Source organism: Pelobates fuscus, chromosome 1 (assembly GCF_036172605.1).
Source record: "Pelobates fuscus isolate aPelFus1 chromosome 1, aPelFus1.pri, whole genome shotgun sequence".
NCBI lineage: Eukaryota > Metazoa > Chordata > Amphibia > Anura > Pelobatidae > Pelobates > Pelobates fuscus.
Genome location: NC_086317.1, coordinates 157,882,606 through 158,016,526, shown reverse-complemented (window position 1 = coordinate 158,016,526; position 133,921 = coordinate 157,882,606). Strand labels below are relative to the sequence as shown.

The following is a 133,921-nucleotide window of genomic DNA, read 5'->3' as shown; positions in this document are numbered from 1 at the left end:
GTAGCGGGTTCTGGTTTCTGCATTCCGCAACCTACTCGGTGGCCGAGGTACTGAACCTTAGCCAATACTGCACTTGACTGGCTTTAAAGTTAACCCTGCCTCCCTAATCCTATCTATAACGGCTCCTATATGGGCCTGGTGCTCCTGCCAGGTATTGTTGAAGATGGCAATATCATCAAGGTAAGCACAGGCATAGTCCTGGAACTCATCTAGGAGTTGGTCCACCATCCGCTGGAATGTGGCCGGGGCGTTCTTCATCCCAAACGGCATCACCTTAATTTGGTACAAGCCGAATGGGGTGACGAACGCCGACTTAGGGATAGCGTCTGGGGCTAAGGGAATCTGCCAATACCCCTTACAGAGATCAATTGTAGTGAGGTATTGGCCCCTGGCCATTCGGTCCAGCAATTCGTCTATCCTGGGCATAGGATATGCGTCGGATACGGTTTTCTCATTTAACCTCCTGTAGTCCACTCAGAAAAGTTTGGTACCATCCCGTTTAGGTACGAGGACTACCGGAGACGCTCAGGGGCTGTCAGAGGGCTCAATCACCCCCAGTTGGAGCATCTCATTGATCTCCTGGTGCATGTGTTCCCACACCGCCTCTGGTATGTGGTATGGGGTTTGGCACATTGGTAACTGACCTGGGGTTTCTACACGGTGAGTTGCCAGGTGCGTGTAGCCTGGTACATTAGAAAAGGATTCTCGTTTTTCTCTCAACAACTCACTACGCTCCTGTGGACTCAGCCGCTCCCCCAGCTTAACCCCGGCTATGTCACTGCCTGATTTTCCGTCTTCTAGCAAGTCCGGAAGGGGAAGGTTGTCAAACTCTTCAGAGGGGGGTGCAGAAATGGCGGTCACCTCGTTGGAGCGCTCCCGGTAGGGTTTTAGCATGTTCACATGAATCATGTGTCGCCCCCCTGAGCCAGCAAAGGGGCCAATTATATAGGTGGTGTTGCAGCGCTGTTCCAGCACCTTATAAGGGCTCTGCCAGGCGGCCTGTAGCTTGTCATGCCGGACAGGTTTTAAAATTAAAACTTTCTGCCCTACCTGAAAGCTACTTTTCCTGGCGTTCCGATCATACCATGTGCACTAATGTGTCTGCGCCGCCTGGAGGTTCTCCCGTACTGCGCGGGTTAGTTCCTCCGGTTGGTTCCGAAACTCCTGTACATAAGGTATGATGGGAGTACCTGTGGAGCTATGTTCTCCCTCCCAGTGCTCCTTAATGAGATCCAGGGGACCTCGTACCCGTCTCCCATCTAATAATTCAAACGGGGAGAACCCCGTGGATTCCTGCGGCACCTCCCGATAAGCAAAGAGGAGGTAGGAATCTTTCCCAGTCCCGATGGGTTTCTGCAAACGTTCAGAGCATCTGTTTCAATGTTCCATTAAACCGTTTGCAGAGCCCATTGGTCTGGGGGTGATATGGGGCACTGATTATTGGCCTCATGTCACAAAATTTCCACAGCTGCTGTGTGACCTCTGCAGTGAACTGAGTGCCCTGATCAGAAAGGATCTCCCGGGGCAATCCTACCCGGGAGAAAATCTTCATGAGGGCCTCAGCCACCGTTTCCGCATGAATATTAGTTAAGGCTACCGCCTTGGGATACCTGGTAGCATAGTCTACCACTGTTAATATATATTTCTTGCCCAAGGGGCTAGCCTTCCTTAAGGGACCTACTATGTCCACCACTATGTGGCTAAACGGCTTCTCCACTATGGGTAGGGGGTGCAACTTGGCTTTCCTGCGGTCTCCCCTTTTCCCTACCCTCTGGCAGGTATCGCAGGTACCGCAATACCTCCGAGCCTCCTGACTTATCCCTGGCCAGAAGAAACTCTGTGTCAATCGATACTGGGTGCGACTAACTCCCAGGTGTCCGGATAACGGTATATCATGCGCTATCCAGAGTAATTCAGATCTGTACCTCTGGGGCACTACTAACTGACGCAAAATGACTGGGTCTGCTCCGTCTACCTTTTTCTTGGTCTCTCTATATAAGAGCTTACCCTCCCATAGGAATTTCTCTCTGTCTGACCCTGCCACCCCTGTGTTTATCTTATCCCTATATACTTGTGGCGAAGGATCTGTGGCTACCTCGGCTTAAATTTACTAGGTGGGGCCCAGGGTATACATTCTACAGATGGGGAAGGATCTCTTACCTGAACCTCTGGGTGTGAGTTGTAGTCCTGGGTGCGGGCCTGTTGGTGTGTGACCACGGGGTGGGCCTCTCCAACCGCTGGAGTCTGAGGTTCATATGCCGATGTAGTTTCCCCAAATCATTCCCCAACAAAACTTCCGCTGGGAGTTGTGGCATTAACCCCACTTCCACATTCCCATGACCCGCCCCCCAATTCAAATGCACTCGGCGGTGGGTAGTCGGTATACTGCTCCCCCGGCTACCCTTATGGCTACAGTCCTGCTGGTTCTTGCTTCAGTGGGAATTAGGTGGCTCTCTACCAAGGTGATAGTGGCTCCAGAATCTCGAAGCCCTTGTATTGCCTTTCCTTCTAGGTAATCGGTCTGCCGATGGTGTTGGCGGTTGTCTGTGTGTGCCTGTAGGGGATCTGCCTCATGGAGCACTTCCCACTGTTCCACTGTGGTTGCGGGTACTCCGGCGTCGTATGGCATTGCAGCCTCTGCCTGGTAACAATGTGCTGCTGCCCTGGGTGGTGGTGGACCGGGACGGATCCATGTAGAGCGACCTCGCAGTTGTGGGCATTCTCTTTTATAGTGTCCCCAGCGGTGGCATTGATGGCACTTGTATTAGAGGCAGACCGGGAGCACCTGATAGTGCTGCCCCAGCACATGTGCCCGCTCTGACAGCATGTCAGAGCGAGCACTTGTGCTCTGTATACTTACCTTCCGCCTCCCTGCACTTCCAGGTTCACTGTGAAAAAAAAATAAATAAAAGTAAAATAAAGTAAAATTAAAATCCCACCCCCCTTTACCCATTTTAATAAAAAATTAACCCCTTCCCTGCCAATTGATCACTGACTACAGTGATCAATTGGCAGGGATTACATTTTAATATGATCTGATTATTTTTTTTTAACCCCTGAGGGTTAATTCTTTTTTTTTTTTAACCCTCAGGAGTTAAATTTATTTTATTAATTAATTTAAATATTTTAAAATTATAAATTTAGCTAGCTGGGGAGGGTGGAAGTTAGTGGGGAATTGGGGGATTTAGTGTTAGGCTAACTAGGGGTTAACGTTAAAAAAAGTTTTAAAATAAGCTTTAAAAAGTTAAAAAATCAAGTTAAAAAAAGTTTTAATAACGTTTAAGTAAAAAATGTAAAAAAATAAACCCTTTACCCAGTCCAAATAAAAATTAACCCCTTCCCTGCCAGCCGATCACTGCGTACAGTGATAAAAATACAGATCACAGTATTATACTGTGATCTAATTTTTTTTAACCCCTGACGATTAACTTTTATTTATTTTTTTAACCCTCAGGGGTTAAATTTATTTAATTAACTAATTTAAATATTGTATAATTAAATATTTTGCTAGCTGGGGTGGGTGGGAATTATGGGAAAATGGGGAATTTACTGTTAGTGCTGCTTACTGCTAGTTAGGGGTTAACGGTAAAAAAAAAAGCTTAGAAAAATGTTAAATCTGTAAAAAAAAAGTTTTACGAAAGTTTAGGAAACTTTAAACAAATTAATAAGCAAAACAAAAGTTTAAAAAATAGTTTTAAAAAGTAAAAAAAGTTTTAAAAAGTTAAAAAATAAATTTAATAACGCTCATTACCACTACACCTGGTACAAGCTAGCGGAAAAATGATCCCACGCTAAGGTTCAAAATATGCCTTTTCAAATACCCTGGGATGTCTTCTTTAAGAAATGGTATGGCTTTATGGGGTATTTGGATTAAATAGCCTGGTAAAATACTCTAAAATGGGACATGGGCACAGCGTAAAAAATTAAAGTTTAAAAAAAAAATGGAATGGCTGTGTCCCAAATGTGCCCCTCCGATGTCCACATATACCTGGCAAAGGTACATACGGGGGTATTTTTGTATTCAGCAGACATAGCTGAGCAACATATAAAGTATTATAGAGTGGTGGTACACATAAGGTTTGCAAAATATACTGTGCAAACTCACTTTGTGTGTCAAAAAGGCAAAAAAAACGCTTATTACCACTACACCTGGTACAAGCTAGCGTAAAAATGATCCCACGCTAAGATTCAAAATATGCCTTTTGAAATACCCTGGGATGTCTTCTTTAAGAAATGGTATGCCTTTGTGGGGTAGTTTGAATTATATAGCCTGGTAAAATACTCTAAAATGGGGCATGGGCACAGCGTAAAAATTTAAAGTTTGAAAAAAACTGGAATGCCTATGTCCCAAATGTGCCCCTCCGATGTCCACATATACCTGGCAAAGGTACATACAGGGGTATTTTTGTACTCAGCTGACATAGCTGAGCAACATATGAAGTATTATACAGTCGTAGCACACATAAGGTTTGCAAAATATACTGTGCAAACTCACTTTGTGTGTCAAAAAGGCAGAAAAAACGCTTATTACCACTACACCTGGTACAAGCTAGCGGAAAAATTATCCCACGCTAAGGTTCAAAATATGCCTTTTGAAGTACCCTGGGGTGTCTACTTTAAGAAATGGTAGGCCTTTGTGGGGTAGTTTGAATTTAAAACCTGCAAAGATGCTTGGAAATTGCACATAGGCCCAGCGTCAAAATTCAAAGTTCAGTAAAAACTGATATGGCTTGGTCTCCAATATGGCACTGTAGCTTCACAAAATAGTGCCAAAGACATTCATTGGGGATGTCTTTTTACTCAGAAGACTTAGCTGAGCATAATTTGGAGGTTTTGAACTTAGTGGCACATATGAAATGCCCAGCAAAAATGCAATCCGTATGTAAAAAAATGCCCCAAATTATTTTTTACCACAAACTTTGGCATATATTGGTGAAAAAACGGGGGCATGCTAAGGCACAATATGCACCTTATGATATACCCTGGAGTGTCTACTTTTACAAATGGTAGGCCTTTGTGGTTTTTTTTTGAACAGTCAAACTGTTATAATACTCCAAATGGAAGCATAGGCTCATTAAATCCGTCTCTCAAAATTCTACTGTGAATACTGAAAAGGACAGGTCTCCTATATGGCACTGTAGATTCACGAAATAGTGCCATAGACATACAATGGGGGTGTCCTTTTACTCAGAAGACTTAGCTGAGCATAATTTGGGGGGTTTGAACTTAGTGGCACATATGAAATATACAAAATGCCCAGCAAAAATGCAATCCGTATGTAAAAAATGCACAAAACGGGGGCATGCTAAGGCACAATATGCACCTTATGATATACCCTGGAGTGTCTACCTTTACAAATGGTAGGCCTTTGTGGGGTTTTTTTGAACAGTCAAACTACTATAATACCCCAAATGGAAGCATAGGCTCATTAAATCCGTCTCTCTAAATTCGACTGTGAATACTGAAAAGGACAGGTCTCCTATATGGCACCGTAGCTTCACAAAATAGTGCCAAAGACATACAATGGGGGTACCGTTGTACTCAGCAGAAGTAACTGAACACATAATAAAACTTTGTACAGGAATAGCACACACCAACTTTACAAAATACACATGAGAAGTTCTTTGTTATAAGTTTGTGTGCGAAAACCCTCAAAAAACACAATTTTACTCCAATATTTAGCAGAGGTTGGCGGTAAAATGGCTACGTAGAAAGTGTCAAAACAACCTTAGGTAAATAGCCTGTGGTGTCTACTTTATATAAATATATACTTTTGTGTGGCAATTTTGTTTTCTTTTATGGCTATTAAGCTTACAAGACAAACATACCAAATTCTAAAATCGCTCCACATTAAAAGTTTATTTTACTCCTTGTGCTTTGTGACCTGTAACTACCAAAACAAACCTTAAAATCCCAGACACATTATATATTCTGTAAATCAGAACAACTAAATGAATTTATTTTTAATTACTTGCCTTAACCTGCACTAATTGTGCACACATTATTATTGCAAAAACTGTAAAAAAAATCAAATGTTTTCCTTTTATTTGCATTTTTCTGTATTTTTTAATAATAAATAAGCATTTATGTAAATATATGTTACATCAAATTAAAGCCCTTTCTGTCCTTTAAAAAACGGTATATAATATGCGTCGGTGCAATAAATGAGTAAAATGCAAATTGCAGTTGAACGCAAACAGCAAAAAATGCCGTTGTCATTAAGTGAAAGACAAGCTTCTGAAGCTCTGTCCTTAAGGGGTTAAATGTGATTATTCCTTTTGTGTTTTTGCGTTTTTTGTTCATGACTTTAGCTTTATACTTTAATTATTCTGACCTTTGTTTCCCAACCCGGCTAATTTAACCACTTAGTTATTAGACATGTGCAATTCCTTTCGGTCCGAATATGAATTCGGAAGAATTTCGGGCAATTCGGACATTCGGGTACTTCCGAATGTCCGAAGTGTTGAAGTTCCGAAGTGCTGAAGTGCTCAAGTGCCGAAGTTCCAAAGTGTCAAAGTTCCGAAGCACAGTATTGCCTAAGTACTAATATACTTACCCAGTGAAAGAAGAATATTACATTGAATACAATTTTAAATAAAAAGTATACAAACATAGCCAGGATTCAGCTGTAAGCATTTGCAACACTTACAACAATCAAGTAACATACATTTAAATGCGAACTTGAAACTGCCTTATGAACAACTGCGATTCCTCAGCGTGACCTTCTTGGACTTGCGAACCTTCACCCTGAACTCCCGAAGTGCAGTCAACTGATCCCCAGGCAATCGACACTCTCCTACCACCGAAACAATTTCCAGCCCAAGCAAAGACATGCGGTAGGATTCCCGCGACCGTAAGGTATGTCCACAATGACCTGGCCCAGCCCAGCCCACACAGCAAGCTAACAGGTCCGCGTCGATGTCCTCATTTACCGATGCCCCTTTCAGGTGCGATAAGTTTTGTATCAGACGGAATTTGCCCGCCCCTTTCTAGGGGACCACCCCCCACGGAGACACCCACAGATCCGCTAATGGCGGTGATGTAACGGACCCGCCATCCCCCCAATTGGGCTTCCTCGCGTGACCACTCGCGAACCAATCCCAGATGTTCCCCCACGGACTTGATATTCGACCACCACTTTTCCTGGTCTCTCGACTTTGAATGGAATAGCGAAAACCCCCTCAACAATCCCAGCCATAAAACTAGCGCCTTCATGGGAGGCTTACTGCTCTAGCCACGGCAGCAACACACTGATCGTCACCGGTGCCGCTGCGAGCCGCAAATGCGGGGCTGAAGCCCCGGCGAGTACCCCTCCTGCCTTAGGTTTTCCTTTCTTGACGCGTCAGTTGACACCGTGACTCCCACCGCCTCCGGAACACCCGTATCCAGGCCTACCCGACGGTCCCCAGTTGCATTGACCTTTCTTCTGTCCGGCCAGCACCGCACCTCCTGGGGGCGCGCCGGCAGCCCCCGGAAAGAGCGCATTTCCTGCACCATCATTAGGAACCAGGCACCTTACCCCGAATATGCCTACTAGGATACAAAAGCCCTAAGCCAATTCCCAAAGTCTTTAGTATCTTGTGATACTTCCGCCTTCCCTTTTACCGAACGCACTTAACGAACTTACGTTCGACTATTTCATCCGTTCGTTCATCCGACCACAGGTACAATTAACTTTAGTTTAAAAATCTGTTTTGTATGCTCCATTTAGCCGAACACAGGAGTTCTTTCTCGTTACAGTTCTCCTGTTCATTCGTTTACCGAACACAAGAGGCTACAGTGTTTAAATTCACTAATCTACTGTAATAGTATAATTATGCTTTCACGTATCTAAGCACTCACATTATTTATCCTATATGTATTTATGTGTTTTTATTATATGGCTCTTAAAGTAACCACTGGTTAAATAATATGTGTTTCTAATTTTCCGATATGGTGACATAATTATGGGACCCCTATCTTTTACAGGGTAAATCTTCTTAAAGGCACAGTTTGTCCACTTTCTCTTATAAGTTAAGTTATAAAGTACACCTCCAGGCATTATCATACCCTGCTTAGTCTATTGTACTTTCCCTTATGTATTAGTCTTATACGCATCTAAGGTCTCCACTAAGGTCTTTTCACCAGGCTCATTACAGACCATAAGCACAATTTTAAAAAACCTCTGTTCCTTAAAATTCCTTATATACTGGTTCCTTACACTTAGTCTGCATATGTTTTTTAGGTTTTTTACTGTATCAGGTAAAAAGGTTTACCAGTTCTCTTTTCCCTTGAGGCCTCATTCAGCCTCCACAGCCTCATTCAGCCTCCCCACCTCCCAAGTGGGTTCTAAACTTCAAACGGGCCAGATCTGTGTTTCCTCACTGTGATTATTTCATCAATCACACAAACCTACACCACCTTGCTTCTACTTATACTTTTCTTCAAGCAAAGCTCCAAGAAGAGTTTCCTAGTATCCCTCATTTCTGTAACAGGTAAGAAGGTTTACCATTTTACGTTTTCCCTTGAGGTCTCATTCAGCCTCCACGGTCTCATACAGCCCCCCACCTCCCAAAGTAGGTTCTAAACTTCAAAACGTACCTGGTCTAAGATTCCTCACAAATGTCAACAACAATCTCATTATCATAATCCACCGTATTACTACCATATTTAACGGTACATGTTTTTGTAATTCAGTTCTACATATAATTACTTAGACCTGCGTCATTATTGCAGCTCGCCAAGTCCTACGCCATCGACAATATACAGGCTACCTGGTTCCCTGCATTACAGTATCAGGTATTGGTAATCTTACTCAGTACGTTTACGTTTCTTCTTAAGGCCTCACTTCGCCTTCGTTTTATTCAAAAATATTCACATTTGTGGGAATCCAACGGCTTGTCTCTAATTTACGGACCTACGTTCAGGTCCCTCAGCTTACCCAAGTTCTTACGTTACAGTATCTCTGATACACACCTACCCATACAACTTTTTTTTTTTCTTTTCTTTTTTTTTTAATTCTTTATTTTTGTAGTGCTTAAGGTTACATACTCGCGTGTATCGCCACGACAGCTGATACAGGCCAGTGGAATAACAAGGAATTAACATTTGCATGGCGGTCATAAACAGCACATTTTTTGTTCTTAAAGAAAAACAGGCTGGTTAAAGATGTCTGTCATATTCAGTTCGATAGAGCTGGTAGCTATAAACAGTAGATTAGACATTTTGAGGATCTGAAAAGCTTACAACGGGTAATATAAGTTGTGCAGGTTGCAAGAGAACACTAAGGATCTAGTGTATCATTTCCAAGTTATTAAACATAAGTGGGCTAGTCTGACCGACTACTAGTGTCTATTATGTGGAGTATCGTTCGAGTGTTGGGGTCGACAGTTGGGTCACCTATCAAGTCGCCTTGGGGTTGCGAGTCTGTCCAGGGTGTAGGTCAACAAGATAAGTGGGCATGGTGTGTCGTTTGTAGGTGGTTACTTTCGAATTTTAATATTAGATTCCCTACTTGTCTAGATATAGTCTCGTGTCATTAACGTGGGTGCAAGTAGGGTTAGAGGTTGCGGTATTTTATGTGCAGGGTATTATATCTTAAGCGGGTAGTGAGACCTATTTTGTGAGAAGCGGTCTCTGATGGTATATTACCCCTAATCAAGGGGGTGGCGGGGGTGGGGGGGGGGTGCGTTAGTGTGTCGGTATGTTTCGTAGGCCTAGAGCCTTGTCTCATCCTGTACCTGTCAGGACTGGAGTTACAGACATAAAATTTAAACCTAAAATTAAAACAAAAAAACAGGAAAGAACACAGAACATTTAGTCCCATAGTCCATAGGCCATATTGCTGGTTAGAGCAGTGTGTGGAAGGGTTGAAAAGTACACTGTTCCCAGCAATGTCGGCCCAGTAGCATAGGCCCTTGTGGTCACTCTGGCTGCTGTTGTCAAGGTTGTGAACTCGGTGGTGTCCTTTCTCGTGGGATGAACGGCATGCTGGTGGCTGGGTCTCCCATCCCATGCTGTGACTCTGGTGTTAAGTTGGCAGGTAGATCTGGTAGGCCAAGTTTCTTCAGGAGAGCTGGTGCCTCTTCGCCCGATGTTACCGTGTGGGTGAGATCGTTGTGGGGGATTAGCAGGGATCTTCGTGGTCCCCATCTGTATGGCACTCCGAGGGTGCGTAGATGGCTTGTGAGGTGTGACAGTGTCCTGCGCCATTGTAACGTGGCCCGGGTAAGATCTTGGTAGAACGACAACTGGGTCGTTTCAAAGGTTAGGGGGGTTTTACCTCTGGTTGCCGCCAGGAGTTGGGTTTTATCGTGGGTGGAGGTGCATCGCAATATTACATCTCTGGTGGGCATGTTTGGTGTCTTGGAGGAAGCCGGGAGCCTGTATACGCCGTCCAGTCCGAATTTTCAATTAACTGCCGGCGGTAAGATGGTGGCTAAGAGTCTGCAGATGTAGTGCGGCAGTTTGACGGCCTGGATCTCTGCAGGTATTCCCCGTATTTTTACGTGATTTCGCCTGGCTCAGTCCTCCAGGGCGGACATTTGCAGCGTTAAGTTGTGCTGTGAGGCTTGCAATTGGTGCACGGCGTCTTGCATGTTCACCATGCCAGCTTGGAGGTGTGTGATGTCTTGTTCAGTGGTTTGGACTCGCACCGTGACATTGTGCATGTCGGTTTTCAGGTGTCCCACATCAACAGCCAACGTTTTTTGTATGTCTTTTACCCAGTTTTGAAAGTCCTGTTTAGTGGCAAAATTAGAGTCTCCCATTGCTGCATTCGTTACCGGCATTGTGAGTGCTGTGTCAGTTTGGGTTGAGGAGTGGGCCGGTGAGTGGGATGGCGTTTGGACCATGGCGGTAGTTTTGGGCAGCGCTTGCCGCTGGAGCAAAGTTCCAATATCCTGTGCTGTAGAGGAGCCCGTGTGAGCTTTCTGTGTGCGTTTCCCCATGGGTTCGGGAGTCTCCGGCCTGTATGGGTCAAAATCGTTTTCCGGATCGGAATCACCCTGTAGGTAGGTGCCGCCGAGTAGCTGCTCGAGGCCGTGTAAGCTTGGTGCGTAGTAGGCCTTAGGCCTGCGTTTTGCACTCCCTGACTTTGGAGTGTACCGGAAAGGCATCTTTTCGAACCACACACCGAACTTGGTGTGTGGACCTGAACACAGTTCTGATGTGCTGTGGTTCGGATGTCGGGTATTTTCCAAGATTTTGGCGGATTTTGATTATCAAGGTGGGAGCCCGCTGTTATGGCGTCCACTCAGCTTCAGGTCCCGGCCCCGCCCCCCCCCCCCCATACAAAATTTTTACACTCATGCCTCATGCCTCATACACGGAGGTTCAGCCCCACGACCAAATCATAGTTAGCTACCTTGCTCGCCCTTCTTTAGGGGTACAGTTAGGGCTTCCCAAGTCACGGCCACACGTTTTGAATCTCTTACGGTCACCGAGAGGCCGTCACCCTGCCACCAAGTTCAAGTGACCACAAAATTCCCTCCACCCAAATCATAGGTAGAGCCTCTCTCCGCCACTTGGCACTAGCAGGGCCTCACCTGTCACTTGGTTCTAGAAAAAAATTTTCGCTTCGGCACTAGCTAGCGGGCCAGTTCTCAGAAGGTCTCATCCACACCTCTAAGACACATTACTTATCCAAATCATTATTTCTTTTTCAGAATGTCACGAGACTCCATCCCAATAATCGGTCTGCTTTTGGACGAAATACCCAGCACGCCAGTCAGGCCTGGGTCTTCAAAGGAATCCCTCACCCCTTCTACCCTCAGTTACCTGGGACACTGGTACATTCCAAAAATGTCAGCAGAGCTCAGTCACAGGGGTATCCCATCTCCAGCCACTACCAGTAAGGCAGGACTACACAGGCTCACAACGGCTCAGGCCAACGTCCCCAGGCCCGGTTCACAAGGGCCATCAGCTTACTCCTCAGATTCCAATCAGGAGACCCCGGTCGCTATCCCGGCCGGCCTCCAAACGATCAACAGGCTGATAAGTGGAATCGGCTATAGCCACACCAGGTGTCTCATTAAGCCCCGCAGGCCCTCACCTGGCGATCTCGGTCATACAGTCTGACTTACCCCTCATTTCCCTCCCCGTCCCCCACCATCCACTACACCATTCACTGGTGTCCACTACACAACTGCTGACACTTTGCACGTTCTCAGTTTAAAGTTTTTTTTCAGGCACCCCATACGATCCACTACAAACCATCCAAGATACCACCATTCCATGAGCTAATCTTGGACTAAGCACACAATTTCACCACGTACAGGTGTGCACGCTTCACGCAGTTTCATGACTACTCTATCACTCACGCCAGGGCCTTGTATATTGTGCATATCACAATTAGAGTTTGCTTGAATCAAAACTTTTGCAGTTACAATATGTTGTTGTTTTTTTTTTTTTGCCTCTTTCTCCAAACCTACAAATCAAGCATCTTACTTAAACCTCCTATGCTGTCACACCGCTTTATGTCTCCAAGGTCAACCACACACTATCAGTCCTAATCCACTACTCCACGTCTAAACCTTCCATTAAGGTGCTTGGGGGCGGGGCCTGTGCTGGGGAAGCTGCTGAAAATACCTAGCACCATTCCAGCTCCTCTGTCCTGCATTCCCTCTGGCTGTAACAGACTTTTACAGTCCGAGGGAATATCATTTAAGCACATGGCCAGCAAGTTGACGGCAATTTGGGGAGCACAGCATGATGTAGAGGGGGCCATGACCACCTCTGCCCCCCCCCCCCCAGCGACGTCACTGGAGAGGTATAAGCTACACCTTGCTGATGAAGCCCAAAGTGCTAGTCTGGGGTTGCTGTATCTCTCATGCAGATGTAATCCGCTGGCATTCCAGATCTGGAGTGCCCTTGGTGGCAAAATCAGTCTGACATGCAAATGGTATAGGTTATCTCTGTAATGGCACAAGTGAGCAGAAACTATTTGAAGCTGAGCAGGGATTTTTCAAAGGACGGGTTATTGATGTTTCTCTGAGCATTTGCCCATGCTCAGAGTTCTCATATTTACTGTCTTTGCTTCAATACATTTTGAGGTAACCTCACCAGAATGTGTTTAACCAAAGGGATGCGAGTACTAAACAGTAAGACTTCTGGAACATGATTTATACACCAACACTGCTTAATTAAGCTGAAGTTGTTTGTGCGTATAGTGTCCCTTTAATCCTTCTTTGGCCTAGAGGGACAGATTCCCACATTAAAATGGAGGCCGTGAAACAGAGCCGTCTTAACGCATGGGCCCACAAGCATAAGGGCCCATTTGTAGGGTTGCCAACTTTTCAATATATTGATCATACTGACCAGTCTACACACAGCTAATACCGTATTCGACCATAGGGAGTGGATAAAGGGGGGCAGCACACACGTTAGGGACCTCCAAGATGCATGCAAATTACTGCCGTTCCCTATACTTCAGGAGAATGAAGTTTTAATTTACCCCCTAGGCTGGTATTCTCGTACCTACAACTCAAACCCATGCTAGCTAACCAAACACCCACCACAGATTGGTTTGAGGTGGCCTGTGTGACTCAAAAGCCAAGGAGGGGAACAATCTCCAAGTGTTATACTCTCCTCAATGTGGGCACCCCGGTAATACTAGACAGATTTAGCGAAGCCTGGCATGCGGACATAGGGAGACAGTTCGATGCAACCCAGTGGTTGAAAGCACTCACAGCACACAAGGGGAAGACAACATGTACAACACACCTAGAGTTATTGCGGAAAATAAATTACAGATGGTATATGGTGCCAGTCAGACTGGCAAAGATTTACCCGGGAACACCATCCCTATGCTGAAGGTGTGGGGAGGCAGAGGGTATGATGTACTACATATGGTGGTCCTGCAGGGTGCTCCAACCGTACTGGGGTATGGTAGAAAACATCATTGCCAGGGTCACGAATACCGAGATCACTCTCACGCCAGAAATGAGTATTTTACTCATAAACTTGGACAGTATACATGGTAGTGAGGCAATGCTGGTTTTCCGCCCGTTGGTAGCAGCGCTGACACTCAAAGCAAGAGGCTGGAAATCGACAATTGCACCATCAAAACAAGTCATAAAGAGACAAATCACCACTAACTTATCATATGGACAGGTAGCCAGGAAAGCTCACACAAACCAACAACGATTTGAGGAGGCAAAAACTAGGTGGGACAGGTTCAACGCTACCCTAAGGGAGATGGACACAGACATGACTACAAGTCCCTGAAACAGTTCCCAGTAAGGAGATAAGGTACCAAAGGCCCCTCAGGACGGTCAGGCGCTCAGTATCTCAAGACACTCAGTAGTTCCAGGGAGTCGGTGGAACCAGACAATGATAAACATTCAGATACACTGTACAGTAAAATACTGGTAGGACGTATGTACATGCCAAACTCGCATCCCCTTACACCCCGCCTCTTCTCCCCACCAGTTGTTTTTCCCCCCTCCCCAGATCCCAGCCCGGGAGGCACTGAGGGCGCTACACACATGACGGACATACAGCAGATTGACCGAAAAGGCGGTAACCAATGAATGGATAGACGCGAACTTAATCGCAAGGTGTGCAAAAGTGTAATGGTTACAAGTATAATAGTTACAACTGTGAACGATCTCAAATATATTAGACAATATGTACAGGAGGACACTTTGTGCAACTGTAATATTGGAAAACGTACTTGATGTTCTTATGTGACTCTCCTCCCTCCCCTCTTCCTTTCTGTACCCCAAGTTTGAACTGGAATTTTTTTTTTGTCAAATTGAAAAAAATATATATGTTATTCCGGAAGATTTATTCAGAACCTTCAAATACTCTTTATTAAGGTGTTTAGGTGGACTATTCACCTCAGTATTGACATCCTGAAGACTTCAAGCTTATTATAAAGAAATTCACTGCAAAAAAATTAGCAAAAGTTTGTGTTGAATACTTGATTATTATTAAATAATTCATAGTAATTTCATACTGGGCCATCTCCGTCTGTACAGTTTACCAACGGAGTACCATTTTTATGTTGGATTTTTTCTTTTCCAACTTCAAGGTTCATGTTATATTGTCCAAATGTTTGTGTGGATAAATCTCTGCTATACAGCATGTTTTTAAGGTTTAATCGCTATTATGTTGGAGGCAGGGCCGGATTAAGAGCCCAGTGGGCCTGGTGCTGACAATTATGATGGGCCTAATTACGGAATCTTATTGACCAAAAACACTAAAACAGTCATACCTCCCAATTCTGCAGGCTGTCCAACTAAGGGCATACTATGCAGGCAGCACCCTGAGCTTGACAAAGATGCGTCAAATGATATTCCTACTCCACACTTTCTAAGGACTGTCCCCTAGCACTCACATGTCCACTTGTCTCCTTACCTTCTTACTAGCAGGCAGAAGTTCCTGGTAAATAGTCTGAGACAGAGAAAAGGTGTATGTAGTGAGTGTAGAAGAAAGGGGACATGCCACAGTGCTAGAGAGACCAGCGTCTGCATTACCTAAACTAATTTTATTTTCAGCCAGTCCACACAAGTTTTGTTCCCATACATCCCTCTTAAGCTTCCAAACTTAAAGGGACACTATAGTCACCATAACAACTACAGCTTATTGTATTTGTTCTTGTAAGTAGAATCATTCCATTCAGGCCTTTGGCAGTAAACACTGTCTTTTCAGAGAAAATAACTCCACTGGCCACTCCTTAGATGGCTTCTAGAGGTGCTTCCTGGGGCAGTACTGCCTAGTGTGCAGCACTGCCATTCAGTGTCTCCACCCTCTGCATGCAGACACTGAACTTTCCTCATACAGATACATTGATTCAATTTATCTTTATGAGGAGATGCTGATTAGCCAGGGCTATGTTGGACTTGTGCTGGCTCTGCCCCTGATCTGCCTAGTTGACAGTCTCAGCCAATCCTATGGGGAAGTATTGTAATTTGCTCAGACCACCACTTCTAATGATGTCAGCAGACAGTCAGTTCAGAGGCAGAGCCAGCAGCTGCAGACTTGAATACAAGTTATATTTTACTATACTTAGGGAGGCAAGAAGGGGCCAGGGTGGGGGTTTTAACATAATAGGGTCAGAAATAGATGATTGTGTTCCTGACCCTATAGTGCTCCTTTAAGCAAGAGTATGTGAAGAGTAGTTAGGGTTGCCACCTTTCTTGGAAAAAAATACCAGCCTTAATCATTTGTATAATCACAAGGAGTGACATCAGAGAAAATTCTGTAAAATCACCAACAAACTACTCACAGTTTGATTCTGCTGTATAGATGGATTGCCTCCAGTGTCTCAGTCTCGCAAGTCACTCAGTCCCCTAGTCTCCCAGTGTCAGTGTCCCCATGTCGCCCAGTCCCCTAGTCTCCCAGTGTCTCAGTGTCCCCATTTCTCCCAGTGTCCCAATGTCTCAGTGTGTCCCCATGTCACTAGGATACTGGGGACACAGAGACCTGGGGACACAGACATTTAGGGAAACTGGGAGAAATGGGGACACGGAGACACTAGGGACACGTGCACTGGGAGACATGGGGACACTGAAACATTTGTGGACACTAAGACACTAGGGACACAGAGACATGGGGACAGTGGGAGACTATGGGACAGTGGGAGACTAGGGGACACTGGCTGGGAGACTGACACTTGGGGACACTGGGAGACATGGGGACAGTTGTGGACATATACATGGGGACATATAGGGACACTAGGCACACTGAGAGACATGGGACACAGACACTGGGAGACTTGGGGACACTGAAACACTAGCGACACTGGGAGAAATGGGGACATAGTGTCTCCGTGTCCCAATGTCTCCCAATGTCCCTATGTCTCACAGCATCCCCATGTGTCTCAGCATCCCCATGTGTCCAAGTGTCCCCTAGTGTCTCAGTGTCCCCATGTTTTCCAGTGTCCCCACGTGTCTCAGTGTTTCCAGGTCTCCCAGTGTCTGTGTCCCCATGTGTCCTAGTGTATCAGTGTCCCCTAGTGTCTGTGTCCCATTTGTCCCCTAGTGTCTGTGTCCCCTAGTGTCTCAGTGTCCCTGCTGCCTTTCACCCCATCCCTCTCTTACCTGAGCTGTAGAGCTGCTGTCTGGACTCTGTGCTGTGTTGCTGCTCCCCCACGGATCAGTAAGTAGTAGAGAGAGGCAGGGATATGCTGTAACTTCCTATCCCTGTCTCTCTCCACACACAGTGACCCCTACTGGCCGGTGCTGGTATTGCAGCGTAATCTCCATTTATTCTGAGAAAAATACCTGGATTTGTATTGCCGGTATTACTGCAATACTGGCACGGCCAGGCAGCCTCAAATACCAGTCATGTGGCAAACCACCAAAATACCAGTCAGGTGGCAAACCTAAGAGTAGTGTGTAAAAAAAAAAAAAAAAAAAAAAAAAAAAAGAGGATTTTTTTTTTTTTAATTATTTTTTTTAAATGGGCCTATTCCATGGGCCTGGGCCTGGAGCTGCAGCTCCATCAGCCCCTATGTTAATCCGGCCCTGGTTGGAGGAACTAATACATATAAACTTGATTTTAACGATAATTTACATTTTTATTCCTGTGAGTGGTTGTGTCCCTACTTTGCCCAGGGGGCCTATAATGCTGTTAATATGGCCTTGCAGTGAAAGTGATGACCTGCTCTAAAGTAGGTGGTGACTGACACCCTCCCCTGGAAGGAAGACCATGCAGACTGCATCTGAAGCTCTCTCTGTATGCTTCTAGGCTCGCCTCTCCTCCTGCATTATGAAATCTGTCAGGCAGATTGACCTGCTAGTCAGATTTCACAATGTAGTACAGGTCTCTGGGACATAGCCACAATACACGTGACAGTCCTGGCAATCGAGATTCCTGACACCTATGTTCCTGTCAGTTGGTGTACACAATTCTGGATAATAGTGCTAAACTTTCAACAATCGCTTTGATAAATGCTCCTGCTGACTGTTTAACAGCTGCTAAGCGCAGTTATTTTATGTGTGTTTACCTCTTTAAATATGATTTGTAATGATATTAGAATGCAGAGGGTTAAAGCACACTAACATTCCTGATGTACCTGTTCATTCTGCAGGATTGAACGTTGCACTGGAAACACCTGATTGGCAGATATAACCTGTAAGCCACGCCCTTCCATGATCAGCTTCAGAGTAAGTTAGGAAGGGAGGAGAAACAGGTGGATTTTTTCCCCTCTAACCTGGGCAGCAGCATTAGGAAGTTCTCAGAGGGCACAGAGGTTACCAGGGGGGTGGGGGGAAAGTAACATTTTGTATCTTTGTATTCCGGTGGGGGAATTTAAAACTCCCTTTAACCTTCGTTTATATTACTTCCTTTGGAATTCTGGATATACAGCTGAGAAGGTGAGTTAATTACCTGTACTGACTTGTGACTGGCTGTAGCCCTTGTACAGTGATCAAGATAGACAATATGGCTAATGGAGAAATGGAGTTTCAGTTATGTTGCTCGTTTGTTGAAATCTCTAAATGTAGAGACCTTCACGCTTTCCTCTTACTGTCTTGTAATATACTGTTCCTACAGTGCAACGTGATATGATCTAATCAGTATTCGCTTAAGAATTGTTAAATAACTGTAGGAAGTTAAGCTGTTTTTATCAGTGACCGTAAAAAGCACAAAAGTAAAAATTAAAAAGTCAGTAAGTCAAGTCAGGATTTCAACAGTGTGTTCGAAGTGCTCCAGTAACAAAGGTAAGAATCATTACAGAAGTTAAAATACTTTCGTGGCCCACCTACTAGTACTACCATATCATATGGTAATAATTCGATTTAACCAGTGAATTGTCACAGGCTGTTAAACTCGCCGCAAACCAAATACTTAATGGGTTATTGCCATTGATCATTTTACCTTTACACGTTAAAGCTCATTCTAAGGCAATACGTTAGTTAGTTCCCCTAAATCTTCTCTTTTGCATAAGAAAATATATATATTTTTTATTTTTTCCCTAGCCATATGTGGAAATGCAAGTCTAATGCTAAAACATGTTATGTTAAATTATGCTTGGTTTCTAAATATATATATATATATATATATATATATATATATATATATATATTTTTTTTTTATTTTTTTTTTAATCCTAATACTCTTTGCACTTCAAAGTTAAATGTAACATTTTCTCTTTTTGTTAATATATTATAATCATTAGTTACTGTAGTGTACCAGTGCTGTATTATCTTTAACCCTGCTAATAAAGTGAAAGATATGTGATATTCATCCATTTTATAGTAGTTGAAGCTGACAGTCTATGTCAGGGGTTCTCAACCCAGTCCTCAGGACCCCCTACCAGTCCAGGATTTAGGGATTACCTGGGTGTGTCTAAGGTGTTTAGGAAAAAAAACACCTTAGACTCTCTCTTAGACACACTCAGTTAATCCCTAAGTCCTGGACTGGTAGGGGGTCCTTGAGGACTAGGTTGAGAACCCCTGGTCTATGTAAGGAATCGGTGGAATCCTAAACCCTATAATTTTCCTTAAACTGCATAACAACCATCTGTCTGAAAGCCAATGTACTAGGTGACTTTAGTCAGTAGATTTTGTTACTGTGTTGGTTTTGAGCACTTGAATACTACAGAGGAACAAGCTAGGCTAGACAATAACCGTGTGTCTCTTTTATTCACTATACATTGAATTATATGGACTAAAACCAAACTGCAAAATTTAAGCAACGATAACTAAATTTGAAGGGGGGAAATCTCTAACTCTGTGTACTTTAGCTTTTTGTATTTTAACTTTTTGAGTTTTATTCACTACAGTTTTGTTCAGTAAATGAAACCCTGTGTGTAGATTAACCATATGCGTACCAGAGGGCTAGAAATGTCTTTGGAGTTTATATTCTAAACCGTGAATTGAATGTAGAATTGTAAGATCACCAAACTGTGTCTGTTGCATTATAGTTTGAGATGTTGAGCCTACATTTTGATTTTCAGTTTTCAATACCAATCACCTGTATTGTGAGTCAATCAATGTTATTCATTAAAGGGAGAATTGACATAAATTCAACGTAAATTTCCAAATTTAGGCCAAAATACCAAACTTAAAAAAAAAAAAAAAAAAAAAAAATCTCCAAGTCAATTCTGTTCTCTTTTTTTTGTCTATAATGGCCTTAAATTTAAATTCCTGGCAATTCTCATTTTAGTGAATAACCCTGAATGAATTATTACCACATTGTGCTCTTGCAGTGTCATAATGTAAGAATCCATAGTGTTTATTGTGACGTTGAAAGGGAAACTCCAATTGATGTCACTTTATATTACTATGTGGTTGGTTTGCATTAAAAATAAAAAATAAATAAATGCAAAGGCTTGTGTTGGTTAATGCTCCCCATTCTGTATTCCTTAATTGAATTTTACCTTTGATTTACAGAGACCATGCTGTTATCAATTTTAAAGTTTATTAATATATACTCTTATATATTTTATAGATGACGGTGTGATTTTCTTGTAATTTTGTTAAAGCCTAATATGGTTATGTAACATGAGCAGTATGCATTTAGTTTTTTTTCCTTTTTAAAATGTCCGTTGCTCCTTTTTGTAAGTAGCCTTAGTATAATTTCACAAGCTGCATTTTATTTAAACCCCAAGACCAACAGCTTTACACAAGTCACTAAATACATAGGACTAGACCTGAGACATTTTCAAAATAGCCATCTGCCTAAACTATATAAAAGGGTGTACATTGTACAGCGCTGCTGAATTTGTTGGTGTTATATAAATAATAACATGAAGAATTTCACTCCCACAATTTTCTGATATGTGTAAAGGTGAGTCTGGAGCATAGACCTTTGTTGATTAATAAGAGAGCAATACATGAGTTAGATTTATTTATGGCACAGATACACAGATCTGAATTGCTCTTTCTCATGCACTTCTCTTTATTGTCTGCAGAAGGCAGTGGACTGGCCCCTTCTGTCTCTTTATAGAAGTTGATGACGAACTCACAAAGGCCTTTGATATCTATCTAACCTTATGAGAATATGCCAAACTATAAATGGAGTAGCCAACTCTGGCAACAAGATACCAGTTACTTTAGCTAAAATCTAAAACCGTTGCAGCATTTTTATTACTTCGATTTTGTTTTTCCCCTTTCTTTAAATGTACCAGATTTCTTTTAATATTCCCTTTTAATTGGGGTATTGCTTTAACATGGCATGTATGGTATGTGTGTTCGTGCCTAAAAGTAAACTCTTGAGATAATAATCTTGCAGAGATGTTGGTAAAAGTCAACTGGCATTTTCCAGTTTTAGTGAAGATCTGAAGATCGGAATTTGAATTATTCACTTGGTGATTTTCTGAACTTCTTTCATTTTTTTTTTTTTTTTTTTTTAATGTAACTAAGCACCACAAATTTTAAGGAGAAAGTAGCATACTTTGGAAGGGATCTATGTAGAGTACTTGTCATTATAGCCAAGGCCTCGATTTAATATTTATGTCTCTAATTTCACTGCTTACTAAATATTCTGTATGAGTTGGCACACAGTGGCAAATCCATACGCTCTAAAATAGGGTGTCATGCTCATCAGCTATGGAGAGCTTTATAAACGTGAATTAAAACTTAAAAAATGATGTATTGACATCTTAAGGTATTGATTTTGGCCAGTTGAAATATGTTTTCATTGGTTTGTAATAGAAAACTGTCAGACACAAAATGGGCAAATTATGCATGCACTCTTTGCTCAAAAACAACCACAATGGTTATGGTGCACAGAGGTGAAGCGAGGTCATTTAGGTGCCTGGGGGCAAATCTTTTATTTGCAACCCCACAACTATTTTACGCCCCAGACAAATTGCAGGTCCCTGGCATAGGATATTTTATTATATTTAAAGCAATAATAAATGTCTAGAGCTCTATTCATGTTCATATCAACATTTATTTTATTTTTTCCTAGATTTTGCAAATTCACCTTTTACGGGATTACCTAAATTTAAGGCTAAAATAGCCAAATTGCAAATATTCTCCGGTCATCTGCAGGCTGTAGTAGTTTTGGTGCTTGCAGATTTTCTTGAAGATGTTTTTTTTTTTTTTTTTATTTTTTTTTTTAAACATATTAGAAATTACAATGCAGTTTCTTTTTCACAACTTCCTAGGGCCACAGGGGTAGTCACTGCAGTGAGAATTGTCTGGAATTCAAGATTATTCTAGCTTCAGTGACCGAATAATCTAAATTTTATTAAAGACAGGAGACTAATATCTGCTTTAACCTTCTTTACTGAACCTCCCTGCAGCAAAGAAACCATTTAACATCTAGTGAAAAAAATCAACCAATCAGAACCATCTTAGAATATATTAGTCTGTGAAGCTCCTCCCAACTCCTCTTTCTTGATGCAGCCAATCAAAGCGTAGTAAACCATTGGAATAGTAGTCTGTAAAATCAAGAACTGGCCCATGTAAACTAATCTTCACACTAAAAAAAAGGATATCGTGAAAGTATAGTCACTTGGATGTGTGTATGTGTGTATGTGTGTATGTGTGTATGTGTGTATGTGTGTATGTGTGTATGTGTGTATGTGTGTATGTGTGTATGTATTCATTCCTAACTAGATAAATTAAGTCACATAGTTGGATCAAGCAGACCTTGGAATCCCAACATAAACATTCCTACAAGAAGACCTATCAAAAATCTCAGATGGAAGTATTTGGGATGGGAAAATATTCACCTCCTGTCATTTTATGGCAAGACAGAAGGCATCATGTTTGCTGTTTAAAGGGACACTATAGTCACCTGAACAACTTTAGCTTAATGAAGCAGTTTTGGTGTATAGAACATGCCCCTGCAGCCTCACTGCTCAATCCTCTGCCATTTAGGAGTTAAATCCCTTTGTTTATGAACCCTAGTCACACCTCCCTGCATGTGACTTGCACAGCCTTCCATAAACACTTCCTGTAAAGAGAGCCCTATTTAGGCTCTCTTTATTGCAAGTTCTGTTTAATTAAAATTTTCTTATCCCCTGCTATGTTAATAGCTTGCTAGACCCTGCAAGAGCCTCCTGTATGTGATTAAAGTTCAATTTAGAGATTGAGATACAATTATTTAAGGTAAATTACATCTGTTTGAAAGTGAAACCAGTTTTTTTTTTTCATGCAGGCTGTGTCAATCATAGCCAGGGGAGGTGTGGCTAGGGCTGCATAAACAGAAACAAAGTGATTTAACTCCTAAATGACAGTAAATTGAGCAGTGAAATTACAGGGGAATGATCTATATACTAAAACTGCTTTATTTAGGTGACTATAGTGTTCCTTTAACGCGTGGAAACCGTGGGAAAAAACATGGGACGACTGTCAAAAATAAAAGGTGCGGAAGATGGAATGTCCGCAAGGGATCCCCCGGCCATAAAGGCAGACGAGGCGGCAGCGCCTCTGACTGAGTGCGCTCCAAAAGACGAATCTGTGTCAGCCAAAGTAAGAAGCCACTTAATCCAGCTGGCAATCATGGGACAAGACACTGATTTGTGTGGTCATACATAGGAGACAAACAGGGGGGGCCCGTAGGAGTACGAAAAGGGGTCATAGAAGAAATGTATTGGTAAACACAACGAGCAACAAGAGCGAAGGTCTGTCTGGAAAGTAAGGGTAACTAATCATAGTGGGATTAGTTTTAGTGCGAGAAATGTTGAAATGTGTAACTTGAGTGAAAATAATAGCATGGAAGTCAAAAACTTGAATATCAGATACTTCTGAATGAGACTAGGCAGAGAAGAACAGTTAACTTGGCTGACAGTTGTCAAAGAGAAAGTGTTTCGTTAGGAGGCCACGCTTCCAAGAATGAATAAACATGAGCAACATCCAAAAATTTAGTGTATCTAGGTGCCGGAGGCAGAGCTAGACGAATGCCTCACAATAGTCTACAGATGGATGGATGTTTGCCCACTGCAGTATTATCAATACAGATCGCAAGAGGCTGGTAGCAATATTGGGTAATCCACTGACATCGCCAAGAGATTGGGGAACCATGGTTGGGCCCGCCATAATCGGGTTACTAACATTATCTTTTTTTTTTTTTTTTTTTTGTCAATCTTTCTTTTATTTAAGGCATATATGATGGGGTACAAAAGAAAAAATATGGGAAACGTACCAGAGAGTTACATCAAAGGGTAGTTACATCGGTATTGGCAAAACAGTACAGTTTCAGAATATTGATGCCTCATTTTTTAAATTTTTACGTTAAACATAAGCTAAACCATTGCTTATAAGTATCTTGTATGCTATATTATGCTTTTCTGGGCTTTAATCGTGTTCGTCAGGGATGGCTACAAGTGTAGATGTTAGTGATTTACAGGAAACAAGCTTGGCCTAGTTATGGGGTACATACATCAGAAGTACAGTGTAGTACATGCTTAAATTGTTAACATCTTAGGTGATTGAAGGGTAGTAGACCATAGGTAGTGTGTAGAAACAAGAAAAAAATATAACATGGTGTGCATCATTATTTATCGACATATGTAGCTTAATTTGTGGTGTCTAGAGTAAGACAGTCCTCTCGGCCTGTCAGGCCACTGTGGAAAGTCCAGGGTTAACCAATGCCCTGGGCTGGTGGAGCGTAGAAGTTGGCATGAAGTGCAGCTAGTCGGTGGCAGGGCAATATAGCTCTGTGAACGGATTCCGCATCTCTGCAGGGCAGTGAGCTTCCCCAGCCCCAGGTTTGTGCATCTCAGTTCCTTGTAGAGCCCTGTCTGTTCCCCGTCCAGGATAAACCGAGGGTCTGGGTGGTGCACGCCATTTCCTGAGGGTGATCCTCCGCTCTCGTGAGCTATTCTTAGAGGCACAGTGTTGAATGCCTGTTCCAGCGGTCTCCCGACAGTGTGGTTTCGGAGCTCGGGGACCATTTCGTCGTGCTGGTTGGGTGGCGAGCTCCCGTGGGGGAGAGACGCCCGAGGGTGTTGGTCCCGAGATGGGCTGCTGCTTGGGGAGAGGTCGGCTCTTTGCTCTTCCGGAATCGTGGTACTGTGGCTTTCGTCGGGCCGACCATCTCCTCTTTCCCGCCCTTCGTGCTGCAATAGGGCCTCGTTTGGGAGCTGCGGGTGGCTGCTCGGTATCTCGTGTGGCTGTTGCCGGAGGAGCCCCCTCACAGGAGTCCCCGTGGTGGGCGAGCTTTTCCCAGAAGGCCGCAAACAAGCGATCCAGTCGCTCAGTCAGCGAGGGCCGTGAAGAGCCGAGTGTGGAGTAACGCGTGGCATCCGCCATATTGCGTATTCTGGTCCTATGGTGCGGTGAGTCAGTACCTGTGTTCTGGTTTGCCCCGCAGTCTGTGGTTGCCGGGATGTCCCTCACCGGCAGGGGGGGGGGGAAGGGAATATGCCTTGTAGGCTACCGGGTGTGCACGCTGCAGTCAGCAAAGGGATCGGCCGCCTCCCCTGCGCCGTCTGTGCACTCCTCCTGTAGGCCTTGGGTCTTTCTCTCGTTTAAGCCGCCGGTTGCCGTCTTATATTCTGCAGCTGGGTGATGCCGTGCCAGTCTCCCGTCTTTGGGGCTTGTGGGTAGTCGATTTTGGGGGACTATTTCCCTCGATTAGTACTTTAACAGAGGTTTTGGCACGGAGCACACTTGATGTGCGACCGGTCGGCTTGGCTGCTAGGCTCCGCCCCCCCTAACATTATCTTAACACCCACAGTCTTGAGATGATTATGTGTGCATGGAATCATGGAGAACGGACAGAAGGCATAAACTCCGATCATTGGCCATGATTGAAGGAAGGCATTGACTGCCAGAGAGGTCAGATCTGGTAACCAGCTGTAGAAAGTGTCTGTTTGGCGATTCAGACAAGTAGCGAACAGGTCTACGATGAATGGACCCTGAAGTAGATGGAGACAATAAAAAAACAAACACATGGGTCTAGTTGCCAGTCGCTGGAGTCTCTCTCCAGTACCAAGAGAACAATCTTCCATAAAGTTTTTGAAACCGGCCAGATATTCCGCACTGTCTAGACAAAACTGGTATTGTTCTTTTGTGAGGTCCGAGAGCAACTTGGAACGGGATCCTCGTAGGCGATTCACGTACTGAACAGTTGAAATATTGTACATTTGGAGCACTAGGGAACAGTTGTAAGCGTCCTTTGCAAAACTGCGAATCGCAAAAAAAAAGTACCCGCACAATATTAGTCTACTACTTGTAGGTGATAGCGTGACATTGAACCCTAGTTTAAAGGGTCGAACTCACATATAGTGGACTTGGCATGCAATAATTTAGGCATTTTTGCCTGGGCTTTGCCTTTACCGGCAGAAGCACTGTCACCCTTCTGGTGCTTACGTTGGCTCTCCTCGTGATCCGTCTGGAGTCATCAGAATATAATAGAGTCATGGTTGCCGTAGGGGCTGACAAAGTTTGCTCACGAAACGCTGCTAAGGCCTTGAGGATAGAATCTGCAATTGCAGCTGGAAGCCATGCTTTACATTCTGCTGACACTGCGGTGTCTGGCTGTTCAGACATGCTGAAAAGATATAGGTATAAATATAAAAAAATGTATAACTTGCTATTTTATTAAGTGTGGTGACCTACCACACTTATTAGAATAGCACGTTATAAATGGGGAGGGGGGGGGGGGGGAATTGTTACGTACTACTAAAAACACAGAGGCTGTGGACTTATGTTGGGGTTCACCCAGAGAAAATATATATATTGGTACCTAAAGGCAGGTTTGAATTAATAAACCACAGTATAATGGCAGGTAGACTGCCAGTGAATCAATGACAGGTGTAAACCTGTATTCTCAGTATAAACCAGGGGTCACCCAGGAAAAAAAATAATAATAATAAGGCACGAGGGGGTCACCCTCAAATATGAGGCACCCTCAGAGAGAGAGCTGTAAAACTGGGGAAGCCTGCAAGAAAAAACAAATTGGGCTAAAGTTAAGCAACTATTTAGTAAAATAACAAGTTGGAAATATGTACTCCTCAAACATAGAGCAGTAGACCAATTGCAGTAAAAAAATACTTGCGTTTAGTGGAGAAATCAGAGTTAAACGAAAGCTGAAATTACCGACCAGAAAAACTATCAACAGTTCAAAAAGCGTGCAAAACGATCAAACCGCCAAACAAAATGGCCACCGGCATGAAGGAGGGAGGTGGGGTTGCGCGCCTATGTTATGCCGTCAAAAGTGCGGTAAGGATATCAGAGCTCAAGTGTATCAGATACACTCGAGCCGCAGCCATAAATAAAAGACGCAGCCAAGAATAAAAACTTTACACCTCAAATTAGGTTAAATAGAAACGAAAAAAAAAAAAACACTTGGGGGACATTGTGAGGATTGAGCACCGACCAGAGAAGGGCTGGTCCTAAAAGGGGTAAAATCCAAAGGATAAACCTACAAATTACTTCAGATAAACCGTGTGGGGAAAAAACTATGTTTATAGAAAATTTTAAAAAAGGAAAAACATTTGTATATTATATAACCAAATGATGTTGCATACAATAAATATAGGACTATAATTGGGATTGACTCACCTGGGAGGCAAGCGGCAAAGAAAGAGGAGCTTCAGACATATTCTAAGATGTGTTCTGATTGGTTGTTTTTTTTCTTTACTATGTTTAACTGTTTCTTTGCTGCTGGTAGATTTAAGTAAAGGAGGTTAATAAAGCAAATCTGAAGCCTCCTGTCTTGCCATTAAATTCAAAGTGAACTTTAAATTGAAGGTCAAAGTAGCTGAACTGGAAGCATATCTTATTTGGAGAATTATTCCAGGTTGGCTTATTTTGGCCTTAGATTTGAAATTCACTTTAATTTCGCACTACAGCAAATAACCCTGCTGGTGTTTGTTTTTGACATTTCAAATATGGTGCACAAGGAGATCACATGTGATTTTTGAGAACTACTACAGTATATCAATTCAACATGTGTTTTGTACCCAAATAGCTTTGAAGGTGTGATTCTTTCTGAAATTTAAATATTAAACAACAACTGTCATCTCCCATTGGAGTGGTCTGGGTGCCAACTCCCACTACTCATAATCCTAGAGGGCACTTCCTGGATTATAGCACAAAAATCCTGTGCTAGAGCGTCGCTGGACGTCCTCACGCTGTGTGGGATCAGTCCCGCCCACCGGCCGACGCAATCACAGGGAGGAGCAGTGCGGAGGAAGAAGCAGCGACGTGGGACATCGTCGCTGCCTCTGGTAAGTTACTGAAGGGGCTTTCACCCCTTCAGCAACTGGGGATTGAGGGGTGGGAGGGAAAGGGGACCTGCAGTGCCATGAAAACTGATTGTTTTCCTGGCACTGGAGTTTCCCTTTAAAAAGTGTATGCAAAAAAGCAAAAGCCCTCATTCATACCATTGAAGTATGACAGGACCCTTCAGCCATACTCATGCAATTTGGGTAGACTGTATTTTAAAACGGAAAATAATCTCTCTAGACTTCCCTGCCTTTGTGCAGGGAGTGAAGCAGTGAAGACCAATTTTTTTTTTTTTTTTTTTTTATGAAGTATATGGGGGGGGGGGGGGGGGGAATAGTTACTTTCAAAACTTGATAAAAGGATTATATTAAAAATAGTTTTTAGTTGACAGCTGTCCTTTAAGTAAATATTTGCCTCATACAAAACTCCAAAGAGCGTATAAGGTGGTATTTTTATTTTCTTTCAGACAAGTTTACAGTGACTTCAGTAGACTGAAAGCCTCTCCCAAGCTGCACACGTAATGTTTACTAACTAAATGTGAAACAGACTTTTTAATCCGTTTAAATGTCAGACGTGCGTCAAATGCATGCATCTCTAACTTTGTAATCATCTGCCCGTATTGTGGCTGCTGACACCTCATAATCAGAATAATGATAGTGTTATGATGATGCTGACAGAAACCAGTCTGCATCATGGCCAATAAATTGCCTTGTATCCAATAGTATCCAGAATAACAGCCGCAAATATGTCATTTTTGATGCTCCATATATTTAGTTTCCTTCAAACTGCCTCAAGTCATGGAGTCTGATAACCTTCTTTATCTCCTTCAATTTTAAAGTCATAGCAAATACAACACAAACGTGGAGTTCATTATTGAATTTTTATTTTTTCTGTACTCTATGGAGTTTATTCAGTCCCCACTATATTTAATAGTTAACTGAAAAAACTATTTGAAAATATGATTTATAGTCAGAACTGTTTTTAGGTAAAATTTAGCATTTCAGATTTCAGCCCAAAGTTTACTAAATAAACTCTGGTTTGGTATAGATTACAGACCAATTTTAATGGAAAATTTCAGCAGTAATCTAAAAAGTGGAATACGGTACGTGTGTTTAAAAAACAAACAAAAAAAAAAAACCCTGCATAACTTGCTCAGTCTGTGTCAAATTGCCATTGAAAAAAAGTTTAGAATTTTGTGAGCTTTCAAAACAATGACTACAGTTATCTGATTGATGTTGGAAGACAGTATGTGATTATTTTCAATGGGCGGTTGATTTTAAAGGAACACGCCTCCGTTCCTGCTCTCCTACGGCAGATGGGAATAGGTGCTCGAGCGCCTATTTAGGTGTTAAAAGGATCAAGTGAAAAAGTGCTGTAAGAAGGCTAAGCCCCTAAACAATTTCATGTCAACAAAGTTGTTTTGATGGGTGTAGTGCCACTTTCAAAATAGTCTATAAATATTTGTATGAAACTAAACTCATGGTATTTAAGCAGTATGAGTAGTTTGTTAGCTGCTATCTATATTTGAAAGTTTGTCTTTTAAATATTATGCCACTGTGTATATAAAAAAAAAACTATTAGGCAATTTGTGTTATGATGCTTAGAGAGTAGCCTGCACCCATTCTCATAACAAATTTGCAATATCATACTCCAAACATTGACATCCTATGAAATGGGATGCCCGTTGGGTTAGAAAGGGCCAGTGACATGAAAGGCTCCTGTGTGTGCCAAAACATTGTATGGATTTCCAATAAAATCTGCCTACACGTGCTCTGTCTGACTGTTATTACTGATTTGCTGGGAATGGTTAATCCTGGTCTGGGTGAACTATGGAGGAAAAAATATTGTTTTTACATTTTTCATATGAATCACATCACTGACACCACCCAGAGGGAGTGGGTCCACCCAAAAAGTGGGACACTAGGGAACAAGTCGGAACTGCAAGGTAGGACCCTAAAATCTGGACTGTTCCACCAGGGGCGTACCTAGAGCATTTGGCACCCAGTGCGGATCCTAAATTTGGCACCCCCCCCCCCTCCAACGCAAACAGTTTTTTATGTATTTAGCACAGCTGGTCATAATGCACCCATGTCCTATTTGGGACATTTTTTAAGCCGGCCAATGTAAAATACCCCTTATCAAACCATATATTTTTGAAAAGTAGACGCCCTCGGGTATTTCAAATGGTAATATTTTAACTTTCCATGCACTAATTCTACCATTCTACAATTCTTTGTTAAACTTTTGGGTAATCATTGTTCGGTTTAATTTTCTCTCACATTGTACTTTAGGCATGGATTCTCTATTCCTCTTATGTGTCACTGACAAAACACCCCAATATGTGTTCAGCAACATCTCCCGAGTAAAACACTGCCCCCAATGTATAGGTTTTATGGGTTTTTGTAAACTTACAAGGGTCAAATGTAGGGCTTTCCCCTTTTCCATGTTTGCACATTGAAATTTGCCAGATTGGTTTGCTGGGCCCATGTTGAAAATTAACCCCATCATGGCATACCATTTGTAAAAGTACAACCCACGGTATTCAAAATGGGGTATGTTCAGTCTTTTGTAGTAGCCACTTAGTAACAAATGCTGGCCAAAGTTAGCGTTTTGTTTTTTGTTTTATAAAATTTTATTTTTTCAATTTATATTATATATACCGTATTTATCGGCGTATAACACGCACTTTTTTCCCCTGAAAATAGGGGGAAAATCGTGGGTGCGTGTTATACGCCGATATCCCATAATTACTTACCTGTCCTGAAGCGTGGGCCGGCTTCACAGCTTGCACCGCGGTACAGGAACTTTAATTTCATGTTCCGGTTTCCGGCGGGACTGAAAGGAAGTGTGCACACTTCCTTTCAGTCCCGCCGGAAACCGGAACATGAAATTAAAGTTCCTGTACCGCGGTGCAAGCTGTGAAGCCGGCCCACGCTTCAGGACAGGTAAGTAATTATGGGAGGGGAAGTACACTATGGGAGGGGGGAGGGGAAGTACACTATGGGAGGGGAGGGAGGGGAGGGGGAAGTACACTATGGGAGGGGAGGGGGGGGGGGGAAGTACACTATGGGAGGGGAGGGGGGGGGGGGAAGTACACTATGGGAGGGGAGGGGGGGGGGGGAAGTACACTATGGGAGGGGAGGGGGGGGGGGGGGAAGTACACTATGGGAGGGGAGGGGGGGGGGGGGGAAGTACACTATGGGAGGGGAGGGGGGGGGGGGGGAAGTACACTATGGGAGGGGAGGGGGGGGGGGAAGTACACTATGGGAGGGGAGGGGGGGGGGGGAAGTACACTATGGGAGGGGAGGGGGGGGGAAGTACACTATGGGAGGGGAGGGGGGGGGGAAGTACACTATGGGAGGGGAGGGGGGGGGGAAGTACACTATGGGAGGGGAGGGGGGGGGGGGAAGTACACTATGGGAGGGGAGGGGGGGGGGGAAGTACACTATGGGAGGGGAGGGGGGGGGGAAGTACACTATGGGAGGGGAGGGGGGGGGGGAAGTACACTATGGGAGGGGAGGGGGGGGGGAAGTACACTATGGGAGGGGAGGGGGGGGGGGAAGTACACTATGGGAGGGGAGGGGGGGGGAAGTACACTATGGGAGGGGGGGGGGAAGTACACTATGGGAGGGGGGGGGGAAGTACACTATGGGAGGGGGGGGGGGAAGTACACTATGGGAGGGGAGGGGGGGGGGAAGTACACTATGGGAGGGGAGGGGGGGGGAAGTACACTATGGGAGGGGAGGGGGGGGGGGGAAGTACACTATGGGAGGGGAGGGGGGGGGGGGAAGTACACTATGGGAGGGGAGGGGGGGGGAAGTACACTATGGGAGGGGAGGGGGGGGGAAGTACACTATGGGAGGGGAGGGGGGGGGGAAGTACACTATGGGAGGGGAGGGGGGGGGGAAGTACACTATGGGAGGGGAGGGGGGGGGGAAGTACACTATGGGAGGGGAGGGGGGGGGGGAAGTACACTATGGGGGGGGAGGGGGGGGGGAAGTACACTATGGGGGGGGAGGGGGGGGGGAAGTACACTATGGGGGGGAAGTACACTATGGGAGGGGAGGGGGGGGAAGTACACTATGGGAGGGGAGGGGGGGAGAATGGGAGGGGAGGGGGAGAATACTATGGGAGGGGAGGGGGGAGAATACTATGGGAGGGGAGGGGAGGGGAGAATACTATGGGAGGGGAGGGGGGAGAATACTATGGGAGGGGGGGAACACTATGGGATGAGGGGGGAATACTATGGGATGAGGGGGGGGAATACTATGGGAGGGGGGAAATTTTCTGGAATTTCTTTCTAAAAATGAGGTGCGTGTTATACGCCGGTGCGTGTTATACGCCGATAAATACGGTAATAATAGTGTGTGTGTGTGTATATATAGTTACATAGCTGAAAAGAGACTTGCGTCCACCAAGTTCAGCCTTCCTCACATATGTTGTTGCTGTTGATCCAAAAGAAGGCAAAAAACCTAGTCTGAAGCGCTTCCAATTTTGCCACAAACTAGGAAAAAATTCCTTCTTGACCCCAAAATAGCAGTCAGATGTCTCCTTGGATCAAGCAGCTATTACCCCTCTGATTAGAAATTATATCCCTGTATGTTATGTTTTTGTAAGTATTTATCCAATTGCAGTTTAAACATCTGTAGTGACTCTAACAAAACCACCTCTTCAGGTTTGTACTGGCCCCGAATAAAGGTGCCGTTTTTCCAAACCAAAAAGGAATGGGGCATTTTAGTTATGAAGAAAGGTTAAACAAATTAAATCTGTTATCAATTTTGTAGCTCGTCTCTGGACTTTTTCTAGTGCCTTGATATCTTTCTTTAGAACAGGTGCCAAAAATTGCACAGTATATTCAAGGTGTGGTATTACCAGCGATTTATAAAGAGGCAAAATTATATTTTCATGCCCCTATTTATACATGACGAAACCTTACTGGCCTCAGCATTGTGTATGTGTATGTGTGTGTGTGTGTGTGTGTGTGTGTGTGTGTGTATATGTATATCATTTTATTTTCATTAGAAGTGTATATTCATTATTTTATAATATATTATACAAATATAATACAGACATTCCTCACTTACAGACCGGGTTCCGTTCCTTCGACCCGGTCGTAGAACAAATTGGTCGGTTAGTGCAGAGTTAATGGCTTCCCTGCTCTGGTGTGTTAGTCTATGTTCGGGGAAGTTTCCCCGAACATTGACATGTGCACCAGAGCAGGGAATCCCCACGACTGCCATCGTAAAACAGGTAGGTCCCTAAATGAGGACCACCTGTGTATGTATAATATATTTAATTTTTTTACTTTTTAGTAGTCTGGGGATCGCCGGTTCAGGTAAGTACAGGGCTCCTATTTGCCGCTAGGTACAACCGCAGTCCTTAACCGTTTTTTGTTGGATGTACCTAGTACCAGGAGTCAACATGTTGCCCCGGGCACCCCTCTAATTGGTGGCACCTGGGGCCAACCCACCCAATAAGACACTGACACTCAGGGTTATGGGTCAAATTGTCAAAAGCTTTAATGATAATAAAGATAACAAAAAAAATAATATATATATCATTATCTGCCACCCCCTCAATCTTGGATCATCTTTCCCATATTTACATCAAGGTAATGACCCACCAAATAATACATTTCAATATATAACAATCATATAATAGAACATGTAACTTGCCAACATTAATCAATTTCACCTGGTAGGGGTATACCCAGATACCCCTACATCACCGAGGTTCTGAGCCACCAACGGACTCGAAACCTACCAAAACATGTACAAACAGTGTACCCCTTCTAACCAATCAACTAACTCCCCGTTGGGATGTTAAAATATCACCTGTAGAAATTATGCCTAAAGATAGGTTGGGCTTCCCAGGTCAACTTTAGTCTGTTCATGGAAGATTTAGTAAAGATGAGGTTTAATGTAGAAATCTACATGCCTGTCTTGCAACTTGATGTAACTTTCAGTCTTTGTTATAAGCATGAAGAGAAGAAATTAAACAATGTTTTTGTTTCTCCTCTTAATTTGGAATGTTTGTCCTCACTTTGCCTTGTCCGGATGCGGTTATGATGTAATTTGCTAGCGAAACACTATAGTGTTAGGAATACAAACACCAGTGTCACTCTGCAACCATTTCCTCACTCTGCCATGAAAGGGTTCCATCAGTCTTCTCCACAGTCAGTATGATCAGGGAACCCAATAGGCATGCACTGCGAGCAACATGCACGCATTAGGCCTTTTCCATTGGAAAGCATTGAGTCATTGCTTTCCTAGGGTTTTTGCAAGAAGCTGGATGTTCTGCACAGCGTGAGAACATCTTGTGTCATTTCAGTGTTAAACTGTGAAACTGCAAAAGGGTGTATGTTACTACATTAATGAACTAGAATCATAGGCGTGCGCAGCCTATTGCATAAGGGTGTGCACCCTAAAGCACAAGCACACACGTGTGTGTGTGTGTGTGTGAGATATATATATATATATATATATATATATATATATACACACACACACACACACCCTGGTGGGCGCTGTGTGTGTGTATTGTGTGGGGGGACTGTTTAGTTAATATCCCCCCTCCCGTCTTACTTTTTGTAAGGAGGGTGAACCGTGTTGCTGCCATCCCTGGTGGTCCTGTGGTGAGTGAACTCTAGTCCCGCACGGTTTCACTCTCGCGAGATTGGAGAGGTGCCGCGGCAACGCTCCGACCTTGCAAGAGGAACCCGGCGGAGCTGCTGGCTAGAGCTCCCCGGGTCCTCTCCCCAGGTCCACCCAGTGCGCATGCCTATGACTAGAATACAAAAAAAAGTACGGGATCACTGAAGGCACCCAGACTACTTCCTCTTAATGATGTGTTCTTGGTGCAGTGGCCCTTTAGTTTTAATCCTGCCATGTAAAACATTGTAATTTAGTAGATTCTTCCTGACAGTCGCTAGAGGGTACTTATGCAAACTAGCCTCTCAATGCTTCCCTTTAAGGAAGCATTGGATTGTTTAGATCATCCGTATGGACACCCTTAGACTGGACACTAATCTCAGACCATGACCCAGCAAAAAAAAATACAGAATATGCACAGCCGGTATTTTTGTAACGCTGGTTCTAACCAGGAATCAGCAGAAACCGGCTGTGCTGGTAAAATACCATCATTGCAATCAAATGCACCCAATGTGCAACTGAAGCAAACGTCAGTTTGCCTATCCTGTACTATGAATATAATGAACTGAATCTGTAACACTTGAGATAAAAAGCCAGATATTGTTCTGCTCGTTTCCTAAGATTTGCATAATTGTTGATCACCACAACTCACTGAATAGTGCATAAATACTTCAACCCAGCTACCAGCTTATAAGGAATTTACTCAGGGCCTTCTTTCCCCATGGGCACGCTGGCCAGTCGCCATTGGGCACCACAGCGCTGCCCAGCTTGCCCAGGCCAGAAACATGGCCCTGTTTTATGGCCGTGGGCCATCTCGGACCGGTGAGGAGATCCGAGATCTCCCTCACCAGCCCAAGGGCCCGGGGAACGGAGAGAGGGGGGCTGGAGGCAGGAGGAGGGACCAGTGTAGCAGATCGCTCCTCCTGTGAGCAGGCTGTGCGGAGTGTTGCCGCGTGTTACCATTGCAACACTCCACACAGCATTCTGCATGCAGGAGGACAGGAGGGCCTGCAGCTAGACAAGCTGCAGGCTACATAGAACTTGCCACTGGACCACCAGGGCTGGCAGTGTCCCCCCCATCTCACCAAAGGTGGGGGGGGGGGGTGGATGAAGACTTTATTATTGTATAATTAAAAACAATACAAACACATTTTGCTACCTGCACCCCTCAAACTCTGCAATACACACTCACACACAGCACCCCCCACACACACACTGCACCTGTATACTCACACACTCCACACCTCAATCCAGTATGTGTGTGTATTCAGCGGACTGTGTATGTATTCAGCAGTGTGTGTTTGTGTTGTATGAGTGTATTGAATTTGTTGGAGGCACTAATAAATACAAGCTTAATTTTATCTATAAACTTACATTTTTATTCCTGTGATTTGTATGTAGGCAGGGCACCAGTGCGCTGCTTTGCCCGGGGGCCCATAATGTTGTTAAGATGGCACTGAATTTACTGAAAAGTAAATGATGACCAAGTTGGATGTTGGTGTCTACACCAGTCAGGTCATGGGACTCTAGTAAAACACTGCTGGGTAATAATTTGTTCACTGCTTCACATTTTGAAAGATTCTTACTTTTACATGCCTGCATCCGGAAAGGTCAGAAACCAGAAATTCAACTACATGACTGAGAAAAAACACAAACCCAGTTCTTGGTGTGTCAAAGGCTACTTGTGTTCATGTGAATTGGTACATTCCAGAATTCAACCTAAACATTCGTACCCTTTTATATGCCGATTTTTTTAAATTTATTTTTTATGAATAAAGAGTATTTGTCCAAAACGCAAGGCATAGCACATTGGATGTGCATATAAAGGTTTGTTTACTCTTGACAAGGCTGTACAATTTATAGATGGCAAACCATATTTTCACTTGGAATTTCATCCTTGCTTCTGTTCGTCTTGCGATACCAAACGGTGACATCTTTTAAATGGGTTAGAATTTCCATAAATTCCAACACTGTTAATCTGAGTATTTCATGAAGATTTTAACTTTATGAAATTCTCATTTTTGATATGGGGAAGAGAGAGCAGCTTTGAGTTTCGAGCAGCTTTCCCGTTTTCTGTGTTTCCCTCTAGAAAAAAAATATCAGGTGCTTCCTGCACTGTGCCTCAAGAGAATATTTCAATAACTTCCTATACATACACATTTTTAGTCTACGGATCACCTAAATCATGTTTTACAAATGACCAACAGTTACCCCTTGCAGTTGGACGTGAAGAAGGAATCCGATATTATGCAAGACCTCTATACCATGCATTCAGCAATCTAGTTCCCAAGTTAGACACACAGAAAATATTTTTTCTTTTTTTTCGTTTCTTAAAGGAAAACTATAGTGCCAGAAAAAACAAACTCGTTTTCCTGGCACTATAGCTTCCCCTTATGTCAAGGCCCACCACCGTGGTGCAGAAGCGGTTAATAACCTCTTCTGTCACTTACCTGGATCCAGTGCCGATGTCCCTTGGCGCTGGCTCAGCTCTGCCCACGCTCCTCGCCGGCTGCATGGCAGTGGGCGTGCTCGCATTAGGACCTCCCCATAAGAAGGCATTATTCAGTGCTTTCCTTTGGGGATTCCGACAACGCTGGAAGTCCTCATGCATAGCGTGCAGACGTCCAGCGTTGTTTAGACAGCCACTAGAGGAGGACTTAACCCTGCAAGGTAATTATTGCAGTTTATAAAAACTACAATTATTGCATGCTCAGAGTTAAGGGTGATGGTAGCTGGCTGAAGTGGTCTGGGTGCCTACAATGTCCCTTTAATGTCTGTGTTTTAGTAGTAAGGAATGAATGGCAAATAAAAGCTAGGTAGCCAATACTCCAACCACCATGACCACTTAAGTGACATACATACACTATAAATGTGGTGTGTTTTTTTTTTTTTTTTATGTGTTTCTGTTTCTAATAAATCCTGTTTAAAGTCCCCATCCTGTGAATGTTTTTTTTTTACTTTTGATTATTTATCTGAAGGCTGTGGTCCTTCATACCATAGTATACCAGGCCATACTTTGGTTTGATTTTTCTTACCCCTAGAGTGCAACACTTTATTGAACACTTCTGTGATTTGAAGTGTACATGGTGCTAGAAACCTGAATGTGCAGTGATTGGGGTAAGCGTCATCTGAAACTCCATAGGAAAGCATTGTATAATGCTTTTCTATAGGGTAAATACAAATACTAGGGGGGGTCTGCCTTGACGTTGGCAGGTGGGCTCATCCTCTAATGGCCGTTGGAGGTCACCAAAAAAAACTCCATTTGTTTAACCCCTTAAGGACACATGACGTGTGTGACATGTCATGATTCCCTTTTATTCCAGACGTTCGGTCCTTAAGGGGTTAAAAATACATAGGGATTAAGGAGAGAGCGCAGGTAACATGTTTTTCTTTGGTTTTTACTATAAATTGGGGCTGATGTGTACTGTAGTCAGGGCCGCCATCAGGGGGTGACAACCATGACGGTTGTCACGGGCCCGGAGGCCCTGGGGGGCCCGGACTGCTCTGGCAGTCCTGGGCCCCACTTTCCCTCCCTGCACACATAGATAGCGAATATCGCTATCTATGTGTGCAGCCGCGGGCCCCCCAGCTCCCTGTTACCGCAGAGGGGGCCCAGGCAGCACACAGCTTCTTCTCTCTTGTAATAACTCTCGCGAGACCCGGTTGCCATGGCAACGCTCCGCGGGTCTCGCGAGAGTTATTGGAACAGAGGAGAGAAGAGAAGCTGTGTGCTGCCTGGGCCCCCTCTGCAGTAAAGGGGAGCCGGGGCCCCCCCCACCGGACCACCAGGGATCATGGATCTCCCCCCTCCCTGGACAATTTTTTCCCCCGTCCTCTGAGTCCCACCGGGTGGCCCATGCACTTAGGGCCACCCGGAGGGCTTGTATCAGCAGGGGCCCGGTCGGGCGCTCTTTCCCCCCATGACCGGGCCCCTTGCTTTCCGGCAGCCGGCTGGGAGGGAGTGAGGATGGGGGATCCTCACTCCCATCATCCTCAGGCACCACACTGGACCCCAGGGAATCCACCCTCCAGCAAAAGGTAGGAAACTGGAGGGTGGGTTTAAAAAGTACATTTTACATGTGTGTCAGTATGTCTGTGTGTCAGTATGTCTGTGTGTCAGTATGTCTTTTTGTCTGTGTGTCAATATATCTGTGTGTGTCTGTATATGTCTGTTTGTCTGTGTGTCAGTATGTCTGTTTGTGTGTCAGTATGTCTGTCTGTCTGTGTGTCAAAATATTTGTGTGTGTGTCAGTATGTCTGTGTGTGTGTCAGTATGTCTGTCAGTGCATGTGCATGCATGTGTCAGTCTCTGTATGTGTCTGTGTGTGTCAGTATATGTGCCTGGATGTGTGTCAGTATTTCTCAGTGTATATGGGTGTCAGTGTGTCTGTCAGTGTGTGTGTGTGTCTGTGTGTGTCAGTATCTCGGTCAGTGTATGTGCCTGTGTGTGGGTGTCAGTATTTCTGTCAGTGTATGTGTGTCAGTATGTTGATCAGTGTGTGTGTCAGTATGTCTGTATATAAGCCTGTGTGTGTCTGTCAGTACGTCTACCAGTGTGTGTGTCAATCTATGTACCTGTGTGTCAGTATGTCTGTCAGTGTATGTGCCTGCTTATCTGTATGTAGTCAGTGTATGTATCTGTGTATCTGCTTGTGTGTCAGAGTATGTACCTGTGCATCTGAGCCGCAGCTTTATATACAAATACACCCCTCCATTCAAACTTCAACACTACATACAAGCACACTCCTACATTCAAAATCAAACACTACACATAAATGCACACTTGCATTCAAACTCCAGTACCACATACAAACACATTAACACAAACATACTTCATACAAACACATGCTTACATTCAAACACACAAAACAGTGCTAAATACAACCCTGCAAGCATGGGAAATTGGTAGAGCCCCACCTGTCAAAGCATTGTTAGAGTTGCACGACAGATGGGGTTCTACCTTTAGTCCAATCTTGCAATTGGGTGTCCCAAAAAAATTCATTCTATTTAATGCCGCCACTGCATTGGGATGGATGCCGTGATTGCATACCAGGGAGTGAGGGGCGACGGCGGCAGGGCCCAGGGGGCCCAAGCAAGCGATTGCCCAGGGTCCAGTCGTTATTAAAGACGGCCCTGCACACACACACTGCATACACTGACACAACACACACTCTGCATACACTGACACAACACACACTGCATACACTGACACAACACACTCTGCATACACTGACACAACACACTCTGCATACACTGACACGACACACTCTGCATACACTGACACGACACACTCTGCATACACTGACACGACACACTCTGCATACACTGACACGACACACTCTGCATACACTGACACGACACACTCTGCATACACTGACACGACACACTCTGCATACACTGACACGACACACTCTGCATACACTGACACGACACACTCTGCATACACTGACACAAGACACACTCTGCATACACTGACACAAGACACACTCTGCAAACACTGACACAAGACACACTCTGCAAACACTGACACAAGACACACTCTGCAAACACTGACACAAGACACACTCTGCAAACACTGACACAAGACACACTCTGCAAACACTGACACAAGACACACTCTGCAAACACTGACACAAGACACACTCTGCAAACACTGACACAAGACACACTCTGCAAACACTGACACAAGACACACTCTGCAAACACTGACACAAGACACACTCTGCAAACACTGACACAAGACACACTCTGCAAACACTGACACAAGACACACTCTGCAAACACTGACACAAGACACACTCTGCAAACACTGACACAAGACACACTCTGCAAACACTGACACAAGACACACTCTGCAAACACTGACACAAGACACACTCTGCAAACACTGACACAAGACACACTCTGCAAACACTGACACAAGACACACTCTGCAAACACTGACACAAGACACACTCTGCAAACACTGACACAAGACACACTCTGCAAACACTGACACAAGACACACTCTGCAAACACTGACACAAGACACACTCTGCAAACACTGACACAAGACACACTCTGCAAACACTGACACAAGACACACTCTGCAAACACTGACACAAGACACACTCTGCAAACACTGACACAAGACACACTCTGCAAACACTGACACAAGACACACTCTGCAAACACTGACACAAGACACACTCTGCAAACACTGACACAAGACACACTCTGCAAACACTGACACAAGACACACTCTGCAAACACTGACACAAGACACACTCTGCAAACACTGACACAAGACACACTCTGCAAACACTGACACAAGACACACTCTGCAAACACTGACACAAGACACACTCTGCAAACACTGACACAAGACACACTCTGCAAACACTGACACAAGACACACTCTGCAAACACTGACACAAGACACACTCTGCAAACACTGACACAAGACACACTCTGCAAACACTGACACAAGACACACTCTGCAAACACTGACACAAGACACACTCTGCAAACACTGACACAAGACACACTCTGCAAACACTGACACAAGACACACTCTGCAAACACTGACACAAGACACACTCTGCAAACACTGACACAAGACACACTCTGCAAACACTGACACAAGACACACTCTGCAAACACTGACACAAGACACACTCTGCAAACACTGACACAAGACACACTCTGCAAACACTGACACAAGACACACTCTGCAAACACTGACACAAGACACACTCTGCAAACACTGACACAAGACACACTCTGCAAACACTGACACAAGACACACTCTGCAAACACTGACACAAGACACACTCTGCAAACACTGACACAAGACACACTCTGCAAACACTGACACAAGACACACTCTGCAAACACTGACACAAGACACACTCTGCAAACACTGACACAAGACACACTCTGCAAACACTGACACAAGACACACTCTGCAAACACTGACACAAGACACACTCTGCAAACACTGACACAAGACACACTCTGCAAACACTGACACAAGACACACTCTGCAAACACTGACACAAGACACACTCTGCAAACACTGACACAAGACACACTCTGCAAACACTGACACAAGACACACTCTGCAAACACTGACACAAGACACACTCTGCAAACACTGACACAAGACACACTCTGCAAACACTGACACAAGACACACTCTGCAAACACTGACACAAGACACACTCTGCAAACACTGACACAAGACACACTCTGCAAACACTGACACAAGACACACTCTGCAAACACTGACACAAGACACACTCTGCAAACACTGACACAAGACACACTCTGCAAACACTGACACAAGACACACTCTGCAAACACTGACACAAGACACACTCTGCAAACACTGACACAAGACACACTCTGCAAACACTGACACAAGACACACTCTGCAAACACTGACACAAGACACACTCTGCAAACACTGACACAAGACACACTCTGCAAACACTGACACAAGACACACTCTGCAAACACTGACACAAGACACACTCTGCAAACACTGACACAAGACACACTCTGCAAACACTGACACAAGACACACTCTGCAAACACTGACACAAGACACACTCTGCAAACACTGACACAAGACACACTCTGCAAACACTGACACAAGACACACTCTGCAAACACTGACACAAGACACACTCTGCAAACACTGACACAAGACACACTCTGCAAACACTGACACAAGACACACTCTGCAAACACTGACACAAGACACACTCTGCAAACACTGACACAAGACACACTCTGCAAACACTGACACAAGACACACTCTGCAAACACTGACACAAGACACACTCTGCAAACACTGACACAAGACACACTCTGCAAACACTGACACAAGACACACTCTGCAAACACTGACACAAGACACACTCTGCAAACACTGACACAAGACACACTCTGCAAACACTGACACAAGACACACTCTGCAAACACTGACACAAGACACACTCTGCAAACACTGACACAAGACACACTCTGCAAACACTGACACAAGACACACTCTGCAAACACTGACACAAGACACACTCTGCAAACACTGACACAAGACACACTCTGCAAACACTGACACAAGACACACTCTGCAAACACTGACACAAGACACACTCTGCAAACACTGACACAAGACACACTCTGCAAACACTGACACAAGACACACTCTGCAAACACTGACACAAGACACACTCTGCAAACACTGACACAAGACACACTCTGCAAACACTGACACAAGACACACTCTGCAAACACTGACACAAGACACACTCTGCAAACACTGACACAAGACACACTCTGCAAACACTGACACAAGACACACTCTGCATACACTGACACAAGACACACTCTGCATACACTGACACAAGACACACTCTGCATTCACTGACACAAGACACACTCTGCATTCACTGACACAAGACACACTCTGCATTCACTGACACAAGACACACTCTGCATTCACTGACACAAGACACACTCTGCATTCACTGACACAAGACACACTCTGCATTCACTGACACAAGACACACTCTGCATTCACTGACACAAGACACACTCTGCATTCACTGACACAAGACACACTCTGCATTCACTGACACAAGACACACTCTGCATTCACTGACACAAGACACACTCTGCATTCACTGACACAAGACACACTCTGCAAACACTGACACAAGACACACTCTGCAAACACTGACACAAGACACACTCTGCAAACACTGACACAAGACACACTCTGCAAACACTGACACAAGACACACTCTGCAAACACTGACACAAGACACACTCTGCAAACACTGACACAAGACACACTCTGCAAACACTGACACAAGACACACTCTGCAAACACTGACACAAGACACACTCTGCAAACACTGACACACTCTGCAAACACTGACACAAGACACACTCTGCAAACACTGACACAAGACACACTCTGCAAACACTGACACAAGACACACTCTGCAAACACTGACACAAGACACACTCTGCAAACACTGACACAAGACACACTCTGCAAACACTGACACAAGACACACTCTGCAAACACTGACACAAGACACACTCTGCAAACACTGACACAAGACACACTCTGCAAACACTGACACAAGACACACTCTGCAAACACTGACACAAGACACACTCTGCATACACTGACACAAGACACACTCTGCATACACTGACACAAGACACACTCTGCATTCACTGACACAAGACACACTCTGCATACACTGACACAAGACACACTCTGCATTCACTGACACAAGACACACTCTGCATTCACTGACACAAGACACACTCTGCATTCACTGACACAAGACACACTCTGCATTCACTGACACAAGACACACTCTGCATTCACTGACACAAGACACACTCTGCATTCACTGACACAAGACACACTCTGCATTCACTGACACAAGACACACTCTGCATTCACTGACACAAGACACACTCTGCATTCACTGACACAAGACACACTCTGCATTCACTGACACAAGACACACTCTGCATTCACTGACACAAGACACACTCTGCATTCACTGACACAAGACACACTCTGCATTCACTGACACAAGACACACTCTGCATTCACTGACACAAGACACACTCTGCATTCACTGACACAAGACACACTCTGCATTCACTGACACAAGACACACTCTGCATTCACTGACACAAGACACACTCTGCATTCACTGACACAAGACACACTCTGCATTCACTGACACAAGACACACTCTGCATTCACTGACACAAGACACACTCTGCATTCACTATAGACACTGCATCCGCTACACAAACACTACATTCAGTCCTGCATCATTGTCAGCGGACTAGGTAGGGCGTGGGCGGGCCCGGGAGGGGGGGGGGGGCAGACCTTGTGCTTTGTCAGGGGCCCCAAAATTTCTGATGGCAGCCCTGACTGTAGTCATTGCAGCCACCCAGTGATGTGAGTGAGCACAGGACTTATTTTTCTGCATTTAAATACTAATGCGTTTGCCATTGCTGCACATGCGCATTTGTTCTCCCCAGGCACTGGACTTTGGTCACAGAAGGTGTCTTTAACCCCTTCTGCACCATGGGTGGGCCTTGACATAAGGAGGCGCTGTAGTGACAGGAAAACTTTGTGTTCCTTTAATATTTTTGGATAAACTTTTTTTTAGAAAATTTCAAAATATTAAAAACTCAAAACATTAACTTTTCTACATCTTAAACTATTTTAATAATGGCATTTATCCCTGACAAAGGTTCTATGCAGCACAGAAACATACATTAGGCTTTTATTTTACTTCACATCTGCACTTTAGTTTCATACGGTGATTTAGCCTTATTTAGTGTGAATTTAGTGGTTGTGGATATTTACATAGGGATAGCCTCTGGTCTGGTAGGGTGCCTCAAAAACAATGAGTCATCAGAGGTATTTAGGTTGGGAAAGCTCGATGACTTAAAGAATACCAAGAAGCTGTTAACGATACTCCTGGAAAGATACGAAGATATTCCCTTAATTGGTGATCGCTGTAGTACAGTGTTGGTATCCTGGCTTTTCCCTTTGAACCTTACTCTGGAGTCCTTTCTAACCAATGGTCCCGAATGGGACTGACTCACACTGGTAGGCTTAAAAGTCATCCTGCTCCTCCTAGACTATATATAGCATTTTATACCTTTTTATCTAACAATTTGACTTGCTAAATTAATATAGACTGATTGCTCCTGTTATCAACTACTGTTTTTTTCATGGTAGTTCTCAATAATTTTGAGACACATGACTGGCTGGTAGTGACAGGCAATATATCACCCAACCCCCAGGAGCATAATATATTCAGTTTGCTTCATATCCCTTGTTTTATAGCGGCAACATTAATACCATTTTTTTACAGCGTTCTGGTTGGCATGTGATCTAAAGTTTGTCTTAGCATGTTGCCTGTTACTTGGTATCCATAACGTATAGTGCTCAGTGTGTATTTTTTTTTTTATTTTTTGTGTTTTTAAATCTACTAGTCTGTAGTCCTATCCATTACCAGATCAAGGATCCCCAATTTAATGTAAAAATATTAAATACAGGCCTTATTTGGCTTTGATTTAACAGTTAAACAGTTTATTTTGAATGTGCTGATGGTAGCTTTCTTCCAAGAGCACTTGTCATTTCTCTGTCTGGATCTATTCCAACAGGAACCCTGCCAAAATAGCTTTCATTATGTATATAAATTGCAGCTGATGCTATATATTAACATGTCATAGGTATGTGGCATTCACAGTGTATTTAACTGTTCTTTTTCAGTACAATTTCATAATCTTGATTCAGTAGTTCTAAATCCTTTTGTGCAGCCCTGAATGGGAATGGTCTATTTGTGCATAAATGTGTTTCAGCTCTGTTCCGAACAAATCAAATTCCGTTTTATCTATGCTATAAGAATTGATCTGTCCGGGATCTACCTGTTAAGTTTTATTCATTGAATAAGGCTGCACAAGTAAATACTGGAAACTATTACATGTTGCCATAATAATGAATAAGACTCCATGGTTAAATCCTGGACTGATTGATTCATTCAGGCGTAGATTAAAAGGAAATGGATTTGTTTCGAATGAGCTGAAAGGCATTTCTGTGTTGGAGAAATTGGCAAAACAGATCGAATCCACAATTGTGGTTAGTGTGGTGTTTTGTTTGTATTTATTTATTTTTATAGTAGGCCTTTTTATGTAAACTTTTCCCTAATGTTTTAGATGGACCTAAATAGATGTATTTGTTTACATGTTTGTTTTATGGTAGATGCATGTCACGATAGAGTTTGTACTACTAGCTTTGTTTGTTTTTCGATATTTTATTACAAGGTTGCAATGAACAAAATGGCTCTTTATTGTGGGAAAACAAAATAATGAAAATAAAATTTCTACCACTAGTCTCCCTTCCGTCATAAATCTGTTGTCTGACCCTTCCCCCATGGTGTTGTAAGGGGTTAAAAACCTTTTAACTTACCAGGTCCCTGTGTGCTATGCCAGTCGCAATCTCTTCAGACATTGGCAATGGAGGGGGAGGGGGGTATGGAGACCTAATGTGCATGTGTGACAAGCGCACATAGGAAAACATTGAATCGATGCCTTCCTATGGGGGATTTGAAGACTATGATTGTCCTCATGGAAACTGTAAGGACATCCAGTGTTGTGGTGTTTCATGGAGTTAAACCTCTATAATACCTCTAACTGCTGTCTCAGAGACAGTGCTTTACATTACAGTGCTAAGGGGACAGGAGCACTTCACCCAGACCCCTGCAATGAGACGAAGTGTTCTTTGTACCAATAACGTCTCTTAAATTCTGTCATTACTTCAAGAGTTACTCCAAGCATCATAACCATTACAGCCAACTGTATGATGTCAGGAATACCCTGGCACCATTCCACGTAATTGGACATACTGGTTTGCAGTGTTTTGTCCCCTACCTGGGTATTGCCAGGCACAGCTGCATCGGGTGACACCTGAGTGACATCCTACTTTTGCAGAGCTTTAGAATCCAGATGCCGATACTGCTGTTTATTCTTTGGCACTCTCAGCCTGCTAGTGAGCGCCTGTTTATTGAATGTGCACAGAATGAACATTGGCACACCTGGAATTTTTGGTTCAGGACTGTTTCATAAAAACTGCTTTTTGAGGTGTATCTCTGGCAGCAACATGTTAAATATCTGTGCACTGAAATGCTTCTCAGTTGTAATTGTGCTTGGAGCAAACCTTTAACCTTTGGATTTCAGGAAATTAAGTGATTGACAGCAAGATAGCAGAGCAACAAACTGTTGCCATAACCGTGAAAGTGAACTTTACTTCACAGAATTGTCTTGGTGCCTTCTCCCAAGTACAGTTGAGTGTTTGGCTGTGGGATGTTTTGTCATATACACAGCATTGATTCAACTGAATCAAAAAAATTCAGATTGTAGAGATCTGAAACATAAATTGCAAAAATAGACAATTGGTAAAAACATTTCAAACTTGGTTGTTTTTGCCAAAAGGCTACCTTCGGAATGGTTTCCACCATGAAGGAGAAGCACGCAACTGCCCCGAGGATCTGTGCTCAATGAGATAGGTGAGCTATGTGCGAGGTATGCACTAACCTGACGTCTACATTTCCATGTGCCACAAGCTGGCTGTCTTGTTATATCCTTATTCTGGCAATTGCCAAATAACCTTTCACAGTTACTCCTAAAATGCCATAATAATAAAGGACTGGATAACGCTCTGTGGCATAAACCAGTTGTGCTCATTTAATGATTTCTTTTATCCCCAGTTTGCAGTATTCTATTAGTGTTTATTTTCCTTGTTGTGGATACACTGGAAGTAATGCCAGTGTGTGTGTGTGATTTTCTTGCAGTGCTGGTGTGAACGTATCAGGTACTGGGAAGACCTCCTATTCTCTGTATCATCAGGTGATGAAATAGAGCACAACATTGTCTTTAAGCTAGTTCTTTTGTACTCCCTAGTTGTGTGATTTAACTTGGCATGTTGTGGGTATATGAGTACTGTGTTTACTTAAAAAAAAAAAAAAAAAAAAAAAAATTATTTATATATATATATATATATATATATATATATATATAAATAATTTTTTTTTTTTTTTTTTTAACCACTTGCTTGCTGCATCTTCAGAATAACAATGTGTGTGGCAAAAAGATGGTCAAATGGTTACAGTGAGTTGGGGTCCTAATCCCACCCTTAAACGCTTTATATTTTTTGTGCCTATTGACCCACATTATTTCTTTTGTATCTCTTAATCCCCTTTTCCCCTTGCCTGTTTTTGTCTCCCTCATGCATTCCTAAATATGCAATCATACATGCGCACACACACAGTCAGGGCCGCATTAGGCCTTTAGGCGCCCTGTGCAAAACATCTTGGCAGCGCCCCCCTCTCCCCTCTCGTGTGTATGTGTATAGAAGTGTAGGGATTGTATAGGGCATTTATTGAATTAATAGTTTTAAATAAATATTCATTACACACACACACACTTACAGGCAGATAATTACAAACACACAGGTACAGATGGACAGTCACGTATATACAGTGTCACATAGGGAGGCAGACAGGCGCACACACACACAGTTACCTCTATTCATTATGGAGAAGTGCAGCTCCTGGAGACTGGCTGTTGGGGGAAACAGGGACTCCTTCCCATGCAGCAATTACCTGGCACATCTAGCCAGCCCCCGCCGCAATTTTTTTATTTTTTTTATCCCAGGTGGCGAATAATGCTCCATGGTGCCCTGTGCGGCCGTACAGCTCGCACACCCCTAAGGCCAGCTCTGCATATAGTCACATACACACAATCGCAACATAAATAATTACATGAATATACACCGTCACTATACATTCTTGTCCAAGGCACTGATCTTGGACGAGAATGCTTTGCTCGCAATCTCCTTTTGTGGGCTAAGAGCAGTGACCGCAACCTGCCTTCCCCTGAAAGAGCCCGAGAGGTGGGGCGGTGGCCGCTCCTCAAGGGTTCAATGCTTGCACAGTCAGAGCACCGCTCCTAGTTTAATTATTTTTTTTTTTATTTACTATTCTTTTTTTTTTTTTTTTTTCTAAACTTCATTTATATCAATAATTCAGTGAGTAACATGCCAAGAACGTCAGGACCTCTTGAACCTCACATTACTTTGAAAATAATGATTACAGTAGCAGCAGGATATAGATCTATATCTCTCTCCGTACAATATCCATTGTAATTGACAATTCAATATAGACAAACTGCAATATGGAATCTCCCATCCTGTAAGGTACCAAAGCATGACAGAATTTTATCCACATAGAAACATCTACAGGCAGGGTTAGGGTGAAGGGTTGTCAAGAGGGGGCATAGGTTGGGCTTGGGCTTAGTGAGCCACATGTAAGCTGTGATTCTAATTCCACCCAACGTCCTTCCCCCTGGAGCGGCATGCCACATCACCATTTGTGCTAGCTGGGCTGCATAGTTATACATTAAGAGGTTTGGCATAGTAGTTGGTAGTTGGCTCTGTATATGACCTGCTTTCCTTTAGTGACCTGGATTCCAAGATAACTGAGGGAGTCTGTGAGGCGTAGCTGCATAGTGGAGCATACTGCACTTGTCTAAGTTGACCTTATAGCCAGACACTTTGCCATATTCCCTAATCAAAGGCAAAGATGCTAGTGGGCCTGAGATTGTGAGTATTACATCATCAGCATATGCCACTACCTTGAATTCTTACGCTCCGGCCCTTACCCCCGACCCTTACCCCCGCTTCTTATCCGCTGTAAAAATGGTTCCAGTGCTATTGCGCACAGCAGGGGTGATGAGGGGGAAGCACCACCCTTGCCCGGAGATCTCTTTAGACTTTTCAGGGACATTTCTTAGTATGGTGTTGGCTTAAATGATGAGGGAAGACATGCCCTTACACTATTGGACAATACCACCCATACTTTATTACTTTTATTCCTCTTTTTATTTTATCATTTTTTTGTTTTTCTGTATTTAACCTACTTTAATTTTGATTGCTAACTGCATTTATAACCACTTACTTTACTATGTTAACTAACGCCAGTGCTGGAGTGCCGCCGTGTTTACATTAAAAGGCCTGCAGGGACAGGCTATAGACACCAGAACCACTACATTAAGCTGCAGTGCTTCTGGGGACTATAGTGTTTCTTTAATGTGAGGTAAATTAGAGATTAGTGCCACGAATAATATGCTAGATTGCCTACTTACAACCAGATGAGGATGATGATGGGCTCTAGCTGCAGTCTGGCTCCACTGGTCTGGTGTAGAACAGGCTCTCTGGAGGCTGTTTGTAACTGGTCCCAAAAATCAATGTTCTGTGAGAACGGGAAGCAGCTCCATTTTTTTGTGGGCCCTTTACACAGCTCAAGGTCTGGGTCCGAGGGTCCACCTTCACGTTCCACCAATGAGTTTGTTCACAGGGGGTGGAGTGTGTAGGGGATGTCCTGATATGTGTGTAAGGAATGCATTGTGGGAATCTGTGTTTGTATGTGTAAGGGCTGCAAGGTGGGATTCTGTGTATGTACGGGATGCAGTGTGTGCGTCTGTAAGGGGTGCATTGAGTGTGTGTAAGGAATGCATTGTGTTTCTGTGTGTGTAGTGATTGTGTGTGTGTGCACGGGGTGCATTGTGTGTTCTGTGTGTGTAAGGGTGGCATGATTGTGTGAGTATGTGATGGATGTCAATCTCTCTCCCTCGTCACTCTTTCTCCCCCTCCCTCCCTCGTCACTCTTTCTCCCCCTCCCTCCCTCGTCACTCTTTCTCCCCCTCCCTCCCTCGTCACTCTTTCTCCCCCTCCCTCCCTCGTCACTCTTTCTCCCCCTCCCTCCCTCGTCACTCTTTCTCCCCCTCCCTCCCTCGTCACTCTTTCTCCCCCTCCCTCCCTCGTCACTCTTTCTCCCCCTCCCTCCCTCGTCACTCTCTTTCTCCCCCCCCTCGTCACTCTGTCTCCCCCTCCCTTGTCACTCTTTCTCCCCCTCTCTCCCCCCTCCCCGTTTCTTACTCCCCCCCTCCCTCCCCGTTTCTTACTCCCCCCCTCCCTCCCTGTTTCTTACTCCCCCCCTCCCTGTTTCTTACTCCCCCCCCCTCCCCCCCTCCCTGTTTCTTACTCCCCCCCCCCTCCCCCCCTCCCTGTTTCTTACTCCCCCCTCCCTCCCTGTTTCTTACTCCTCCCTCCCCTGTTTCTTACTCCTCCCTCCCTCCCTGTTTCTTACTCCCCCCTCCCTCCCTGTTTCTTACTCCCCCCCTCCCTCCCTGTTTCTTACTCCCCCCTCCCTCCCTGTTTCTTACTCCCCCCCTCCCTCCCTGTTTCTTACTCCCCCCCTCCCTCCCTGTTTCTTACTCCCCCCCTCCCTCCCTGTTTCTTACTCCCCCCCTCCCTCCCTGTTTCTTACTCCCCCCCTCCCTCCCTGTTTCTTACTCCCCCCCTCCCTCCCTGTTTCTTACTCCCCCCCTCCCTCCCTGTTTCTTACCTCCTCCCTGTTTCTTACTCCCCCCCTCCCTCCCTGTTTCTTACTCCCCCCCTCCCTCCCTGTTTCTTACTCCCCCCCTCCCTCCCTGTTTCTTACTCCCCCCTCCCTCCCTGTTTCTTACTCCCCCCTCCCTCCCTGTTTCTTACAACCCCCTCCCTCCCTGTTCCTTACTCCCCCCTCCCTCCCTGTTTCTTACTCCCCCCTCCCTCCCTGTTTCTTACTCCCCCCTCCCTCCCTGTTTCTTACTCCCCCCCTCCCTGTTTCTTACTCCCCCCCTCCCTGTTTCTTACTCCCCCCTCCCTCCCTGTTTCTTACTCCCCCTCCCTCCCTGTTTCTTTCTCCCCCCTCCCTCCCTGTTTCTTTCTCCCCCCTCCCTGCGTTTCTTTCTCCCCCCTCCCTGCGTTTCTTTCTCCCCCCTCCCTGCGTTTCTTTCTCCCCCCTCCCTGCGTTTCTTTCTCCCCCCTCCCTGCGTTTCTTTCTCCCCCCTCCCTCCGTTTCTTTCTCCCCCCTCCCTCCGTTTCTTTCTCCCCCCTCCCTCCGTTTCTTTCTCCCCCCTCCCTCCGTTTCTTTCTCCCCCCTCCCTCCGTTTCTTTCTCCCCCCTCCCTCCGTTTCTTTATCCCCCCTCCCTCCGTTTCTTTATCCCCCCCTCCCTCCGTTTCTTTATCCCCCCTCCCTCCGTTTCTTTATCCCCCCCTCCCTCCGTTTCTTTATCCCCCCCCTCCCTCCGTTTCTTTATCCCCCCCCTCCCTCCGTTTCTTTATCCCCCCCCTCCCTCCGTTTCTTTATCCCCCCCCTCCCTCCGTTTCTTTATCCCCCCCCTCCCTCCGTTTCTTTATCCCCCCCTCCCTCCGTTTCTTTATCCCCCCCTCCCTCCGTTTCTTTATCCCCCCCTCCCTCCGTTTCTTTATCCCCCCCTCCCTCCGTTTCTTTATCCCCCCTCCCTCCGTTTCTTTATCCCCCCCTCCCTCCGTTTCTTTATCCCCCCCTCCCTCCGTTTCTTTATCCCCCCTCCCTCCGTTTCTTTATCCCCCCCTCCCTCCGTTTCTTTATCCCCCCTCCCTCCGTTTCTTTATCCCCCCTCCCTCCGTTTCTTTATCCCCCCCTCCCTCCGTTTCTTTATCCCCCCCTCCCTCCGTTTCTTTATCCCCCCCTCCCTCCGTTTCTTTATCCCCCCCCCTCCCTCCGTTTCTTTATCCCCCCCTCCCTCCGTTTCTTTATCCCCCCCTCCCTCCGTTTCTTTATCCCCCCCTCCCTCCGTTTCTTTATCCCCCCCTCCCTCCGTTTCTTTATCCCCCCCTCCCTCCGTTTCTTTATCCCCCCTCCCTCCGTTTCTTTATTCCCCCCTCCCTCCGTTTCTTTATTCCCCCCCTCCGTTTCTTTATTCCCCCCCTCCGTTTCTTTATTCCCCCCCTCCGTTTCTTTATTCCCCCCCTCCCTCTCTGTTTCTTTATTCCCCCCCTCCTCCCTGTTTCTTTATTCCCCCCCTCCCTCCCTGTTTCTTTATTCCCCCCCCTCCCTCCCTGTTTCTTTATTCCCCCCCTCCCTCCCTGTTTCTTTATTCCCCCCCCTCCCTCCCTCCCTGTTTCTTTATTCCCCCCCTCCCTCCCTCCCTGTTTCTTTATTCCCCCCCTCCCTCCCTCCCTGTTTCTTTATTCCCCCCCTCCCTCCCTCCCTGTTTCTTTATTCCCCCCCCTCCCTCCCTGTTTCTTTATTCCCCCCCTCCCTCCCTCCCTGTTTCTTTATTCCCCCCCTCCCTCCCTCCCTGTTTCTTTATTCCCCCCCCTCCCTCCCTGTTTCTTTATTCCCCCCCCCTCCCTCCCTGTTTCTTTATTCCCCCCCCCTCCCTCCCTGTTTCTTTATTCCGCGAGCTCTGTACTGTCCGCGGGTACAGGGAGCTTTTGTTTCCTGTACCCGGCGGACTAACAGTGCACACTCAGTGTTCACTTCCTTTTAGTCCGGCTGGGGACAGGAGACAGATGCTCCCTGTACCCGGCGGACAAGGCTTGGCCACGCTACATTGAGGGAGTGACAGGAGGGAGCGCTGAGCGCTTCCCTCCTGTCAGCCCCTCTCCTCTGGCTGCGCCCTCATGGACGCACCAGCCCGGGCAAAGCTGCAGCCGCCTGAGGCTCTCTGAAGAGCGCTCGGGCGGCTGCAGCAAAAGGGGGGGCCGGCGGAGCTGGGGGGGATTTCCCCATTACCTGTCCTCCCCGCATGATTTGCTGGGGGGGATGCGTCCCCCCCATCCCCCCCGGTTCCTAACCCATGCTTTAGAGGACCTCCACTGCGCTCACAAAAGCAGTCGGCAAGCCCCAGTGCTCCAGGAACATAAACAAATATTGCCACTCGACCCTGTGGAACACCTTCTCTACATCCAGAGAAAGGAGTAGAGAAGGCGTCCAAGAGCTGTCCATGTGCCACACGAGGTCCACCACCCTTCATGTATTTTTATACAGTTCCGGTATGAAGCCGACCTGATCTGGGTGGATCAGCGTGTGCAATAGTGATCAGTACCTTAGCCAAGCTCTTAGTGTCTCTAATGATCAGAGAAATCGGCCTGTAACTTCCCACCTCCAACGGGTCCTTCCACTCCTTCAGCAGGAGCACAATGTTAGCCAGCGTTGTCTTCCGGGGGCAAGGCTGCTATTGCATCCAATATCTCCTCTAGGGTAAATTCCCGTCAGTGTCAGTCTCTCATGTTCCGATAGAGCTGGCAGCTTCACTGACGGTAGGAATTGCTGTAGGGGCTGTAGTGGGTGCAGGGGACATGGGGTGGCAGGGGGATAAAGGCTAAAGTGGGTACTGGGGGCATAGGAACATAGGTTATTGGGGCAGAGGCTGTGTTTGGCTATAGTGCGGACAGGTGGTAATAGGGGTTTATAGTGGGGGCAAGGGGAAATAGGGGTTATAATGGGGATAGGGGGCAGGGCTGTTAGTTGCAGAGGAGGGATAGGGACTGTGGCTGTTGCTGGGGGGTAGGGGCTGTAGTGGGTGCAGACAGCAATAGAGGCAGTAGTTGGTGGAAGGGAAAAGGGCAGTAACTGGTATGGGGTTGTAGTGGGTGCAGGGGGTATAGGGGCTGTAGGGGATATAAGGGGTTGTGGTGGGTGCAGCGAGTATAGGGGTTCTAGTGGTTTTATGGGGTACATGGTGTATGGAGGCTGTAGTGGGTATAGGAGGTGATGGGTGTATAAGGACTATGGGCTGTAGTTGGTGCATGGGGTATAGGGCCTGAAGTGGGTGAAGGGGGTATCGGGACTAATGTGGGTTACAGGGGCTGCATTGGGTTACAGGGGCTGCATTGGGTTACAGGGGCTGTACTGTGTGCAGAGGGTATAAGAGCTGTAGTGGGTGTAGGGAGTATAGGGACTGTAGTGGGTATATCGGCTGCAGGGGTTGTAGTGGGACTACAGGAGGTATTGGTGATGTGGTGGGTGCAGGGGGTATAGGGACTGGTGGGTATAGAGGGTATATGGGTTGTAGTAGGAGCTAAAGAGGTTAAAGGGGCTGAGGGGGATAATAGGGGCTGTAGTGGGTAGTGGGTAAAGGGTTGTAGTGGGATCTAGGGGCTGCTGAGGGTAGAGGGTCTGTAGTGTGTGTGTGTGTGTAGGGGGATATAGGGGCTGCTGGGGTAGAGGGGCTGTAGTGGTTAGGGGGAAGTAGGTGCTGCTGGGGGTAGAGGAATATAGGGGCTGTAGTGGGTATAAGGTAGAGGGGCTGTAGTCGATGGGGCTATATAGGTGCTTCTGGGGGTAAAGGGATATGGGGTTGTAGTGGGTAGGGGGATACAGGGTCTGCTGGTGGTAGAGGGGCTGTAATGGGTAGGGGGATATATGTGCTGCTGGGGGTAGAGGGATAGAGGGACTGTAGTGGGTAGGGGGATATAGGGGCTGTACTTGGTGGAAGGTATAGGGGCTGCTGGGGGTAGAGTGGCTGTAGTGGGTAGGGGGATATAGGGGCTACTGGGGTATAGAAATATAGGGGCTGTAGTCGGTAGAGGGGCTGCTGTGGCTAGGGGTATATAGGGACTACTGGGGTATAGGAATAGAGGGGCTGTAGTGGGTAGGGAATATAGGGACTGCTGCGGGTAAAGGAATATAGGGGCTGTAGTGGGAAGTGGGTAGGGGGATATAGGGGCTGCTGTGGGTAGAAGGTATAGGGGCTTGCTGTTGGTAGAGGGGCTGTAGTGGGTAGGGGGATCGAGGGGCTGCTGGGGGTAGAGAGGCTGTAGGCGGATCGAGGGGCTGCTGGGGGTAGAGAGGCTGTAGGGCAGTGATGGCGAACCTATGGCACGCGTGCCACAGGTGGCACGCCGGGCCCTTTCTGTGGGCACGCGGCCACAGGTCCGCCATCACTGCAGAGTAGGCACCTGCCTGCCCGAAACGGCAGGCGCCTACTCTGCTTCCGGTTCAGGAGGCAGGGGAGGGATCTGTGATGCTGATCCCTGTCCTCCCGCGCGATGCTGTGTGGAGCGTTGCCGAGCGTTACCATGGCAACGCTCCACACAGCATCGCGCGGGAAGACAGGGATCAGCATCACAGATCCCTCCCCTGCCTCCCGAACCGGAAGCACTGCCTACCACCACCGGACCACCAGGGATGGCTGTGTGTCCCCCCCCCCACTTCATTAAAGGTAAGAAGGAGGGAGGGGGAGGGGGGGAGATACTGACACACAGCACCACCCCTATCTCCCCAGCACCACCCCTAGCCCCCACAGCACCACCCCAGAAGTACCCTTACCCCCCACAGCACCCCCCCACCCCCCAGAAGTACCCTTACCCCCCACAGCACCCCCCCAGAAGTACCCTTACCCCCCCCCAGCACCACCCCTATCTCCCCAGCACCACCCCAGAAGTACCCTTACCCCCCACAGCACCCCCCACCCCCCAGAAGTACCCTTACCCCCCAGCACCACCCCTCCAGAAGTACCCTTACCCCCCACAGCACCACCCCTATCTCCCCAGCACCACCCCAGAAGTACCCTTACCCCCCACAGCACCCCCCCACCCCCCAGAAGTACCCTTACCCCCCACAGCACCCCCCCACCCCTCCAGAAGTACCCTTACCCCCCCCAGCACCACCCCTATCTCCCCAGCACCACCCCAGAAGTACCCTTACCCCCCACAGCACCCCCCACAAGTACCCTTACCCCCCAGCACCACCCCTCCAGAAGTACCCTTACCCCCCACAGCACCACCCCTATCTCCCCAGCACCACCCCAGAAGTACCCTTACCCCCCACAGCACCACCCCTCCAGAAGTACCCTTACCCCCCACAGCACCACCCCTATCTCCCCCGCACCACCCCTACCCCCCACAGCACCCCCCCAGCAGCACCCTACCCCCCCAGAAGTACCCTTACCCCCCACAGCACCACCCCTATCTCCCCAGACCACCCCTATCTCCCCAGACCACCCCTACCCCCCACAGCACCACCCTACCCCCCCAGAAGTACCCCTACCACCCCAGCAGTACCCCTCCTCCCCACAACAGTACCCCTACCCCCCCAGCACCCCTACCCCCCCCAGCAGTACCCCTACCACCATCAGCAGTACCCCTACCACCCCCAGCAGCACCCTACCCCCCCAGAAGTACCCTTACCCCCCACACCACCACCCCTATCTTCCCAGCACCACCCCTACCCCCCACAGCACCACCCTACCCCCCCAGCACCACCCTACCCCCCCAGCACCACCCTACCATCCCAGCAGTACCCCTACCATCCCAGCAGTACCTCTCCTCCCCCACAACAGTACCCCTACCCCCCCAGCAGTACCCCTACCCCCCCAGCAGTACCCCTACCCCCCCAGCAGTACCCCTACCCCCCCAGCAGTACCCCTACCCCCCCAGCAGTACCCCTACCACCCCCAGCAGTACCCCTACCACCCCAGCAGTACTCGTACCCCTACCCACACACAGCACCCCTACCCACACACAGCACCCCTACCCACACACAGCACCCCTACCCACACACAGCACCCCTACCCACACACAGCACCCCTACCCACACACAGCACCCCTACCCACACACAGCACCCCTACCCACACACAGCACCCCTATACCCCCCAGCAGTACCCCTACCCCCCACGCAGTACCCCTACCCCCCACGCAGTACCCCTACCCCCCACGCAGTACCCCTACCCCCTCCACACAGTACCCCTACCCCTCCACACAGTACCCCTACCACCCCACACAGTACCCCTACCCCCCCACACAGTACCCCTACCCCCCCACACAGTACCCCTACCCCCCCACACAGTACCCCTACCCCCCCACACAGTACCCCTACCCCCCCACACAGTACCCCTACCCCCCCACACAGTACCCCTACTTCCCAGCAGTACCCCTACCCCCCACACACAGCACCCCTACCCCCTACAGCACCCCTACCCCCACACACAGTATCCCTACCCCCCACAGCAGTACCCATACCCCGCCAGCAGTATCCCTACCCCCCAGCAGTACCCCTACCTCCCACACAGCACAGCACCCGTCTCACACACACATACAGCACCCCTACCCCACGCACAGCACCCGTCTCACACCCACACAGCACAGCACCCGTCTCACACACACATACAGCACCCCTACCCCACGCACAGCACCCCCTCTCACACACACACACAGCACCCCTACCCCACGCACAGCACCCCCTCTCACACACACACAGCACCCCCTCACACACACACACACACACAGCACCCCCTCACACACACACACACACACACACCACCCCCCCCAAACACACACACACAGCACCCCCCCCAAACACACACACAGCACCCCCCCCAAACACACACACACAGCACCCCCCCCAAACACACACACACAGCACCCCCCCCAAACACACACACAGCACCCCCCCCAAACACACACACACAGCACCCCCCCCAAACACACACACAGCACCCCCCCCAAACACACACACAGCACCCCCCCAAACACACACACAGCACCCCCCCCAAACACACACACAGCACCGCCCCCAAACACACACACACACAGCACCGCCCCCAAACACACACACACACAGCACCGCCCCCAAACACACACACACACAGCACCCCCCCCAAACACACACACACACAGCACCCCCCCAAACACACACACAGCACCCCCCCACACTTACACAGCACTTACACACCACACAGCACCCCCCCAAACACACAGCACGCACAGCACCCGTCTCACACACACACACAGCACCCCCTCACACACACAACACCCCTCACACACACACACACAACACCCCTCACACACACACACACAACACCCCTCACACACTTACACAACACCCCTCACACACTTACACAACACCCCTCACACACTTACACAACACCCCTCACACACACACACAACACCCCTCACACACACACACAACACCCCTCACACACACACAGCACCCCTCATACACACACACACAGCACCCCTCATACACACACACAGCACCCCTCACACACACACACACACACAGCACCCCTCACATACACACACACAGCACCCCTCACATACACAGCACCCCTCACATACACACACACAGCACCCCTCACATACAACACCCACCCCCCCCCCACACACGCACCCCCCCACACACACACACGCACCCCCCCACACGCAATTGCCGTGTTGGCACTTTAAGGAAACAAAAGTTGGCATGTATTGCGGTTTGGGCACTCGGGCTCAAAAAGGTTCGCCATCACTGCTGTAGGGGGATCGAGGGGCTGCTGAAAAAGAAAAAATACCCCTCTCTCATTAGATATTCAACATTAAGCAGCAAGGTGGTTTGTTACTGTAGGACCAGCCTAATAAGTTTTGCCTTGATGTGACAGGTGAGATGACCTTTTAATGGCCATTGGAGTGTTACTAAATAAAACTACAAAAAAAATGTGTATAGGGATTTGTAATAAAGCGCAAGTAACTTTAAAAAAAATGTTTTAAACATATATTTTTTTCCTTTAATTCTTATTGTAAATAATTTAGTCTATCAATTTAGCTGATAATACCCTGACTCCCTAACCCGTGTTGCTTTGTTTTATATATGTATTCTCATGAGTTTATCTGTAGACACTCCTGCAGTATCAGCCATTGTAAATCTGTTCAGGCACCATAAAGTTTCTGATTCAACAGTCTTTATGTGTATATGGTGATTGCTGATGACATTATATACATGCAAGGTTTCTTAACCAATTACCTTCTTTATTAAAAGATCACATAACAATAAATTGCTACTTGCTAATAATGTGCATATGAACAAACCTTTAACTCCTTCATGGTGCTATGATACATCATTGTATTTTCCCAACGCCTCTTCCTGAAGACATTAAGGTGTGTCTGTTACCTTTACACATCTTTATTTAACCATTTTCATTCATTTAGGCGTGTTTCAGATAACCACTGTTGATATGCTAGAACAGTGATGGCGAACCTTTTTGAGCCCGAGTGCCCAAACCGCAATACATGCCAACTTTTGTTTCCTTAAAGTGCCAACACGGCAATTGCGTGTGGGTGTGTGTGTGTGTGTGTGTGTGTGGGGGGGTGGGTGTTGTATGTGAGGGGTGCTGTGTGTGTGTATGTGAGGGGTGCTGTGTGTGTGTATGTGAGGGGTGCTGTGTGTGTGTGTATGTGAGGGGTGCTGTGTGTGTGTATGTGAGGGGTGCTGTGTGTGTGTGTATGTGAGGGGTGCTGTGTGTGTGTGTATGTGAGGGGTGCTGTGTGTGTGTGTATGTGAGGGGTGCTGTGTGTGTGTATGTGAGGGGTGCTGTGTGTGTGTGTGTGTGTGAGGGGTGCTGTGTGTGTGTGTGTGTGTGAGGGGTGCTGTGTGTGTGTGTGAGGGGTGCTGTGTGTGTGTGTGAGGGGTGCTGTGTGTGTGTGTGTGAGGGGTGCTGTGTGTGTGTGTGTGAGGGGTGCTGTGTGTGTGTGAGGGGTGCTGTGTGTGTGTGTGTGAGGGGTGCTGTGTGTGTGTGTGTGAGGGGTGCTGTGTGTGTGTGTGTGAGGGGTGCTGTGTGTGTGTGAGGGGTGCTGTGTGTGTGTGTGAGGGGTGCTGTGTGTGTGTGTGAGGGGTGCTGTGTGTGTGTGAGGGGTGCTGTGTGTGTGTGAGGGGTGCTGTGTGTGTGTGAGGGGTGCTGTGTGTGTGTATGAGGGGTGCTGTGTGTGTGTATGAGGGGTGCTGTGTAAGTGTGTGAGGGGTGTTGTGTGTGTGTGTGTGTGAGGGGTGTTGTGTGTGTGTGTGTGAGGGGTGTTGTGTGTGTGAGGGGGGTGCTGTGTGTGTGTGTGAGACGGGTGCTGTGCGTGCTGTGTGTTTGGGGGGGTGCTGTGTGGTGTGTAAGTGCTGTGTAAGTGTGGGGGGGGTGCTGTGTGTTTGGGGGGGTGCTGTGTGTGTGTGTTTGGGGGGGGTGCTGTGTGTGAGGGGGTGCTGTGTGTGTGTGTGTGTGTGTGAGGGGGTGCTGTGTGTGTGTGTGTGAGGGGGTGCTGTGTGTGTGTGAGGGGGTGCTGTGTGTGTGTGAGGGGGTGCTGTGTGTGTGAGGGGGTGCTGTGTGTGTGAGGGGGTGCTGTGTGTGTGTGTGTGTGAGGGGGTGCTGTGTGTGTGTGTGTGTGTGTGTGAGGGGGTGCTGTGTGTGTGTGAGGGGGTGCTGTGTGTGTGTGTGTGTGAGGGGGTGCTGTGTGTGTGTGTGTGTGAGGGGGTGCTGTGTGTGTGTGTGTGTGAGGGGGTGCTGTGTGTGTGTGTGTGTGAGGGGGTGCTGTGTGTGTGTGTGAGGGGGTGCTGTGTGTGTGTGTGTGTGTGTGAGGGGGTGCTGTGTGTGTGTGTGTGTGTGTGTGAGGGGGTGCTGTGTGTGTGTGTGTGTGTGTGAGGGGGTGCTGTGTGTGTGTGTGTGTGTGTGTGTGTGTGTGTGGGGGTGCTGTGTGTGTGTGTGTGTGTGTGTGTGGGGGTGCTGTGTGTGTGTGTGTGTGTGTGGGGGTGCTGTGTGTGTGTGTGTGTGTGGGGGTGCTGTGTGTGTGTGTGTGTGTGTGTGAGGGGGTGCTGTGTGTGTGTGTGTGTGTGTGAGGGGGTGCTGTGTGTGTGTGTGTGTGTGAGGGGGTGCTGTGTGTGTGTGTGAGAGGGGGTGCTGTGCGTGGGGTAGGGGTGCTGTATGTGTGTGTGAGACGGGTGCTGTGCTGTGTGGGTGTGAGACGGGTGCTGTGCGTGGGGTAGGGGTGCTGTATGTGTGTGTGAGACGGGTGCTGTGCTGTGTGGGAGGTAGGGGTACTGCTGGGGGGTAGGGATACTGCTGGCGTGGTATGGGTACTGCTGGCGGGGTATGGGTACTGCTGGCGGGGTATGGGTACTGCTGTGGGGGGTAGGGATACTGTGTGTGGGGGGTAGGGGTGCTGTAGGGGGTAGGGGTGCTGTGTGTGGGGGGTAGGGGTACTGCTGGGAAGTAGGGGTACTGTGTGGGGGGGTAGGGGTACTGTGTGGGGTGGTAGGGGTACTGTGTGGGGTGGTAGGGGTACTGTGTGGGGTGGTAGGGGTACTGTGTGGGGTGGTAGGGGTACTGTGTGGGGTGGTAGGGGTACTGTGTGGGGTGGTAGGGGTACTGTGTGGGGTGGTAGGGGTACTGTGTGGGGTGGTAGGGGTACTGTGTGGGGTGGTAGGGGTACTGTGTGGGGTGGTAGGGGTACTGTGTGGAGGGGTAGGGGGTACTGTGTGGGGGGTAGGGGTACTGTGTGGGGGGTAGGGGTACTGCGTGGGGGTAGGGGTACTGCTGGGGGGTATAGGGGTGCTGTGTGTGGGTAGGGGTGCTGTGTGTGGGTAGGGGTGCTGTGTGTGGGTAGGGGTGCTGTGTGTGGGGGGTAGGGGTACTGCTGGGGGTGGTAGGGGTACTGCTGGGGGTGGTAGGGGTACTGCTGGGGGTGGTAGGGGTACTGTTGTGGGGGAGGAGAGGTACTGCTGGGATGGTAGAGGTACTGCTGGGATGGTAGGGGTACTGCTGGGATGGTAGGGGTACTGCTGGGGTGGTAGGGGTGGTGCTGGGGGGGTAGGGGGGTGGTAGGGGTACTGCTGATGGTGGTAGGGGTACTGCTGGGGGGGTAGGGGTACTGTTGTGGGGAGGAGGGGTACTGCTGGGGTGGTAGGGGTACTTCTGGGGGGGTAGGGTGGTGCTGTGGGGGGTAGGGGTGGTGCTGGGGAGATAGTGGTGGTGCTGTGGGGGTAAGGGTACTGCTGGGGGGGTGGGGTGGTGCCGTGGGGGGTAGGGGTGGTCTGGGGAGATAGGGGTGGTGCTGTGGGGGGTAGGGTGCTGCTAGGGGTGGTGCTGTGGGGGGTAGGGTGCTGCTAGGGGTGGTGCTGTGGGGGGTAGGGTGCTGCTGGGGGGGTGCTGTGGGGGGTAGGGGTGGGGTGGGGGGTAAGGGTACTTCTGGAGGGGTGGTGCTGGGGGGTAAGGGTACTTCTGGGGGGTGGGGGGTGCTGTGGGGGGTAAGGGTACTTCTGGGGTGGTGCTGGGGAGATAGGGGTGGTGCTGTGGGGGGTAAGGGTACTTCTGGAGGGGTGGTGCTGGGGGGTAAGGGTACTTCTGGGGGGTGGGGGGTGCTGTGGGGGGTAAGGGTACTTCTGGGGTGGTGCTGGGGAGATAGGGGTGGTGCTGTGGGGGGTAAGGGTACTTCTGGAGGGGTGGTGCTGGGGGGTAAGGGTACTTCTGGGGGGTGGGGGGTGCTGTGGGGGGTAAGGGTACTTCTGGAGGGGTGCTGTGGGGGGTAAGGGTACTTCTGGGGGGTGGGGGGGGTGCTGTGGGGGGTAAGGGTACTTCTGGGGTGGTGCTGGGGAGATAGGGGTGGTGCTGTGGGGGGTAAGGGTACTTCTGGAGGGGTGGTGCTGGGGGGTAAGGGTACTTCTGGGGGGTGGGGGGTGCTGTGGGGGGTAAGGGTACTTCTGGGGTGGTGCTGGGGAGATAGGGGTGGTGCTGGGGGGGGGGTAAGGGTACTTCTGGAGGGGTGGGGGGGGTGCTGTGGGGGGGGTGCTGTGGGGGGTAAGGGTACTTCTGGGGGGTGGGGGGGTGCTGTGGGGGGTAAGGGTACTTCTGGGGTGGTGCTGTGGGGGCTAGGGGTGGTGCTGGGGAGATAGGGGTGGTGCTGGGGGGGGTAAGGGTACTTCTGGGGGGGTAGGGGTGCTGTGTGTCAGTATCTCCCCCCCCCCCCCCTCCCCCTCCCTCCTTCTTACCTTTAATGAAGTGGGGGGGGGGACACACAGCCATCCCTGGTGGTCCGGTGGTGGTAGGCAGTGCTTCCGGTTCGGGAGGCAGGGGAGGGATCTGTGATGCTAATCCCTGTCTTCCCGCGCGATGCTGTGTGGAGCGTTGCCATGGTAACGCTCGGCAACGCTCCACACAGCATCGCGCGGGAGGACAGGGATCAGCATCACAGATCCCTCCCCTGCCTCCTGAACCGGAAGCAGAGTAGGCGCCTGCCGTTTCGGGCAGGCAGGTGCCTACTCTGCAGTGATGGCGGACCTGTGGCCGCGTGCCCACAGAAAGGGCCCGGCGTGCCACCTGTGGCACGCGTGCCATAGGTTCGCCATCACTGTGCTAGAACATACATTTTTATATCTTCAAAATACACTTGGATAAGGTGTCACTAGGTTTCCTCCGCAAGCATGCGAAACTGATGAATTTGAGACAAAGCAAGATGGATTATGTTGGCCTCTTGGCTGTGAGTGTCAGTTGACCACTTTCAGCCTGTCACAGCTACCTGTTGCTGGAATGAATTGGTATTGCTATGCAAGAGTGTAATCCCTGCTTTAGCCATACCTCCAGTGGTGGCTGGGCTGTGGGATGTTAGGGACCATCATTCAGTGTTGAACTGCTTGAAAATTATTTATTTCTGAAGGGAGTGACTGTGCTAGAGAACTCCCGGGCACTATAACCAGTCATTGAGGTGAAATGGTTATAGTTCCTACATTGTCACTTTTTTTTTTTTTTAAAGAAAAATTGTTGCAAAATACAAAAAAATGAATATGGAAAAACTAAGCTTAATGCAGAAAGAGCCGTCCCGTGGCAAGTCCTTTATATCTTTTTAATTGTTTTATATTGCAAATACATGAAGCTTAAGGATGCACATATAATATAGTGCATGATGCATAACTTCTTAGAACTGAGTTTTTGCCTCCTGGGCTAATTGTATTGGATAAGAAGTTAGGATTCATTACCTTTTTACAAACCTAATAAATCATAATAAGATTATAATTAATCTTTTTACTATTTTTACATCTTGAGTTGTTTTTATTTATTTAAAACAAATTTGATTTTATCGTGCTGCCTGGGTCCAATGTACCCATCTGGACCTATTTTCGTTCTGGCTAGAGGAATTTTTATAACCAGACTGCCATAGTCTAGTGAGGGACGCTGGAAATTGTAGGAGGACCCTGTTCCAGTATGGCTTTTTTTGTTTGTTTTTCTTTATAGCTCTGCTGATAGGATCTCAGCCTATACTAATGTACTCTGGCGAACAAGCAAGAAATCACTTTGCCAGAGACCTATTTATCCTGTAATACCAGCTGACAGAGTATGCTTAAGTGAATCTGTGCTACAGTGTGGTTGAAATCACAGCTGCAATATTCACACCGGTTATCAGATGGAAAACGAGAAGTGTAGTTTGCTTGTTGTGTCTAGTGTGTGGTTTCCCCACACCCCCTCATATTGTCTCTATGGGAAAGCATCTAGTTTGTGTAACGTCTGTATGCAAATTTACATGCTATACGGGAACCGCTGTGGTCACTTGACATTGTTAAGCAGACAAATTTCTGCTTTTGACAATTGTTTATTTTTTTGTGTGCTTAGAACATCTTTATTGAAAGATTTTGCTTGGTTTTTTTTTTTTTTTCATGCTTCTATTTTGTATATACATTGGAATAATAAATATTTCAGATACATCATTCTTTGTATCATTTAGTAATGTACAATCTGTCAGTTTTATCACATATAGGAAAAGAGGAAAAAACAGTTGCCAACATTTGAAAGAAATTTCCAGGGACACTTTGCAGCACAGCTATCAAATACTACCTTGACAATTTACCACACCCACTGCGGCAAAGCTCTGCCAACCCATATGTCCAACCCATATTATTAATCTCCGCCTACTTATAGTGCAGATTACAGGGTCCACTCAATGAAGAGAATTAAAGGGAATTGAGATGGTAATCGTAAACTTAAGGCCAAAGTAGCTGGCTTGGAAATATTCTCCCATTCAGCTGCACTATTTCGACCTAAAGTTTGAAATTCCCATCACAATTCCTTGCAATTCTCTTTTTATTGAGTAGACCTTCATAACCCCAACTTCCCACCAACTTCCCACCAACAGTACTGATACCGGAGAAACTGACGGAAGCCAAGCACAGAGAGATGGACACAGGTTTCTTCAGGAAGGAAGAGATTCTTTATTGGATCACCGATCGGGACTCAGAGGGACTAGCGTCACCAAAATACAGCAAATTCTGAGCCCCGGACAATAGTGCAGGCTCCTTATATAGGCATATAACTCCTCCCATATTAAGCTCCACCCGCACATTCTCTTAACCAATCAATACAAATAAGAATTAACTTCCTGTTTGACCGCATGGCTTGTCCAGCACAATGGAGGAGGGGGAATACTATATCCTGTATTCTTGCACATGCTCCGTACACTACTGATCGTATCTTGCCTCGTGCAACCAACTGATCGATACGTCAGCATATGCACGTACACATGCCACGTGGTAATCTCGGCCTACTAAATTTATTTTTACCGAGATTCCACCACAGTACCATTCATCCCTTGTGCAGACGTGCTTCAGTCAGAGAGTTGTCTACACCATAGAACAGGGATAGGCAACCTTCGGCACTCCAGATGTTGGGGACTACATCTCCCATAATGCTCTTACATTCATAATGCTGTGAAAGGATCATGGGATGTGTCAAAAACATCTGGAGTGCCGAAGGTTGCCTTTGCCTGCATATACATTAGTTCACAAACATAATTATATTGGGGCGTCAATATAGTTAAAAAAAAATAAATAAAAATAAATAAATAAAAGCTGAAAAATAGGAAATTAAAGAAGAATGTACAGAATGGAATTAAAGTGAGAAATGGGAGCAAAAGGAAAACCTTTGTACATATACCATTAGCTCACCAATTCAACATGTTGAATGTCTCAGATTGAGGCTTCTGTCGCCACTCCTTGCTTCCGATTCTTCTAGTTCCTGGAGTCTGCGGGTATTATACAGAGAGCACACTATACAGGGAGCACTGACTGTATAATACAGGTCCATGTATGTATAATATCCTGGGACAGTTGGTGCTTCCTGTATAGTGCTGCTCTCTGTATAATACAGGTCTATGAGTGTATAATATCCTGGGACAGAGAGCAGCACTATACTTGGAGCACTGACTTGCCCCGGATATTATACACACAATGACCAGTATTATACAGGGAGCACTGACTGTATAATACAGGTCCATGTGTGTATAATATCCCGGGACAGTCAGTGCTTCCTCCAACAAATGCAATACATTCAGGCACAGACTGCTGAACACATTCACACACACAGTGCATGCACGCGCACATTACTAAATACACACAGGTGTGTGTGTGTGTGTGTGTGTATGTATATATGTGTGTGTGTGTGTGTATGTATATATATATATATATATATATATATATATATATATATATATATATATATATATATATATATATATAATATTCGCACATGCGCAAAGCACCAAACTCTGTTCTTCCAATGGAATCGAAGTAGATCTTGAAGTTTCCGCTACTGGCGCAGTCAGGTACACATGACAGGGTGCATTTGCCCGCCTTTCTTTTTCCACTAGGAATATATTGCTTGAGACCCTTTTGGGGTTCAGAGGGGCCAGCTCGATTGCCTCATTGTCGCGGAGGGCAGGCAATTCCTCGTCGATCAACCTGCAGTCTCTGAGTGAGAAACAGATAGGCCGAGGAGTTGGAATATCGCAAAGAGTGCTCACGAGTTCAATATGAAAACCTTGAACCTTGTCAAATACCCATGTTTCTGAAGTAATTTTCGACCAAACAGGGAAAAAATGAGTCTGTCCCCTGCACAAACATGCAAAAAACTTGAGGTGTATGCAAACTCACTGTATGGGCATCTTGAGCTGGCTTGTCCATGGAAACCTCTCGATCGCCGTGGTCGACCATGAGATGGGTAGAAGTCTCCTGGAAATTGGAGCAGTGTTGGAAAGAGCCTCGTCCAGAGACGCGGGATTGGAAATGGTTGCGGCCAGCCAGATGGCCCCTGCATCTGTCGGCCCTGGTAGAGACCCGTCCCTGGAATATCCTTCTCATGGAGGAGTGGGCATTATCAATGGCAGTAAATGCCCCTATGAAGCATCCCAGATCTTTAATAAGGGAGGCCAATATGGCGGCCATGGGGTCCATGTCATCAGCCCTGTCTCAAACCATCTCCTAGGCCCTGCCTGCACTGCAGTGGACGCTCCATTTACTGGCTCCACGGCACGCCAAATAATCAGCACTGGGCTTCTTAACCAGCTTCGCTCTTTTTTTTTTTTTTTTTTTTTTTTTTTTGTTCTCGCATATTTTCGTCGCTGCACCCGTTCTGCCTGGCACGGAAAGGCTCTCTTTCGTAGATGGGACACACTTTCTGGGGTGACCAAAAATACGCCAGTCATAGGGGTTCTTGTGTAGAGCCTGCCTGGCTGACACACCTGAAGCATCCACTGCCAGATGCGCATGGCGCGCCGTGGACCCAGTAAATGGAGCATCTGCTGGACGTGCGAGCAGGTCCCGGGAGATGGTTTGAGACAGGGCTGATGACTTAGATCCCATGGGTACCATAATGGCCTCCATAACTGAGCGCTGTAACGCTGAGGCCTGCGCACCCTCATCGTGGCCAGACAGGTTCTCCAACATGGGCGGGGAGCCTGAGGTAGCTGGGTTCTCCCCCAGAGCTGATGGGGTATCAATCTCCCCAGTGGTAGGTGAACAGGTAGGCATCCTAGGTTTAGGCATGATCCAATGACCCCCACTTAAGTTAGAAATCTATATTAACTGACACTCCAAAAGCTGTAAATAATCCACACAGTAAGGGTTAATCATCCAAACTAAACAAAACCAGGAAAAAAAGTAAATAGAGTTCTCACCAGGGCCCAGACCAGCAGTAACTACACGAGGCAGGAAAGGTAAAATGAAGGAGGGGGAGGAGAGACGAACCGGAAGGAAAGCATAGTCCCCAAAGCTCGCGGAAGGCGAAAACACCGCAAACGCGGCCAAAAACGATTACTGAATGCGTCCAGCCAGTAAAGCAAAACCCGCAAACGGGTAAAATCAGCCAAACGTTCGGTCATAAGTCCGCTAACGCGAAATAGCGTTCGCAAACAAACGCAGCCACGAAATAAGCATGTCAGGCGTTCGGACAAGCAAACTGCCGAACGCCAGCCCCACACTGGTCGAACAGAGCCAAAAAGGGCGCCAAATGGCGCCAAAATTGTCCGGTAGCCCCAGAAACAGAGGGAAAACAGAGCAGAACCATATAAAGGCAGAACCAGACCGCAGGAACCAAAACAGAAACCTCAAGTAGAGATGAAAAATATAGAGGAAAGTGAGAAAGCACAGGGGTACAACAAAAGACCCCCAAACAGGTCAAAATAGCCTACAGCTGGTCTGGGACCCAGAGTCTACCATAAACATAGTAAATACAGACTGAAAATACATGTAATATAACCGCAAATAATAACAAATCACCAAATTAAAAAAACAGAACATAGGAAATTGGACACTTATCTGACTGTGGAGCAGCAAAGAAAGATGGAGATCTTAGGGTGGTGCCTGCTGTTATACTGGGAGTGGCCTATGTTCTATGTATGCATTATTTTCTTAATTCGGTTTTGTATTCTTTGCTGCTCTTCGTGGACCGTAAATAAAGGGATATGCAATATGAGCCTCTGTGTCTTGTAATACAATTTAGGTTCCAATTTACATAGTGGGGAGGGTTTTCTTATTTATGAGTGCATCAATCTATATATTTTATTTATCCATATGCTATCACTTTAAAATATATATATATATATATATATATATATATATATATATATATATATATATATATATATATATATATATTTTAATTTTTTTTGCAGTGTTTGACCATAACATTGTAATTGTCATAATGCATATTTACTTATCAGGTTGGTTTTCCAATAATGAGTTTCTGAAAAATAGGTTTATAGATTTTCACTTATTAACCCCTTAAGGACACATGACGTGCCTGACACGTCATGATTCCCTTTTATTCCAGAAGTTTGGTCCTTAAGGGGTTAAAGGAACACTATAGTCACCTAAATTACTTTAGCTAAATAAAGCAGTTTTAGTGTATAGATCATTCCCCTGCAATTTCACTGCTCAATTCGCTGTCATTTAGTAGTTAAATCACTTTGTTTCTGTTTATGCAGCCCTAGCCACACCTCCCCTGGCTATGATTGACAGAGCCTGCATGAAAAAAAAACTGGTTTCACTTTCAAACAGATGTAATTTACCTTAAATAATTGTATCTCAATCTCTAAATTGAACTTTAATCACATACAGGAGGCTCTTGCAGGGTCTAGCAAGCGATTAACATAGCAGGGGATAAGAAAATCTTAATTAAACAGAACTTGCAATAAAGAAAGCCTAAATAGGGCTCTCTTTACAGGAAGTGTTTATGGAAGGCTGTGCAAGTCACATGCAGGGAGGTGTGACTAGGGTTCATAAACAAAGGGATTTAACTCCTAAATGGCAGAGGATTGAGCAGTGAAGCTGCAGGGGCATGTTCTATACACCAAAACTGCTTCATTAAGCTAAAGTGTCCCTTTAATATGCTGATGTGATGTAATTCTACATACACCATTTGTAATTATTCATTGTTACTAAAATGTGTTCCCATTGAGCTTTTGCTAATAGCATGTTTTCTCCCTACAGCATCTGAAATTTGATCTAGAACCCTGTTAAAACAAACTGAACATTGTGACCTGCTTTGGGTGATGCCAGAAAAAGATCTTTCGACAAAGCATGTAGGGATGGAAACTTTGGGTAGCACTGGCAGTTGTGACAGTATGGAGAGTATCTCTTCCAACCACTCTGCTTTGGTAAGTTTGTTTTATTATGTGCCAATGGAACCAAAGAGAACTCACAATCTTAGCATCCTGTTTTTATTTTAGAAAAATTAAAAATTATGTAATTTCATTCAAGCTATTAAGGGAAAATGGTACACGTGAGGAATTATTTTTCCAACCTCTTGCCTTTGGACCCATTGTATTACATTCTTTTTGAATGGACCACACTTGGCAAATAATGCTGATTTTTTTTTATAGCTATGATCTAGCAACCTACAGCATTCCTGATGATGTGGACTAAATCTCCCACAAAAAAAATGCTCCTACGGCCATAATGCTGGCATAGCATCATGGAAGGTGTAGTCCATAACATCTGGAGTGCCGAAGGTTGCTTATCCCTGGTCTAGCACATTAGAAATCGTAATCCCTAATCTAGCTACCTCAAGGCTGTATCTTGATGTATACAGACTTTAGGCATCCATCTGTGTCAGGTGCTGCTTCTTTGCCTTAAGGTGATGGGACAAATCTTTCTTATACTGCTGTTTAATGGAGTCAAGTGGAAATCATAGAATCAGAAAAGTTTTTGTCTTTTCTGTTTTCAATTCTCTTTGTGTGTAAGATATATAGGTATCTTACACACAAAAAGAGATATAGAGATATAGATATATATATATTTTTTTTAATATTACATGCAACTAAATCAGGTGTGGTTTATATATTTGCTAAATAATCTCGTTATGATGCTGTTCTCGCCCCACTCCTCTGCTATTGATTTGTTTAATTCACAAGGAGTTTGTGGTGTCACACATCATCATAGAGAGTTTACTTTTGTTTCAGCAGGAGGTATTGTGAAATCCTACTGGTCCCATCACAGTAGCAATGCTTCCTGCGTTTGTAGCCTGTGGTAAACATTTAAGTTAGTCCTGAAAGTAGGGGAATATATTAAGTGGGTGGAAAAATACGATTTGATTTTATTATTAATTATATAGCTATATTTAGAGCAGAGTAAAAACAGCAGTACTTGCGTTACTTGCTTGCTTTTTCAATTCAAACGGTTACCCCCAGGGAATAAAACCTCAATCATTCTTAATGTTCAACATAATTTAATGAACATTTAAAAAAACAAAACAAAAAACAAAAGTGATTATATCATGGCATACCAAATTATGTTATCATTTTATAGCTTAGACCAGTTTATTCATTTTAATGGCCTAATCCCGAACAAATGTGTAGATGAGGTTTACTACTTTTTGACAAGGGTATATTCTGCTAGATATATCAAAAAATAAGAAATATACCAGTGTAGTAGTCAATGCCTAACATGATATCCCAGAATTCCAGTGTAGGAGCAAACCTGTAGCCGAAGCAGTTCTGAGAGGGTCTGCCTCCTTTGGGTAGAGCTACTGATGCAATCTCATCACTGGCCTGCCCCATTACGCCCCTCCCACCATCATCCACCTTTTTGGGACGCCAATATTGAGCGTATGCTACTCTGGAGGGGCATTCACTCCCCAAAAGCTACATCAAGGGTTGAGGACCTATTCTGGGCACCCCTGGTATATCTAGAGTTTATATCTTATCTCATGGTTCTTCCTCACATTTTGAATACAGATTTCCTTCTATTACTAACGGCAACACTTTAAGTGTTGCAGTAGCACAGTAAATGCAACGATTTCCTGCTCTTAAGCAGCCAGTTCTGTAAGTCCAATGTAATAGTTTAAAGTCGTGAAAACACAAAAGGGTAACCATTGCTTCCCTGAAGTTTATGGACTTATCCTCTATTTTTTTTAACAAATATGAAAAAATAAATGTAGAAACCCATACCTCCATATTTACCTACCTCTCCTGGAACGGAATTCCTCCATCTTGGCTCCCTGTCAATAGTTATAGTAATACATGACCTTTACTGTCATTGAACATAATATGTGGAAAAAGGGAAACTATGTTTATTTCCTTCCTCCAATGGACTGAATTGGATTGTGATAGAATCTGTTAATATACATTAAGGGGAAAAAAAGAAAACCTTGAACATTACATGAACAAAAGATGACATACATTATAGGTGATTTATACTACACTCAGATATTTTACACCTCAATATTGTGTCCTAGTTGAGTACCGTATTACGTGCTGGCTGATACATTTGCAAGTACAGTGTTGTTCAATAGACTTTTCCACAAATCTGGCTTAAAGGAACACTATGGACACTATAAAAACTTAATCTCCATAAAGTTGTTATGGTGCCTGAACATTCTGGGCACTACCTTACCTTAAGGGATGTAACGGTTTACGAACAGTTCTGGTCCAGATGGAGCCTCTCTTCCAGCTCCATGTATGTCCTTCTCAGTGATGGGCTAAGAGCTTACTGGAGAAGTTTTAGTTCTACTTGTTATTGTATGCTGTGGTTTCTTTCAGAGTGGGGATAGCTATGATTACTTGTCTGCAGAAGAGCGAGAATGTTTGATGTTTTTGGAAGAAACAATAGATTCTTTGGATAATGATGTAGACAGCGGACTGTCAAACGATGAATTGGAGTCTGCTCAGACAATTCCCAGTCCGCCTCCTGTGGAACCTGTAAAAATTTCCCCTCCTCATGGTAAGTGTAAATATCTTTTTGTGATGTAGCTGCAACTAGCAAAGGATCAGACAATAGTGGTTTTTTGTTGTGTTTTTTTTTTGTATTTTACTTTCGTGAGAAGTTTTTGGGAACCGCTTTAATGCAGTTGGTACAAAAACACCCTCAGAACTTAAAGAGACCCTATAGTCACCAGAGCAAATGTAGTTGTTCTGGTGAGTAGAATAGCTCCCTTCAGGCCTGGTGCAGTGGTTTTGTAGGAAAGGGGCAAAACAGGGGTTTTGTAGAAGGGGGCTAAGAGGGTTTTTACAAAGTTTACAAATTTGTGCAATATATTTAAAAAATAATAAATTCATAAAAAAAAAGAGAGAGAAAACATTTAAATTTTGCAGGTGCGTGTTTTTTTTTTTTTTTTTTTTTGAGGGGTTGGGGTTAGCCAAATACAGGATCCGCCCCAGGTGCCAAATGCTCTAGGTACACCCCTGTGTAAACTTGACCTCCTGGACATGCTCCTAAAGGGTTCAAGAAGTCCATTACAATACACATGGTATGTTCAAAACTACTAGTGAATCCTTGCATAGGAAAACTGTGACTGTATCATCAGTCTTTCATAATACACTGTGTATTTAACCCTTGGACTAATTGCCACATGCACAACCATGCTCCTAAATATAGCTACTGTGGAGTGAGTAAACATCCTACAATGTGACTTTTGAGACTAAGCATGATCTAAAGAGCCTCCCTATCTCATACTGTGTTCTTAGCTGCTCTGAACATGTTCCCATTAGCAAGACTGGGGGCAGACTTGATACCTGCCCAATGTAATAGGCAATTCTGTGTCACTTTCTGGAGTGGAATGAATTTCAAACCTGATATTAAGTTTATTTGTGTATTGGGTTTGCTTTTTTGTTTGTAGGCTTTTTTTTTCCTTCTCTGTTTAATACATTTTCAAAATTTAAAAAGTCACATTTTGTGATGCCTTAAAGGACCACTAAAGTGCCAGGAAAACAAACCAGTTTTCCTGGCACTTATAGGGTCTTTAGGTCCCGTTCCCTCCCCCTCCTCCTCAGGGTCCCACTCTCGCCGGGCTGAAGGGGTTAAACTCTTACCTTTCTCCAGCGCCAGGCTCCCTCTGGGCTGGGGAACTCTCCTCACTCTTCCGACGTTAGCGCTGAATGTGCATGCGCAGCAAGAGCCGCACGCGCATTCAGACATTCCATAGGAAAGCATTTCTCAATGCTTTCCTATGGACATTCGTATCTTCTCACTGTGATTTTCAGTGTGAAGCGCCTCTAGCGGCTGTCAATGAGACAGCCACTAGAGGCTGTATTAACCCTAGCAGTCTCTCTGAAACTATGTTTACAGCTGCAGGGTTCACCCTAGATGGATCTGGCACCTAGAACACTTCATTGAGCTGAAGTGGTTTGGGTGCCTATAGTGGTCCTTTAAGACATTTTCTGCCTCCTCCCTCAACACGAGTGCACTATCCCACTCACAGGAACACTGAAACACACACACACAGAGGCATACAATTAGAAATGTGCATATATGGACACAAACACATTCCCATACACGCGCACACAGATGCATAATTACACATTCTTTTTGCCTAATTTGGGTGCAGGAGGGTGGCTTCTCTGGGTTCTGGAGGGATCAGGCTGGATCAATCTGCCAGCTCTACTTGAACATCTACATGGCATCCTGATCATCTGGTGGAAGTGATGACCTCTCATCCTCCCACGTTGGCAGAGGTTATGTATAAGGGAGCTGTCAATTTGGTCTGGTAAGAGCCCACTTTGTGTCTGATTTTCAGTGTATTTCTGTTGGAGACTAGTGAGCATAGACACAGCATTGCTTACCCCTTTTATGGCAGCCCACTTTGTATTAGATTCATTAAGTCTGTTGCCAAAAGCTATGAGGTGCTGTACATTTTCCTAATGATGAAATGCATCTGATGTGTATATTTGGTCCTTTCCATGTAGTCCAGGTAAACTTTTTTTTTTTTTTATTAAAAAACAAAAAAAAAACTAAAAACTTAAAGGTACACTATAGTCTATAGTCTTCAGAACAACTATAGCTTAATATAGTTGTTCTGGTGAGTATAATCATTCTCTTCAGTCATTTAGATTGCCACCTAGGGACACCTCCAGTTGCCACTCCTCAGATGGCCACTGGAGGTGCTTTATGGGGCAGTGCTGCAGCATCTCCTGAACATTCCTCTTAGAAATGCAAGAAAATGCTGACTGGCCACCGTTGTTCTCCTCTCCCATCTCGCCTCCTTGCCGAAATTATACATTTTGATGTCAGCGAGGAGGCAGATCGGGGCTAAGGGGGAGCAAGACACCTAAATGGTGGTTTTCTCATTTTCTGCCCCTTACATATGTATCCAGGTACATCCGGAATCGTTATATTAATGTTATATCATGTGAAAATCCAAAATGCATTGCCCATGGAATAAAAAAAGAAAACTCAACACTGCTTTTGTATACTGTAGACGGTAAACATTGGCATATCTGCATTGACTTACTGCTCCTGCATACACAATCTATTTATCCATATTTATTAACAAAATTAATCAAAATCTTGGTTATTTTTTATTTATTTATTTTTACAAGAACTACATATATTTAAATCCAATCCCGTATCTTAAGTAACATTTGTTCTTTTTCTTTGATTACAGGTGATAAGGAAACCTTACCAAAAAGCACAAAAATAGAGGAGAAAAAAGGTGATCGTGTGTCTGTAGATTTAAATAAAATCATCCCACCTAGGCAAGGATACCACAGCTTCCCAAGAATCATTCAGCCACTGAAGGAGGATGTTTCAAAGTATTCAGCTGAATCTGTGCTGACAGGACCCAATCTAGATCAGGAGAAATCTCTTTATGGTAAACCAAGAAGTTTGACTTCTGTTAGTCAACGAGATAAAGAAGATTCCATTTCAGATCTCCTCTTATTGCCACCACCTGAGCCATTCAGAGATCCTCAGTTTGTTGATAAGAGGCGTTCTGTTACTGATCCAACAGATGCTCGTGAAGCACGGTATGAAAGATTTTTTCCAAAATTGTCAGTAACTTCTGGACATAAAGAGGCCCCACCTGCTGTTGGGTATTCTAATACCAAAGTAACACCACCAGTATTTCCAAAACCTTTGTCTTCAAATCCATTGATTGCTCACTCACAGGAAGCACTCAATGCTTCTTTAGAAAAAAATGGTGATGGACAATTCAAGCAGGGCCCGCCCACAGCACCCAAGCCTCGCAAACTGCCACCACATATAGTTATAAAACCTAGTACTGGAGGTGGGGTGGCACAAAATCTTGAGCCGCAACAGAGGCCAAGAACCTTTTCAGCACATGAAAGGAATATGGACAAAAGTGGGGAGTCCATCCATACAAAGATTCCACATTCTAAGGAGCAAGAAGGGGCACGACGGGAAGCTTTAAAGAAGCTGGGTTTGTTGCAAGAAAAGGAAAGTACTAATGATAATGCCGCTAGTAAATTACATGTGCCAACCAAAACCAAAGAGATTTCAGTTTCTCAGGGACTGATGTCGCATGGTCACAAAGATACATATGGAAAGAGTGTAAACCTCAATCAACAAGAAAAACCTAATATACTCGGAACAAGCCCTGTGCAATCATCAGCTCTTTCTGCTCAGATTGGACATGACAATGTTGCTGTGAAGGAAGATTTGGGTAAAAGAAGATTAAGTGGAAAATCTAACTCCTTGGAGAAGGCAGATGAGCTTGGGGTTAGTGCTTCCATAAATGAAGGCTCTCCCAGTAGTGTAAGAAATAATGAAATAAGTAGAAACAAATTTAGTGTGAAAATGGTTCCCCAGGTAAAGGTAGATGATAATGTGGATGGACCTGCCCATCTTCCTAAAGAAGTTCTTAGAAAAAATGATGGGTCTTTCAAGAATGGAAAAGTGAACATAAATATAAGCTCATCTACTCTGAAATCAAATATCCAAGAGAAAGCAAATGAAGGGCAGCAAGTGCCCCATATTTCTGCAACTACACCTGAGCTTCAAGCCAAACCTGACAAACTTTCAGATAAGAAAATCAAAGAGGGTTCTTTGGAAAATGTACACTTAATGAGTACCAGTCCTGGCAAAACATTTAGTTTTCCAAGGCCGAAAGAAATATCAATTTCCTCCACCAGTCCTAAAGTTGTATTAAGAGAAGGAAAAAGTAAAACACCTGATAAAAACAGACACAGCACTCATTTTGAGCCTTCTGGTGAACAAGTCCTAAGGTTTCCTCAAAGCTCAGTGCCTGGCCTAAGGCAAATTAATATTAAATCAAATACATTGGAGCGTTCAGGTATTGGTCTCAGCAGCTCCATTCCAAATACTGATGGCCAGGTTCAAAAAGGAGGCAACTCTTTCTTCAAAAAACCACTTTTCTCTGGCAACTTCTTGCGGAATTCCAGGCCTCGTCCTGCTTCCTTAGGCACTGGGAAAGACTTTATTGGAATGGAACCCCCTCCAACAGAGGCAGAAGTTACAGAGGGCCGTCGTCACTTATTTTCCAGGCGCTCTAACCCTGCTGCTCCTGTCACCACTGTCAAGATTACTCCTAAGGGATCTGCTGATGAACACCATAAGGAAGCTTTAAAAAAACTTGGTATTCTTAAGGAATAGGATCTGTGGTCATGTAAAAACCTCCTGTTGCATTGGAATGTTTGCCGGAAAGGCTACATTGACAGTGTTTTTCTTTTTTTTAATTTAAATAGCACTTTTGTTCTGAATGTGAATAGTGGGTGATTGCACTGACAGAATCACTGGACTCATTTTGACTCTGTGCAGCACAGGTTTAATTCAGGCGTTATTGCCTTACCTTTTATGATGTAGTGTAAGCCAATTGCTAAAGAAAATTAGCAATTTCACAAGCTCGTTTTTGTCATTCTGAAACTGTATGCTGCCCCTTTTTATATATTAAAGCTGCAAAATATCTTATGTGTATATATCTTTAAGTGTTTAAAATGGGTTTCAATTGAAATAGTTTAGATATTACAATACTTTGAATATATTATTAATTATAATTTTTAACCTTTATGCTTTCTTGGAAGGTCTTTTGTTTTTGACTCTCTTTCCCGCAAATACTCTATAGCCATACCAAGTGCAGTACTGTACCACCAGTCATAAGTCAACTTTTACTATGCCACACCTGGGAACAAATCTTGGCAAAACAAGTTTCCCTAAAAACAATGCATTGTAAAAGTCATTAAAAAAATATATATCAATTTATATGCTCCAACTCTTCTTAATAATCTTACATGAACTTTACTACTTTGTATTTCCATATGTGCTATGCACTGTGAATTTTAACACTGCTCTATTATACAATTTGCCATTTACTACGTTTATTTATAAATCTCTTTTACAGTTGGAATCTTCTGCTGTAGACTATCATAATCTCTATCTGGAGGAATAGTTTGGGTTGTTGTGCTTAGATGTACTTCTTCTGTATGTAAATGAATGTATAAAGGCTGTTTAACCTATTTGCTGCTGCCAAAATGATTTTGAGAGAGATTGTATGTGAACAAGGCAAATATCACCCCCATCACAAACAAATTTAACATACAAACCACTAGCACTATCCTATTCTGGAGGTTTCTGTTTTGAGACTTTATGGACTTTTAGCTCTTGAAAATCCTCTCTAAATGTATATTTTTAATTGATTTTACCAGGTTTCAGGAGCAAACTTATCTTTTATGGTGTATGTAATCCATTTAGTGTAACTTTGTAGACTTGTTTTGTCATTTATTTGTTTTCTGATCCCCTGAATCTAAATGTAAATTACTCATGCCAATAAAACCTTTTAATTAACATATATTGAGCCTGACTGATTTTTATTAATTCCACAATTTAATGAAGGCCTTAGATGGGAACTGATGGCGGCAGCAGTACAGTGTGCCTCCGGGGCATAGAGAAGCGGTCATGCACATAGATCCCTATCCATGGACTACAATGGTACCTAAAGTAGAAGGGGTAAAAAAAGACAGGCGCTTTTTTGTTGTGGTTTTTTTTTTTTTTTTTTTTGGTTCAGATATTGCTATGTTTGTTTAGTACTCAAAGTATGGAAAAATGTTAAACCTGGGGGAAACTATTTTTACGCAGCAAGTGCAACTAAATAGACACAAGGGGGTGGGGCCTGATCGCTATCCAAGATGGCTGCAAATTGCTGGAGCTCCTGAGGGAAATCCTCATACTAAGCCTAAAATCTGAACTGTATTATTAGACCGTTGGCACAAACCTGCTTACCCATACCACGAGGAACCTTGGCAAAAGCTGTGCTTGATTCTGACGTGCATAAGCCATGTAAGGCTCCCTTTGCGGCCTTCAGGAGCACTTGAGGTGGAGGAGGTGGCCGATCCTCTGCCCGGGTCTGACAAGTATCGGGGGCCACATGACCGGTGGGGGCTATCCCAGCCCCCATTGGTACCCTCTCGTAGCATATTACTGCAAACAACATAATACAATATCGTAGGAAACTGAGACCTACGGATTTAAGATGTCCTCCACGAATTGATCTTGGTCTCTAACCGGAGCTGTTCATCCATGTTGACCCGCTACTCTAGGACTTTAACAGATTTTTTTTGTGCCCAATTCTGGGCAAAGGTTAGGGCTCAGATACCCACCTCTACTTCAATCAGCCACAGCAGTGCATCCAGGAGCCAGCCAGCAGCTTGACGCCATGTGGCCAGCCATCGCTCATGCGGCCAATGCTGGATGACTCAGAGAAAGAGGCGCAAGAAACCATTACAAATGCTGAGTGGAGGTGAGAAGAGCTCGGGGGGCCGCAACTTGCACACCTACCGTGGCGCCCCATGGACAGGTCCCCACCCGGATCTCAAGAGGATGCCCAATAATCCTGCGTTGTCAGTGGATTCCAGCTTGGCAAGGTCTGCATCGTGGTGATCTGAATGGTGGGTTTGCCATCAATGCCTGAAGCTGCAATTCCCAATGTCCATAGCCTCCCATCTGCGTGCATCGGTTGAGCGGCCAGACATTCTGCATAAACCTGGCACTGTGCTTCTTATCTCATGATATTTTATTTTCCTCATTACTTGATTCCCAACCCAATGGTAATAATAGCTCATTCTCATGTCAGTATATGCACCCTGAAGTTTTCTCCTACAATTTTCTGCCGACATGCATTTCCTAAACCTGGCTCTCATATATTATAAAATAGGTTGTATGCTGACCTTTCCGAACAACTTTCTGCCTATGCAATGTTTATACTTATACTCTTGTGGAATGTCATTATCTAACTGTTATGCTAAGCACTATCAAAAATAAAGAATATAAAAAGACACAATGGATTAATGGTACCAGTCCTGATTGTTAAAGGACTTGTATGGCTAGAATCCAAATAATTTTTTGGTAGATGTTAACTCTATACCTTTCCCCAATTCTATACAATCTAGTCATATGTAATGAACCATATGCTTACATAACACTAACGCTAAACTTACATACACAATCCCTAACCCCAAAGGATACTCATGGAAACGGATATGGCCTTTATGGGAGCAATTCTCAAGAAACTTTCTAAACTAGTGCAGTCAGCATGGAATACAACTGAATGGGCTAACAGACTGCACTATTTTAGTACTTTCCTAGAATTCTTCTTTAACCCCTTAAGGACACATGACATGTGTGACATGTCATAATTCCCTTTTATTCCAGAAGTCTGGTCCTTAAGGGGTTAAACACAACCTAAACCTCCTAAATTTGGGAGCTCTGAAGTCCGGGCAGGGGTGGCCTGGCCTATGATGGTGTGCTCGTGATTTTCAAAATGGGTGGCCCGTCTGGATGGGTCAGGGTTGGCCAAAGCAGTATGTCATCCTGGTATACATGCACCAAACAAATATACGTACCTGATGTGGTTGTCCTGATGAAAGTTCCTGAATGGAACTGAAACGTTGACTGTTTTTAGTATAAGAAGTTCCTAAGAAAGCTACCTGGGAGTACTGATTTAAAAAAAAAAATGTAATTTCACACATTTAGTGCAATTAATCATCAGGTCCAATAACTGTAAGCTGGAGTGCGAGGCTTTTTTCATTTTTTTATTTTTTTTACTTTCATTTTTTAGATATGGAGGAGTGTGTGTGTGTGTGTGTGTATATATATATATATATATATATATATATATTTATATTTTTTGTAAAGGATTCAATTCAGTTCATCTTCTGTTCTGAATATTTATGCATTGTGATTAGTATTCATCAGAAAGTGTACATTTTAGAGTGCATCTACCAATTGACATGGTTTTTGTGGTTGCACGTCTCAAAGGAGTTAAATTTTAATCCAGCACCATTCCTTTCGTACATTGAGTACATGTGTGTTTTGAGAGCAAGAAACGCCTTCATTAAATATTCACTGGGACTTGGAATTTTACTGACATGCCTCTAGGGCTTGGAACACTTGCTCAACAGCCCTGGCAAGTCTTGAGGTGGGTGTGTTAATTGTGACTTTGAACTGGGACAGTAAGGTATACTCAACTTTGTCCCTAAGAACCTGCTACCACGTTTGCCATGCAGCATTTTTACTCATTACAGATATATTTGTATCTGGTTCTTGGTTATTGTTCACAAATGGGATGCAATAATGCATACTAATGGTTATGATGGTATGAACCTCTTGCAGCCATCCAGTTTTCTGTCAAATGATTAACCTGCCCCATTGGATACTCAGCCTACTATTTCCTTACGAGGGTCAGTGGAGTTTTTGCATCATCAGTCCAGCTGCTAGGGAGACAATCTATAGGTGCAAAGGTGCACTCTAGTCAGCTTGATAGAAATTCTATAAGACTGATCTCACAATAAAAACTACAATGAACAATTAAAGAAGCACTCTAAACCAAATGGCTATTAATTGATCCTAAAAATAGCATTCTATACATTGGGGAACTTTAATGAAACCTAGGCCACACCAAACAATATTTACTTGTACGCAATGTTAAGGTCTTCTCAATTTTATGTAAAACATTAAATGTGTTTATGACAGAGCTTCCATACTCCAAATAAGTACCTCCACCATGTTTGCTCACTATCTGCTATCAGGGACCTTGAATCTCTTCACACACAGTTGCCGAAGCTTGACTGGGGTGGTTGAGGACGTCTTTCACTTGACCAGGCTGCAATTATCTTCAGCCAGGCATGTATCAACACCACTGCCTATGGTGTCTCCAGCTAGAGCCTTTATAAAAGCACTTGTGGATCTCAAGCCAAGTTTTTTGTTTTTTATTTATTATAAACACTTGTCCAGGGAACTCAGCACAAAAGAGCCAGCCAAGGGGGGGCGGGGCGCACCGCCGAGCTGGACGGTCGCATTCACGTCCAGCTCCTGCTGAGCACACCTAATAAACACCAAAAACATAGTAAACGACCCAAGAACAAACCGAAAGCATGGGTGTTTGGTGACACGGAGACACCGGATCCAGGGAGAGGCTGGCCCACGGAGCTGCAGTCCCCTGGAGGCGCAGCCCTCGACGACAGAGTGGGGGTCTAAGCCGGCGGTGAGAGGGGTGGACGGCCGCTGCCCCTCTATCCTGCCTAAAGGTGCCGACTTGGAAGCTGAGACCCGGGTGGACCTGGCCCCGTTCCCCCCCCCCTATGGACCGGCGGGGGTTATCCCGGTCCCCCACCTGTGCATTCAAGGCCCGACAACAAGGCCACCCTGCTCGAGCGCCAGAACACACCACCCAAAATGGCGGATGCCATGTGTGCCGAGATCGGCGGAGGTGACTGCTCCATTAAGGTGAACGGAGCGACTAATAAAGCCTCCAAGAAAGAGCCCAGGAGGCAGAAAGAGTCCAGGCCCACCATACCAAGCACCGCAGCCCTGCGCATGACTACTCACCCGCCAACACCTCGGGCCAGACCACAGGCACATAACGAAGGAGGCCTAGCCAGACCCATAATGGCGGCCGCACGGGTTCCCGACGCACACCACTTATCTATACCAGCGACTGCCATCCACACGTTACCAAACGTCCTCCAAGCACACTCCCTAAGAGACACTCACCTCAGAGAAAGCACTCCTGGCTACTTGGGGAGAAAGCCCCTGGGACACTCACAAGGCACACAGTAACACCCCTGGAGCAGCACCGCCAGAACAGCGACGGACACCCGCACCCGGTCGTACCGACATGGTGGATTGGGCATCGGCTGTGCATAGGCCCGCGACTACTAACAAGGCCTCGGACCTACCAAGTCACAGACCCCTGGAGCATACATCGACTTAAGAACTCTAGACCAACCAGGGTGACAAGCGACTACTATAATACTTGTAGAATATAATTACTTGAATGTGTCTATGCCTTGATCTTTTAAGCATAATATAGTGTTTAACGTGAATATAAGCATGCCTTCACTCACTTCTCTTACTCGTGTACCCATGCTCAGATAGACGTGTAATCTTGTATAGGATAATAGTCAATCCCTTGCTTTAAAACCCCTCATGTGATAATATTACTACTATACCTACAGAATTGCATGTTATGTTCTCTGTTAACTTCTGCGACCTGTAACTAGATGTATATGTTTAGCTCGTTGATATCTACACTTCAAAAAAATGTGCCACTACCTTAATACCATATATGTATACTGCTAGGATATTATTGCTTGCTTATGCTGATATGGTACTGCAAGCTCTTTTGTTATCTTGTGCACAACAAAAATAAAGAATTATAAAAAAAAAAAAAAAAAAAAAAAAAGAGCCAGCCAACAGGTCCAAAGACGGTTACTGGGAGCCTTGAACAAACCACACAGGATGTACAGTTCCCAATGGAACTAACACTCAATACCTTTTCAGCCCCCTATCACATCACATCACATCTGACACACTCAATCTAATTTATATGATCAAATCATATGGGGAAGCATACAGGAACTCCTAACACAATGACTTTAACAAAGGGATGGGGAAGACCATAACAAATATCTCTGCAGTGGTTTGTGACTAGAGAGAATTCATGGCTTGCCTTTTCCTGATTTTTTTAATTTGTAAAGCATACATGTCTGAATTATATTATCTGTGTCACAGGATTCAGTGGCTTTCGAAGCAAATAGGAATATTATGGGTAAATGTGTCTGGAGCAATGGTTGTAATGATATGACCTGTGCAGGGAGAACCTGTGGAACAGCACCCCCTCCGTCTAACAAAAGTCTTGCAAGTTGCAGTGTCTTTACCAAAGGTCTAATCTGTTCGTTGTAGCGGAGTGCAATATTAGAATCCACGATCTCCGCTGGTATAACAGGTAAATCCACAGTCAGCGCTGAAAAGTAAGGCAATATTCCCAATCCTCCCAATAACCGGACGAAACACAGTCTGGGAGTCAACTAACAGCTTTATTCAGAACTTCCAGTATTTATGCAAGTCCCCATGCAAGCAGGGGTGATACAGTAAGGGACTACATGGGGGACTTAACATTTGGTACATTTCTCCCATCAGGCACCGCTGCACGAGAGGGATACTCCCACTGAAATATACTGTTAAGTGGATTATCCCCTCATGCAGCCGAACCGGCATTTTACATTAAACCTGTAACTTGAACAATATTCGTCTATTTGGCACGAACAGCCGTTCGGTAGATAGCTGGGGTCTGCGGGTACGTTTCGTGGGAATACCGCTCAGATCCCAGCTAAACCAACCGAACGCCATACGAGCTCCCGAACCGCCTGGAAGTACAGCGGTGTTCGTGCCGTCGAGTAGCCGTTTTTGGTTCCATGCACTCGACGACCAAACACCGCTGGGGGAGACAAAGGATTCAAGATGGCCGACCGCCGCGTGGTCGGTAGCCGAACGACGGCCACCTAAGAATCCACTTAATTACCGATTGCAACAATGTTGCAATCGGGTAATGGGTGCCACACGCCTCTAAGTGTGTGGGCTTGTGGCCGGTAAAGTTGCTGTTCGTGAAACGACCATGTAAATGCTTGCGGCTTTCGGCTGCTAGCATATGAATACCATAGACATACATGCAACCAGCCATTTACAGGCAGAATACAAAGTACATGCAATTACAATATATTAGCAGTTTGTAGGACAACCTTTAGGGAACTATTTCCATAGTCTGAAGTGGCTAGGTTTGCCACATTCGTAATGAAGCTTGGTCCTTTAAAAGTAACATTTTGAACAAAATTAGCAATAAACATTCTTTTTGTGCTTCCACTTTTATTCAGTTTTCTTTGACTTTTTAAGTTTTCTGTTTGGTGTTTGTTCTCTGCCCCTACTAGGAGGTCTTAGACTTGATTTGGCGGAATCAATTCCGTGAAAAGAAAAATGTTAGTTTCAGGAGTCATCATATGTCGTTTCAGTACAGATGACTTGTCTATGCAAGTGTTTAGGGAAAAACTGTACAAAATGGTGTGAAGATTGGTCAATTAGTGTATGTCAATATATATGTGTGATATACGTGTTCTGTATTACAGTATAAAATATATAATTATAAAAAATAAAAAAATTTTGTCCTACCTTCTTTTAGTAACTTCTCACTTGAAAATCAGCATTTAGTAGGTGTCCCTTAACTATCAATATTTTCACATATAAAACCCTGAATCACTAAACATAACATTTTGTCCATTGTCTTTTTATATATATATATATATATATAAAGATCAAAGGTAGGAAAAGCACTCCAAGGACTTCTTTCAATGTAGAAAATAAGTAAATTTTATTCGGCAACTGCCATAAAAACTTCAACGTTTCAGTCCTGTGTCAGGACTTTCGTCAGGATATCCTGACGAAAGTCCTGACACAGGACTGAAACGTTGAAGTTTTTATGGCAGTTGCCGAATAAAATTTACTTATTTTCTACATTGAAAGAAGTCCTTGGAGTGCTTTTCCTACCTTTGATCTTTATAAAATTTGCTGACAAGCACCGGGCTATACCTACATCTTTACAGGAGTGCAAGCATTGGACAATATTATATATATATATATATATATATACTGTATATACTCGAGTATAAGCCGACCCGAATATAAGCCGAGGCCCCTAATTTTACCCAAAAAAACTGGGAAAACTTATTGACTCGAGTATAAGACTAGGGTGAGAAATGCAGCAGCTACTGGTAAATTTCTAAATAAAATTAGATCCTAAAAAAATATATATTAATTGAATATTTATTTACAGTGTGTGTATGAATGCAGTTTGAGTGTATGAATGCAGTGTGAGTATGAGTGCTGTGTGTGTGTGTGTGTGTGTATATGAGTGCAGTGTGTGTGTGTGTGTGTGTGTTGCAGAGCCTTGGTGGGGGGTGGGCAATTTTTTATTTTTATTTTTTTATTATTTAATTTTTTTATTATTATTATTTATTATTTTTATTTAATGTAATTATTATTATTGTATTATTTAATTATTATAATTTTTTATTATCACTAATTATTTTTTTTCGTCCCCCCTCCCTGCTTGATATATGGCAGGGAGGGGGGCTCTCCTTCCCTGGTGGTCCAGTGTCATTGGCAGTTCAGTGGGGGGGAGAGGGGGGCTGGCAGAGCTGTAACTTACCTGTCCTGCAGCTCCTGTCAGCTCTCTCCTCCTCCGCGCCGTCCGTGCAGCTCCCTCTGTCAGCTCCCAGTGTAAGTCTCGCGAGAGCCGCGGCTCTCGCGAGATTTACACTGGGAGCTGACCGAGGTGCTGAACTGACGGCGCGGAGGAGGAGAGAGCTGACAGGAGCTGCAGGACAGGTAAGTAACGCTCTCTGCAGCCCCCACAGCCCCAGTCTGTATTATGGCAATGCAAATTGCCATAATACAGACTATTGACTCGAGTATAAGCCGAGTTGGGGTTTTTTAGCACAAAAAATGTGCTAAAAAACTCGGCTTATACTCGAGTATATACAGTATTTTTTTTTTTTTGTAAAACATTCATTTACAGTTTCAGAATTATGGAGTTTTGGAAAATTGATCTGCAGCTATCAAGCAAAGTTTTCATCATCCCCTTAAAATAAATAAAACAGTCTTATGTTTTAAAGAGAATGAGACATAGCTAAAAAAAAATAAAAAAAAAGAACAGATCCTGGAAGAGGATGAGAAAAGGAAACAATGGGAGAAAGGTACGTTTGAGATGACCGTGCCACTTTAAAATGTCAGCTTCTAAGCTCTCCCACCAACTTTCTTTCAAGGCACAGTTCAGTGAGCCTCCTCACTACTCTCTATATATAAGCATGACTATAATCAGATGGTACCGGGAACCCTTGCTGGTTGTTTTAAAGCATAGGTTGGCTCAAGGGGGCAAGCCTCAAGCATGTTCCTACTCAAAAACATTCCAACCCATTAAACTTAAACATATTGCCAAACTAATTAAACTCACGGGAATTCACCCAGTAACAATGAGTGAAATGTAAAGTGTCCAAAACAGATCCACTGCTACCCTGTGGTTGGGTGGAAATGTGGCATGAGAGCCTTTACAGGCCCAGGTCCCTGTGATCAAAGGCAAGCCCATATTTGGTGCATTAGGCCCCAGTCATAAAGCATGAATTGTTTGGAAAAGCAGCCCACGGTACATTATAAGCTCTAAGACTAAATACAAGAGCAGACTCCATTACAACAGTCCGTGAAAGTTCAAAAGAACATTGAAGATGGTTCAAAAAGCATGACACTGTTCAGTAGTAAAGTGTGATTTTGGTGCCATTGTCATTTTCTTCTCTAGGTTGGGTAGCAGGCCAGATGATGCTGTCCCCCACAAAGCAGGTATAGCCTTGTGGAAACTCCCCCCTTCTATTTTACTTGTCAGCATTAAAAAAATACTGCAAAAAGAAAATTACGTTGACTTTCTGGTAATGTATATCGGCAGCCATTTAGAAGCTCTGTTTTTATTTGCAGACCCTGGTGATAATAAAAGGTGGAATAAAAATTGAGATATTTTTTAAATTAAAATATTAAGCAACCATTGCTCTAGAATTTCTCCAAATGTTGGATCCCATGTGATCAGTTACTTTTGGTAGATATTGACTGTAGGACACAATCGCAATCTAACAAGCATCATTTGATATAAAACTTCCTATTGAATAACTCCATAGGTTCTAAGCTAGGGGTGTGCAAACTGTAGATCCCCAGATGCAGAACTGCAACCGCCAAGATGCTTTGAATTTCTAAAGGCTGGAAAAAGCATAATGATACCGGTAGTTGTAGTTCTACAACACCTGTGGATCTTTGTTTGTGGATCTGGCAAATAGGGTGAAAATGTCATCTTTATGAAATTGTAGATTGTTTTTGTCTCTTTGTAATTTCCCTAACAAAAGGTTCTAAGGAGCATTGCAAGCACACACACACTAACACGCTCACTTTTATACACGCATTCATACACACACACACTCTCTCTCTCGCGCATTAATACACACATATGCTCACATTCCCATACATGTATTTTTTTTTTTCATAGATCTTCATTCCAGGTGTCTAGTGGTTTGCTGCTGGGATCAGTCTGTGAACTTGTTGCAGCTCTTTAGTGACACCAGGGCGGAGGTGATGTTACATCCTGGCTCTCTGCATTAGTACAGGGCGGTGAAGGAACTGTGCAGTCAGCGGACAGTTTGAAACCAGCAATTTTCCCACTGATTGCAACATTGGCTAAATAGAATCTTGTGTGTAACAACCGCTGCTGGTAGGGAGGTGCCTCCTTTGATGACGGAGGGTGCTCTGTCCATCCCTCCTCAGCCCCCTCCGATTATCCCAACTCTGCATGTAAGCAATAAATTCTACACCTGCTCTGATGCATCAATAAAGTCTTGTGTTAGCAGCTATGATAACAATGAATGTTTTCACAATTAAACCTCAGTTTGACACAGCTGAGTCAGCCAGGGCTGCAAGGTAAGGTGGATAATGATAACACCTGGATGTCCGCGTGTTGCCACCTCACCTGGACCTGGAGTTTTTGACTTGTCTCCACACCTCCTCATGCCTTTCAGAACCATATACACCTTCACATTCCAGACCAGCCCATTGAGTACATTTAGAAATCTCTAACTATTACACAACTTCTGCAAAAGTGATATTGAATGCAAGGCTGGGTGTGTTATGACATGTCATGTCTGTACTTCAAAGCTGTCTAAGAAAAATAGCTTTGTGGTAGAGGCACTTGCCAAGTCTCTTAGGTCAATTTATCTTCAATAAAAACCTACTTCAAATATATTCTATTATGCAAGTGAATAAAAAGAAATGCAAACAGCAATGTTGATATTGTTCTTGGATAAAATTGCTTTAGCATTTAATAGTATGATAAGTGGATAAAGAAAAAAACAAACAAAAAAATATAGCTGTGAAACCAGAAGTAAAATGCTATAGAATCTTCATGGAGTTATCAAGTGTAGTTAGAAGACAATGGTAAATTATCCTCCAAAATTAGAAAATTGAAAAACATGTAAAATGATTTTGTGGCAAACCTAGCCACTTCTGAACTATATGTAACAAAGGTTGTCCGTAGGCTGAATGTGTTACTGTGTACCTTGTTTGTGTCTGTACTATATTATGACCGTTCGCATGCTGGCAACCGTACACTACCAGCATGCAAACCTTTCGTTTGACGAAACACGGCTATCCGGGCCGTTCGCCAAACGAATGCGGGCTCCCCAGGTAGACCACACACTCACAGTCGTGTGGCACTAATCAACCGATTGCAACAATGTTGCAATCGGTAATTGAAGGCTCTCCTAGGTGGCCGTCGTTCGGCTACCGACCATGCGGCGGTCGGCCATCTTGGATCCTTTGTCTCTGCAGCGGTGTTCGGTCGTCGAGAGCCTGGAACTGAAAACGGCTACTCAATGATCCGAACACCGCTGGACTTCCAGAGCGTTCGGGAGTTCCGCGTTCGCCACATTCTGTTCCCCATCGATGTTCGGTAGTTTTAAACCGAACTCGATGGTTAAGTGTATTTTGTGCGGCATTCGGTTAGTTTAGCTGGGATCTGAGCGGTATTCTCACTAAATGTGCCCGCAGACCCCAGCTACCTACCGAATGGTCATTCGTATGAAAGCGAGTAATATTGTGTGAAATATGGATTTCTATGTGAATTGCCAGTTTTGCTGCACGAGGGGATAATCCACTTAATCGTCCATTTTAGTGGGAGGATCCCTCTCGTGCAGCAATGCCTGTTGGGATAATCATGCTGCCTGATGGGAGAAATCCCCTGTAACATCTGTAAGGAAACCCCTTGCAAGGGGAACTGCATAAATATGGAAGTCTGTGAATAAAGCAAGTTAGTTGACTCCCAAACTGTGTTTCGTCCGGTTATTGGGAGGGTTGGGGATATTGACATGCTTTCTAACTCTGACTGTGGATTACCTAAGATACCAACGGAGATCGTGGACTATCATACTGCGTTCCGTTACAGATTTTAAAACACATATAGACATCAGTGATGTTTTAAAATAACTGTATCCGTGACCAACTCCCCCCACTCCTTTTTTTTTGGGGGGGGGGGGGAGGGGGAAGGGGGTACGGGGATATAAACAATGCAGACAGTAATACATATGTAAAAACTTAACAGAATTTACAACTTAACTGATGTTTTAGAGAGAGAGTACGTGTCAGGGGAACAACCGAATAGTAGTAGTAGTAGTACAATGTGGTCCTTTGTCTACTGTTATGTTCTAGACATGACTATAGTGACGTCCGAACATAATCCTTAAAGGATAGACAACAACATTTTCGTTTCCCAGTGAAGTTTTTGATTCCAAAGAGTAATATTATCGGTACAATACTCTTGTTGTGTACTACAATGTGCACATTGTTCTGGTAAAATTCTATGCAAATATCTCAATTAAGAGTGATCATTTTATTTATACACAATCCTGGGTAAATACATCATGCTATTTGCATAGATACAGCATTTATAATAAAATGACAATAGAAAGGCCAATGCACATGATGCAAAAAATATATTGATTGAAGATTTTATGTTAATTTGACTGAGGAAGAAACTTCAGTGATTATGAAAAATTGACCTTCGATAATCTTGCGAGAATTGTAGGACTTGTCGCTGCCACTTAGTGTAAAAGTGTAGGCAGAGTAATAATGGAGGGCTGAACACATTTACCAGTAAAATAATTCAATACAATTTACAGTGACAATCGATGGGGGATGTGTGCTAAAACGGGGTCTCTGACATCAGTCCATACATCATGAACTTGAGAAACAGAAATATAAATAAGTATAAAAAAGCTATACATAATATTAGTGGAAACAAAAAGGAAAAACTAGCTGATGTATAGTCATGCAGTGAGATCATGTCACAGACGAGACCGTTTAGTCTCTGCAATGTGAGGCAGGTACAAATGGTTTACTTTGGCTGGATCACAGGTAGTTGGCCATAAAAACACTGTTTTTGCTTACCACTGCCAGATGTAAGGCCCAATTTGATTAGGGTAAAGGCTATTTTGATCGGATCCCATACTTTAATAGTCTCAGAGTTCTAAGTGATCACTAGACATCTTGGGTAACCCCAGTGATATGGAATAGCGGTCACAGGGATTTGCACCATTTCAGAGTTGTACATGACAGGTCATTAAGGAGCGACAGAGATCTGTTTTCAGAACTGTATGGTGTGTTTTATTTCGAACAGCAGTCAACAATGTCAGTTTGTCTTCACTATTTTGAAATCTGACAATATCATCAGACACCCCTCAGACTGACGTTTTTCCAGCATCACTTGTCCTCCATGGCGGCCAGGCGGCTAAGAGATTGCTTCTGCGCCCGCTACATATCTTGCATTGAGTGCTCCAACTCCTATCATTGGTAAACGATTGTAGTCACCTATGTACTGTGGAGGCGATTGGATATTAACACCACAGCCCATAGTGACTTTCAAAGATATATAGTATTGGCAGGAGCAACATAATTTTCTTTTCTCCCTCAGATGTGACTGACAAAAAAATGCAAAATATATTCAGCAGAGTGCAGGAAGTTTATAGCTCACTTTTAGTTGAATAATTTCTGCACTTTTTTGGGATAAGCATAGCATTGTTCCTGTTCCTGTTCCTGTGAAAGTGCATACACATTCATTCAAAATGTTAACTTAGCCTGCTTAACCCCTTAAGGACCAAACTTCTGGAATAAAAGGGAATCATGACATGTCACACACACACACACACACTCAGATACTCACAGACAGACAGACAAATACAGACACACACTGACAGACACACACATACAGACATACTGACACACACATACTCACTGACAGACAGACACAGACATATAGACACACTGACACACACACATACTCACTGACAGACACACACACACATACTCACTGACAGACACACACACACATAATCACTGACAGACACACACACACATACTCGCTGACCGACACACACTTGCTGACAGACACACATACTCACTGACCGACACACACTTGCTGACAGACACACACACATACTCATTGACAGACACACTGTAATGAGTCTTACCTGATAGGGAGTCCAGCTCGCAGAGTTATACGCTCACCCTTGCAAAGTAGACACAGACCAGGGTGACCAGGTAAGACGCCACCTGGCCTGTGAGTCTGTGCACGGGGGCTTTCCAGGAAAAGTGCTCCAAGTCTCAGTACAGCAGGGATTAGCAGAAGCGTAGTCAAGGAAAGCCAAAATCAGGGAAGACAGAGATCAGAGTAGTCCAGGAGGAAAGCCAAGGTCAGAAGCCAGAATCAGACAGGAAAACTGGAACGCAGATACGGAGAGACAGGAACCAAACAAGGGAACCAGAGTCAATGAACTGACACCCCTCCTAGGGTGAGGCAGGCTTTTATATCCAGCCAATTAATATGGGATACAGGTGTGCAGAGCAGCCACGGGTAAGTTCAGCTCCCAGTGCTTGAAACAAGGTGAGGACACCTATTAAAGCAATACATGAATGGCTGGATAGCACAGTGGCAAAAGAGCAGGATTCACAAAGCCAAAGTCCACGGTTCAAATCCCCTGCTGGGCACTCCTGGGGATCTGGCAGACTGGATGTTGCGGCGAGAACCGTGACACAGACAGACACGTACACTGACAGACACACACACACTTGCTGACAGACACACACACATACGTTTCCTTATTGCTCCTTTTTATAATTCTTTATTTTTGTGGTGCATGTTTGGACATTCAGATGAGCAAAAACATTTCACAAGATGAATTATGACATGGATGCGACAACATTATGAAATATCAAGAGAGGACTGCACTTTTTTTTTTTTTTTTTTGATAATGAATAAATGGTAAATTACAGGCTTAACATACATGTCTGGGTCATTACAAGCTTTTAAAATAACAGGAATATGCAGACATGAGAGTAAGAGTACAATCATGAGGAATCCAGACTAGAACTACAACAGGAGTTATCCACTGGTGTCTCGAGTATCAACAAGGCCCTGCACTATCTGAGAGCAGTAGTGCTATAACTGAGTAGATGTTAGGAAGTATGGTGCTTATGGCTTCCGCCAGCTGCTTACATGCCCCTTGGTAGCAATCTCAGTGTCTGAGTTAACCGATCCCCACAGGTGGTAGAAAGGAGGTACAGGTCGGGTTTTTCAGAGGAGAGAGTGCAGGGTTGCGCCGGAGCGGGGTTCCCCTCCAGCCCTGAGCTTCCATGATGGTCAAGTCCCGTCTCCCTCTGGGGTGTACTGGGGGCCTGGTGGTGTGGATCCTCAGCCGCTGTGAGTAATGCTTTGAGGCTCTCATCTCAGGCTGGCAGTCGGTAGATTGAGGGTGTGTAGCTAACGCAGGATTGCTCTGGGGAGGTCTCCTGTTTCCTGTCTGCTTGTAGCTGCTCCGGTCCTCCTGCTGCGATGTCAGCCCAGTCAGGGTGAGTTTTTGGATTCTCGCCCAGAATCTCCGGAAGATGTCCTCCAGGCAGCATAAATAGGATTGTGTGGAGCCACTGTGAGGCTGTAAAGTAGGGCGCATGATTTGCTCGTTCGGCGGGGGTTTAGCCGCCATTTTAGGATTTTCGCGCTCCGAGGTTAGGGTGTTCCTGGGAGCCTGCTAAGGGCTAGTGCAGGGTAAGTGTGGCACAGGGAGCCCAGTGGGGACCGGGATATCCCCCCCGGTCCAAAGGGGGGGGGGAGGTTGGGGGAACCGCCGATCCAGACCAAGGGAGCAATCTCGAGGAGAGCGGCCGTCTCTCCCCAGCGCTGTCCCCAGCAGGCCTCAGTCCCAAACTTGGCTCCTCGGCGGGCGTCAGGCAGCCGAAGCTGTAGCTTGTTTTGTCGGGGGACCCCAGAGCCCCTCAGTGGGGAAATATCTTTGGTGTGTGCGGGATTAACCCCAAAATTCAGCTCAAGATGCGGGAGCTCAAGCGCCATGCGACTTCTCTGCTCCAGAGCCAAGCCCCGCCCCTCCTTATTGCTCCTTACCTTATGGAGCCAATGTGGGGCATCTCACTGGGGTCCTTCCTGCTCCTCACTGATCCCGCGCGCAGTTTAGTGATGCCGGGTGCCGGAATATGACATCATATTCCGGCGCCCGGCTTCACTTCAGTCAGCGTGTGCAAGGGAGCAGTGAGGAGCAGGAACACTGAGCTCCCTCGCTGGCCCTCCTCCCCGGCCGGGCAAGTGTTAGCAGAGTAGGCACCTGCAATGCAGTGAAAGCAGGTGCCTACTGATGCACTCGCGGCTTGCCGGGTCACAAAGATGGTCCTTGTGGGCCGCGAGTTTGACATGCTTGACTTACAGAGATACTATGGTCACCAATACAGCTTTATAAAGTTTACTGCAATTTATAATTCAACTAAATAAGATGTACAGTTGACTTAAAGTAAGAAAATTTGCGTACATTAATCGTTTAGTATGAAATGACAACATGGCATTGCATTGACAATAGACTACAACAGATTTAACCCCTTAAGGACCAAACTTCTGGAATAAAAGGGAATCATGACATGTCACACATGTCATGTGTCCTTAAGGGGTTAAAGGTGACTGCTGAAAAAGGGGAAAAAATATAGTAGATTGTAACTAGAAAATAAATTGTGTGTCTTTAGCAACAGGCCTTGATGGGACCTTTGGCTTCTAGTTAGACAGTAGTACTAATCGATAAAGGTAGTGAAACAAAGGACTAGTCTTGTTTTCTGACGTGCAATTAATTTCGGTCCAAATGTGAATTCGGACAAATTTCGAGCAATTCGGACTTTCGGGTACTTCCGAATGTCCGAATAGATTAATTGCCGAATAGCCAAATAGCCAAATTGTCGAAGTCCCGAAGTTCTGAAATTACAGAATTTCCGAAGTGTTCAAGTGCTGAAGTGCCGAAATTCTGAAGTTGCCGAAGTTCCGAAGTGTCGAAGTGCCGAAGTTCAGGAATGAATAAGTAGATAACTCCCTAATTCCCCTGTTATTAGGGAGCTATCAACTAAAAGGCTGAAAGACCTAAATTGGTCTTTCAGCCAAATTTACTAATACTAAGTAAAGATTCCTTTGTATTAGTACATTATGCCCCTACTCGCCATATCTGTGGCTGCTCACTGTTAAAAAAAAAAAAAAAAAGGTACCCCCCCTGAGCCCGCACCCACGACTCGCGAGTGGGGGCTTTTAAACTAAAGGGGGGACCTATTCCCCCCCCCTCCCCCGGCTTGCCGCCCCCCTCAGTAAACATTCCGAAGTTTTTCATTCATCTGAAACTTGTTGTCAGTGTGATTTACTTCAGCGTGCATGCACCTTATTACAAACAATCTGGGGCAGATACTCAAGCAAACACTTGCTTTGATCTAAAACAGTTCTTCATCCGACTTCAAGTCCTGTCATCTCCGCAGAACATCATACTAGCCTTGTTATATATAATAATATTCGGTATCGGCAGACCTTCCCTATTAGGTTTCTTCATTAAATGAGAAGCTGCAATTCTGGGTCTCTTGTGCCCCCATATGTAACTCATAAAGAGCTTATGCACCTGTGTGAGTTTAACTAAAGGTATGTGTAGGGGAGTAGTGAAGCAGTTTTTGAGTATAGTTCATGCCTCTGAAGTCTCACTGCTAACATTTAGGAGCAATGCCACTTTCTTTTTGTTTATGCAGCCCTAGTCACACCTTCCCTGCCTGTGACTGACACAGCCTTCATTAAAACAAAATGGTTACATTTCAAACCAATGTGAAAGTTTTGATCTCCTGCTCTGTAAATTGAACTATACTTAAAAACAGGAGGCCCCTGTAGGGCCTATCTAGCTATTAAGAAAGCAGGAGATAAGAAATTCGAAATTCAGCAGAATTTGCAATCAAGGAAGTGTAAACATTAGATGACTCTTTACAGGAAGTGTTTAGGAAGGCTGTGCATGTTGCATGGCTAGAGCTGCATCAACTCTAAATGACAGAGAATTGAGCAGTGATACTATAGGGGCATGATCTATACACCAAAACTATACAAACAATATACAAACCCTTTAATGTTCTATTTTTGGTATTCCAGATAATTTTTTGCAAGAATGCTCAATTATGACTTGTTGATTTAACAAACACACAAGATGAAGCCCTGCGCTTAAATTCCCACTACTCCTAGGCAGCAGCAATGGCCACTATATTCTTCATTCCAAATAGACTAATGTATCAATGTGAAAAGGGAGAAAAGACTGTCCTTCTGATATACCTAATATAAGGATGTAAGTTACAGACAAGATCTTCCTAGATTGTTAGGAACCACAAAGTACTTGGGGTTATTTTCCAAAAAGACTTAGGTGTATTAAAGCAAAAGAAGCGTTAAAACAATACTTTAATAGGGAAATAAACGATCCTAACTGAAACAGTCACCAATTAAGATTGCAGTAGTGTGATGGCTAGCTCTCAGCTAGCATCCAGACTTCCTAGCATAGAAAAAATCGGGATGTTTAGGTAGGGGGGTAGACATAAAGGGGAAGACACAACTTAAAATGTGGACACAGGTTGTGTGATAATCCAACCCTGTGTGCACGGATATATTTATTCGTCTAGTTAAGGTCAACAAGTAGAATATCTGGCTACACTTTAAATGGAGACAAGTGTCAAAAAAGTGTAGCGTACTGTACTTGTAACTAGATAAATACTCCAATGAGTGTTTCGAATAAGGTAATGTATCAAAAAACCTTTAACGAGAACAAAAATGCTGCTACTTTCTAATACTTCCGATGGGAAGGATACAAGTGTGCACCCTGTATAACGTGATAAGTATAAGGTACAGTTACTCTATCCCCAGGTGTTCCAAGTACGTGAAATTCTGATGTCAGATCACCTTGTATAGCGCAATATATTTATGATGATAACCACATTTATTAGTCAATAGGTGTACCGGGTAAGACTGTGTTTCTCCCAGAGTACATGTAAATGGTTATTCTGTTTTCACTGTTTCCTCTAAGGAATTAGTTCATTGTTTTAAGCCGTAAGAGGCTGTTAGAAATGAATAATTGGTACGAAATCTCCCTAGAGATGCGATCGTTTCACCTCGAGAGTAGAGAGGAGAATTGGCTGCTGCTGTACTCCGTAAGGTAAGAAACAGATTACTGACAAGATTAGACTGACATGTTTGGAGTAGTGTATCAGTTTCCCATGATTAGGCACTGGGTGAAAGATTGAGTGACACTAATGGGGGCAGCATGAGAGATACTGGTTGTCTCCCGATTCGGAGAGACCTCGAGGCTAGGTGTCCGCTTCAGTGCTAATGGGTATTACTCCCGTGATGGGCCAATAGCGGAGAGTCGGCACTAAAGGGTGACCAGATGTAAAATCTGGTTTGTGTTCTGTAACGCCAGCTCAATTGCCTCTTAAGTTAGTGCCTGCCGATAGTGTGTCAATTTCCCATAACTAAGCACTGTTGGGGAATGTGACACTCGATTGGGCAGCACGAGAGGTATGCAGGTCTCCCGGGTCGGAGAGACCTAAACGCTCCGTGGCCGCTTTGGTGCTGAACGGGTGCCGCTATCCGTCATATATCGTCATATGATGTTAGCGGCTAGGAAGGGCGGCCCAACTACTATGGTCAGATAGTTTTATTAGAGGTTAGAGGCAAGAGAAAGCCAGGAAGATGCCTTCGAGGGCATCGGTTATAGTAAAGCAGAGGTGAAAATGATTTGCTAACGAGGGAAGTTAAGTCTTAGTAAAAGTAGCAGAGTAGTAGGATAATACGGTAGTGTGTAGAGAACATCGGTCGGTCAATCAATTATTATACACTATGTTGTCGCTGACCAAAAAGCCCTGATGCCTTGGTCGGTATCTCGAACAATAAAAGAATTTGTTACGAGTTGTGACAGGACCAGTAAGGTATACAGCGTGTCTATTTCAGTTTAGAATAGTGTCGGAAGGACCCGACGCGCGTTTCGCCCTGTTTAGGGGCTCGTCAGGGCGAAACGCGCGTCGGGTCCTTCCGACACTATTCTAAACTGAAATAGACACGCTGTATACCTTACTGGTCCTGTCACAACTCGTAACAAATTCTTTTATTGTTCGAGATACCGACCAAGGCATCAGGGCTTTTTGGTCAGCGACAACATAGTGTATAATAATTGATTGACCGACCGATGTTCTCTACACACTACCGTATTATCCTACTACTCTGCTACTTTTACTAAGACTTAACTTCCCTCGTTAGCAAATCATTTTCACCTCTGCTTTACTATAACCGATGCCCTCGAAGGCATCTTCCTGGCTTTCTCTTGCCTCTAACCTCTAATAAAACTATCTGACCATAGTAGTTGGGCCGCCCTTCCTAGCCGCTAACATCATATGACGATATATGATGGATAGCGGCACCCGTTCAGCACCAAAGCGGCCACGGAGCGTTTAGGTCTCTCCGACCCGGGAGACCTGCATACCTCTCGTGCTGCCCAATCGAGTGTCACATTCCCCAACAGTGCTTAGTTATGGGAAATTGACACACTATCGGCAGGCACTAACTTAAGAGGCAATTGAGCTGGCGTTACAGAACACAAACCAGATTTTACATCTGGTCACCCTTTAGTGCCGACTCTCCGCTATTGGCCCATCACGGGAGTAATACCCATTAGCACTGAAGCGGACACCTAGCCTCGAGGTCTCTCCGAATCGGGAGACAACCAGTATCTCTCATGCTGCCCCCATTAGTGTCACTCAATCTTTCACCCAGTGCCTAATCATGGGAAACTGATACACTACTCCAAACATGTCAGTCTAATCTTGTCAGTAATCTGTTTCTTACCTTACGGAGTACAGCAGCAGCCAATTCTCCTCTCTACTCTCGAGGTGAAACGATCGCATCTCTAGGGAGATTTCGTACCAATTATTCATTTCTAACAGCCTCTTACGGCTTAAAACAATGAACTAATTCCTTAGAGGAAACAGTGAAAACAGAATAACCACTTACATGTACTCTGGGAGAAACACAGTCTTACCCGGTACACCTATTGACTAATAAATGTGGTTATCATCATAAATATATTGCGCTATACAAGGTGATCTGACATCAGTATTTCACGTACTTGGAACACCTGGGGATAGAGTAACTGTACCTTATACTTATCACGTTATACAGGGTGCACACTTGTATCCTTCCCATCGGAAGTATTAGAAAGTAGCAGCATTTTTGTTCTCGTTAAAGGTTTTTTGATACATTACCTTATTCGAAACACTCATTGGAGTATTTATCTAGTTACAAGTACAGTACGCTACACTTTTTTGACACTTGTCTCCATTTAAAGTGTAGCCAGATATTCTACTTGTTGACCTTAACTAGACGAATAAATATATCCGTGCACACAGGTTTGGATCATCACACAACCTGTGTCCACATTTTAAGTTGTGTCTTCCCCTTTATGTCTACCCCCCTACCTAAACATCCCGATTTTTTCTATGCTAGGAAGTCTGGATGCTAGCTGAGAGCTAGCCATCACACTACTGCAATCTTAATTGGTGACTGTTTCAGTTAGGATCGTTTATTTCCCTATTAAAGTATTGTTTTAACGCTTCTTTTGCTTTAATACACCTAAGTCTTTTTGGAAAATAACCCCAAGTACTTTGTGGTTCCTAACAATCTAGGAAGATCTTGTCTGTAACTTACATCCTTATATTAGGTATATCAGAAGGACAGTCTTTTCTCCCTTTTCACTTTATACCTTGAGGGTTACCCCCTCCCTGTCCGGCCACATTTGATAATCTCATGGGCCAACCAAAATTTTTTTTTATAATGTATCAATGTTTTCTAGACCCAGGACATATTTGAAAACGAGAGAAATCTCAATGTATCTTTCCTGGTAAAATATTTTATAAATAAAATAAATAAATATAGAACAGAAACCAAAAAGAGTTACATGAGCTCTATCCCAAATTTCTACGCACATTTCAATAGCTGGAGGGTTTCGTTTAGTATTGCTCCAATGGCCATTTGAGTGTAAGCTCACCTGTCACGCCAAGGCAAACCTCTTTAAATGTTTAAATGGACATAAGGATTTGGGTTAGAGTGCAGGTAACTCATTTTAGTTTCTGATTTATCACCTAGTTGACGGACAATTTCCGTCAATATGGTTTTCTATTTGCAAAATAAAAATATGTTTATTTGGACCTGCATCCTCACAAATAGAGTTTCTGTCTGGTTGTGTTTGTAAAACTGCTTATTTAAATTTTTAGTTCCTAGAGAGAGAACTTCTATACTCTTTTAATTTTTGATATTACATTCATAAAAGGCTCTGCAAAAAGGCTCTGATGCCTTTTTGAAGTATTATTATGTTTTCATCAAATTGCAGTCTCTTTTTACATGTAAGGTATTCTTAGAGGCATTTTTATGAGTTTGTGTCTGTTAGTTTAGAAATTTGATTTGTGTACAGTTATATTCATGACAGGTGCAGTGTCGCCATATAAGGAGGGAATCTGTACCTAGCGAAACTATCACCCAACCCCTTGAATAAGACACAACACTACTTTGTATGGGAAAAACTTGTCCACAGCTTTTAATGAACATAATATATAATTACAATACATAACAACAAAACTCATTGCCCCCCACCTATAGCCGTCTTATATTTTTAGCAAACCCAATAACAAATAGGGCAATGGCTACCACCATAAATAACATATAATATGTCGATGTAGAAGTAAAAAACAGATAACATTTGTATCTTGTAATACCTTTTTTATTGGACTAACAGAATTTTTTAATGACAAGCTTTCGGGAGAACCTCCTTTTCTCAAGTCTGAAGCATTTCTGTGCAAGACGACACATAGAATTCAAAGTTGAGTTGTGATACAGGGGTTAAAGCGACATGAGTGTAAGTAAGACACAGGTTTGTTAGAAAATAGATACCATTTTTGCAGAGGGTCATAAATATCTTTCTGAAGAGCAGAGTGAGGGGGAAGAGAGGGAGAAGAAAAACAAACAAGCAGACAGTGAAGAGGATGGTACACTTTATACATGCACACACACATAAATATGTATGTGTGAACGCCTAAACACATGTACATATACATACATGTACATGAACTAATATACACAAATATAAATGCACAGTCATATATATAAGCATACATGCATAATATGGGAAAGCATAGGTCTATACATAGTACTTTGTATATTGATAGAATAAACATATTGGAATGTGTTTTAAAGTGTTGATACATATGACAGAACAGTAAGATAATGCTGGGAGAGTGTTCTTGTAAAGTGTTGGTAGTGGGACAGGAAACCCAAATCAATATTTAGTCCTCTATTCTTGCTGTTAAACCATTTAATCATTCTGGCTTCAAAAGTTTTTCTTTCTTGGGTATTTTTAAAACCCCCTTTCAGTACTTTGATTTTTAGGTCCTTCAGTGAGTGGCCAGGCTGGGTAAAGTGGTGTCCCACAGGAGTGCAGTAGGATTCTTCTTTGTGGTGTTTAATAGAGTGTCTGTGCATATTCATTCTACCATTTAATTGCTGGATGGTTTCCCCAATGTAGAATCCTAGGTGTTATTTGGTGCATTGAATCATGTATATCACATTGCTGGATGTGCAGAAGTATGAACCTTTAATGCTGTAGGTTTTATTGTTGCGTGTAGCTGTGTTGTCTGTGCATATGTGCTGACACAGTTCGCAGTGAGGTTTTTTTGCATTGACTGGTCCCATTTTCTTCATTCTTGCCATCAGTGAGCTTCCTGTTGATTAATTTTTGTTGGAGGTTTGGTGGTTGTCTGAAGGCCAAAATGGGTGTTTCAGGGAAAATGTTTTTCAGAGTCTCATCTTCTGTTAATATTGGTTGTAGGTCTTTGATGATTGTCTGTATTTCCTCAAGAGCTGGGTTATAGGTGACCACAAGTGGCACTTGTGTAGATATGTTTTTCTCTCTGTACTGTAGCAGGCGCGTGCGTGGAGTTTTACAGCCGAGTTGATTTGTTTGGTAATAGTCTTTAGTTCGTAGCCTTTCTGTCTCATAGATTGGGAGAGTACATTTAGATGGGAATTACGGTCATTAGGATCAGAGCATATGCGATGGTACCTAGTGGCTTGGCTGCAGATGATGCCCTGTTTAGTATGGGAGGGGTGGAAGCTGGAGCTGTGTAGGTAACTGCACCTGTCTGTGGGTTTTCTGTAAACTGAGATGTGGATTGTGCCATTGTTACATGTCACAGTGGTGTCCAGAAAATTCACAGATCTTGTGGAATATTCAATTTTTAGTTTGATTGATGGATGGAATGTGTTGAAAGAGTCATGAAACTGTATCAGTTTTTCTTCGCTATCAGTCCAAATTATGAAGATATCGATATAGCGATAATATTTGTATGGTTTGGTGTGTTGTATTTCTAGGAATCTCTGTTCAAGATCTGCCATAAACAGATTAGCATATTGAGGTGCCATCTTAGTGCCCATAGCAGTGCCCATGGTTTGTAGGTAAACCTCATTGTTAAAACTGAAGTAGTTATGTGGAGGATAAATAGTGCCAGTTCTGAGATAATTCAGGGGTTGTAGTTTTGGTTGTTGACTAGTGATGTACCGAAATGTTAGCCGGCGAATAGTTCCTGGCGAACATAGCGTGTTCGCGTTCGCCGCGACGGGCGAACACATGCGCAGTTCGATCCGCCCCCTATTCGTCATCATTGAGTAAACTTTGACCCTGTGCCTCACGGTCAGCAGACACATTCCAGCAAATTAGCAGCAGACCCTCCCTTCCAGACCCTCCCACCTCCTGTACAGCATCCATTTTAGATTCATTCTGAAGCTGCATTCTTAAATAGAGGAGGGAAAGTGTAGCTGCTGCTCATTTGATAGGGAAATTGATAGCTAGGCTAAGGTATTCAGTGTCCACTACAGTCCTGAAGGACTCATCTGATCTCTGCTGTAAGGACAGCACCCCAAAAAGCTCTTTTTAGGGCTAGAACATCAGTCTGCTTTTTTTTTCTGTATAATGTAATTGCAGTTGCCTGCCTGCCAGCTTCTGTGTCAGGCTCACAGTGGATACTGTGCCCACTTGCCCAGTGCCACCACTCATATCTGGTGTCACAATAGCTTAAGCTTGCATTTAAAAACAAAATTTTTTTTTCACTGTAATAGATTGAATAGCAGTTAGTTGTCTGAAAGCGTCTGGGTGTCAGGCCTTCAGTGTGTACTCTGCCAACCTCTGCCAGTGTACTTTGCCACTCATATCTGGTGTCTCTATAGCGTGCCTTTAAAAAGAAAAAAACGTTTTTCACTGTAAGCTAATAGCAGTTAGTTGTCTGCAAGCGTCTGGGTGTCAGGCCTTCAGCGTGTACTCTGCCAACCTCTGCAAGTGTACTTTGCCACCCATATTTGGTGTCTTGGTGTCACAATAGCGTGCCTTTAAAAAGAAAAAAAGTTTTTCACTGTAAGCTAATAGCAGTTAGTTGTCTGCAAGCGTCTGGGTGTCAGGCCTTCAGCGTGTACTCTACCAACCTCTGCCAGTGTACTTTGCCACTCATATCTGGTGTCTCTATAGCGTGCCTTTAAAAAGAAAAAAAGTTTTTCACTGTAAGCCCATAGCAGTCAGTGTCCTTAAAGCGGGTGTCAGGCCTTCAGCGTGTGCTCTGCCAACCTCTGCCAGTGCACTTTACCACTCATATCTGGTGTCACTATAGCGTGCCTTTAAAAAGAAAAAAAGTTTTTCACTGTAAGCTAATAGCAGTTAGTTGTCTGCAAGCGTCTGGGTGTCAGGCCTTCAGTGTGTACTCTGCCAACCTCTGCCAGTGTACTTTGCCACTCATATCTGGTGTCTCTATAGCGTGCCTTTAAAAAGAAAAAAACGTTTTTCACTGTAAGCTAATAGCAGTTAGTTGTCTGCAAGCGTCTGGGTGTCAGGCCTTCAGCGTGTACTCTGCCAACCTCTGCAAGTGTACTTTGCCACTCATATTTGGTGTCTTGGTGTCACAATAGCGTGCCTTTAAAAAGAAAAAAAGTTTTTCACTGTAAGCTAATAGCAGTTAGTTGTCTGCAAGCGTCTGGGTGTCAGGCCTTCAGCGTGTACTCTACCAACCTCTGCCAGTGTACTTTGCCACTCATATCTGGTGTCTCTATAGCGTGCCTTTAAAAAGAAAAAAAGTTTTTCACTGTAAGCCCATAGCAGTCAGTGTCCTTAAAGCGGGTGTCAGGCCTTCAGCGTGTGCTCTGCCAACCTCTGCCAGTGCACTTTACCACTCATATCTGGTGTCACTATAGCATGCCTTTAAAAAGAAAAAAAGTTTTTCACTGTAAGCTAATAGCAGTCAGTGTCCTTAAAGCGGGTGTCAGGCCTTCAGCGTGTACTCTGCCAACCTCTGCAAGTGCACATTGCCACTCATATCTGGTGTCACAAAAGCGTTGATTTAAAAACAAACATTTTTTTTCACTGTTATAGATTGAATCGCAGTTAGTTGTCTTCAAGCGGGTGTGTCAGGCCTACAGCATGTACTCTGCCAACCTCTGCCACTGCACAGTGCCACTCATATCTGGTCGCACAGTAGCTTGCAGGCATAGTACCACTAATCCCCCCAAAAATGACAGGCAGAGGCAGGCCACCCCGCAGGGGCCATCGTGGTCGTGATGCTGTGATTCCCTTTTGCCCTAGAATAATGCCCAGTTTTCAGAGGCCACGTACCCTGAACTTGAAAAGTTCTGAGGACATAGTTGACTGGCTAACACAGGACACCCAATCTTCTACAGCTTCCGCTCGGAACCTTGACGCACCATCCTCCTCCAGCTTAGCTTCGGGCACCTCTTAAGATACCACTCACCCGCCTGCCGCCACCACCAACACTAGCATGTCAGAGGAGTTATTTACACATCCGTTTGAAGAAATGAGTGATGCGCAACCATTATTGCCAGAGGATGTAGATAACAGGGATATATCTCAGGCAGGCAGCATTACACACATGGACGTACGATGTGATGATGAGGATGTTGTACCCGCTGCTGCTTCCTTTGCTGAGTTGTCAGATACAAGTGAAGCGGTTGATGATGACGATGCGTCCATGGATGTCACTCACATGGGTGCCCGCTCGGCAAAAAGAAGAACACTTCGCATTGGGTAAACCTGCTGACGACTGCCAAGCATGGAATGCGTGGCTCTGCAGAGGAGTTGGTGACACCGCCACCGCCTGCTGCCAACTCCTCTACTCGTCCTACTCCATCCTCTTCCATAACCTCCTCGGCTGAGTCCTCTTCTACTGCTGCGTCTTGCTCCACATCAACGGCACACCCCCAGCTCCCCATGTACTTTTCCACATCCCAGATACGGCAGTGTCACGCTGTCTTGGGTTTGACTTGCTTGAAAGCAGAGAGTCACACCAGACAAGCACTCCTGTCCGCCCTGAACGCACAGGTGGAAAAGTGGCTGACTCCGCAGCAACTGGATATCGGCAAAGTGGTTTGTGACAACGGAACAAATTTGTTGGCGGCATTGAAGTTGGGCAAGTTGACACATGTGCTGTGCATGGCACATGTGTGTAATCTGATCGTACAACGCTTTGTGCATAAGTACACAGGCTTACAGGACGTCCTGAAGCAGGCCAGGAAGGTGTGTGGCCATTTTAGGCGTTCCTACACGGCCATGGCGCACTTTGCAGATATTCAGCGGCGAAACAACATGCCAGTGAGGCGCTTGATTTGCGAAAGCCCGACACGTTGGAATGCAACACTCCTATTGTTCGACCGCCTGCTCCAACAAGAAAAAGCCGTTAATGAATATTTGTATGACCGGGGTGCTAGGACAGCCTATGGGGAGCTGGGAATTTTTTTGCCACGTTACTGGACGCTAATGCGCAATGCCTGTAGGCTCATGCGTCCTTTTGAGGAGGTGACAAACCTAGTCAGTCGAACCGAAGGCACCATCAGCGACATCATACCATTTGTTTTCTTCCTGGAGCGTGCCCTGCGAAGAGTGCTGGATCAGGCCGTAGATCAGTGCGAAGAGGAAGAGGAAGAGTTGTGGTCACCATCACCACTAGAAACAGCCTTATCAGCATTGCTTGCTGGACCTGCGGCAACACCGGAAGAGGATTGTGAGGAAGAAGAGTCAGAGGAGGAATGTGGCTTTGAGGAGGAGGAGGAAGACCAACCACAACAGGCATCCCAGGGTGCTCGTTGTCACCTATCTGGTACCCGTGGTGTTGTACATGGCTGGGGGGAAGAACATACCTTCATTGAGATCACTGAGGAGGAGGAAAGGGAAATGAGTAGCTCGGCATCCAACCTTGTGCAAATGGGGTCTTTCATGCTGTCGTGCCTGTTGAGGGACCCTTGTATAAAAAGGCTGAAGGAGAACGAACTGTACTGGGTGTCCACGCTACTAGACCCCCGGCATAAGCAGAAAGTAGCGGAAATGTTACCAAATTACAACAAGTCGGAAAGGATGCAGCATTTGCAAAATAAATTAAAAAGTATGCTTTACACAGCGTATAAGCATGATGTCACAGCACAACGGGAATCTAACAGGGGAAGAGGTGAAAGTCATCCTCCTCCTCCCACGACCACGCCGGCAAGGACAGGACGCTTTAAAGACGTGTTGTTGATGGAGGACATGCGGAGCTTTTTAAGTCCTACGCATCGCCACAGCCCTTCGGGATCCACCCTCAGAGAACGACTCGACTGACAGATAGCAGACTACCTCGCCTTAACTGCAGATATCGACACTCTGAGGAGCGATGAACCCCTTGACTATTGGGTGTGCAGGCTTGACCTGTGGCCTGAGCTATCCCAATTTGCGATAGAACTTCTGGTCTGCCCCGCTTCAAGTGTCCTGTCAGAAAGGACCTTCAGTGCAGCAGGAGGTATTGTCACCGAGAAGAGAAGTCGCCTAGGTCAAAAAGGTCTAGATTACCTCACCTTTATTAAGATGAATGAGGGGTGGATCCCGAAGGGACTGACAGTGGGCGATACATTCGACTAAAAAAGCCCTGATGAGATGAGCTGCCTTGGGCTAAAAATGGTCCACACGCTGCTGTATTTTAGCTCTGAATGCCGGTTGACTTGCGTGACTTATCCGCCACCAACTAGGGTTCAAGCCGCAATGTTTTAGGGCACTTTCTGTCTGGGAAACAAACATCAATTTTTATGGCCGCTGCTGCAGCAGCGGCTGCAACAATACCTAATTTTCAGGCATGTGTACATGCCTAATTTTTCGGCCCTCTGGTGCTGCACTGTGGCTTCAAAAACCAAACCAAAAAAAAGGCACATAACAGGGAATAAACTGATAGGAATAGTACTACTTAACACCACCACCATCTGGTGTCACATTAGATTGCACGCGCAGTGCCCCAAATTTGAAGTAGGAGGACCGACCAAGCATCTTTTTCCATCTCCCGGTTCCTAAAATCGATGCCATATACACGTCCCCTGATAGGGCGCCAGCTCGTTATTCTCTTGGGCGCCAGCTCGTTATTCACTTTTTTACTTCACCAGGGACACTTTACTCCACTATGGGCACTTAGACCAACTCTTTGTCTTGCACACAGTTATTCCTAGCCAGCATCTGTGATGGGAAATCAGGCAGTCATCTAAACGTTTAGATTGAGCTTTAGCTTAGAACACCCTTGAAGGTGTTTAAGGAGATTAGGGCTAGTTTAGAGGATTCTTCTTAGACCTATCTGAGTCTTTATAGCCCTTCTACCTATCCAGCATTTCTGGAAACTAGCTAAGAGAAAGGGTGGCTGTGTGTCTGTGATACATTTAACTTTATATCACCTTATTGACACTTTATCACTCCGGTCTCCATACTCTCTGCCTATACCCATCTATTTAGAGGGAATTTCCTTGCCCCTGCCAATATTATATAATAGGTAATAGTATTACCATTATTACACAATTAGGTCTCTGAGGACAGGTGTCAATCCATATCTGCCAAGTGACCCTATGTAGGGGGAACAGTCCCTATTCTGCTCTGTGTCAGTGTGTATCAGAGATCCTTAGGATAGGTGTCAATCCATACCTGCCAAGTGACCCTATGTAGGGGGAACAGTCCCTATTCTGCTCTGTGTCAGTGTGTATCATGGTCTCTGAGGACAGGTGTCAATCCATATCTGCCAAGTGACCCTATGTAGGGGGAACAGTCTCTATTCTGCTCTGTGTCAGTGTGTATCATGGTCTCTAAGGACAGGTGTCAATCCATATCTACCAAGTGACCCTATGTAGGGGAAACAGTCTCTATTCTGCTCTGTGTCAGATTGTATCATGGTCTCTGAGGACAGGTGTCAATCCATATCTGCCAAGTGACCCTATGTAGGGGGAACAGTCCCTATTCTGCTCTGTGTCAGTGTGTATCAGGGATCCTTAGGATAGGTGTCAATCCATACCTGCCAAGTGACCCTATGTAAGGTGAACAGTCCCGATTCTGCTCTGTGTCAGTGTGTATCAGGGGCTCTGAGGACAGGTGTCAATCCATATCTGCCAAGTGACCCTATGTAGGGGGAACAGTCTCTATTCTGCTCTGTGTCAGTGTGTATCATGATCTCTGATGACGGGTGTCAATCCATATCTGCCAAGTGACCCTATGTAGGGGGAACAGTCCCTATTATGCTCTGTGTCAGTGTGTATCAGGGGCTCTGAGGACAGGTGTCAATCCATATCTGCCAAGTGACCCTATGTAGGGGGAACAGTCTCTATTCTGCTCTGTGTCAGTGTGTATCATGATCTCTGAGGACAGGTGTCAATCCATATCTGCCAAGTGACCCTATGAAGGGGGAACAGTCCTTATTCTGCTCTGTGTCAGTGTGTATCAGGGGCTCTGAGGACAGGTGTTGATCCATATCTGCCAAGTGACCCTATGTAGGGGGAACAGTGTATATTCTGCTCTGTGACAGTGTGTATCATGGTCTCTGAGGACAGGTGTCAATCCATATCTGCCAAGTGACCCTATGTAGGGGGAACAGTCTCTATTCTGCTCTGTGTCAGTGTGTATCATGGTCTCTGAGGACAGGTGTCAATCCATATCTGCCAAGTGACCCTATGTAGGGGGAACAGTCCCTATTCTGCTCTTTGTCAGTGTGTATCAGGGATCCTTAGGATAGGTGTCAATCCATACCTGCCAAGTTACCCTATGTAGGGTGAACAGTCCCAATTCTGCTCTGTGTCAGTGTGTATCAGGGTCTCTGAGGACAGGTGTCAATCCATATCTGCCAAGTGACCCTATGTAGGGGGAACAGTCTCTATTCTGCTCTGTGTCAGTGTGTATCATGATCTCTGATGACAGGTGTCAATCCATATCTGCCAAGTGACCCTATGTAGGGGGAACAGTCCCTATTCTGCTCTGTGTCAGTGTGTATCAGGGGCTCTGAGGACAGGTGTCAATCCATATCTGCCAAGTGACCCTATGTAGGGGGAACAGTCTCTATTCTGCTCTGTGCCAGTGTGTATCATGATCTCTGAGGACAGGTGTCAATCCATATCTGCCAAGTAACCCTATGTAGGGGGAACAGTCCCTATTCTGCTCTGTGTCAGTGTGTATCAGGGGCTCTGATGACAGGTCTCAATCCATATCTGCCAAGTGACCATATGTAGGGGGAACAGTCTATATTCTGCTCTGTGCCAGTGTGTATCATGGTCTCTGAGGACAGGTGTCAATCCATATCTGCCAAGTGACCCTATGTAGGGGGAACAGTCTCTATTCTGCTCTGTGTCAGTGTGTATCATGGTCTCTGAGGACAGGTGTCAATCCATATCTGCCAAGTGACCCTATGTAGGGGGAACAGTCTCTATTCTGCTCTGTGTCAGTGTGTATCATGATCTCTGAGGACAGGTGTCAATCCATATCTGCCAAGTGACCCTATGTAGGAGGAACAGTCTCTATTCTGCTCTGATTCAGTGTGTATCAGGGTCTCTGAGGACAGGTGTCAATCCATATGTCAAGGTGTCAATATGTCAAATGTCAGGTGTCAATCCATATCCATTGTGATTTAGGAATGTTAGGTGATTTATGCCCTTTATGGATTAAAACCAGACTCTGCATCAACTGTGTAATTTTTCCATTGGAGTTTTGCCATGGATCCCCCTCCGGCATGCCACAGTCCAGGTGTTAGTCCCCTTGAAACAACTTTTCCATCACTTTTGTGGCCAGAAAGAGTCCCTGCGGGTTTTAAAATTCGCCCGGCCCATTGAAGTCAATGGCGGTTTGCCCGGTTCGCGAACGTTTGCGGAAGTTCGCGTCCGCCGTTCGCGAACCGAACATTTTGTGTTCGCGACATCACTATTGTTGACATGAGAGAGAAAATGGAAGCAAGCATTTATGCCATCTGTATGTAGTTCATGTACATGTATGTATATGTATATGTACATGTGTTTATGTGTTCACATATACATATTTATGCGTGTGTCCATGTATAAAGTGTACCATCCTCTGCACTGTCTGCTTGTTTGTTTTTCTTCTCCCGCTCTCCCCCTCACTCTGCTCTTCAGAAAGATATTTATGAGCCTTTGCAAAAATGGTGTCTATTTTCTAACAAACCTGTGTCTTATCTACACTCATGTCGCTTTAACCCCTGTATCACAACTCAACTTTGAATTCTATGTGTCGTCTTGCTCAGAAATGCTTCAGACTTGAGAAAAGGATGTTCTCCCGAAAGCTTGTCATTAAAAAATTCTGTTAGTCCAATAAAAAAGGTATTACAAGATACAAAGTTTATCTCTTTTTTACATCTATATATATATATAACACATAACCAATAAAGTGCAAACATTTTTAGTTAACAGACCAGTGGTGAGGGTATACCCAGATACCTCCAAACCCCAACTACCCGTTAGAGAGGGATTACTCATTTTTTCACATAGACATAAAATGTATAGTAGATTGGATTATATCTTTGTACATGGGCATGGTATTTCAAAGATCAAATATTCAGAAATAGGAGTGATCACTTGGTCTGATCATGGTATGGTTTGGATATCGACCCTCCTGAAATATTTAAAAACCTAAAAAATTAAACGGCTGCATTCTTTTTAAGAAATGATGGAACGGTAAATTCTAAAGCAATAGTATGACTTTCCTATAAAGCATACATAAGAGGGATAATGATAAAATGGCAGTCAGTTTTAAAGAAGCAGAGAGGTAAATCATTAAGAGACCTACATATAGAACTGGTGATATTGGACAGAGAAAATAAAAAATCTCCATCTGACTTAAAGATAAATAAAATACGAGAACTACAATTACAAATAAAGGGAATTCAGCAATTATTGGTGGATAAATCTTTATGGTCTGCCCAACAAAGATCATATCACGGCCAAAATAGAGCAGGGAAATTGATGGCTAGTAAGTTGAAACAAAAACTAAATAATAATAGAATAGACAAGTTGTTATGTAATAAAAAAAATGGTTGTTAAACCTGATGAAATTGCCACATGTTTTGAGAAATATTATTGTGATCTTTATAATTTGAATTCCTCTAATATAGCTGATAGCGGGAAAAAAAAGGAGAATTATGGAATTTTTAGATAAGATCTATCTCTGGGGTTTCTTAAACAGAGTTGATAAAGTTAAATGATGATATGACGGAACAGGAAGTTAAATGGGCAATCTCTAAATTGAGATTTGGCTCAGCTCCTGGACCTGATGGCCTAGTTAATCAATTTTATTCGCTCTGTCAAGAGGAGATATCCAGCTATTTGTGTCAAACTTTAAACGAAATTAAGAACGCTGGCCGAGCACACCCAGAAATGCTAGAAGCTCAAATAATAACAATCCACCAAACAAACAACTTAACCCCTGAATGTAGGGACTTTAGACCTATTTCTCTATTAAACGTGGATATTAAGATTTATGCTAAAATTTTAGCGGAAAGTCTGAATAAACATATCCACAATTTGATAAATTCCGACCAAACAGGTTTTATTCAGGGGAGACAGGGCTCAGATAACATTATGGAACTTTCAAACTTAATTTCACTGGTTAAAAACAAAAAAAACAACTGCCGTTTTTGTGGGACTGGATGCTGAGAAAGCATTTGACAGGGTAGATTGGGACTTTATGTTCCACACCCTGTCAAAATATGGCTTAGGTGATTTTGCCTCTAAGGTGATAGCTGCCTTATATACATCTCCTTCTGCATGTGTTACGGGTAAACATTTTCGGTCTGAAAGTTTTGTCATCTCAAATGGCACTAGGCAAGGTTGCCCATTGTCTCCTTTAATTTTTGCTCTGATTATTGAACCATTGGCGTGTGCGATAAGGGAATCTATTGATATAACAGGAATTGTTGTGAATCGAAAATCTCATGTAATCTCTCTTTACGCTGATGATGTAATAATAACAGTAGAAAATCCGGAAAAATCTCTATCAGCGCTTGAAGAGGTCATATTTGAATATAGTGAAATTTCTAATGATAAATTAAATGTAAGAGAATCGGAAGCGATGTGAACAACATGAGGCGGTCTGAGAAAAAAATTCTCAGCCAATTATATCAGTTTAACTGGCAACATTCAAAAAACTCACTTAGGAATTAAATTACTTGCTGAAATGAAAAAAATCATAACAGTTAACTTTCAATTAGTTTATTCTAATATAATGCAAGTACTATCTACATGGAAAAATCTCAAGATCTCCTGGTCAGGTAGAATAGCAGCGACTAAAATGACCTTATTACCTAAGATCACCTATTTCATGCGATGCATACCCTGGCACTGTCCCGTTTATTTGTTGAATAATTTACAAAGGACAATAGATGCATTTATTCACCAGAACAAAAGAATGCAAATTAAGATACCAATATTGGTTAAAAGGTTTTCTGGTGGTGGGATCGCATACCCAGATATTAAGAAATATCAGAAAGCATCCCTTCTGGCACATGCATTGAGATGGGAGCAAGAGGTAAAAAATAATAATTGGGTATTGACAGAAGCTTATTTTTTTAAAGAAATATATCTGAACTCAATTCTTTATCGTGATGATTTAACTAGTGGTTTAGTATATAGTAAAAAATCACCATTATGGTATATTCTCAAAGGCTGGCGGAATTTGAATCATAAATATTCCTTGATCCCATTTCCAAGCCCGATCACGCCTATCTTATGGATTCAGGAGAAGATTCAATCTCCTTTGCTAGAGATACTACTAAAGGCGGGATGTAGATACTTAAGAGATTTGTATGTTGATAATAAATTCCTCCAATTTGATTATATTCAGTCTAATTTTAATATTCCAGCTAATATGTGGTTAGAATATAACAGGTTGAAACTGAGCATTTGTTCATCGATTTATTCCCTAAAACAGTTTAGACAGTGAAAAAATAATATGTTCAACAAATAGGAAGCATATGCTATCAAAATGCTTCAGCTTTTTGAGAGATGGGGATTTAAACATTAAACCTCTGAATGTAATTTGGGAAGAAAGAATTAAATCAATCTTGGCCCATGGAGATATGGTTGGCTGCTTTTGTCTCAACAGATAAATTAATTAAACACGTCTTATATAGGGAGTTATATTTTAAAATTGTGAATAGATGGTATATAACGCCGCTTAAACTATGGCAAATGAAGAAAGACGACATCTCTAAACTCTGTTGGAGAGGTTGTAACCAAGTAGGTTCAGCGTTACATATGTGGTGGCTTTGCCCTGATATACAAAAATATTGGAAGGAGGTACAATATGGGATGGGGTGTCTTGTATCTCTGGTGAAAAGATTGTTTTAACCCCAGAATTGGCTCTGTTTCATTTCATACCCAGTTACTGCACAAAAGAGCTAAAATCCCTCCTGCTTGGTACTCTTTCAATAGCGAAATGGTTGATTGCTGTAAATTGGAAAGCAGGGAGGTTGCCAAAATGGTTAGATGTGGAACGGATGATGCAGAGATGCAGAGAAATAGAGCATTAGAAAGAGAGGATGGGCAATTAGGGGTTTATATAGCCCCGAATTATAGGTGGGCCATCTGGGATGACTATTGTTTAACCCATGGACAAAATTCTTTATAATCTACGCTACTCATCAGCCCACCTCCCCAGGGAATTTTGGAACTATGTATGTGAGATGTGTGTGCTTGTGGTTCATGGGTATTGAGGGTTTGTGACCCGGATATACCCCATCTTCCCGGGTTTTCCATTTTTACAGCCTTTAGAATATTTCTTCACTCTTATTTATATAGAATGTTTTTTTTATGTTCTTGGGCTTTTCCTCTAAGATGTGGTTCGGGATGATGTTTAATATGTGGATTTGGAGTATCCTCTTAATTTAGGATTACCAGGGGTTTGGTGAGGAAGCTGGGAAGATGGGGGAAGGGTACAGGTTATTATTTGTAATTTGGGTTTATTATTATAATAAGATAATATGTATGGACAGTTTGATTGCTGTATATGCTTTTTTTAAATCTTTTTTTTGTGTAACCTGCTTCAAACCAATACATATGATGAGTGTAATGTATGCTTATGATTTTTTTATTTACTTTGTGATAATATTAATACAAAATATATATAAAAAAAAAAAAAAAGGAAACCCAAATCAATATTTAGTCCTCTATTCTTGCTGTTAAACCATTTAATCATTCTGGCTTCAAAAGTTTTTACGGACTCGAACCTCCCAGCACCATAATCAACTGTGTAACCCCAATTCTATTTCACCACTCCTTTTTTCCAACCCCTTCCTCCTTTTCTAACTCCAAACTCCCTATCCCCCCATTTCCTTCATCTTACCAGCTCGGCCATAAGCTCAGACCTTGACCCTTTAAGCCGTCTGAGCACAGGACCCACTACCATTTCTTCTCCTGGGCCTGCCCGCACCCCCTAGGGGACTCCCATGGCACTCACCATGATGCCACCCTGCAGTAGATTTGGGGAGGTACCTAGTCACCCAGGCACCACTGAAACCGGACTCCCTGCAGGTAAGGGGCCTGCTGCCAACCCAGCTGCATTTGCCCGTTTGCTAGTCAGCCGTCCTGCACCCTGGCTCCGTCGACCACCAGGAGTCAAAGCCTTCGACTTCCGCCATTGACCGCCAGTGCACCTCCAGATTGCAGCACCACCCGTCCTGCAGCTCCAAGGCCCACTCCGCCGCCTGCGGGGGCCTGCACTTCAGGCGCAGCTCCTTTGGAGAAAGAAGCTGCGCCATCACCACCATCCTGGGGTGGAGGAATAGATCCTCATCCTGAGCGCTGGCCTCCTGACATGTGGCTGGGTGCAGCGCCCACTCTGCCGTCTGCTCCAGCAACTGATGAGGCCCTGCTAGGGCCTCCTGGCATGTGTACGCCGGTCCCCCAGCTGACCCTCCGGTTCCGACGACGACGCCAGCATTGCTCCCAGCCTCTCCCGGATCCAAACTTCACCATGGTTCCGTGCAGCATCTCTAACTCCCTGGATCATCTCCTTCAGAGACTCCATCCTGCAAAGACACAAAAAGAAAACCCATCAAGCAGAGTCTGCACACACCAGAGTTTCCACAAACCCACGTTGGTGAGTACATTAAATTGCCTAATTCTAAGATGGATGCCCCTATATATATGCACCCACCTGTTAGCCCCAATCTACCAATCCTGGTACTGCTCCCCTTATGCCCGCTTCCTAGCCCTGTCAGGGGCCCTTTCTACTAAACTGCACTCATTCCCAAGGGCTACATTTTACAAAGTAGCTATCGAACAGTCACACTGAGCCTTCTATTCTGTGAAAAAGTTGATTGAGTTAAGGTGTCAGAATAAAAAGGAGGTTCCTTCAAAAAGAGGAGATTAGGACATTGAATTTCTTAATGGTTCTTCCCCCATATGACCAAAGGTGGACAAAGAGATAAACAAAAAACATGTATCCAGTTGACAAGGTTACTCTCCTTTTCCATTCAAACTTGTTAATATCACATAAATATAGTAATCCAAAAAGGAGGAAAAGTGAAATAACTACTGCCATGTGGTGAAAGTTGCTAAGAATTTGACCAGATCATGTCACCATCTCATGGTGACAATATGATACATAATAGAAAATAAACACTGTCCACGTTTCAATGTTGTGACATGTTTTTTTATGATGTCCCACCGGACTCCCCTTACTAAAACAGAAAATGTAGGTTTTAATTTGTTGAGTTTTTAGAGCTAGTTTTGTTCATCGCTATTCCTTTAGATGTGCCAAATCTGCTAGATTACAGAGTATTAATGACATGCTCACTATAGACTTTTTGGCAAGTGACAATGAATGTTTTGCTTTTAAAATCTGCCATCTACAACTGCAGTTTATACAATTCACACCAGGAAATAAATTTAAATATTTGTAAGTTGTCTGATTCCAATTAACCTACTCAAAACTCTCAGACCATGTTGCTTATTTGATATCTATTTAGGATTCCACATAAAGAAAATGTTGTACAATTCTCTGTTTAATTACAGTAATTTACATTCAAAGTCTATTCTTTGTCTATCAGATTTCACAGTTTGGTTTACAGTTCTGTGGTTTGAGTTGCCTGCAGTGATCTACTGAACTGCCAGTACCCACAGTCCATGGGCTCCTTAAAAGAACTACATTCAGGAGGGAAGCAATGTTGGCCCAAGATGTGTATGGGGCATCCAGAGACAGGGTTATAGCTGTAAAGATTGCAGGGAGGCAAGGACCAGACTGCTATAGTCACCATAACTGGTACAATGATGCAAAGTTTCCATGATAATCAGAAAGACAAGGGTTGAATAGCCTACTTATGCAAAGTACCAAATCAGAGCAATCTTTAATAACTATAAATGTTTAGTGCTAATAATCCCAATGTTTTGCATACAACTGTGTAAATATATGATGTGTGATAGTTTTATTATTTCCTTTATACATTTGTTGCTTTGCATTTTTGAAGACAAAATATTTCTATGTTTCCTGGTAAAGCAGAAAAGGAAAATAAAAATGCTCCCAAAACAAATTCCCCTATACATACATTTCCTGGAGCATTATAATGAATAACCTTAAAGTGGATGTTTCTTGGGTTATGATGTTTAATACATATAAAATCACACATACACAGAACACATAATGCTCTGTCTATTTTTACAATCACCCATCAGTATCTAGACCACTTGTTACCTATGTTGTCTGCGTCATATGCAGTCATGGGTTTAATGACAGCATAACATTCTCAAGCAATTAGTTTTTTTTCTCATAAAACTGAATGGTCATATTATAAACTAGATCATCTATCACATAACACAAGCGTCTTTTATTTTATCGGCCTACGAAACAACATGGTTATATGAACAGCATATGTTTTGGATTTGTTTTATGGAGTATTACACAATGCAAGGAGAAAAAAAAATGATATAAAAATGATGTCATGGTTGTGTGTACTAAGAATCATACAATTTCAGATGCTATATAACCGTTTTATTGCCAATCACTGTCAAAGTTTGGAGTAACATTTTGTTTTTGTGTATTTTTAGATAAACTCTCACTACATTATATTGTTGCTGTAAATGTATTAACTGTTTCCAGTATTCAACTACATTTATACATTTATAGGTATAGTAGGTTTTTCGTTCAGCAAAGAAATCAAATAATTTTTTCTCTTTTTGCATGTCTTACACCCCCCTTTGTGTGTCTCTTACTCCCCTCAGCCCCTTTGTGTGTCTCTTTTTACCATAGCTTCTTTGTGGGTCTCTTACTCCCCTCAGCTCCTTTGTGTGTCTCTTCTACCCCAGCTCCTTTGTGTATCGTTCTTCCCTTTCTCACCTCTTCTAGGTCTCTTTCTGCCCCCAGCCCCTCTGTATATATCTCCCTCCTAGCCCCTCAGTATAGCTCTTTCTACCCCTGGTCCTTTGTCATTGTCTCTTTCTCCCCTTCCCACCCCCTCTTTCTCCCCCCAGACACTCTTTGTCTCCCCCTAGCCCCTCTGGGTGTCTCCCTTTAGCCCTTCTCTGTCAATTTTGCCTCTTCCATAGCCCCTGTCTGTCTCTTTTGACTCTTCCCCAACCCATGTATGTTATGTTGTGTCTACCCCAGGTGTTTCCCTCCAGCCCATGTCTGTCTCATTTTCCCTGTCTGTCTCTTTTGCCCCTTACCTAGCCTCTCTGTGTCCTTTTCTCCCCTTCCCATCCTCGCTGTTTGTCTCCCCCCTCTCTGCGCCTTGTTTCTTTCTCCCCCCCAGATACTCTGTGTCTCTTGGTCTCCACCCAGCCACTCTGGGTGTCTCCTCATGTCTCTATTTGCCACTTCCCCAGCCCATGTGTGTCTATTTGTGTCTACCCCAGGCCCATGGTTGTTTCCCCCCAACCTATGTCTGTTCCATTTTCCCCTGTCTGTCTCTTTTTCCCTATCCCTAGCCCCTTTGTGTCTCTTTGACCCCCAGCCTCTCTGTATGTCCCTTTGTTCCCTGAACCCCATGTGTCTCTTTCTCCCTTCCAAGCCCCTCTGTGCGCCTCTTCCCCCAGCACCTTGTCCCTTTTTCCAATCAGCCCCTCGGTGTCTCTCCCACCCCTCTCTGTCTTTTTTCCCTCCCTGTCCTTCTGTGCCTCTTCCCCCTTCCAGCCCATCTGTATTGCTTTGTATCCCCCCAGCCCCTGTCTCTTTTGCCCCCTCTCAACCCCCTGTTTCTCTTTTTTTCCCACTCAGCCACTGTCGCTTTTGCCCCACAGCCCCTCTGTGTATTTTTCCTCCTCCCAGTCCCTCTGTGTCTTCTCCCTCCCAGCCCCTTTGTGTGTCCCCAGCTCCTGTCTGTCCCTTTACCCCCCCCCCTTTATCCACTGTCTATTTTGCTCCCCAGCCCCTCTGTGTCTCTTCCCTCCTCCCAGCCCCTCGGTTTCTCTTTGTCTCCCCCCAGCCCCTGACTGTTTCTTTTTGCTTCCCCCAGTTCCCCTATATTCCCCACCCCCTTAGGCCTTCTGTGTCTCTTTGTGCCCCCACCAACCACCCCACTGTGCACAGGGCCGGCGCGTCCATAAGGCGGCACAGGCGGCCGCCTTAGGGCGCACGGGCTCTGGGGGCGCAAAATTTCAGTGACCGGCAGGAGGGAAGCTCTCCCTCCTGCCAGCCACCATCTTGGCCCCCGGCGCGGCTGTGCTGTGCGGAGATCAGACGCGGCGAGGGAGCTCTAATCTCACCGCTCTGCTCCCTCGCGCGCTGTCTGCTGATACCGCGGGAGCCGAAATATGACGTCATATTCCGGCTCCCGCGGTATCAGCAGACAGCGTGCAAGGGAGCAGAGTGGTGAGATTAGAGCTCCCTCGCCGTGTCTGATCTCCGCACAGCACAGCCGCACGCCGCTCAGCAGGACCCCAGGGAAGGAGGCATCATCCACACCAGCTCTCCAGGTAAGGAGGCTGGGTGGGAAATGTATATTTATTAAAATAATTAGTGAATGTATGTGATGTGTGTCTGTGTGTGTGTCTGTGAGTGACAGTGTGTGTGTCTGTGAGTGACAGTGTGTGTGTCTGTGAGTGTCTGTGTGTGTGTCTGTGAGTGACAGTGTGTGTGTCTGTGAGTGTCTGTGTGTGTGTCTGTGAGTGACAGTGTGTGTGTCTGTGAGTGTCTGTGTGTGTGTCTGTGAGTGACAGTGTGTGTGTCTGTGAGTGACAGTGTGTGTGTCTGTGAGTGACAGTGTGTGTGTCTGTGAGTGACAGTGTGTGTGTCTGTGAGTGTCTGTGTCTGTGAGTGACAGTGTGTGTGTCTGTGAGTGTCTGTGTGTGTGTATGTGAGTGACCGTGTGTGTGTATGTGAGTGACCGTGTGTGTGTCTGTGAGTGACCGTGTGTGTGTCTGTGAGTGTCTGTGTGTGTGTGTGTCTGTGAGTGACAGTGTGTGTCTGTGAGTGACAGTGTGTGTGTCTGTGAGTGTCTGTGTGTGTGTCTGTGAGTGTCTGTGTGTGTGTCTGTGAGTGACAGCGTGTGCGTCTGTGAGTGACAGCGTGTGCGTCTGTGAGTGACAGCGTGTGCGTCTGTGAGTGACAGCGTGTGCGTCTGTGAGTGACAGCGTGTGCGTCTGTGAGTGACAGCGTGTGCGTCTGTGAGTGACAGCGTGTGCGTCTGTGAGTGACAGCGTGTGCGTCTGTGAGTGACAGCGTGTGCGTCTGTGAGTGACAGCGTGTGCGTCTGTGAGTGACAGAGTGTGCGTCTGTGAGTGACAGAGTGTGCGTCTGTGAGTGACAGCGTGCGTCTATGAGTGACAGGGTGTGTGAGTGAGTGCGTCTGTGTGTGCATGTGAGTTTAGGAGTGTGTCTGTCAGTGTATGATGAGTGTGTTTGTCAGTGTATGAGTGTGTGTCTGTCAAGTCAGTGAGAGTATGTTTGTCATTGAGTATGTGTGTGACTATCCGTGTGTCTGTCAATGAGTGTCAATGAGTCTGTGTCTGTCAGTGACGTCTGTGTGTTTGTCATTGAGCGTGTGACTGTCAGTGTGTACAGAGTGTAGCGGAGCAGAGCGCAGTACAGGAGCTTCTGTTTCCTGTACCTGGCCAGACTGACAGGAGGTGCTCACAGAGAGAGCACTCCCTGTCAGTTCGGCCGGGTACAGAAAACTGAAGCTCCTTTAGGGGATCTGCTCCGCTAGGCAATGCAACAATAGAGGTAGAAGGCACACCAGGAAGGGGAGTGTAACCACTAATGGGGTGTGGGGTGCACCAAGGGACAGGGAGGGAATGGGAGAGAAACACCAAGAGACAGGGAAAAGAGGGGGGAGGGGAGAAGAACACTAAGGGGCAGGAAGGGACCACTATAGGTCGGGGAGGGGAGCGGGGCTGGTTAAGAGGCACATAGGTGAAGATGTTTTTTTTGGGGGGGCGGAAAAATGCATCTTCGCCTATGTACCTAAAAATCCAAGCACCGGCCCTGACTGTGCAAGTTCACCTCCATCATGAAAAGTCCAGAAGTATAAGAACAGTCCAAAAATGTATTTTATCTGTACGCTCTTTAGACTTTACTTTAGACCGATATCCCTCCTGTTGATGCATTAGGGAAACTAGCCAATAAGTGCCCATTATGTTCTAGTAACACACTAATTTTAGACTCCGGAGAAAGGTTCCCTTACTTTTGTGCCATTTGTGAATGAATTTTATCGATATTTTTATGCATATTTTTAATTGAATAAAATCTCTTTTTTTAATGAAGAACAGTATGCTTCTGCACTTTGTATCATAGGAATCAATGGCTGATGTTGGAATGAAAGATGTTTTTATTACCTTTTGGATTTTCATGTAGAAGAATTAATTACACTTCTACATTATTAGTATCACTATTATTGTCATTTTTTGCATTGGATCATAATATTAACGTACCACACTACTATTGTATAAAATTAGTGTGTTACTAGAACATAATGGGCTCCTATTGGCTAGTTTCTCTACTGCATCAATAGGTGGGATATCGGTCTAAAGTATATAAGAGCGTACAGATAAAATACATTTTTGGACTGTTCTTATACTTCTGGACTTTTCATTTTTAGGACTTTTTATTATAAAATTGCTACTACCAATGTTTTTGGCACTTTATTGAAAAAGTACACACAATATATATATATATATATATTTTGAAATACTGCTTTAAATAATTTTTTTTAACTATTGTAGACTTTATCAGATCGTATTGAATATTTACTACAGCATTTTCTAATATCCAACTCACTGTTTAGCAGCTTTACCACTACTGCTATCACTCAACTTATTAAGGTGTTTATAAGTGTATATATTTATTCTGGTGTTGGTAACTATCTCCTGGTCGCAGCAACTTGATTTTTTCTTTTTGCTACCTTTTCCTTCTGTTTGATTTATTCAACCCAGGGTGTGGGTTGTTTTACCAGTGTATGAGTAGTTGTGATGTGGAATTATTAAAAATTACTATTGTACTTGTATTGAATTATTGTACTAACTCCATTTTAACTTTATACTGTGACTTCCTCCTCCATTTTGTCCCCCTAACCTGACTCTTGCAATCCTCCATTTTGTCCTCATGACTTAACTTGTTCATTTTAAAACTACATTACGTGACTGAACTTCCCAACCCAATTAGTACAGTAGACAAAGACTGTGTTTTCCTACAAGGACAAATACCAGGAGGTGCTGGTTACTCCTTAAGACTTGCTGGCTACTCCTTAGAATTTGTAAGATAGTATAGTTTGAAGGCCACAGAACACAGTAGTAATGAAATGTTCTATTCATAAGAGACCTTGCACCTGGACATAAAGCCTGATATCAGTGACCGTGTAAAATGACGCTTAGGACCCCCTTATCCCCACCCGTGTCCAGAATAATCCCACCTCTGATGGGTGGGCACGGGACTAACCTTTTTTATTTTTGAACCAATAGGTAAGACACTAACACCGACACTTAACAATTAATCCAATTGATGGTGTTTATTTGCTGATATTCTAATAATCAATGATGACGCAAAATGCCTCTTAAAAGGGCCTGCGCGCCCGCTTTTTCTTCACTTGCCAATAAACTTTCTCGAAGTTATTTTAACCTGAACCTTGTGTGTCAGACTTAATTACTTCAGCGTATATACGCAATTTAATTTTACTGATTTGGACAGGAACAGATAGACATTTGAACATTTTGGTTTACTTTCAAAAAGTACCATAACAACTTGGCGCCCAACGTGGGGCATCTGGCTATGTCCGGCCGGTGAGCCGTCCTAAGGAAGACAAGGGTGGACGGAGGAATCCGGGGGGAAGGAAAGGAGATTGATCACCTCCAGGTACACGGTAGAGACTTCTGCAGAGCCACCGGTATGTTCCGGCCCCTTTGATTGACCCGTCCACGTGTCTGTGACTGCTTCCCGGGAGGACATCAAAGACAGGTAATATCTTGCCCGGTGCCTCGTTACCCACTCGTTTACCTGCATTTTAGTCTATCTGTTGCCTGGGTGTGTTTGAATTGTTTGCCTGTTTCCCCATTTTGAGATAAAGGGGGGGTGGACCTGCAGGGGATTTGCCTGGGGTTCTGTCTTGCTTGTTTTCCCCTTTTTGGGATAAAGGGGGGTGGACCTGAGGGGACTTGCCTGGGTCTTCAGTTTGTCTGTCTGTTTGTATTTTACCCCTTTTGGGATAAAGGGGGGTTGACCTGTGGATGTGTTCCTGGGGGTCTTCTTTGCCTGTTTACTTCTTTTAGGAGCCTCGTGGCTGTGGCTGTATGGAAAAAGAAGTTTGTGGAACTGTGGGATCTGTGTAGAATCATAGTTTCCTGTGATCCAATTTTGTGTCACTTTGATAGCCTAGCTAGCTTCACTGTGCGCTTTCGGACCATCCAGCTCTAGTTGAGTTGGGGACGTCCTGACCCGGACCATCCAGCTCTAGTTGAGTTGGGGACGTCCTGACCCGGACCATCCAGCTCTAGTTGAGTTGGGGACGTCCTGACCCGGACCATCCAGCTCTAGTTGAGTTGGGGACGTCCTGACCCGGACCATCCAGCTCTAGTTGAGTTGGGGACGTCCTGACCCGGACCATCCAGCTCTAGTTGAGTTGGGGACGTCCTGACCCGGACCATCCAGCTCTAGTTGAGTTGGGGACGTCCTGACCCGGACCATCCAGCTCTAGTTGAGTTGGGGACGTCCTGACCCGGACCATCCAGCTCTAGTTGAGTTGGGGACGTCCTGACCCGGACCATCCAGCTCTAGTTGAGTTGGGGACGTCCTGACCCGGACCATCCAGCTCTAGTTGAGTTGGGGACGTCCTGACCCGGACCATCCAGCTCTAGTTGAGTTGGGGACGTCCTGACCCGGACCCTTCGGCTCTAGTTGAGTTGAAGGTCCACTGATTATTTAATTGTGATAGTGAGACTTGAGGAAGTCATTCTCCGAGCGGGGACACTACGAGGTTGAGGGAGGTGACTTTGGAGTAAGCACATGTAAAAGGAAAGGGATTATTGTTGATTTCATTTGTACTGTGATGCATGCACTGTATTTCAATTGTATTGTTGTCTTGTTTGTCTAATTAGGAGTCTCATGAACTCCTGTGTCTGTCTCTAAGGATTTTCCTTGCCTTTCATCTTTTCTATACTTCCTATATTATTATACTATCCACTCCCATTCCTCTTAAAAGAGAAGTGATTGGTCACACACTTCTCACCTCGCTCCAATCCGTGTCTACCACCCCGGGTAGGCGGATTCAGTGACTAGTCTACGTTTTGGGAAGACGCACCTGAGAAAGTCCCACGGTTCTCGGGTGGCAGTCGAGCATTGTAGACGTTCTTGTTCAGTTTTCTCTCTCTCTCTCTATATCTAGGACGCTGGTATAGGGGTAGGGGGATTATGGGGCAGGATTTGGGTAAGCCCAGTAAGGGCTGGTTAGCATGTGATTTGGTAGAAAACAGAGAGGGTGAGGAGATGGTTAAAGGTGTTGTAAAGATTGCAAAAGTATGTAAAATTGCTGTACCGACATGTGGAAGATTGCAACCAGAAAGTTGGCGTAAGTTACTGGCAGAAATGAAAGGCAAGCTTACAGATAATGGTTTATTAAAGACTGCTGAAGCATGGTACAGAGTAGCGAAGGCTATTCAGCTAGAAGGTTGGGTTGAGGAAGAAATAAATCACAAAGGTGTGAAATTGTTTGTGTATCATCAGAATTGTGTTGCTGGGGTCTACCCTCAGCCAGCGCCCCAAAGTGGCGCCCAGGGGACGTCTATCCCCAAGGTTCAGTCAGCAGTGGGTGATAGCCAGCTGACTATGTTCCCCACTCCCAATCCTCCTAACACCCATCCCGCCACCTCCCCTGTTTGCCCGGTCCTGAATTTTGATGGATCTTTCTTTTCCCCCTCCCCGTCCCTAACATTCCCATCATCCTCATCCATCCCTACGCTACCTGCTGTACCTCTCCCTAACATTTCATCTGCCATTCCTTCCCTACGCTCCCTCTCCGTTCATGATCCCCTCCCCTCCTCATCCGCCCAACTAACCACCTCTTCCACCCTCGCCCCGACTCCTCCCCCTCCACCCACCCCTACCAATCCCTCTCCGTCCCCTCCCATCTCCACCCCAGTCCAATACCCAACCTCCTTCCCCTCCCCAGCCTGGCCCTACCCCTTCCCGTATCCCATGACTCTGCCCTATCCCGGATATCCACTACCCCTTCCCCAAGCCACTCCCCAGGTCCCGGTCATGCCCAGTCCGACACAGTCTGCTCCGGATGTGCCCACATCCAACATGGCCGCCACTTCTTCCCTTAACCCTAATACAATACCCTTTCCGGCCACTAATATGGCGGCCCCCAGTACAGCCCTGATGCCGGTAATTCCCGGTGACTACCTATCCCCCGGTTATGACTCGCTAGCCACCCCCGCATCTGGGACCCCCGCTCATCCTCCGGTCCTGTCACCTTACCCGGGCCCTGCACGAAAGAAAGCTCAGATCATAGAATTAGATGAGAGAGATGAGGATAGTTCATCCCAGGACTCGTCGGAGGCTGCAGGAGCCACTGCAGGAGCCTCAACTCATCGTTCCATCGATGATCCCTTTGGACACAAGGGCCGGGGTGAACGGACCCCTCCTAAATATGTTGCCTTTAACCCCACTCAAGCTAGCGCATTAATGAAATCGCTCCCCGACCCAGAAAAACAGCCTATGCCTTTTTACCGAGGGATAGTTCAAATTCAAAAGACCTATTCCGCCGCATGGCGTGATTTGCTGAGCATTTGTGCTATTAAAGCAGGGGATGCATACTGGCAGAGCATGGCCCGTCACCTCAGTACAGATCTACTTTCCAGTGATGTTGATTACCCCTCCGGGGTAACCTTTTGCACCCAATTAAGAGAATGGGCTAAAGACAAACTTGCGGATCAGGCTGCTGGCCTCACTGATGTTATTCAAGACAAAGGAGAATCAGTAGAAAGGTTCCATGCAAGACTGTATCAAATGTTTACAGATTTGGGATTTGATCTTACAGACAAAATTCATTCACAAATGCTGTCAGGTGCGTTTGTCCAAGGTGTTAAAGACTCTATACGTAAGGGAATCATTGCTGCACGCCCTGAATATAAGGTTGTTCCCCTGGATACCCTGCTTCTAGTTGCTAGAGGTTTGGAATCTGTTCAGACCCCAAGGAGATCCAATCCAGCTCCCCTCATGGTGGCCCGCGCTACCCCCATCACCTCTGGCACCAAGGGAGTCAAGTTAGAGGATGTAATTTGTTTTAATTGTGGAGCTCAGGGACACTACAGAAGTGACTGCCCGGAACCTATAAGGGAACCAGGGGCACCCAAAAAGTTCTCCAAGCCTGCCCCAGGCCCCAAGACCGTGAAAAAGGTTCCAATTGTTGAAGAACCGGATGATTAGGAAACTGGCAAGCCTGTGTCTGTAACCCCTGTAATGGCAGTGTCTACAGGGGATAAAGGGGGGCCACTTGCCACAGTGACTTTGCCCATTGAAGGCCACCCCACCACATTTCTTGTTGACACAGGTGCAGCCCGTAGTGTTCTGCGAGAACAAGACCTGCCAGACCCATCTTTTCTGTCAAATATCGATGTCTCTTGTGTTGGAGTGGATGGCCAGCCGAGACATAGCCCTTTAACAACTCCACTACGAGTTGGTTCTAGCCTGCTCGCTCGCTTTGTAGTATCCTCCACATGCCCGATTAACCTGTTAGGTGCTGATGTTCTCTCACGCCTGCAAGCATCCATCACCTTTACCCCAGATGGGCAGGTAGAAATGTTTACACCTCTATCTGCATCAGACACCTCAGCCCTGTGCTCCTTGCCTCTGATGCTGCATTTAGAAAAGCCCCGTGAGGAAGCAGCAGAATTAAGGTCTAATTTCCCAGAGGAATTAAAAACACAGGTGCCCGCCAAGTTATGGTCCTCAGGCCCAGAGGACATAGGTCACCTAAATGTTCCCCCTGTGGTGGTGAAGCTCATTCCAGGAGCTAAGTTGCCAAGAAAACCACAATATCCATTAAAACCAGCACAGTCTGCTGCAATTTCTGTCCACATCAAGGCACTCTTGGAGAAGGGTGCCCTGGTGAAATGTAAATCTGAATGCAACACCCCGTTATTTCCTGTGAAAAAGAAAACTCCAAAGGGTGAGCCAGATAAGTACAGGATGGTTCAGGATCTCTGTGCTGTTAACGAAGCTACCGTCCTGGACACCCCTCTTGTACCAAATCCCCATACTCTGCTCTCTGGAGTCCCACCATCTGCAAAATTCTTCACAGTTATTGACCTGGCCAATGCCTTTTTCAGTGTCCCACTGGACCCATCCTGTCAATACCTGTTTGCTTTCACTCATGAGATGCAACAGTATACCTGGACTGTCATGCCCCAAGGGGCACAAAATTCTCCAAGTCAATTTGCAAAGGCCATGGGTACCATCCTTGACCCATGGCAAGCCGAGCACCCAGAAGTTGTTCTGCTCCAGTATGTGGATGATTTGTTACTCTGTGGAGCTGATATACCCACTACTGAAAATTGCTCAATTAGTCTCCTTTGCTATTTGGCAGAACAAGGATGCAAAGCTTCACTCATCAAGCTACAATTCTGTCGATCTTCAGTGATCTTCCTTGGACATTGCCTATCTCAAGGTACCAGACATCTTACTCGGGACCGGGTAAGAGCTGTTCTGGACATTCCACCTCCAAGGACTTCAAAGTCTCTTCATGCCTTCCTAGGCCTCATTTCCTACTGTAGAGCATGGATCCCAGAAGCCTCTCTGCTTATGCAACCTCTCTATGATGCTCTTAAGTCTGACCCGTTCTGTCTGACCAATGAAGCTCTGGACAATTTCGGTGCTTTAAAACGTGCCATTGCTTCTGCTCCTGCCTTGGGCCTACCTGACTACTCCAAACCCTTCAAATTATTTGTCTCTGAAAGACAAGGCCACGCAACAGGAGTTCTCACCCAAACGAATGACTTAAGAGGCCGCCAGAGGCCTATTGGATATTTCTCATGTCAACTAGACATTGTGGCCAGAGGGACTCCTTCCTGTCTCAGGGCTGTTTTTGCCGCAAGAGAGCTCATTGAAAGAACCTCGGACCTGGTCCTTGGCCACCCTCTGGTTGTTTTGGCCCCTCATGACATTTCTGCTATTATCAACCAAGTCCAGCTCAAGCACGTGTCTCCAGCCAGACACCTGCGACTACAGTGTCATCTTCTTTTGCCTGACAACATTTCCATCCAAAGATGTCAAGTGCTTAATCCGTCCACTCTTCTTCCACTCCCTGAGGGGGGTATCTATTACGGATTTATCACAGATGAAACCTACATCTACCTGCTCTGTGGATGTATCAAGAAAGTCATGCATCCACATTTGTCATTTTATGAAGATGAGACACCTCTTTGTGAAGGCCCGGATTACGCCTTCTGTACCATGTGGTACAAGCCAAACATTACTCCCGAACCTTGCTATGAAGATGAGCTTTACCACTGGACCGATGTAAAGCTCACTGCACAAGACTTCTATTGTGACTCTGAAGGTAATAGCATGGTCTTGGTCCAGCTACCTCAACAACTTAACTACCTCTACCGCCATTGGGATACCGCTATCCCACATATTCCTGTTACCAAGTTGAAGACAAGGTCATGGAATGATCTTGGGCCCATGGCAAAACTATGGGCCTGTCAGGGTACCTGAGGCCTCTACCTCTAAGGGAGGTAGAGACTTGGTGGTGTATCCGTCCAGGCGAGCTGTTTCCTCCGTTCCTCGCGGTTCATCCAGTCACTTAAACACCGGCCGCGAGGAATCCACGTCCTTTTCTAGCAGGACGCTCAATACGTGACGTCATGACGCTAGCACGAGCAATCTGTCACTCAAGTGTCCGATATCCAATCGGTACTTGTCAGAGGCGTGATTTCCATCCAGAGCCAGGGTATTTAAGCTTACTCCTTACTTCAGCTCATTGCCCTGTCGTGGTTCTAGCTTGTCTAGTCACTCAGTGCTCTGGTATTCTAGTTTGCTCCATTGGTTTTGACTCGGCTCGTTGTACTACCCTGTTTCTCTGTTATCCCTTGACCCGGCTTGTCTCTCGCTTATCTGTCTTCTCGTTCCCTCGACCTCGGCTTGCCTCTGACTATTCTTTACTCTCGGTACGTTAGTCCGGCCATTCTAAGGCCCGGTATACGTACCTTTCCACTCTTTGTACTCTGCGTGTTGGATCCCTGTCCCGATCCTGACATTACGACAGGGCCAATGGATCCTGCAGGTACAAACAGTCAGCTTGGTTCTTCGGATCCCAGGTTTGACGCCATGGAACATAGGATGGATCAGATGGCTTTGGCACTACAGGCACTTTTGTCTCGTGCTAGTAATCCACCTGAGGAGACACGTACTCCTTCTATCTCTCCTGCAGTCTCAGGTCTAGAGGTAGCCACTGTAGGTGCTTCTTCCCGTATTACCCCACCAGTACGTTATGGCGGGTCACCGGAGAAGTGTCGTGGCTTTCTAAACCAGATTAGCATCCATTTCGAACTACAACCCCGCTCTTATCCTACAGATAGAGCAAAGGTTGGATTTATTATTACTCTGCTCATTGAAAAAGCTTTGAGATGGGCCAATCCTTTATGGGAGAATGATAATCCACTCGTCTATAATTATAATGCCTTTGTAGCTGCGTTTAGAAGAACTTTTGACCCTCCTGGCAGAAAGGTCAATGCAGCTAGATTAATGTTGCGCCTTAAACAGGACAATCGAACACTTGTGGATTATGCACTAGAGTTCAGATCCTTGGCGGCAGAAGTTAAGTGGAACGAACAGGCTTATATAGATGTGTTTCTGAATGGGTTATCAGATGTAATTCTTGACGAGGTCGCTACTAGAGAACTCCCTGAAAATTTGGAGGATTTAATTTCTTTTATATCTCGTATTGATGAACGCTTAAGAGAGAGGCAGAACACTCGAGATAGGACCCGTAGACCCTCCTTTAAACTAGCGCCTACCTTTCAAATCTCTGAGTTCGAAGACTTACGTATTCCTGAACCTATGCAGATAGGCAGTACTCATCTCACTGAAAGGGAGAAACAGTACAGGAGAAGGGAGGGTTTATGTATGTATTGTGGAGTCAGGGGTCATTTACGCCTAAATTGTCCCAATCGTTCGGGAAACGCTCGCACCTAAGTTCCTCTAGAGGACAGGCCTTGGGTGTTTCTACTTTGTCCTCTATTCACAACTACAAGGAGCTCAGGCTTGTGTTACCCGTTTCTTTAAAGTGGGAGAAGGGAGTAGTTAAGACTATGGCACTAATCGATTCTGGAGCTGCTGAGAGCTTTATAGATCAGGGTTTTGCTGCCAAGCATGCTATTCCATCCCAGTTAAAAGAGACACCTCTGGCTGTTGAGGCCATCGATGGTAGACCGTTACTTGAGCCTGTTATTTTTCATGAGACCATACCGATTAACTTGACTGTTGGCATCCTGCATAAAGAGGATATATCCTTGATGCTCATTTCTTCTCCGTCTATTCCCATAGTTCTGGGGTACTCCTGGCTGAGGAGACACAACCCTATTATTAATTGGGAATCAGGGGAGATAGTTTCGTGGGGAGAGAATTGTCAAGAAAAATGCTTGCGGAAGGTCTTACCTCTTGGATTAACTAATACATCGAATACCTCTGACAATCCTACAGATACACAAATTCCGTCTCAGTATCTAGATTTAAAGGCAGTATTTGACAAAAAGAAAGCCGATACCTTACCCCCACACAGGTCCTTTGATTGCAAAATTAACCTACTCCCTGGTACCATGCCTCCCAGAGGTCATGTATACCCATTATCTATAAAGGAGAACTCAGTCCTAGAGGAATATATTCACGAAAATTTAGACAAGGGATTCATCAGGAGGTCCTCCTCCCCTGCCGGGGCTGGATTTTTTTTTGTTAAAAAGAAAGATGGTTCTTTGAGACCTTGTATTGATTATCGAGGCTTGAATAAGATAACCATTAAAAATGCCTACCCGATTCCCTTGATCACCGAACTCTTCGATCGTTTGAAGGGCTCTACAATTTTCACCAAGTTAGACCTCAGAGGGGCATATAACTTGGTGAGAATCCAGCAGGGACATGAGTGGATGACGGCATTCAATACTCGATATGGCCACTATGAATATACTGTCATGCCTTTTGGGTTATGCAATGCGCCAGCAGTATTCCAAGATCTGATTAATGAGGTTCTTAGGGAATTTCAGCAAGAGTGCGTCATTGTATACCTAGATGATATACTCATTCATTCTAGTGACATTGAGATTCATCACAAACAAGTCAGGAGGGTTTTGCACAAGCTTCTCCAGCATGGCTTGTACTGCAAGTTGGAGAAATGTAGCTTTGATCAAACCCAGGTAACCTTTCTCGGCTATGTGATCTCTGGGGAGGGATTTAAGATGGATCCGGATAAGCTCCAATCCATTCTAGAGTGGCCTTTACCCACAGGTCTTAAAGCCATACAGAGATTTATTGGTTTTTCCAATTATTATAGGCGCTTTATTAAGGGCTATTCTTCCATTATTGCACCCATCACTAACATGACCAAACAGGGGGCTGACACTAAGAATTGGACTACTGAAGCTTTCCTTGCGTTCAAGACTCTCAAGGAGCTTTTCGCTTCCGCTCCAATTTTAGTTCACCCTGACACTTCTCTGCCATTTTTGCTCGAGGTAGACGCATCAGAGACTGGTTTAGGTGCTGTTCTATCTCAAAGGTTGGGTGTTGATAAACCATTACATCCATGTGGATTTTTCTCTAAAAAATTGACCGGTACTGAAAGCAGGTATGACATTGGTGACAGAGAATTACTAGCGGTTATCAAGGCTTTGAAAGAATGGAGACATTTATTGGAAGGTACATTACATCCTGTTACCATCCTGACTGACCACAAAAACTTGTCCTATATCGGAGAGGCCAAGCGTCTGTCCTCCAGGCAGGCTCGTTGGTCGTTGTTTCTTACCCATTTCAATTACGTTCTGACTTACAGACCTGGGTCAAAGAATTCTAAAGCCGATGCGCTATCTCGCCAATATGAACCCTCTGCTTCAGTTGAACCACTTTTGTCTTCCATTGTACCCAAATGCAATATTATTGCTAATACCAGTCTCAAAATTCATTCCCCGCTACTTGACCAGATCTTGAAGTCACAACATCTAGCTCCCGGAAACACTCCTGAGGGAAGAAACTTTGTTCCCCCTGAACTTCAACTGGAGCTCTTACAATGTTTTCATGAAAGTAAAATAGCTGGTCATCCTGGTATTCGCAAGACGTACTCTCTGATATCCAAGGATTTCTGGTGGCCTTCACTTCGTAAGGATATTGAGGAGTTCGTTGCAGCTTGTGAGACTTGTGCCAAGACTAAACTATCTCATGCATCCCCATGTGGCCTGTTACACCCCTTGGACATTCCTGAGAAACCTTGGTCCTGTTTGTCCATTGACTTTATCGTTGATTTGCCTGCTTCCAAAAGACAGACTGTTATCCTCACGGTGGTGGATAGATTTACCAAGATGGCCCATTTCGTGCCACTACCTAAACTTCCGACTTCTCCTGAATTGGCGGAGATTTTTGCGAGAGAAGTTTTTCGTCTACATGGGATCCCTTCAGAGATTGTTTCTGATAGAGGTTCTCAATTTGTCTCACGTTTCTGGAGATCCTTTTGTTCTCAAATGGGCATCAAATTGAACTTTTCCTCTGCCTATCACCCTCAGTCTAACGGAGCTGCTGAACGTACTAATCAAAAAATCGAACAGTATCTGCGTTGCTTTGTTTCCGAACACCAGGACGATTGGGTCGGTCTGATTCCTTGGGCGGAGTTCGCACACAATAACCTTGTTTGCGATTCAACTCGCTCTAGCCCTTTCTTCATGAACTATGGCTTTCATCCTTCGATTTTTCCTTCGGTTTCCTCTTCTCAGGGGATACCGTCGGTTGATGATCATGTCGCCAACCTGAAGAAATTATGGGACCAGACTCGACAAATTCTATTACATAGTTCCTCGCTGTTCAAGAAACACGCTGACAAACATAGAAGAGCGGCTCCTGTTTTTGTTCCTGGGGATAGGGTATGGTTGAGTACTAAGAATATTCGCCTAAAAGTTCCGTCCATGAAATTTGCTCCTCGTTACATAGGCCCTTACAGGGTTCTCACTCGTATCAATCCGGTTGCGTATCGCCTTGCTCTGCCACCTGCCTTACGCATTCCTAACTCTTTTCATGTCTCCTTGTTGAAACCCCTCATTTGCAACAAATTCTCCTCTAAGGTCTCCTCGCCTCGTCCTGTTCAGGTGGAGGGTCGGGAGGAGTACGAGGTCAACTCCATCATTGACTCCAGAATTTCAAGGGGAAAATTGCAATATCTGGTCAACTGGAAGGGATATGGTCCTGAGGAGAGGAGTTGGGTACCTCAGGAGGACGTCC

General features: G+C 45.0%; 1 protein-coding gene across 1 annotated transcript; it reads left to right on the top strand.

The window, feature by feature from the left end:
- Positions 1 to 18,119: 18,119 nt before the first annotated feature.
- C1H1orf116 (chromosome 1 C1orf116 homolog) lies at positions 18,120 to 79,206 on the top strand. Its single transcript, XM_063451176.1, has 4 exons — positions 18,120 to 18,302; positions 70,659 to 70,825; positions 73,208 to 73,388; positions 76,048 to 79,206. The coding sequence occupies exons 2-4, from the start codon at positions 70,721 to 70,723 to the stop codon at positions 78,012 to 78,014; spliced, it is 2,253 nt and encodes a 750-aa protein (XP_063307246.1). The 5' UTR covers positions 18,120 to 18,302; positions 70,659 to 70,720; the 3' UTR covers positions 78,015 to 79,206.
- The last annotated feature ends 54,715 nt before the right edge of the window (positions 79,207 to 133,921 follow it).

What these genes read in the sequence shown, in the direction of transcription:
- C1H1orf116 (XM_063451176.1), top strand. Translation starts at nt 70,721, where the DNA reads ATGCCAGAAAAAGATCTTTCGACAAAGCATGTAGGGATGGAAACTTTG. An exon ending in CTTCCAACCACTCTGCTTTG is followed by an intron (nt 70,826 to 73,207) that starts GTAAGTTTGTTT and finishes GGTTTCTTTCAG; the next exon opens with AGTGGGGATAGCTATGATTA. An exon ending in AAAAATTTCCCCTCCTCATG is followed by an intron (nt 73,389 to 76,047) that starts GTAAGTGTAAAT and finishes CTTTGATTACAG; the next exon opens with GTGATAAGGAAACCTTACCA.